This window comes from Catharus ustulatus, chromosome 1, assembly GCF_009819885.2.
Source record: "Catharus ustulatus isolate bCatUst1 chromosome 1, bCatUst1.pri.v2, whole genome shotgun sequence".
Lineage (NCBI taxonomy): Eukaryota > Metazoa > Chordata > Aves > Passeriformes > Turdidae > Catharus > Catharus ustulatus.
The window spans coordinates 43,231,613-43,336,186 of record NC_046221.1 but is presented as its reverse complement, the minus strand read 5'-3'; the positions used below and the strand labels follow the sequence as shown (position 1 = coordinate 43,336,186).

Genomic DNA, 104,574 nt, shown 5'->3' with positions numbered 1-104,574 from the left:
TTAACAGCACAAAATGAAGCTGATGAAAATGCACAAAAATACTTTAAGTTTAAACCAAATTTGTTCATTTTAGTGGCTTAGTACTCTCATTGTAAAGTTTAGATAAAAAACAAGGCTTCCTTTAATGTATCCTGTCATTGAGAATTTCATTTCTATCCCTTTTTGCCTGAAAGCTAAATTAGTTTGAAAAAAGTTACTGTTTCTTTTCATCAGTGCCTCTAATCCAGATAACAGAAGAGGTTTGGAGGAGCGTTAAAACAGGGAAAATCAAACCGTTTTGATTTACTTTCTTGTGAAATAACTTAGCGTTTTTTGCCCTTCCCCGTAGAGAAACTTTAAGGGAATAACATTTGAATTTGTTAGAACTGAAGTGGTACCTTTTTCCAAAAGTAAGAAATAAGCACAGCTTTGGAGATTCAGGGTGTGATTTGGAGAAGTCAACAGTTGTTTTGCTTTGTTTTGTTTTAGGTTTTTTTGTTCAGAGAGGATTGCAATAACTCTATCAGTGACGATTTTGTTTGTGTTTTTTATCTTCTGGCTTCCCCAAAGAGCTGGACTGAAGATTTTGGGAATATCTACTGTAGCTTTTAGGGTGAGTGGGGTGGGCCTGTAGCTCCCTGCTGCAGGATCTCTGACCACAGATCCAAGTGTAGAGTTACCAGTACCAGCAAAAGGCAAACTGCATCAAGGTGAAACTTTGCTGCTTTTTTTCCCCAGGGCAGTACCAAAGAATTCTGTGTAAAATTAATGTATATGATCCTTAAAAGCTTGGAGGCAGGGGGAAATCTGCCCTTTTGGGGATATAGAAAACAGGTGTTCTGAGAAAAGCAGAAACTTTTTGGGGGAGAACAGAGATCTCTTCAGCAAAATGTGACTTTGAGTCCCTGGAAGGATTTGGTTTTATTCTTTAACTTCTTGCATTTAGCTGTTCATGCAGATATGGTCTCTACAGACTTGTAGCTTCACCCTCTGGTGTTGGCAAACAAGAATTGTTTAAAGCAGGGAACAGAGGGCTCTTCTGGCTCTCTGCGATGGAAAAACTCACGTCAGTACCCTTGGGTTTGGAAATGCCGTTGGATTTACCTTACTGTTTGCAAGAGAAGATCTCTGAAATGTAAATGTGATCGTTGTCAAAAAGTCTGAAGAGCCTTAACCACCCTTCAAGGAAAGGGTTCATCTCTGCCAGCCACCATGCACAAAAGTGACCCGAGGTTGAAAGGCTCTCTACAAGTTTGTGAGAAATCACAAGGTGCACTTTCCTTCTTGCTGCTTTTCCCCTCCAAGGAGTGTTAACTTTCTGGGTTTTGTAGAAATACCAATGATGTGTGCAGAGAGAGCTGCCACTTTAGAGGAGGCTTAAACTAAAGGACCAGAAAGAGACAAGAAAGATTCATGAGATGGAAAAACTTCTTTCAAAAGAAGGGTGAGGAAACCACCTAAATTAAATGGGATAAAACAACTGTGCTGCCTTTCAGCCAAAGCCTCGAGGAAGCAAACTCTTCAAAGCAGTGTGTTTCAGTTAGGCTTAATCTTAGGATGGCATGGTTTAAAAACAGTCTTGAAAGGATAATCTTTTATACAGGTGTCTGTCATTAAATTTCTGTGGCCACACAAAACATGTATGAGAAAGAGCTAGTTTACCTTCAAGTTTTGAAAGTTCTGCCTGTATACACGCCTCCCTTCTTGGGGGTGGCCTACAGTTGTGACAGATGTCCATGGTAGTCTTGAATTATTCAGCCCAAGAATTATTTGCAGCTTGGGCTGTGAAAACTAATAGCCTGTAAGATCTAGATACCAAAGAATACTGGTTTTAAAAGCTTTAATGTTTAGTCTGCAGTGTCCTTGCATTTATCGTATCGTGTCTTAATGAAGATGCCAGGTCTCTAAATACTTTGACCAGAGTGGCTGACAGTGTTGAAGTGTCCTAGAAATGCTCTTGTGCTTAAATGCTTGTGGGGTTTGCCCTTCTCTGGGACTAGAAGGGAGTTGTTTTTCCAGGCATTAAAAAAAAAGAAAAAAAGTGTGCAGTCAGGATTGTACTGAACTGAAGGAACGTTTTACACCCCCCCAGCCTGCACTGGGTGGAAGGTGACAGACACTGAAGTTGCCCTTTGCTGTTTTGAATGGAGCCATTGCACAACCCCCCCACTCAGTCAGGAAGAGGAATGACTTAAACTCTTTGTAAGTTGCTGTCTGTTTAACTCAGTGGGATTTACTTGCAAACTGAACCTTGAGTGTTTGACCTCATGTGTTGAGGAGCTTTTTCGTTTTAAAAACACTACTATTTAGCTACCCAAAAGAATTTCTTATCTTCGTGATAGATAGTGCTAAGCACACTTGGTCTCATTGAAAAGTGATAGTGTAGCTTATAAAATGGAGTGTTTTATATGCAATGAAAAAAAGTAGTGCTAATATACAATGCCAACACTAGATGCCCCATAGAGGCTTATTGAAAAGTAATAAACGAGATTCAAACCTTGCTCTGCTTTTCCATGCATGTTCTCAGGTTAATGCCCCAGTATCTTAACATGCATGCATGCAGAGAGGAAAAGCAAAGCTTGGAAGCTGGATTGCAAACCAAACAAGCATTCAGAGCAACCTTCTTAACTAGGGGAAATGGCCTGAAGAAGGGTAAAGTGAGTGTGTGCCTCTTCGTTGGGGAACAGCAAATGTGGGGGACAGAGCTGTCTACTCGAACTCCCAAAGGATTTTCTCTATGCCAGGTTAAACCAGTGGCTCTCTGTAAACCTTTAGCTTGGCAAAATGTTATCAGCTATCAGTGTGGCTGGTTTGGGTGTTAAGCATATAAAGCAATCTTGTCCTTTCTCAGAATTATTTAAGCAGAAACTTAGTAGCAAACTGAAGCAGATTCAGTACTTGATAATGGAGGTCCTTCACATAACTCACTCCTTTTTATTTAGTACTTTTAAGTATAACTTATTTAAGGAAGCCCATAAACCTGGAACTTTTAAAGAAAGCGAGGAAAGGAAGATAACACCTGAAAACTAACCCATGTTAGGGTCAGACATAACCAACCTGTGTGAAACAACAAGTCACTTGGATGTGACATTCCCTTCGAATTGAAGGAAAGTGGGCCTGGTCTGTTATGTTACAGTTAAACCAAAACTGATTTCTGAAGAGAGCAAGTTTATAGACTCATCTTGCCATAACTTTGATCATAAGATTTCTTTGTTCAGTTCTAGTTTTAAAAAATACTGTGCCAAAGTTTTGTTTATTTTTTAAAGGAGTGTAAGCCAAATGGTGCCAAAAGGTAATAGGGTATTTAAAAGTAGAGATATTTAGACAAACAGTTTGGAACTGTATAAAAAAGGAACACTGGTACTTGCGTTAGACAAATATTGTACCTTTGGTCTTTGAGTCCTTGGGAGTCTGAAACCCAGTTTGCTGTGGTACAAAATGCACAACTAGAGATGCCACTATCTTTTGCTTGAAGTTCTACCTCACTTTGCAGAAGTAAATCATCTACCTCAATTTAGCATCAGACAGGTTTGGGAAATAGTTGAGAATCTGCCTGGGGGAAGGATTCATCCTGCCTGTTGGAAAAGCATTTTAATTGAAACAGAGATACTAAGTGTGTACTATATGGTGACTGCTTGCTTTTGTTTGCTTTTGTTTTTGCTGCCTGCCTATGGAGATATTAAGCTGCCCTTGCTAGAGAATCTGTAAATAAAACCAAATGTTCAGGCAAACTGGACTGAGACCTGAAACACTTTTGAGTTTGTTCTGGTTTCACTAGGAGGTATGGAAGTGTAAACTTTTGTTCAGTATTATGACACTACTGGCTGACGTGACATACTTCATGTTCATTTGCAGTGTTCTTATGTCCTTAAGACCTTTAGGTCTTCTCTCTACAAGAGAAAAACTTTTATGCATGCCTACCAATGTGTCCTGTTTGTGGGAGGACTGGTGTTATGATTGCTGTAAACACGATGTTATACCAAATGCTTGACGGGAATAAGGTCCTGGTTTTTTATTTTATTGACCTGGTGATTGTATTAGTAGCTTGCTTGACTCAATGGGATTTTTTCCACCATGACAAAGCAATCAAGTTCCTATTCCTGGAGGGCAGCTTAGGTTCAGACATACTCAGGAGAGGCAGTTTAAAACCAGTGTCTTGGGGTTTTAGGCAAGTTAAGTAGTGATATGCAAACATACCCCATTTTACCTGTGGAGTTGAGTTGCAGAAGCATATTTTCAGACTACTCTTTTGGAGGAAAAAAAAGTCCCTTTTCCTCCCCAGCTCATATTAAGGGGTGGCAGAAGTGGGTACGGGAGACCCCTAATAACAATAGACTGTGTTGGGTTTGGTAAATGTTATGGTGGGAAATGTACATTGATGTCTCTAAGTGATCTTACGGGTTAACAAGCCAGACTGGCATCTTTTTCCATCATTGTTCAACCAATAATGGTTCTAAAAATGCTTTGTGTACCTGCATGGTCTTAGACCTTCTATTAATGATTGTATCAACTTACAAACTCAGGTAGATAATTTTTTAAGCTCTTTCCTAGAGCCTTACTGACTGAATGTTAAGTGTCTGTGTACTGATGTAGTTAAGTAACTTCCTTTTGAACTACAAGACTAGTTAAAAAATAAAGTCCTTTTATAGGTTTGTAGAGTACTTTTCAGACAATTGGTAGTTTTTCTTCAGAGGGAGAGATGTCTGTTCTTGAGTTTTGTTTTTAGTTGGTTTTTTGGTTGGGTTTTTTTTTGTTTTGTTTTGTTTTTCTCTAAAATGACTAAGAGGTTTTTAACTAGTTTGTAAGGTTTGCTTAGTCACCTGACTTGGTGGGGGTTTCTTACGTCTGTGACTCTTGTTTGTACTGTGCATTGCCTGTCATGCCCTGCTCGCTTTATGCACAGGTCTTTGGAGGAGTTGAGGGTGTGGAACACATGCCTGCAATTTAACTCAAGGAAAAACTGCAAGCCTTGAACAAAATGAAGCTCAGCCCCATGAAACCAATGTCACACATGCTTTTTTTCCTCCTTCCCCTGTAGATGTATGATGTATGCCCCATCTTACAAAGTTTTCACTACTGATTTACAAGAAGCATTGTCTCACTGCAGGTTGGCATCAAGACCCAGGCTGGTCTTGTTACTCTTTGGATGTTGGGCATCTTGAGTTGATTTGTTTTCTTAGTTTCCTCTTCTGTTATTTGTTTTCTACTTCAGTAACTAGTCATGCTGCTCTCCTAATAATAATTAAATATCTCAGGAGGACAGACAGTGCTCATTTTTTAATGAGCTGCTCAGAGCTTTTGTATCTAATTGAAAATGAGTCAGGCTGTGACAAGAATTGCCATGGTCCAAAAAGAGGATCACATTTCTACTTGGACAAAAAGTGATACAATTTTTGCTTGTCAGATGTTGAGTACTGCAGAGAAGAAGGCATGACAGGTTATGTGCAAACTTCTATGTAGAATAAGTGAACAAAATGTTAGAACCCTTGTGTTAATGGAGGCTTCTGAATGTATCTTTGTGGTCCATAGGGAAGGCTGAAGGATGTAGCAAGGAGACGATGTATCAGCTACTGGCAGCCTTAAAACAAAGTCAGTGTCTCTCTGGACTTTAAAATGTTCCTATGCAGTTTATTTTATTTTTGTTTAATCAAATAAATGTGAGGTTTTTTTCACGGCAACTCTGTGTGTGTGTGTTTCTGTATTATCCAGTAAAAGCTTTGTTTTATCAGGATGCAAAAATGAAAAAGCCCCTCCTAGTTGTGTGTGCTGTTAGAAGTCCTCATTGTCATGGAAGAGGAAGAAAGAGTTGTGATATTGAACTCACTGCTTCAAACTCCATGCTTTTTCCCCCAACGCTTTGCCAGAAACTTGCTGTTTTAACTTTTTGAGGTTTCCTTCACCTTGGCCACTGAAAGAATGGTTCTTCTGCATGGCTATGTAAAGCAAAGCCACCAGAACATTTAATAAGTCTCTCTGGCATCTTACAGGGCAGACTGTCAACAAAAATTGAGTGAGTGGAAAGCTGCCCTTTTTCCTCATGACCTCTGAAAAAGTTTGAAAAGAAATGGTGAGCATAGGAAGAAGCTCTTCAAGTAAGGTTTGAGAATTAAAGCCTCTGACTGAATTCCCAGCATGGGTAGCAGTGGAGGTGGATTCCAGGCTTTGGAAGTGCTGGCTGCTTTAGCTTTTCAAAGCCAGGATGCCTTCTGGGCCTGTACAACTGTAGAGCTCTCTCAGCATGATGCTATGTTCTATTCATCAAAATCCTTGACCAGTGCATTGCTTTCTTCCTGCTGGAGCAGCTGCCAACATGTTGGGAATACAGAGATCACTTTAAGAGGGAGGGAGGGAGGGAGGGAGGGAGGGAGGGAGGGAGGGAGAGGCAGGGACAAAGGCTGCCCAGGTGAGTTTGTCCAGCTTCGGCTGTTAATCTCTATTCCCTTGGCTCTTGTGCCCTCTTCCTGAAGACAACCACTAGTAGCTGCCTCAGGGCACTGCTGAATGAGTCCTGTCCAGTCCTTTCACTGGGGTCATGGACAGAGCTAAAGGTTCTGAAGAGAGAAACAGCAGGGGTGCAGGAACAGTCCTGAGACAGTGACAAGGCTTGTGGTGTCTGGTGGGGCAAAAGGAAATGCACCCCCTTTCTCCTGCTGTGGGAATAGGAGCCAGTGTGTGGCTGCAGGGGAGGTCCTAGAGATAAGGGGAGAGTGAAGGGAGAGGGACAGACACACTTTCCTTCAGCAAGTAGCCCAAACTAAACTGCTAAGCATTATTATTGTGTTTACTTGGCCCCCTGCTGAGCCTGGGATGCTCATGCTCCCCATTTTTCTACCAAAGGACTGCTTTGCTGGACCTTCACTTCTTTCCTACTGGAGACTAAAAGCAACTGAGAGAAAAAGATTGAAGGGACAAGCCAAATTCTTGACTGCTGCCTCCCTTGATGTGTTTTAGTATTTATTTTTCCCTTTCTGTTAAGAGTAAACGATGAGAGCGGAAAGCCGTGGTCAGCGCTCATCCAACCATCCATCAATCCATCTGTCCGTCCCTCCATCTATTCCTGGGTTCGAGGCAGTGGCATGGGCAGCGGGACAGCTGCGGTGGGGCTGAGCCGCCTCGGGGCACAGGAGCAGGGGGAGCAAATGGGGCTTCGATAAGATGTGCCTTATCTGGGAAACAACTGCATCCTTCACCGAGCCCGGGCACGGCCGGAGCATCTTTTGCATGTGAATGCCCTGCATTCCTGGGGGGGGTGGGGAAGAATCTTCTCTATTCAGGGCCCGGGACCACACAGAGAGCATCTTGAACCTTTTTGTATTTAATCAGTCAATCTACTCTGACGTAAAGGATGTATCAGCTCCCTTTCTTCCTTCTTTCAGAAAGGTGATCACTACCTACTTTTTCCTGGCACTTTTTTTATTCCTGGTGTTTCTAAACTGCTTGCCCCTACCTGAGGGCAAGGGTGCATTGCAGTTACTGAAAAAGGCAGCTACTGGGTTTTATTCTGAAAGGATGGGAAAGCAGGGCAGGCAGTTATCTGACACTAAAACAAGTAGCAGGTCTCAAGCTTGCTGCTGTCGTGCTTCCTGCTGGAGACACATCTGTGCTCACTCCACAACTTGCACATCATTTAATACACTTGCTGTTCTGTTTCTGTCAGCTGGTTTCTTTAAGATGATGGATACAAACCCAGTGGTGTCCTGCTGCCTTCCTCTCCTGGACACATCTGCATTCCCTCACACTTAAAATCCAAGTTGCTGCTTGGAAAACTGACCTTGGTGCTGGCTGGAGGCAAAGTACAATGCCAGCAGCACAGGGAAATAAGGTGGTAGCTCAGCTCTACCCTGGAGATTATCAGGACAGCTGCAGTGGCACAAAACAGCCCTGGAGGGACTGGAGAGGAGTGCTGGGCTCCTTGCTGGGCTCCAAGCCTGCATTAGGTCTCAAGGCAGGATGGCTCCTCCCCTCCTTTGCTCACAGTAAGTAACCAGAGAGTCCTTGATTATGCTGCCATCTTTCTTTGAGCAAAAGGCAATTTTTTTTTTCACTGAAGAGGGGGTATTCCTCTATACTGAAAACTAGATTTAAAAAGTGCCAGAACCCCCCCAACAAACCCCAAACCCCCAACAAAACCACCCCCCAAACCCCCCCACCCCCAATCCTCTGCTCCCTCCCCAAAAAAAACAACCAAAAGATACCCTACAACAATCCACCTCAAACCCAACTTTTTTCTTATAGCCAGGCCCATGCTTCCTCTGTATCTGCACCATTGCACCCTTCTGTTGGGCAAAGGAAAACCAGGGAGAGGGAAAAAAAACCCCAACCAAAGATACACAAAAAAAAGCCAACAGAAACAGGCTCCCTCTTTTTTGAGGACAAACATGGCACATATGTGTCAAAACAGCAACCAACACAACAGCTCAACTGCTCTTTTAGCAGGACTTTAGTTCAGGTAAATGTTCTCTCTAATCACTGCTCTCCCCTCTATTCTCTTCGAAAGAGCTGAGTTACACACTTGGATAACCTTTTTTTTTTTTTTTTGTAAATAAAATGCCCCTCCCCTTCAAAGCAGGTACTAGCCTCCTATAATTCATGAAATAACCTTTACAAACAAGTCTTTCAGTTTACATCTTTTATTAAAAATTTACATAAACAAACACACTCCAGCAATTGGGGTATTCAGGTGTCCTAGGTTAAAAAAATATACAAAATCCCAAGCCCCCATGATCAGGGCAGCAGCAGGTTAAAGCCCAACCTCACTTCCTTTGAACAGTGGTGAAAGCTGGCATCTGAATGGGCTGGATTGAGTGGACTGGCTGGAAAACAGGCTTTTTCCTCATGTCAGAAAGTGTTTTCACAGAGGGGAGCAGCTGGTTCCTCTTGATGATCTGCAGTGCCAGCTGCGTGTTACCTACAAGACAAGTTTTCAATTAAAACACCCAAAACACCATTTTATGACATGAATTACTGTCCAGGGACAGAGATCATGAGCCAGCCCTGGGCTCAAGCCAGGTACACCAGCAGTCCTTCTTCCCCAGTGAAATGCACAGATAGGAAAAGCAGTAGACAACAGGAAATCTGAAAAAAATTAGTTTTGATTGAGTCCACCATTCTTAGCTGAAGATATCAAGCTTTTACCTCAGAGCTGGAAGATGCCAAAGCACCTTCTAATTTCCCAAAGGTCATCTCTTCCCTCTCCCAGGTGCACAGTAAGGTGCTAGATCTCACACAAAATGCCCTCACATAGTGATGTTGCAGACAGTAATGCAGAGGCCAAGGGGATAAAGCATGTTTTTAAAATAAGAAAATTTGATTTTCAACTTGAGGTATGTTCCATCAAATAACCACCAGTATACATGGAAAACTTACTCTTTGTTAAGAATTAAACTTGTAAAATCACAGGAGAAAAGACACTGAGTTCTGAGGAGAATATTTTTCCCTCATACTTTTCTTTCCCTAAAGTTTTAGTTTCAGAAGAGATGCACCATTGTGTTGTCAAGAACAAAAAATGTCTTTAGCCTCTTTTAGTTATATATGTAGAAGAGGGTGAGGGATGTAAATCTCACTTTCTACTCTCTTCTGCTCTGTACATATTTGTTGCAGAAATAAAGGTTTCCAAAACCCCAACTTAGGAACATCTTTGTACGAAAAGTTTTGCAGAATTCTCAATTCCAAATGCAAATGCTCCAATCCTCTGCCTGCCTGCAATGCAACATCACTGAAGGGGAAAAGGCATACACAACATTTCACAATGCTTGGGTATGAAGTGCCCCGCCAAGGGACACAGGTCTGCAACCCTGACAGCTTCAAGCAGCAGCTGCACCAGTCTGCTCACACTGCAGAATTCAAGTGCAAGTTTTTCAGTTTCCCATTATGTAGAGCTTTCCCCTGGTACAAACGAAGTGAACCTTCAAAAGAAAGCATTGTGGAAGAGAGAGTTATCAGTTTACAAGCTTTACTGCCATACTTGCTACATAGGCCTTGACACTTGGGTTGTGGTTGCCTTTTAATGGAGAAAGTTTTTCATATCCTCTTTATAATATAAACCTCATCAAGGGTTTTACTGATGCTATCCAAGGCTGCTGCCTTCTACACCAAGACAGAAAACTTCAGCACAGGAATTTAATGCAAAGGAGGTCTGGAGTGTGTAGGAACAACAGGATGGCAATAAACTGTGGAAGGGAAGGTGCACATACATGGATCCACAGCAGTGTAACATGGAGGCAGGGCCTAAAGGGTATTGTTCAAAACACTGGCATAGCTCTCTGTAGAGAGTACAAATGATGACTACTGCCCTCCTCCCTTTGTATCCCAAACTTAGGTTGACAGAACATTTCCCAACTTACCATTCTGCAATTCAAGATACACAGCCAGCAGGATGGCCTCTGGAGGGATCTCTTTGGGGTGGATCAGCGAAGCAGCCTTATTGAAAAAGAAGAGGGTGAAGAGAAAAAGTGCTTAAGAGAAAGATCCAACAGAAAGGAAGTGCCTCTTGACAAGACTGCTACCACCATCTTAGGTAACAAAACTAAATAACAATTCATCAACCAAGACCAGATTTTTTAAGATTCATACACTCTATCAGGTTTAAGCATGCAAGGAGACATTGCAAGATTATCTACATAGCAAGATTGTTTCACACTAATTAGCAAGACCATCTGCTGTGTGCTTATGTTCATATGGATCTGTATTTCTTGGGCCAGCCTAGCGTGGTTTCCTGGTGAGGTGACAGGTAAAGAAGGTTACATCCACTGCTCCAAAGTTCATAATACAAAGTTAACAAGGATTGTTCATTAGCTTTGCATACACAACCATTTTTCAGCTATTAAGTTGATTAATTTATTGTAGGTGCAGAGCCCCACTGTATTTCACATCCATGGGTAGCCTTGCACTCCTTTGGGCTTTACACAGGCGTTACAGAGCCCAAGCACAGACACCTGCCCCATCTTAAGAAGCCTCAGGAGGAAAAAGAGCAGACAACTGCCTTAAGCAGCTGAGTCTCATAGGATTTGAACCTGTTCACATACGCAACTACTCTGAAGTAATTTGGAAGCTGCTGTTTCAGTTTGTAGCTCAACAATGCATCCAAGGACAGACAGAAGTGGCTGCAAAAATGAGAAACATCATGACTGAAAGACAGGTCCCAGCCATGAGAAAGACCAAGAGATGTGACACAGGTTAAGTGGAGACAGTATTTCAAAAGCGGTACTTGAGACTTCTTGGAACAAGAGGCAGACAAGGAACATACCTCCAGCAGAATTGCAGTTTGTTCTCACAGCCGTAAAGATAATGGTGATTTTTGATGGTGAGTTATTAATCAACTAGGGAGAAAACCTTCCCTGAATTATAACAATTACTACTAGACCATTAAAAGGACCACAAAAAAATCCAAACAAATAAACTCAGAAAACAGGAAAAGGCTTCCCAGCCATCTTCCACTGTTCTGATATGACCTAAGGAAAATTAAATGCTGCCTATAGTAGTACTGAACTCTTTACACAAAGAAGGAATTTGGAATTAATTTTGTTTCTAATAGAGACTGGTTCACAAAGACAGAAGAAAGCCACCACCTCAGCAGGGTCTGCAAATCAGCCAGGGCTGTGAAATCACCAGTTCAGTTCCTGTGATCTGAATGGCACTTTGAAGGAAGTACATTTGTCCCTAAAGCTGCCTTGAGATTTGTTTTTCATACCTGATGAAGACATTTTCGAGCTTTGTCATATTCACTCCTCAAGCAGTAAGCACTTCCAAGGTTAAATAACATCATTGTTCGTGCAGACGTGACCGAACTGGGGTAACACTGTGGTGTCTGCTTGCCAGCTGCAATCGAAAAAAAAAAAAATTCTTGTTTTTCTTACACTTTTATTCCAACTGGCCAAGTAAGTTCTTGTACTCTGCTGAATACAGTGGCTGGTACTTACAAGATTCCATTGCCTCATTCTCTCCTTTGTCAGACCCTGCAGAGAAAAAAGAAACAAACACAAACCCATCATGCTCTGTGACCTTTTTAAAAGGTTATTACAAAAACAATACAAAGATACAAATTTTCTGCTTTCCTCACAGTCTGACAGTAAAGAGGGGAAAACAGATCAGTTTGCTCAAGAGTTTATGCAATTTAAGACTTCCTATCTTCATTGTTGCACTTTTAGATTTGCAGATGAGTACAGTGAAGTTTAAACAACCATGTCACTGGAATCAGAGCTGCTGTAGACTTCACTATACAGATGATTCTGAAGTACTTGTCTCTTACAGAATACACACTCCCAACAAGACTAAGATTCAGATTAACTAAGTTCTCCCCACTCCTATACCTCACTAAAGTAGACTCCAATGGTATGACAAAGCCTGATTTAAAGACCAAAAAGCTGGAAGAGAGGATATAAAACCCAAACTTAACCATACTAGCACATTTAACAAAAGCAGCTTTCAAAAGTTTCCTTTAAACAAGTCAAAATACTACAATATACTGTTGTATTAATGCTACAGAGATAACCACCTCATAGGAATGACAAACAAGGAAAAGAGACACCAAACACAAAGTAGGAACTGAAGCCAGGAAAACAAAAACACAACCACCAAAACACAAACAACACCCTCCCCCACCCCTGCAACAAACTACAGGTGTTAAAACAAAATGTCTTAATCATCATTATATTTTTGTCTACAAAGTTACAGCAGTTGAAAGCATAACCAGTTATAATGAAGTGTGGATGCATTAACCTTGATCCTGCTCATTTGAAGAGATCCCAAGGGAAACATCAGTGACATTCTCAGGGTTCAAGTGAGTGATGGCATCAGATATTCTGTCTAGAGAGATGAGAGCTTCTGCTGCATACAAATGCCCAAGAAACCTACAATACCAAAGGGTCAGGGTACAAATGTCAGCACAGAATCCCCACAGTTTGTTATGTGAGACAAACAATGCAGCTGTTAATGTGAGTACATGGGAACTTATTACTGGGAACTCTTGCAGGGAAATTAACTTGCTCATAAGGTATTGTCATAATACCCAGTTCCACATTTACTGCTTTTAGGCACCAAAGTTATGAAAAAAAAAATCAACACCTGAATCATGACAGTTCACCCATGCACAGGAGTTGCCATTTTACAGAGAAAGTACCTTGGTAGGGCTTTATTCAGAAAATTAAGAAAAGCCATCCTAGAATATGGATATATCTACAATTTAAAGTGCTACATTAATTTACATTCAATAAAAATAAAGCACCTCTTCTCCTGGGACCGAGAGACACACCTCTTTGTCTTTGCAAAAGATTATTATTTAGCATTTCCTTCATTACGTAACAGTAACACAAAATCATGTGTTACCTTGTAAATGACTGTGCAAGAGGATAAGCTCCTGCAGTAGTGTGAAGAACGGGAGTCAAAGAATTTAATTGGCATAGACCAGTTTAGAGCATGGTGCCAGCATATAAGCATGAGTTACCTTGCCTTTTACAAGTACATTACCACTTTTGAAAAACATTACCACTGTAAAAACTTCTGCTATAGTTTATCCTGTGCATTAAATGCACAGAGGGATAGGACTGAAGTTGCCTTTTTTGAATTTTTACAGCTGTATGAGAACTGGTGGGTAGAAAAAGAATGTGCTTTGAATTTCCTTCCAAAAAAATATAGTGCCAAATGAGAAGTGAAAAAGGGAAACCGAAGAATGGAACCTACATAAGCAGCAGTAGCAGGTGAAGTGACAGTCCTGCACACACAAGATCTATTACCCTGAGTGACTGAGCAAACCTTCCCCTCTGAGGCTGTAGTTTCTTAAGAAACCTTTCAGCTGTGTGGGTTTGGGCTAATGTTGTCTACCCACAGCTGCACATCCCTGCCCTTTGTGCCGTGCCAAGCATGTGCAAACCCACAGTGAATCATGACAGAGACCTGATGGTCCTGCTGCTGCATGGGACCCAGAGCTGGAAAAACAGCAACAAAAGCAGGAATTGAGTCCGAATTGTGTGGAAATTGTACACAAAGGAGGGAATTCATGTTCCTGTGTGTCAATGGACATATAGTCAGGGCTCCAACAAGAACAGGCCAAGCAATCCTTTGCATCAAACACAGATTTGGCAAGCAACTACAGACACTGGAAGCTTGAACTCAGAAACCTCCAGCAAAAAACAGGGCTGAGAAAGAAGAAATTATCCCATCAGACTTACTTAAGAGACCCTGAGAGCTTTGGTTGCTGCAGAAGTTTATCTGCATGATTCAATGCCATAAGGTTATCCCCCAAAGCCAGAGCCACGTAAGCACTACATGCAAGGATCGAGCACCTGGAAAGAAACAGACCAAAAAAAAAGGGGAGGGGGAGAGAGCCAATATGTTAAATGGAGAATTCTGTGATTCCAAATACACCTGTTAAATTTTCTTTCTTGTTTAGTGCTAAGAAATAAATCAAACTTTCAACAATGACTTCCCATCTAACTAGGAAGTAAAAAAGTTTTCATTATTTATGGGCTCAATTGAATGACCAATATAAACCAAGGATCACCATGGTGCACTCAGTAAGATTTTGCATCATAAATAAAAAAGATAGACTTCACCATGTGTCATTTTTCTCATGGACAGTTTCCCTTTGTCACACTCTTGTCTTATCGTGGACTCTCATTTGCACTCGTCTGCCCTCAACTTCTGTTGTAGAGAATAGTAGAGCAGATTTCTAGATTGCTGTAAGACACACAGTAGCTATCAATTAAGCTGTAACATTTCACTCTTCTACTGTACAATGTCTGCACACAGGGAGACAAACACTGGAGAATTTGGCATTTCCAGTTTTGTGTTCAATTGAGGGCTGTAACCCAGTGCCAAGACTCTGATTGATCCACAGCATTTTGTTGCCATCACAGATGTGCTTATCTTTCCAAAACCAGAAAATCTCTGGCAGTTCATTTAATGAAATCTGAACTATTCACATTTTCCATCTTCAAACAATAACCCCACATCAGGACGCCATCATTAGGCCAAGCTTCACACTTTGTAATAACCACCCCCCTTCTCCAAACACCGTTCTTGGGGATATTTTCCACTTGGTAAAACATCATTCAGTGCAGGCTGCCTTGTCCTCAGGGCACAAGCCTCTGCCTACGATGCCCTGCTGTGAGCAGGACTCTGTTCTTCTGCAGGGAGGACAAGTGGATGCTCTGAGTGGGGTCTCACGTTGGGAGCGACGGGAGGAGAGCGGTCGGCTCTCCCGCTGGTAGGCGGGCTATTATTGCGCCAACCTTCTGGCAACTGTCAAGCCTGCTTTTGGTCCAGCAGTAAGTCATGTAATTCATGGCAGGACCTGGGGTGCCTTTATTCCCCTTTCCCAGGAGGCATGCTCCTTAATTATGCACAAGCAGGATAAGAAACTTCTCCAGTGTTTCCCCCTACCCCCCACTTCCTCTCCACTGTGCCCAGATGTCACATCAAATCTGAACACATACAAAAGCTTGAGAGAAGGAGAGGAAAGCTTCCCCAGCTGAAGTCCCAAACCTAAAATATTTCTGAAAGGTTGTGACTGGGGAGGGGGATGGAATGGGGAAACAAAATCTCTGCAATAACAGCCTGCTTCTAACTAACGTCTTTTTGTCTCTGCCTTGAGGAAGTACAGCTTTTAAATCAGCAGAGATGCTGAGTGTCACCAGCAAAATACCCTTAGACACAAGCCAGGGCCTGCAGAGTTGGTTGTTACTGCCCTTCCCATCAATGTGTCTTACATTTCCCACAACTTTTTTAAAGCCTATTCTTATTTTTGCAAGTATAAATTCAAACACAACACATGCTCCAATCACACAACAGGATGAAACCTACTCCTCTGCTATATGCCCTAGTCATGGTTTGGGCCACGTAAGAGCTGGCAAAAGCCTTCAGCAACAGCAATCTAAGGAGAAAAATATTCAGGTTTCCTCCCTTGCAGTTATGCTCTTGCACTTGGATCCATTGTTGAGTTGGTTGAACAAAACACTCAGGAGAGCTGACAGCCAACCGGAGCAGAAGAATTGCACCACAAGGGAAAAGACAAACTAGTTTTTCACCCCGGTCAGGATTCTGACAAAACTCCACAGGTCGCCTTTGAGCACGGCAGACTTCCAGCATCACCGAGCCTCCACATGCCCTAAATAAAACTGCCTTTGCAGTAGGAAAAAGAAAAATGTTTTTTTAAACTGCCAGATTATGTCAAACAGCCTCTTGTGTAGGTCTAGGCAACAGGATTTGTCAGCCCACACATACTGTAAGTTTATGGAACCCAAACTCCACATTTGACTTGCCCTACTTCTCAGGGAAGTGGCAAGCCAGAGCAAATCCAATTCTTCAAAACTTAGTATGAAGTCACCAAAAAAGACACTTTTAAACCATTAAGAGAACATCAGTAGTCTGAAACAATTTCAAATAGCTAAGCCAAACAATGGGTATGAACTATCTACTGTTTATGTTTCAACACAGGCAAACAATACAAAATCTAAGAAATACAGAATGCAAACTGTGCTTACTCCAAGGGGGAAATCAGCACCAGCAAAGGGGAAATAGGGGAAGAACTACACAGTGGATAAGAGTGAGGAAGAAGAGAGTGAAACAGCTACGGGTGACAATCACTGTAAGCTTCTAGTATCGTGACAACGCCAAACACCACTCAATGTTTAACTGAATAACTGAGGCAAAACTGGGTAAGTGTGGAGAAAACAAATGATTAAATTATTCCTTTTTCTCTATCTGCTTTGAGGGGGAAAATCAACATTCTCACACAAAGATCTTCAATCTAGGGAGAAAGATGACAACAAGGTCTGTTGCTGTCCATCTCAATTTCTACAATAAAATCCACAAAATTTTCCTAATGTACCACTATGGTCTACCAGAACTTCTTTTCTCTTGATGTATCCAAACACTGTTAGGTGGTTGTGGTGTCTGGAACATACCACAGCCTGAGAGCAGAGAAGGGGAATTGGCTTGTCCAATGATGAGAAGAAGCGAGGAAAATTGTTGAGGAGAAATTCAGAAGAAAAATCTGGAGTTTCTACTTCCAATGCATAAATTCTTAGCAATGATTGGTATCCTCAGACTTCTGCTTGTTGCTTTTAAAACCTTGTGATTGAATTACTGCTTATTATGAGAATAATCCACTCAACCACTTCATGCAGAAGTATCATACAATATATAGGACACGTAAACCTTTTCTAGATGACATTTTTAGCTTTTAAAAACTGTTGGGGGCCAAAGGTAAGTCAGGCATTTTGAACTCTTACAAGGATGCACAACGGTATAAAATCATCCAAAAAAAGCAGTCACAGTCCCTTTTCAGTTCTAGAAGCAATATAAGTTTTTCAATTCAGTAACTTATCAGGAAAAAAAAAATTCCTTAGGATAATCCTTGACAACATCGAGGATTTTTTTCCTTAATTTTCTCCAACTCAACAAGAATTTCAATTTTCTCACTTGGCTCCTCAGTGAGCAAGGCTACAGAAATTTACTATTTACAATATAAATATACAAGACTACTATTTGAGTGTAACATACAGTAAATTCACGAATACAAGCCGCACTGACTATAAGCCGCATCTCTGGGTGTTGGCAAACATTTCGGTTTTTGTCCATAGATAAGCCGCACACGAATATAAGCCGCTTTGTCGTTCGCAGCGAGGACCCGCGTGCAATTAGAAACAGAACCGCGGGAGGGCGGGGTTTACTGGCTGAGCTAAGGCTGTGCAGGCTCGGCCCGCTAGGGGCCGCTGACGGGGCCAGGTGGCCCAGCCCGGTGCTGCCGCTTGGGGCCGGCCGCCGCTGCCACTGGGCTCGGTCACCCCGGGTCGGCGCTGCCCCGCGGTGGCAGGCAGGGACGGAGCTTCCCCTGCTCCTACGGCAGCGGCGGCGGGCGGGGACGGAGCTTTCCCGCGCCCGTGGCGCCGGCGGCGGGCAGGGACGGAGTTTCCCCGCTCCTGCCGCGGCGGCGGCGGGCGGGGACAAAGCACCCCGTCGGCTCCCCGAGCCGCGGCAATGGCGGCGCGCGCTTCCCCCCCCTCCCCGGGCCGCAGCAATGGCGGCGCGCGCTTCCCCCCCCCCTCCCCGAGCCGCAGCAATGGCGGCGCGGGCTTCCCCCCCCCTCCCCGGGCCGCGGTAGGGGCGGCCCGGGTCCCCCCTCTCCTCCCCGGGCCGCGGTAGGGGCGGCCCGGGTCCCCCCTCTCCTCCCCGGGCCCCGGTAGGGGCGGCCCGGGTCCCCCCTCTCCTCCCCGGGCCCCGGTAGGGGCGGCCCGGGTCCCCCCTCTCCTCCCCGGGCCCCGGTAGGGGCGGCCCGGGTCCCCCCTCTCCTCCCCGGGCCCCGGTAGGGGCGGCCCGGGTCCCCCCTCTCCTCCCCGGGCCCCGGTAGGGGCGGCCCGGGTCCCCCCTCTCCTCCCCGGGCCCCGGTAGGGGCGGCCCGGGTCCCCCCTCTCCTCCCCGGGCCCCGGTAGGGGCGGCCCGGGTCCCCCCTCTCCTCCCCGGGCCCCGGTAGGGGCGGCCCGGGTCCCCCCTCTCCTCCCCGGGCCCCGGTAGGGGCGGCCCGGGTCCCCCCTCTCCTCCCCGGGCCCCGGTAGGGGCGGCCCGGGTCCCCCCCCCCCCTCCCCGGGCCGCGGTAGGGGCGGCCCGGGTCCCCCCTCTCCTCCCCGGGCCGCAGCAATGGCGGCGCCGGGCCCCCCCCCCCCCGTCTCTCCCCTGGGCTGTGGCAGAGGAGGAAAGAGAGCTCTCCCGCCTCTCTCCCCGCCCCCCGTGCTGCCTACAGGGAGCCAGGCTCCACCCGCGGTGCAACAAAGTAGCGATTTGTAACAATCGCAAAATGCCGACTTTGCAGCTGCTCGGCTCAGCACTCTGGCAGGCACTTCTGAGGTTGTATTAGCCGCTCCTGATTATTAGCCGCATTTCCGGTTTAGGAGCAAAATCTTGGTCAAATTGGTGCGGCTTGTATTCGTGAAATTACTGTACTTTGCTAATCACATCTCCAGAAGCTTAGAAACAGTTTCAGCACAATCAGTGTCTAGGAATGTGTAGTCCTCTAGATTAAACCAAGGCAGGTAGCGAAAAAAAAAAATAAAATTAGTGCTTTTCCTTTCCTTATATGAAGTTCTTTACCAGAAGCAGCTCACTTCTTGCTGAACTGCTAAGTTTTTCTTGACATGTTGTCAGATTTCATCAGTAGATAACAACAGCTGATTGTGAAAGATAAGACTATGTATAAAAAAAAAAATCACAAAGTGACACCGTGTAATTTTGACATGTGGCAGCCACATTTTCGACAGTCAGGAGGAAAAAAACCCCACAAAACCCACAAGCAACCCATATCACTGTTTTTAATCCAGCACATTCTATTTTCAAGTAGCACACTCTTGTACCACTTCAGAATAAATAATCAAAGTTGCCTCACAGATTCCTCCTGAAGTGCTTTTAAATGACTACAAGAAGATTTCCTACATGTAGTGGAGCAAAGGAAAGGTTAAGCTGGTCATTATAAAACATAGGTTACCTGGGGTTAGGCTGAAACAGAATGTTTACCTAAGAATTCAAGTGGGAAATTACTGTATGCTTTGTCCATAATGCAAACTTAAAACAGATTTCTTTGTTCTAAACAGGTGCAAGCTTTATAGTAAGAGATTTTCAACAGGTTGGAAGTCACCTGAAATAATTATCATTGCCAGTAAATGGTAATCTTGTTGGGGAAAAATAAAGAGGCTCCAAATAACATGATATTTATTTACACACATGTGAGTTATTCTATCTGAGAACACTCAGACCCCTGAACATGCAGTTTAAGGATCTTTGAGAACAAGTAAGAAATCTACAGTGAAATTCTACTGTTTTTCCATTGTGAGAAAGCAAAATGCCTGGACAGAGGTATTTTTGCTTTCTATTTCATGCAAACTATGGATTTATTCCTGCTGAAAGGAACACCACTCTCATTCATACAAGCAGCTATGCTGATTTCCACTTTCATTTTTTCCCCATCCAACGAGCATATAATGTGGGGACTGAATTCCAAACTAGGCTTATTGTGGCTTTAAAGGGAAAAGGTACATACAGTAATTTCCATCCCCTTCCATCAATGTCAACAGCCATTAGAGTTGTCCTTATGGGACTTGATGTTTTCAGCTTTGCCCAATATATGACGCCAAACTTGCAATACCGGGATCAGACAGACTGATCTACTTAAGTTGAAATTCTGGAGGGTTTCTATTTATTCAGATTCAAAGTCCAGAAGAAAGGAAGCACACACATTTGAAAACAAAAGATTATCAGCTACAATTCAACATCACAGGTGTGTACAAAAAAACCCTAGGAGTCACAATTACGGAAGAGGCTTATTTAAGGGTGGCTACTTTGTATTATTTACTTGCCTTAAATTCTCCAATTCCTGTTTCTTCAAAGGCGAAGAAGGAGGAGCTGCAATGAATTTATCCCCTTCATGACTTTTATTGCTAGAATAAAAACAGTGTATTACTATAATAAATAATTTAAAAATTCTCAGTGTATTTATTCACTCCATTTAAAAGAACATAAATTCTGCAGCCTATAATAGAGGGAGTTTAAGTTATTCACAGATCGAGGCACATGCTCTTTTCCTAACCATTCTATTTGAGAAGGAAGAAGTGGGACACTTGCTGGAAAGGATTTGACTGACAGACCAAACAACCCACACCATTCTTCACAGCCTTGAGCTATTTTTGAAGTTCAGTGTAGGATAAGCATTTTTAACTGGAGGGGCACAGAATTTGCTGCATTAGTAGCTTCTCCTCTTTTAGCCTGTAAGAAAAGCAGTAAACTAGTTTTCTCACAAGACCTCTAAAAACTTGTTACATAAATATTCTAGAAAGATAACCCATAAAGTACTACAGTTTCCTGTAGACTTCTAGCTATCCTTTATTACAAAATGTCTCTTGGCAGAGAGATACACCAAGTTCTTTTAAATCTTTTTCTAGACAATCCAGAATTGAAACTGAAACTGTCAACTTAACAAGAACTTAATTTATGAGTTTCATGTCTATTACAAATAGGTAAGGTAACTCCAACATTCAAAACATACAGCAGAAAACTCCAAGAAAATCCATACTCAATACTGCTGCAGAGTATATACTTCATGCCTTTACCAAAAATTAGTTTAAAAAAATACCCTTAGCCACTAAAAGCATTCACTGTCTTCTTGTGAATAAGAGAAGAATCTGCCTTAAGAGTCAGCTTGCTCAATTAGTGGGATTTGCTTTAAAACCATCCTGTTCAATTAGTGTGATTTTCTTCAAATGCCTTGTATGTTTTACTGTTCTCGCACAGAGGTTCCCTTGTCAGAAGGAACAAATCCTCAGAGAACTTTTCAGAATGTGACACAGAAATTCAAGAACAGCCTCCTTTGTTGGGTATTTTGAAATTGGCAATGAATACTGGGAGATATGAGGGAGTCCTTTCTTTAGCTTTTTTTCAGCTGAAGAAGCATCTGATTTTGAAAGCAGAAGGTAGCAAAGGATCTTCCCATACAGGGCATGTTTTCCTTTCCTCACTCCTACAAAAATAAATGAAAACCACCCCAATAGAAAACAAAAGAAGATGTCTTGTCTGAGTAAGGGCCACCATTTTGTTTTCATCACTGCCCCTTAGTGAGCCCCAAAAGCATAAAATTGAAGTCCTATTTAAACCAGAGAAGCTTCATCTCAATAGGCTGCATATACACTTGCCAGAGAACCTCCAACCTTAGTAAAGAGAAAAAGATAGAAAACCCTATAACAAACAACCAAAAATAAAAACCTACGACCATCTCCTCCCCACTCCAACTTCTATAAATCATTTGGTCACTTGACAAGATAGATTGCAATTGAAAAACAGGATTACAAATATTCAAATATTGTTTTAAATATTGTTTTCAAATATTGTTTCAAATATTGTTTTCAAATATTGTTTTAACAGTAACAGCCACTGACCCCCAGCAACAGTCTATCTGGAGACAACCTCAGAATATATGAGGGTGCACCTTGTGCCTACACAACACAGTATGTGTGCAGCAAATCCTGCCCTGTGGCAAATGGATCTTCTTAACATTTATCTGTACTCAGGTCTGACAAAACCAGTGTGTTTTTTCACTCTCAAAGTAGTTCAAGTTCTACCACATACACTTTTTCCAAATGAGTTATTGTAACATTTTCCCTCAAAATGGTCTTTCATTAAGTGCAGACTATGAGTAAGAGTTACTCTTCTAAAGGAAGTTCAGAATGTATGAGGTGATGCAATAAATTAAATCACCTTCCTTTAACACAGTCTACAAATTACTTTTTCTGAAACTTGACAAAAATTATTTTTCTTAAGTTCTTTTCTGCAAAATATGATTTATTAAGTAATAGTTCCATGCTGTTTTCCTACCTACTTTCTAACTCCAGTTTCCCATTTTAATGCAAACACAGCAAAGCATACTAGGGCTGACGAATGTCAAATCTGATCATGGGGAAATGTTTACAACTGAGTTTCCAGACATTCATATATATATTGAATCAAGTACATGGCACACGTGCACACACCCACAAAATCACTGTAACATGTGAAACTTCACTTACAATTAGAGAAATACCAATATGCACAGCAGGAGGGTGTGGGAAAACATAACATTTGCAGCACAGAAAAAAAGATGGCCAAGGGGAAAAAATAATTTCACTGTCTAATTTAATAAAAGTTGTTAGGGACAGGAGGAATCAACTCAATATTTTATTCTTAAATTAAAACAACAAATAGCTGAACAATTTCCTTGAACAGGCCAGCACTGTTAAAGAGAATTTACAAATATGTTCTGGTTTTCTGCTGGCCAGACAAGGTAAGTAACAGACACAGACTGTCAACCCAGAGTTACTCTGGACAAAAAGAAAGGCTTATATTCAATTCTGTTTACCTGCATGCTTCACTGCTTTCAGTGTTTTCTGTATTTCCACCCAGCTGATTACTAGTTTTAGATCCATTTTCCTGCTTGGGCTCCTGTTGATCTTCTGGCAGTAACAGCAAGGCATTTCTTAGACAAATCGCTGCAAACTCCATACTGGCTACAGGTATTGCTGAGGACTGCCCATCACTTAAAGAGACAGAGAAGTTGACCAATAAGTAGCAATCCTACTAAATTAAAAATAAAATCAGAGCTCCAGAAATTCCTGAATGCAGAGAAAATTGCATCCTAAAAATGTTAAATAATGTTTTAATATACCAAATTTAATTCATGAGGACGTAGTATCTTGTTATTTTTACATACTGAAAATACATCATGATGCCCAAATAGACTCAACCATATAATCTCTTTATTTCACTTACTGCAGTTTTATGGCAGAGCAACTAGATTCTTCCTGCATTTTTCTAAAGTGGATTACTGAAAATACATATATATATTAAATGAGAAAAAGAGGACAGATTTAGCTATCTGAAAATAAAAATTCCAGAGGAATAGATTTTAAGATATAATGCTCGTCTCACTTACAATAAACACAGTTAAGCCCTCTGCTGGCTATCACAGAGGAGGCACAAAATTATTTCTAAGACTCATCAAGCATTTTAGTGTGCCTCTCTCTTTACTACATTAATAAACAGTTATTCCACAACAGTTTTTAAATCTCTGATAAACAGATATATATCCTTAACAAAGTTATAAAAAGCAAATAAATAACCCATGGAAAATATACTCACTTATAAACAACATTCTGTATGGACTGGGATGCTAGGACTATCTTACGGTGGTAGCCTTGACCTACTATTGATTGCACAATTCCCTTTTTACTGGGAAGACCTTTAGTCTCTTGTTCTGATGTCTAAAAGGAAAAAGGAAAAAAAAAAAGAGCTTAAATATCAAGGCTATTGAATGAGAGCTTGACAAAATAAGTGAAGGTTGAAAGAAGACCTTGAACCCTGCTAAAATATAAGAATAACGGATAAAGTTTTATATCTAAAGTACAATGAAGGATCAGGCACCTTCTATTGTCTTTGTGCTGCAGAGGGGTTTTACTGCACACAGTATAAGCACAGATTAGTTCTGACAGCCTGTCTGATAGCCTACTGACCTAGTTTCTCCTCTGTTTTGAAAGCAAAAGAACAATGAACCAAGTCACATTAAAAGAACTGACAGGGTATCTAAAAAGAAATAATTTGATCTGCCAAATAACATTCAGACTTGGCACTGTAATGCTTGCCATCTTCTCTCTCTGCTTGCACAGCACTCAAAACTCTTTGGAAAAGCTGCTCCAAAACTGTTCCATGGGGAGCACAAAGCTGAACAACAACATATGCAAAGGTACATTACATTAAATTGTTTAATGGATTGTTGAGTATGCAGACACAATCTGGGGGTCAAATGAACTTAAAGTACCCTAATTGTCAGTCCCAAGAATTATCTCTACACTGGTATTTATCTGTTTTACTTCATTGGTAAGTTTAGTGAGTGATGAAGAGTTGCAGTTTTGAGAAAAAACTTATTGTAAATATGGACTTTCAACAGTTTTCACTTTTCAAAAAAAATACTGTAAAAATCTTGACATTCTTGTAAGAATCTATCGTAAAAATATTGACATAGTAGCATTTACTGCCAAATAAAAAAAATGCATGAACTGAGTTTGGATATGAAGCACGTATTTCAAAAAAGGTGTTTGAAATGCAGGTGTTTAAAGGGGAATCTTCTTCCATATATATTTTATAAACTAAAATACTAAAGTGGGTGAAAATTAGCTTCAGTGAAATTGCCTTTCCGCATGGTGTTCAGAGCATAAATATGAATCCATGCTTAGATATAAAGGGATATTACTGCAAATTGAGTTACAAGGTCAAATTAAATATATTACTGACTTCAGGGCCTCACTTGTCATGTTGCAAATCTAACAATTTAAAGACACTTTCTCCTTGCCTTTAATATTAATAGCATCCAAAGTCAATTTTTTTTAAAGATTACAAATTTAGGGAATGACAAGTTGTTTTTTTGAGATGAATTCAAGCTCTCTGGTACACCACACATCATCATAACCGTACAGGAAAAAAAGCCTCAGGAACCTGACATAATCTACTACTTTGGCTAGTCTGCAGTAAATAGGGAAGTGCCCCCAGGGATCAGTATTTCCCTTTTCCAGACTGCTAAACACTGTCCTTGTAAATGGAATACCAGCTTTGGATTTTTGCCACAAGACCTAAGCCAATCCATTCTCACACTCAGCTTTTCACTAGAAATGATCAGATGTGTCTTCTTTATCTGTGTGACTTGTACCCAGTAAGACTGATATAGAAAGTTGCCAAATTAGTATGAAGAAAGCTGTTCTTCCTGCATTTGCTGTGCTTTATAAAACTCAGGCAATCTGACAACAAGTAGCACATACAGAATCAGTCAGTACAGTTTTGACCCAATACTCTTGAAACTTCAGTATAAATAAAATATAAATCAGTATACAAGCAAACCTCTGCTATAAAGATGTATCTTTCTTAAGTTCTCTGAAGTAGAAATACCAAAATATTGAGTACTATTCAAATTCCCAAGGGAAAAGTTATTAATTTTGTATCTGGATAGTGTGCAGCAAATAAATGCACAGATGCAGAAAAACTCTGAGAGTAAAAACAGAGTTCAGGGGTGCAGGGAAAATAAGAGTGAATATTGCTATTTGCTCAATTCATCCCACACATCCTGTGTAAGGACTGAAATGGTCACACTGTGAGAATAACTGTATAGGATCATGCACTTACAGATTAAATCATCACTCCCCCACACTTAAGGGGTGAATTAAAGTTTCACAGGGAATCAAGTACAGTGTATCTTAATTTCACAGACATACTATTTAGGTGCAGTTTTTTTCTTCTAAGAGCAAACGATACTGTCCTCAGCCCTCTGAATTTTATCATATGGGTTTATCCTAAACATACATGGATCAACAGGCTGAAGACAAGATGTCTCAGAGGATATGCAACACGCCTGCCATCAGCAGGTTTCCACCAACTTTTCCAGGAGAAAAAGGTGAAGACTTAGCAATCAGAGATTCAGTTTCCCAGCAGATGTGATCCCAACAGCTTCAGGATGAAGAAGGCTGACCTCTGCTTCCTCAGCTCTGTCACTTTCAGGCTACCCACACTACAAAGTCTCACCCTGCTTAATCTCTAGTGGACAAGAGTGACGAAACAATCAAACTCCAGATAAGCTTTAGTTGCATGAAGAGAAAAAGACCACATCCAAAGAGCTCCCTTCACCTGTTGCAGCTCCAGACTAAAAAGATAAAAATACATACACACAAGAAATAATTTATCTGGATTTACAGAGGTGTTACAACATCAGGCCTTCAAAATACACAGCTTAACTCTAGGTATTAGTTCTACCTTTTTGTAACCACGTGCCATTCTTTAGAAGAATTTTCCAAAGCTACTTACCCCTTTATTGGCAGCAATGCAGCACTCTGCTATTCTGAGCCACAGACGAGGGTTTGAGTGATAAACCTGGACTGCCTCAATCAGGCATTCAAAGGCAGCTAAGGGCCTCCCAATATGCAAGAGCTGAATTCCACAGTTATAGAGCAACTCATATCTTTTGTTAGTCAGTAGTGTACACATGGGTCTCCCTGAAAATTTTTTACCTGCAGAAAAGAATTACATCATATTGGATGTGCAGCTCAAGAAAGCACAAAACTCTAAGGGGAAGAGGGAAGCTGTGAGAAACACCCCAAAGCTACCAAAACCCCCTCTTCTCATTCTGAAATCCATTAGCCTCCCTCTGTAAATTTCTTTCATACCAAAACTGAATTCAAAGACAAATTAATTGCATTCTTAACAAAGATTAAAGTACATTAAATGCTAACCTCACATGTTCCTTATCACACAAGCTAAATGTTATGCGATAATACCGAATCCCAGATTTGTGAGAATACACATCTACACACAGTCCAGAGAAGACAGATTCCAAAAAAAACCACTTTGCTGTTAACAAGCATAAAACCCTTTCTGTTTTCACATTAATACCTAAGGCTGCACTTAGGTCCAGGGGAGAAATATGAAAAACAATAAAATGCCTCATAATATTTTAAAGAAAACAAGAAAGGAAAACAATTATAACTTCATCATGAAATGATGAAGACTGAGTGATGAGGTCCTCTATAGTCAGATAGTAGAGGTCTCACATTCACAAGCCCTGGTCCTGCTCTCTGGGACAACATAGAAGGGTATAAACAATCCAGGAGATTCCCAGAATGTGTTTATGATAACTTCCTTCTCCAAATGTTGAAGAAGCCAGTGAGGACAGGTCCTATACGGGACCTCGCTCTCACCAACAAGGAGGGGCTGGCTGGGACTATGAAATAGTGGAGTTAAAGATCCTTAGGACAGCAAGAAGTATGCACAGTAAGCTCACTGCACTGGACTTCATGCGAGTATACTTCAGGAGTCTGATCGGTACAGTATCATGGGATAAAGCCCTAAATGGAAGAGGAGCCCAAGAAAACTGATTAATATTTAAGGATCACCTCTCCCAAGCTCAGGAGTGATGCGTCCCAACAAAGAAGTCAGGCAAAAATGCCAGGAGGCCTCCTGAACAAACTCAAATACAAAAATAAAGCCAACAAAGGGTGGCAGCAAGCATCAGTAACCTGGGAGGAATACACAGAAACTGAGCAACCACAGATCAGGTTGGAAAGCTCAAGCCCTGACAGGATTAAATCTGACCAAGGACATTAAGGGCAACAACAAAATCTTCTACAGGTATGTTGGTGATAAAAGGAAGACTAGGCAAAGTGTGAGCCCCCTCCACAAGGAAACAGGAAACCTGGTTAGTCAGAATCTGGAGAAGGCATCCTTCATGCCCTATACATTGGCAGTAGGACTATAAATAACCTATGCACAATAGGTCACAAAATCTTTTTTTTTTCTCATACCTCCCTAACTGATGGACAAAGTCTATAAAAGAGAGAGACGTAATTGTCCCAGTATCATAGTACATCAAGAAAAACAAAAATATAAAGAACATATTTCATCATCATCATGTATTTCTGGCAACAGTAACTATATTCTTATATCAGCTTATCAACAAAATTCTCACCCCTCTTACCCTGACCTCCAGAAAGAGAGGGAAGAGGAATTTTGCTGATAATTACTCAAACCATCTGCTCTCTTCTTCCTAGATTTGCCAACCTCTCTTCCACCATCTTGCTTACCGGGATCCGAGCTGCCTGTTCCCAGCTGTGCACATGCATTATCATTTTCTTGCAAGGCTTTTTTAAAGTAAAAAATTCCTAAATTGTGCTTTCCCATTGCAAAGTGGATGCAGCCAAGATTGTTCCAGAACATACACCTTAAGCATTCACCTGACAGAACAACAAAAGATTATTTTCAGAAAGTGAAAGTTGTTGCTAAGCCCATGAAATGCTCCAACCACTTTCTCATGGGTCAGCATATCATGGCAGTCTATTAAACACGTTTTTCAGTAAGATGTTCATGGATGATGGTGTTATACCTAATATGGTGTACATATATATTTATGCCAACCTAAGCATACAAGAAGGAAATGCATTCTTCTTCCTAAATATATGTTCAGGTAACTCTGTGAGAGGTTATTTTTAAATAATAAAGGACAAAAAATTAAACTTTTCACTTATCTGTTGGTGACTAAAGTTTTGCAGGGTTAACACGGATAATAAAGACAAAAGAAAAGAAACCCACCCTGAAAATCCAAATAAGCACACCATTAGCAAATTAAACAGACATTATTTTAGTCATAGCCTAGGAATATTACTAAGTAAACATTATTCCATGCAAAAAAGCTAATGCAAAAAATTATGTGACGATAGAGTTTTTTAAAAAAATTAAATCTTAAAGAGAACTTTAAGCATAAAAGCTGTCAGAGGTGCCTCAATTCTAGATCTAGTAAGCTGCCTTTTGTTTCATTTAAGAGACTGAATTATGAGCCTTGCAAATATAACACAGCTTCATAAATCCATTTTCATGGACAATCACAGTCTTCTGTAGAAGAACATTCAATGAAAATCATCATGGTGTTATGTGAAAGTGTACAAGAAGATGAATCGCACCCAGCATATAAACCCATGACTTTCAGGGCTGACACTGTTAAGTAATCATTAATATCCTTAAAATTGATATCAACAAGTAGTCCTTTTATACTAGACATTGAAGTACCTGCAGGATGAAAGTCTTTTATTTTACCTGTTTTCATGAAGCCTGGATGTTCAGCAATGTTGGCGCTGTTTAAAAGTTTGACAGCTTTACGGTAATTGCCTCTCAAATACTCAAAATTGCTCTTAAGAAAGAGAGAAGGAGCTGACTGTGAAGGAGAAAACAAGTTATCTCTTGGTTGATGATTTCTACTACTAGTGTTACATCACTTCACAAACTTGCCTCTGCTGCCATTTAAAAATAAATGAGTTTAGGCCATAAATACTTTCAAGAACTCGGTCATGAACTTTTAGAGAACCCCATCATGGAAATGGCTAAGGGCAGAGGATCTCTAACCTGTCCTCTAATATCTTCCTCCCCACACTTCCCCTCCCTGCAGAGCTCCTTGTAGGCTGTAATCTTCCTGGTCTGCCAACAGAGACCTCATGATCCAGAAGGTTTTCTGTTAAACGCTTTCCAGCAAGACATAAGCCACCAAAAATATCAATATAAAGGAAAAAACCAAACAAAAAATGCCCACATATCCCAGAATTATTCTTTTTTGAACTGTTGCCTCTTACATCAAAGTTTGCAATATGCATAACATCTATATTAAACTAAAACTTATTTCATTTCAATTATAAAGAATGCTGAATCTGTTTATTATATAGTGTTTCCTTGTAATTTTGGCACCACAAAGCATATTTTTTAGCAACTGAAAACAGCACAACTAAGAAAATTCTACATTAATTACATATGCAAAGAGATGACAAACCCGACTACATAAAAATTACTTCAAACATCCACCCTCAATAAAATTTTTTCGTAAAGAACATTAACAAATTCAGTTTTAAGATAGAAAACACATCTAGATTTGAAAAACAACAGTATTAAGAATACTTACATTTCCAGCTGTGTTCATAACAGACTTGATCTCCCTTTTGCATGCTTTTAATGACTTCATCTGGATATAGGCCCTCACCTTATACTGTTAAAAATAATAATTGTTAAATAATATACAATAATTTCTGCAGATTTGCAAGACAAACTGTATCTACATATTTACTGCAAAATATTTTGTGCACATCTTTAAAATAGGTAGCAAAAAGTTATTCAAAAAGTCTTTACAAAAAATAAATTCTATTCAGACTTTAAACACCACATTTAGAGAGTTTGTATTTACAATAAGCAGATGAACATTTTGTTCAATGGCCAACAGTTGCTCTGTATTCAAACACAGATGTGAGCACTTAAAATGACAAACTAATTAAAATAATCTAACATATTAATCCCAGTCATTTACCTACTAATCTGAAAACACCAGTAAGTGATTGCTAATAGAGAAGCACTCTGATTCTTCACATATTTTATTTTGCAACAGAACAGCACAGTGAAATAAAACCTCCGCTGATTTAGACTGTTGGAGGTTAAACAGACAAATTCAATGCAGTAAACTGCCATTTAAAGAAATTATTATAACACACAGGGACTGAAATGGTGGTTGTGGGTTGGATGTTACGTCAGTTTCTCCTGTACATGTATCTTACAAAAAGGAAGACTTAGATAAATTCATTGTTTTGTTTTATAGTAAGGAGAGAGAAAGCATCATAATTTGGGTTTAACTAGTTTTGAAGGTGATGACACTCAGATTTAGAAAACCCTTGAAGTAAAGTTCTTGTACAAATAACATGCAGACCCTTACCTGATGTATCTTAGATTTAGCAACTTCTAATAAAGCTCCACTTTCAGCTTTTTGATTCGATGAATCTTTATTGGTATTATTACCTGACTGTCAAACAAAAAAGGAAGCAGTATTGTTAGTCTCCTTTTAAGTTCAGTTGACAGATTCAACTTACAGAAAGTATTTAATAGCAATAATAATACCATTTTGTGTATTTAATATCAAAATATACATATTCCACCAGAAACTAACTTGAGTTTAACAATCAAAATCCACAAACCACACCAGCCTATGAAGAGCTGAATTTTGTACTAACATTAGTGTTACACTATGTTGCCCTGTAGTTAAGATTAATTCTTTTACCTAGAAGGACTACATGCATATTCTAGAGTACCTCTTTAATACTTCCTTCAGTAGAGTTATATACTTAGAGAATATTTTATCTTAAGTGTGACATTCCATCAACAGAAAAACACTGAAATGCCCTCTCTTCACTTTCAAAAAACCACTGATTCTACTGATTTTTCAAAAAAAGCACATGAAAGATTTCATTTGAAAGTGTGCTTCATACTTTCAGCTACTATGTAAAAAAGATACTTAATTCCCCATCCTATGCTACTCAACTGCATTTCCTCTGACATTGATTTCCCTTTCAAACTTAGGGTCTCATATGGTCACAATCAGAGACAAACAATATTTGACCCTAGAGACAACTGTCTTCCCAATGCAAGTCTCTGACTGAAGAAAGACATCTTAGCTCCCTGGAGTAAGAGAAAAGAGTGAAAGAGAGGGAATAAACAGCTGCTGTACACAATTAACTCAGTACTAACATATTTAAGCTGCTGTCCAAAGTTACAGGTGATCTAACATAGTTATTATAATTCAAAAGTCTTATAAGATACTAATTTTGAATTGAGCTAAATTGAATTTTGAATTGAGCTAAAGCATACTTCTGATAAAGATTTAATGGCATTTGTATGATTTTAAGCTTACCTCATTTTTTCCATTCTTGCTATTATTGTTGCCTTGTGAAATCATTTTTTCCAGAACAGCAAGCAGATGCAAGGCTTTCTCAGCTTGGTAAGTTAACAGGTATAAGTCTACAAGCAAGAAGCACACAGCCTGGGCGAACTTCTCTTCTGTGAAAAGCAAAGAAGAAAAAAATTACATATCAATCCCTTGAAACATGGGTGGAAAAAAATATTATAAAGCACCATCTATGCAACATTTTGAGAAAAAAATCAGTATATTACATAAGAAAAAATAATGCGGTCATATCCAACCCACAGCTAAGCACATGCTTAAAAGAAAGCTTGTTCATTCAAAGGGCATCAGCATAAAGGTATAGACTAAAGACAGCTTAACATGTACTTTATGTTCACAGGTTCTGAGAACTGATCTAAGCAGATCAGCACCAAAGATGCAGCATCTAAACAGACAGAGCCATAGCAAGACGTAGAATCCCACAGAACTCAAAAAGATTCTGTACAAACACATCCCTGTTCAGCTGACTTCACGGACTAAGTCACAATTATGCATATCAAAAACTGGGAGGAATTGAAGCAGAAACACAGTAGTATTTACCTAATTTACTGAGACTCACACACATACATCCTTCAGCCTTCTCACTCCTAATATTTAACAAGGATTATGAAATTATTTCATGAAAGTATAGCAATTTCACTACGTAAGATATCACAGCTCATAAAAGTTGCAGACTTTTCAGACTTTTGTATTCAGATATAAGCACATACAATTATGTATTACCTAATGAAGGTATTTGAAAACTAGTGCCCTGAAAAACAGATACCCACCTGTGAAGCTGCATGATGACTCAAAATATTAGATTTAAAATAATTTCATTAGCTTGTACATATTATTTATATAGATACCTTCTCAAGTTGAAAAAAATCCATTTCAGCTTCATAGCACCTGTCTGCTAAAGCTCTCTGACGCACCTTCTCTCAAATTCATCTGCTGTCCTCGATGTAAGGAAAACATATTCTTCATTGCAAAACCCTACCTAATTTCTTAAAACTGTATTAAACAAATTACAAATCACTTGTCTGACAGTGAAAAAGAATTAATTGTCTTTCTGTAGTTCTTGAATGAACAAGATACTTCTTTCTGCCTACATACCAAAAGGCTCTATGAACTGGTACAGTTTCTCCCCAACAGATATAGCTTCAGTATACTGACGCAGATGGTACAGGATAACAGCTTGATTGTAGTACAGCATACTGTTCTCAACATCATCCAAGCCATCCATTTCTTCAACAACAGAGTGAACCTGAAAAAACCCCACTCATGTAATTAAATTTTCAGTACCTATGATTTTAAAGTACCAGGTATTTAAAAAGAAAAACCTCCAAAGCTACGAATTTCTCTTAAGGTAAATTATAACTTACTGTCCTAATAAACTTCACTGTTGTTGCACATTAACACAGCAAAAAAGGCCCATACAATCAAATAGAAAGTTGCCAATTAAGTAGTAAAGTAATATTTTCACTTTTCTATTATTGCACAAACTATTCCTTATTAAGGAACTTCCTATTGAAAGAATATAGCAGGTCCTCCTATTGTTATAATCTCAGACCAATTTCAACAATAGTTAAAAATACAACTAGAAAAACTGTCCTACAAGATTAAATTGACTCAGATGTTTAAAAGTAACAGTAATTTCTTATTTTATTAAATCTATGAGACAAGGGGCAGAAGTTTTACTTCCACTTCACTGAAAGATCCCACCACCATCAACAGTACTCAAAATCAGGTACCATTACCTGGTTTTTCAGCTGGTTAAGGGTTTGTCTCAAATTATCTGTGGTAGTCTGATTACTTTTACAGAACTCTGCAACAGCTGTATTCAAAGTTATTTTGTAGTCATCTTTGTTTATGTCTTGAAGGGTATTTAGGTGCTGTAAACAAGCATCATAGTTTCCAGCCTGTAAATTGCACACATACCAAAAGCACACATTAGAAGATACTGTCTTTCCTTTATCCATACAAGTGAACTAAATGTCTATACAGTTACTTTATTATTTGTGCAGATTAACATGGATGAGAAGCAAGTCTAAATGCTGAAGCCATATCCAAATTTCAAAAATAATTTGGTGGAGTAAGAACAAATTAAGTAGCTGGTTATTATTAACAGATGTTCCCATAAAAACGGTTATTCTCATTTCTCTTATATTAAGTTTCAAGATTTTGTTTCCTCAGTTTTCATAATCTTTCCCCATTTCATGAACACTGAGAAGCTACAGTTACTTACACGAGTTCCAGCCCAAAATTTTATGTTCAGTCTTCAGTTAATCTGAATATATAGTAATTTACAATTTGAACTACAGAAGTTAGCTCAAGAGAGACTGGAAGAAGAAAGTGTCACTTTCCCAGAATAGGTTTAAAAAACATTTTTACAAGCTTTAGCTGTTGGATGGAATATTCAATCACCTAGCTATGCCTAAACAAACTAGGAGCCAAGCATGATGCTCCACTGATGTGTGATTTAATGGAAAAATCCCTTTCTTTGACCACAGGAATAAACAAGATTCAGATTCATGCACCTCTGCCTGCTTTTAGTTTTGGTCTTTTCTGTGTTAGTACAGGAGGACTTCAGTGACATCAAGGAATGAAATAGAACGCCTCACTCTTTCAACTACATTAAGTCTAGATGATGCTTCACTTTCAACTGCTCAATTCCTACACAGGAACAATCACATTCACCTCTTCCATATCAGAGTTTCTTCCAATGTGGTCAGACAGATAAGCAGATGCATTTCCATCTCTGTCAACGGGTCACACCCAAAAGCTGAGCTCTTGAGTACCACCCTACACTTACTCCTCCTTTTCAGATGCTGCTCCACAGAGCTTCTCCTGGACTCCTGAGTAACTTCATATTAAGGGCACAATACAACCAAGAAGAGCTCTGGGGTCCTTCTGCTCTTCCCAGGAAAGTTGTCATTCTGCAGTTTCTTGCCATGAAACCATGCCAGTTCCTTCAGTCTCTCAGGCAGGCACAGTTATACAACGTAGAGATGTAGCAGGACATTGACACATTTTCACAACTACAAGCACCAACAGCATGGATTGCCTTGTGATCAAGTGCAGGAACACAGGAACTTGTAACTCAACTGGCATGCTCTTTATTTGAGACAGTCTTCCAGTGATTCTCTTCCTGTGCTCACACTTGGAGCTTCTCTTTAGTAGGAGCTTTCAGATCACAGCAACAAGGCCTTTAACTGTGGCTGGACTACAAACCTTGAACCTTCAAATGCTCAGCTTATTTTGTGATGTTTTTCATCATCTAACAGTCCTTTATGGCACTCTACTTGATAGGATCTAGAATGTAATACCCAATTTTATAGGAATTCTGTCAAGATTGAAACTGGACACGTAATATGATAAAGTAGCATGCGAAGCAGTTCACAATGCTATACGGAGCTAATCAATAGCAAGAAATTGGCAAACAAAGCATCAAATTCATTCTGCTCACATCTGTTGCCACCTTACTTCATGAATTCAGGGAATTCTTAAAGCTAGAAAAAACTGGATGAGACAAACCAGATTCGCTGGACCAGGATGAAAGTAAAGATGAAATCATTAGCAGATCAAAAGTATTTTAGGCATTTAGATGTGTGGGCAAGGTGGAAAATAAATGACTCTCATGTGTCTTTGGTTCTCAGGATCAAATGCCACTGATTAAAATGCTATTGAAAAAGAGTAATTGAGCTAGACAGCATTGAAGAAGACATCAGTGAACAACACAGTATTAAGAACCAGCTACATCGCTTTATGTAACAAAATGAGTGAAACATAGATGTACTGAGTGAAATATTGAAGCAAGAATCTCAAAATATGACAAATTCTTTCCTGACCTGTTTCACAAATTTAAAACTGAATTTAAAGTAAGGCATTTTGGAGACAGAGATACAATTGAAAGGAAAAGCAATTATACTTCCTGTCACATTACATAAAATTAGGAGACAATACAAAGAAAGAAATAAACTGAAAGACCTGGTACCTGAACTTTAACACAGAAGAAAAAATATCTTCCAAGAAACACAAAACAAGTAGTAGAGAGTAGGTGTTGTACATTCAGAAATATGCTTTAATGCAAAGTGACAGGGCATTATACAACACTTTTTGTGAAAGAATATAGCATGATGCTAAAACATGAAAGTGTTTGTTTCATTGCTGTTTTTTAAATATGAGGTTCCTTTAAACACTAACACACAATTTTTAGCTTGATGTGATTAATTATTTCAAGACATCATGCATTTCCAATGCTGTTGCAGAAGAGAAGTCTGCTTTTTCCAATTAACTGGTCATATAGCTTTTAAGGTTACTAAGTTTTGAGAATCAAGATATTAAAAGTGCTCTTGTTCAAGTCTTGTTCAGTCTTGTTACATCACAGCAGATAGAAAATGAAAATGCATGTGCTGTCTTTATAACACAACTAGCACTACTTTTGAACATCCTCTTAATGCATTTGCAACTGTCTTAAGAAACAGGAAAAACAATTACACATGCCCATTTAGCAGTAATGTGGTAACTTAGAAGTCTCAGAGTTTGATTCTGTCTTACCTGAAAAGCTTGTAATGCACTGCTTGACAATTCCTTTTCCTGATCAGTAATCCCAGAAGTACCTGCTCCTTCATGTTTTTCAGTACCTTGATCTGTAAAGTGGACAGAAGATTACAACAAAGTTTGCAAGTGTGATGACAGCCGTGCAGCTTAAAAACTTTGTTTCTTCTAGTTCTCACGGTCCTCCTGCCAATACAAGTAATTTTCCAGATAACTGTAGCAGCATCCCTACTACACTACCTATATCCCAAGTTACATCTCCTACCACAATATATCAAGTTATTATATACTCCTAGTGAATTCCTTTCCAGAAAATGTAAATTACAGTGCCCAATGAACAACCAAAGTCCTGCAAGCTAACAAGACAACCCATACATTTTAGATTTCTCTTTAAAGCTGCAACCATACACTTGGATTGTCTTATTTTGTTCAAAAGTCAGCAGTGAAGGCCACACATCGTGAAATATGTGCCACAATGAAAATCCACACAAAATCCTGTATAGTGCTTCCTAAACAACAAGCAAGGGATACTCTAGGGTACAACAAAAACCAGAGTAAACACTGGAACTTTCCCACAGCTCCCTATTTTGGAAGAATATCTCCCCAGATAAGAGGTGGAACTTGAACCATTGTTTTTAATAATCACTGACAGATCTAATATATTTTTTAGAAAACCTCTCTGTACTTTTGTATTCTTCAGCATACTCCATCAAATGCTGTCTGGTGATTATATTTCAAGGCACAGGCATATGCTGCCTGTTTACTTTTTCAGCCTCACAACAAATCTTACAGATCTTCCTTGGAATCACCTCTCTTCCAGTGAGCAGGAGCAGTTTATTCTCCATCTTCCTCACATGTTTTTCCCAGAATCTTCACCAGATTCTTCTCTTCTACTATACGCTTTCCCAGACTGAGACAAGAACAACATTCAGCAACTATGACGGTGGCCCCTTTTATATAGCAATGTAATAAGGCTTTAATTGCCTTCAATTTTTTTACATAGAATTCCTAATAATTTGTGTTTCAATCACCATTGAGCATATTTTTCAGAAAGACATCTACTAAATCCTTTTGTCATCATGTAATTAAGAATTCAGTGAAGTTGCATCATAAAGCACAGTACAGACATTCCAAGTTAAAGAAGCTGAAAAAAAACCACTAAGCCCTTCCTTGTGCTTGAGCACAAACTACTGAGAAAAAATAGGACAACCATACAACCACCACACTGGAGAGAGTATTTCTAGTAGCATTCATTAAAGTGCTAGAACATACAAAAATCACTTCAAGTTTTTGAAACAAAGACTTTATAAACCAGCAGTGGTTTCTGTTTCTGCAAAAAGTTTTCTTGAATTTCACAGTGGAAGATCTGCTCTAACACACATTTCAGATTATGTAAGCTTTTTAAACTCAACGTCCACTTTCTTCTTCCTATAATTCAGAGATATAATGTCAAGTCTGCTAATTTTGTTTTCACGTTGAACAAATGAAAACATTTAGCTGTGAGCTCCTCTGCAAAATCCATTCCCCATCAATATATCTGGATCTTTTACCACCGACAATGAAAATGTACAAATATAGGACAAACGACAATTGTAAGGAGCAGCTAAACCTCAGAAGATTCATCAAATAATATCCTCAGTAAGAACCAAACAGATTTAGTAATCTATTAAGTTTGTGCCTGTTGCTTGGATTTGAGCAAGAACTGTAAATATTTGGTTGGGACTTTCATCCTGCATTAAGATGTCAACAAAGCAGAGATATTAAAATCTCAACAAATCTTACACCATCAAGAGTAACCCACTGTCACTTCGACAAAATTCAAGGTTCAGCAATTTCAGTACTCTGGAGAAATGGATCCTCAAGGACCTACACCTGCTATGCATTGATTAACACCACTTGAACTGCCTTCTCCTTCAAAGGAAAGAAAAAAGAGACATTTAGACCACAACAAAGCTCAGAGCATTTCTGATGTGCCAAAAGCTTTCCACAGTGAAAGAGGAAAGGAACAGGAAGTACCTCTGCTTCAACCTAAATATAGCAGAGATCTGATTCCAGCTCTAAACCTTGTGATTATACAGATGAACTGAAAGCTCTCACCCTCTAAGGATCTCCAGAACAGCAGGAAATAACCAAATGCATCTTCCCTCAAACTTTCACACTAACAGTGGCATTATTTGCTTTACTTGCTCAGCATGCCTGTCAGATTGTCCTGGTATAGGTAACCATAGTGCACAGCCTTGAGACTCTAAAGCTTCTGAAGCTGGTAACAATCTGATCAGATTCCTCACATACAGTTTGCCTAGCAGAGAGCCATCAACTTCCCTGGGCATTACTGATTACTGCCTTTGTAAGCAGGTTTGTAAGACAAGCGTCCAAAGGAAATCTGAATTCTGAAGTAAAATGTCTTCAGTGAAGTGACAGATAAACCAAGAGACATTGGTCTAATGTCTGCAATAAAAATTACACTTACATAGCTTGGTTGATGTAATTACTAAGGAAAAACCAGAAAAGGTCTTCAAATTTCACTGTCTCTCTAAGCTTGTTGGTACATTAAAGAACGAAACACAAAACATGAAATCAAACTGGGAACTACTTTAAGCAAAACCAGAGCTGTCTCTGTAATCCAATCAACTGCACCTACTACCACTCAGTAAACAAAGCAGGTTTACAAAACCTGAACTGGAGTCTTATCAAGAAAAAACTAAAATCCAGCTGATGTAGTTCACAGCATAGCTCCTTCCTTTGAAAAAGCACAACAAACCACTTTGGCTACTCTCTACCCTTTTCGTCCAAGCACACCTGAAACTTGTTAAAGACGTAAAAGCCACTCCAGTCTAATGTGATACTGCCATTCTTGTTTAGACTGGGACCTACTGCTTCAGCTGATCTTTGCTATCAGAGATCCCTCCAAGAGGAGTCACCTGAGAGCTGGCTGGCACAAGACACTGAACAGAACCCACCAGTTCCACTGAAGTGGCAGGGGTAGTGGGAAGGGATTGCTCCTGTTCCCTTGGCTGCAAAGGGCTATCCCAGTGCTTGCAAATAAAATTGTTACCTGAAGCATTTGAGAGTGAAAAAGTTAGGAAATTTATTCCCTGGTAAAAGAAACAACATGCCTTGCTCACTTGGGCCCCTGTGACCTTTGGCATTCTTGCAGAAGCACGTGGTGTGGGTAACACACGGCACACCAGTCATCTCCAACATGTTCCCATTGGTACAGCAGCCACAATCATCAGCTAAAATATCCAGAGCAGTGCAGATTCTCTGCTTCACAAGTGAGAGAACTTGATGTATCTCTGTAATTTGTATTTAAATATGGACCTGTTTGTTTAACTTTTCATTTGTCCAATCTTCATGAGTACAGACCAACTCTAAAACTAAAACTTGTGTAAGGTCATGATGGGGGGCAAAAGGGGCAACCTGGAAAAAGATGTAAAAATGAACTGCTCAGATTTTGACCTGAAGGAAGCTGCTGCACTGAGTTCAAAGTTAAAGAATCAGGTCAGGGATTATCTTCCTAATATCGATCCTGGGGCTGAGCAGCAGCAACACTATGTCATGGAGGCTGGTTTGCTCTGTACAAGCAGGAAGCTGCTCCTGCTGGGGAAGGTACATCATGGGGGACAGCATAACTCCAGGAAAACTGGCTTTATGAGAGGAGAACAAGGAAAAGTATGAGACTGCCACCTGAAAAGGAAGATTGCTCTCCTCACAAGTTTGCTGCCAGAATGTCATAAAAGTAACAAGAAGTCACATCTCCCACATATACATACCTGAAGACACCTGAGAGTGACTGCAAAAATTATCCTTCTCATACCTGCTCTCTGTTTCTCCAAGGACTACTGCTCCTTAGCTCTCTTGTTCCTATTCCCAGCAAATTAACATCTGCATGAACTGTGCTGTTGAACACCAGAGCATCTCTGGAAATATTTTCAATTTCCAAATTCTACAGGTAGAGGGATAATCTCTCTTGAACAGGGAGGAATCTATCACACGACTCTTGCTCCAAAAGAATTTTGAAGGGTGTGAAGCCCAGCCAGTGTCCAGCCATTACAACATACCAGTTTGTGACCCCAAGATTCATGTTTTAACTTTTGTATGAAGCCCTTCACTACTAGTATAGGTATAATAGGTTTCTTTGGTGCTGTGCAAAAAAAGCAAACACTTCTCAGTGGAAAGCTACCTGTAGCTCGCTGCTATGAACAAGTGCAGTGTGCAGAACATCTTGCCATAACTCACATCTTTGATTCATTTGGCATATACTTTAAACAAAGTAAAACTGAAAAGTTCCTTCAACACTTCAAAGAACATCAACAAAAAAATATTACAAACTCGATGCCAATTTTTTTTCTTGTAGTTCAGCAGTCACAGTTCTTATAAATAAACATGACAGATTAGTAAACATCACTCAGTATACTTATTTTCCCTGTAATTTTTTTTTTCAAATAGAGGCATTTCATATTTGCTGTACAATGAAAAAAATGCTTAATTTTAAACAATGCTGCTCCCACATAAAAACAATGAGGAAAAAAGGTGACAGGTGACCAGAAACAAGACCTGAAAGAATGCCATGAAGCTGTGTCAGGGAGGTTTAGGCTGGATATTAGGAAAAGCTTCTTCATTCAGAGGGTGTTTGAGCACTAGAATGGGTTCCTCACTTGGCACCAGGCCTGACAGAGTTAAAGAAGTGTTTGGAAAACACAGGCACATGGTGTGATTCTTAGAGAAGTCCTGTGCAGGGCCAGGAACTAGAATTCATTAACTTTTATCGGTCCCTTCTAACACAGGATAACTTCCATTCCACACTTCCATTAAGCAGACTAACACAATTCTATAAGTAAGACTTTCCTCTATATTGCCCTCTTCTCCATCCTCCCACGAGCTGACATCTGACAGAATGGCCTTTCCTACAATGAAGACTTCTTGCATGATGGGGAATTGTACGGGAGATGGACGATCAGCAGTTTATCAGTGCTACACAGCAACTGCATTTGAGATTTACTCTGCCTGTTTAGCAGAACTTGGCTTATTTTTTAGTCTCGGTGATTTCTCTCTGCAGTGTCTTTTCAGGCCCGAGTTCAGTGAGGACACCCTCATGCCCTGAAACCAAAGCAGCACCCCTGAGGGAATCAGACTGAACTCCAGCGATTAAGCAGCACTACAAGAGTTACAACCTCCCTCGTACCTTCGGCATGCCCCAGTTTAACAAATTAACCCAGAAGCTCGACTTCTTTAGGGGTTATGAAGCTCTGGGAGGCACATACACATACACACACACACACAAAACCACCCCCACCACCACCGCCCGCAGTACGTCCATGGGGCCCTTCCCACCGAGCCCTTCTCGGCCAGGAGGGGGCAACAGCTCCGCGCCGCTTGCGGAGGGCACGGAGGGCCCCGTGCGCACACGGCCCCGCCGGTGACCCGCAGGTGTCACAGGGCCCCTCACGGCAGCAGGGCACTACCTCCTCGGCGGAAGGACACGGCACACAGCCGCACAGGCGGACGTTCCTCCCGCCGCCCACCGCCACCCGCGGGGGCGCGCGTCCCTCCGCGCCGGGCGGCGCAGGCCCGGGGCAGGCACGGCGGGGCCGCGGCCGCTCCCTCCGCACTCACCCGCAGCCTTGTCCGCCGCCATCTCCGCCTCGGCCGCAGCTCCGTGCGAGACCGCGCAGCCCAAGTGCGCCGGTAGTTGCCGAGAGTCCCCCGTGCGCTGCGCCACAAGCGCTGCCTGACCACCACCGCCACCAACCGGACGCTGCCCCCAGCACTACTTTGCCGCCGCCGCTGCCCTGCGCGCGCCGGGCCCGCCCCGCCGGTTGCACCGCCCGCCCCGATTCGCCCGCCGCTTCCGGGTTCCCGGCGCGCCCGCGACGTCCGGCCGTTGCCGGGGCACCGCGGATGTGACGCCAGGACGCGGCGGGGGGAGGGAGAGGGGAGCGAGGTGGGGCCGCCATGTTGGTGTGTGAGGGCCGGGGGTGCGGCAGCGCCCGGTCCTCCCGCGGCACGGAGCGCGCTGGCTGCTGCCGGCTTCTAGAACGGGTTTTGTCCTTTCTGCCCCGTCAGAGGTGGCGGCTCTTATCAAATGTATGTAAATATCTAAAGGTGTGGTGCTTAGAGGATGGAGTCAGGCTCTGCTTGGTCATGCCAGGCAATGGAACAAGAGGCAACGGGCAGAAACTCATCCATGGGAAATTTCTCCTGAACATGAAGATGAACTTCTTTATTGTGCAGGTGACTGAGCACTGGAACAGATTTTCCAGAGAGGTGGAGGATTCTCCAGCACCGGGGATATTCAAGAGCCCCTTGGATACAATCCTGTTCCAATCCTGGGAAGGCCTTGCTTGAGCAGGGAGGTTGGGCCAGCTGACCCACTGTGGTCCCCTCCAACCTGACCCATTCTGTGACCCCTCGGGAGCAATAGCAGTGACCTGGAGGCTTCCATTCAATATATTCTCTTGTCGATGTGGATTATCAGGCAGACTTTCTGAAGTGTTCTTAAGGTGCTTCTCCCCGTACTCATTGATAGCAATAAGTGCCCAGTGCAGGTTCGGTGCCTGCATCCGCATTCCTTCCTAAGTGGCTGTTTGGGCACTGGACACCCGAAGCCTGAGCAGGGGGAAAAAACCCTCATCACACTGAAGACCCCAACTAGCCTTTGTAATGGTCGTATTTCTCATTAAATGTATTTCTCATTAAAGTAACAGGCATGGGATAAATGGCCCTGGCACAGTCATGAATATTAAAAGATTCCTAAGTGTTTGTGTTCAGTTCCAGGCTGCTCCATTCCAGAAAGGCATAAAGGGGTGGAGTGGGTCCAGCAAAGGTCAGTGAAGATGATGAAGGGTCTAGAGGATAACACGAGCAGCCAAGGGAGCCAGGGTTGTTGGAGAAAAGGAGGCTCAGGAGTGAGCTTATTACTCTCTACAATTGCCTGAAAAGAGGGTGTAGTGAAGTGGAGATCAGACTCTTCTCCTTGGCAACTTGTGACAGGACTAGCCTGAAGCTGTCCCAGGGGAGGTTGGGCATCTGGAGGAATTTCTCCATGGAAAGAGCAATTAAACATTAGAATGGATTGCTCAGGGAGGTGATGGAGTTGTTGTCCCTGGAAGTGTTTAAGAAAAGACTGGACATGGCACTTAGTGCCATGGTCTGGTTCACATGGTGGTGTTCAGTCATAGGCTGGACTTCATGATCTCAGAGGGCTTTTCCAATCTAATGGATTCTGTGATTCTGTGATTACTTAGATCTGCTATACATAGTATTTAAGCATTCACCTTTGCTTCAATGCATCTTGGTAGGATCAGCAGCCACATGTTCTGACTCTTGGGCATGAACTCTGCAGATGAGTGCAGAAGAGTCAGGTAGGGGGTTCTCTTTTGAACCCTCACAGTTATATTTACAACAGGAAGTGGGATAAAGTTAGAAGGCACTCCAAAGGTGTCCCCTTCAAACACCAAAAGGCTCCTTGTGTCTCTGTTCCTCAGAGTCAATCTCCAGAGACACAGGGACAGTCACCCTTAGTGGCCGTTATCAACATGCACTGTGTGCTTCTTCTGTGTCTTCTATTATTTCTCCAGATGTGGTTTTCCAAGATTTCCCCCTTTCCCCAATCCCTCCTAATTTATTCCTGTTAAACATCACCTTGTTTTTCTACTTGTGACAGCAAGCGTAGATACACTCAGTTCTGATTAAGAGATTTTAGCTTGTACGGTTTTTGCCTCATTGCCAGCAGACTACACTTGTCAAGACAGCGCAGAGTGTCTCACACATAGGTCTGCATCTATGGTATGCCTCTTGCACCTTAGAGAAAGGTTTATGGAGGAAAGTTGTCCTTGGGGAAGTCAACAGCTACAGGGATTTAGTGGAAGCAGGATTTCTTTGCAGTCTTCTTCTTGCAATGGTCTCCAGTGACAGTGTTCTCTCTAACTGCTGTCAGGCCCCTCAGAGAGGTCATGTTTATAGGTAAGGAAAGATTTAACATAGGGATACAGTTGGCAAGAAACAGACTCTAACACACACCAGCTCTGAACACCTTTAAATCACACCTTTTAATGAGCCAGGCCCTGTAACATGAAGGATTCTGAAAAAGAACAGGATTATTTCAGGAATGTGAAGAGCAGGATGATTCTATTTTGTAATTTAAGTTCTGAATATTCCAAATTATGTCTAATAACTTACTGTTAATCACCACTTCTCCAGTTCATCTTCACTCAACTCTGATTTTCAGGCTTTCTTTTAGACATGTATATATGAGAGAATCACACAATCCTTATTCTTAAATATCTTATTCCAAGTCTCTGAATTTATCTTCTTTTGTAAGAAAGAGCTGTTGGACAAGACCTGTATGTATTTGCAAATATCTGCAAGTTAAGTTGCAATAGCAAGTTCTTCTAATGTGTATATATGTAACAGTGTAATTATTTATTTATTTATGTTGCCATTCTGTTTATTTATATGTACATATATATGTTAAAACCATACTGTTTTGGTAAGAAATAAAACCTATAAAGGGAAGAGCATTGTGTTACAAGTGTAACTGCATGTTCTTTCTGATTTTATCAAAATAAGGAAGTTGCCAAAAATCTATGTTGAGTGACCAAGCCAGAATGGCCAATGACTTTATGTGGATGTCAGTGTCCCTGTTTCCCAGGCTTGGTCCATGTTTATTGCCAGTGCCTGAGCAGGAGCCTGCTTGCTCTAGAGCATGTCACATCAGGATGGGCACCACGGTGAATTAGCCGTGCCCTACTGTAGCTTTTCTGTAGCAATCATGTCAAAACCTGTTTAGCTCCAAGTCTGGCATCCCTGGTATCCAGCTGCTCCTCTTCCACATCATGACATCTAGAGAACAGTAGTAAGAGTTTACTTTATCCATCATGCCGTGATTTTACCACAGGACTTGTTTACCTGAGGGGTACTTACAGCAAGCTTTGGTATAACTTCCATCATCATTTTGCCATGTCTGTGGCTTGTAGTTCCTTTTTCCATTTCTAGGGGACAGACAAAGCAATTTTTATCAGCTAGCCTTTTTTTCCAGTATGGATTATTTTAAAAAGGAATTTAACACAAATAAAATCTCTTCTTATTAATACTCAGTTGCTTATGTGTGTGGAGGTTACCGAAGGAAAGGAAGAGACCTGTCCTTTATTACAATTCAAACAATCAAAAGTGTTGACATTTTTCCTATAAAAATATCATGGTAGGATCACTACTTTCCTCTAAGGAAAGAGGAGCAGGTTTCTTGCATAATTGTTTCTTATATTGCGTAATTGTTTCCATATTATACAAGTTTCTTGTATCAATTGCATTTTGCTTGGGATCAATGGTCCCAGGGAGGCAGGCACGCCATCTGCTGTGGAAAATACAGAATAAAATCATTTGAGAGAATAAAAAAGTGGGAGGGAAGAAAAAAAAGAAACAACCCCCCCACACTCCTAAAATATTACCACTCCTGTAGTTTTGTTTTTTCAGGAAAGAAATTACCACAATTCAGGCTTTTAAAACAAATCTCATTCTGAAGAAAATAAACATGGTACAGAGGTGGGCAGTTTTGCTAGGTTTCTTTTGCCCATTTCTAAGCTAAATCATTAGAAGCACAAAGAAGCCAACTTTAATTTGTAATTTCAAGGAAAGTGGGGGAAGTTTCAGGAGGAATGAAACCTATCTGCTCTTGGACAGAGTAGTAGAGTAGTCTCAGCATCTCATTCCTGCCTTGCACACTACCTTCCTTTAGCAGACTACATTAAGTAGAAGTAGACCAGGGTTTTATCTCTGCTTTTGGCCTCAAAAAGCAAACTTTTCAAGGCTCTATTTCAAGTCCTTGGAGACACAAACACAGCAATACAGCCTTACAGCTGTAATGAGATGTAGATAAACTCTCCACTGATCATAGCAGCAAGACTAGCACAGGAGAAAATTGGGATTTGTGGCATCCCCAATGACTGCTATGCTATGGAAGAGAGAAAAGAGTATGGCCAACTCCAAAGGGACCTGTGAAAATTACAGTTCTTTTGCCAGATTCCACAGAATGAAATTCTCAGCAGCACTTTGTTTGCCTAATATATTCAAAAGAGAATTTAAAAGAGGAAATGCTTTCTATGTTACTAATAAAGCTCCCTCTCCTTTGCCACTCTAATTTAAAAGCCTTTACCCCCTAGGTGGCACTGTACAATAAAGCAAGGCATGTTTAAATATGTAATGATCATAAGAGTCATTTAGGTTGGAAAAGACCTCCAAGATCAACCTATGGCCAAACACCACTATGTAACTAAACTTAGTGCCACATCCAATCATTTCTTGAACACTTCCAGGAACACTCCAGCACCTGGAGCGACAGCTTGTTCCAATGCTTGACAACCCTTTTCGCTGAAAAAATTCTTTCTAATGTCCAATCTGAACCTCTCCTGGTACAGCTTGGGGCATTTTCTCTTGCCCTGTCACTGTCTGCCTGGGAGAAGAGGCTGACCTCCACCTGGCTAGAGCCTCCTTTCAGGCGGTTGCAGAGTGTAATAAGGTCCCCCCTGAGCCTCCTTTCCTCCAGGCTGAACAGCCCCAGCTTCTTCCTCTGCTGCTCATAGGACTTGTGCTTCAGACCCTTCATCAGCTTTGTTGCCTTTCTCTAGATACGCTGCAGCACCTCAATGTCTTTCTTCCAGTGAGGGGCCAAAGACTAAGACAGAACTTGAGGTGCCAAGTGCAGGGGGACAATCACTGCCTTGGTCCTGCTGGCCACTATTTCTTTTACAGGCCAGGATGCCATTAGCCTTCTTGGCCACCTGGGAACACTGTTGGCTCATGTTCAGCTGGCTGTCAACCAAGAGGCCCAAGTACTTTTCTGCTGGGCCTGTGGAAGTCTTGTTTACAACATAAACTATCATAAGTATGTTGAATGTAGCTATTACTCTCAGCTTGGTAATCCTCTTTCTCTGAGTCTGTCTTTCAAAGTCAATAAAACATGCTGCTGTGAATCTCATTTAAATACAGTGTTTTTACTTTCAGAGTGCTATGGAATATATTTTCCTGGAAAATTATTGTGCATCACATGTATTTGTTCTGACTGTGCTCAGTGAATAAACCAGCAGAGGCTGTGCTTCCTTTAGCAAGTCATTCAGAGCAGCAGGAGCAGATTGCCAGCTGTAAGCTGTAGGGGCTGAGGTTCCTCACAGCTCAATATATTCTCACACAGAAGTAATTTTGCATCTGGTGGGAATTGTCCCAGTACTGCACAACATCATCACCTATTTTGAAACTCCCTGAAAAAAAGCTCTCTCACAAAACTTCCTCGACCACGAAACCTCTAAGAAGCACCAAGTTCCCCTTTCATCTGTTGTACATAGATATGTTTCACACCAGTCTCCGCTATGTACATAAAAACTTCACAGGCAGAAGGAAGCCCTCTTTTCTCACTCCTCTAGTTTCTAAGTGACACTGTTTTACTTGTTTGATATCCTGCTCTTTACTCTGTTACTGGAACATGGATTGCTTGGTGGCGCAGGGGCGGAGGAATAGCCTTTGCCCTCCAGGCACTGTAACAGTGCCAGGAAAACACCTTGAGTACACCCTTCTTACCCCTTGTTTTCATAAACAAAGAAAAAGAGACAGGATATCTTCTTTCTGACAGTGTTCACCACTGTGACAGCTTTGTTAACAGTCAGAGATGCTGAGCCTAGGAGACAAGCTTAGACAGGATGTTGGGATGTGGAAAGAACAAGTGGGTGCAAAACTTCTGAGAGCAATGGGATACCACTGAGAAGCAAGGAAGTCTGGAGCATAAGGGATTTAGAGGAATGATGCCAAGATATCATCAATAAATTTCTGTAATTCCCTTTTGAGAAGAGGTGCTCTGGTTTTCTTCATATTACAGTACCTGGTAAATAACTCTGACATGTATCTCCTCTTGGCTCGTTCAAGATCTCTGATTTTCCTTGTATATAGTATTATGTGTTGTCCCTTCATTTGGCTCTCACAAGAGCATTATTATCTTTCTCTGGTAATGGGTTTAAGCCCAGAGATCATCCAAATTGTGCCATGTAAGGCTTTCCTAGGAGAAGAGACAAAATATGGTTTTGTATAATCTTCTTAATTTTTCTCTTATGGCGTCATCCAGAAGAAATCTGCCCACCCAATTACAATTACTCTGGCAATCAAAAAAGGTTGTGGGAGAAGAACTATTCACATATCACCATGCATTTTGGGTTGTTTACCTTCCTGTAAAGAAGGCCAGCACAAATCTTACAGAACTTTGGTCTCCATGTCAACTGTCAAATTGGCAGTAGTACCTTTATTTCAACAAAAGTATACTAAAACCCAATCCATAATTTGCACAGGGGTAAAATTTCCAGTGTTATCCAGTTAGGAGTAAGAAGTCTCTAAAACATTTTGTGATTACATCAGTGCCTTTTAGTGCAAGCAGGAATTGATTTATTCCTAACAGGAGGATGTCTGCATGACATACGTGTTTATGTCCAATGTGTTAAGCACTACTTTACGCCCTTCAACACTGCAGAGCTTTGACCCATTTAAGACACAGAACTAGAAAGCAAATGTACCTGTGTTGAATCAGAGACTTTGAGGAAACATTGGTTCTTTCAGTCCAGCCTTAAGAATTCTTCTTGTGCTGGCCCAAGCTGATATGCACGCTTAGTAAGAAAGTCTAATAATGGATGTCTTTGGTTTGCAACAGTTAGGAGGCTGAAGCTTATTAGGAAATTATGTTATGTCTCCAGGCACTGAAAAAGTAAATTCTTACTAATGACTTGTTTGTTGTTGTTATTATTCTCAGCATTTCTCCAGACATTCAGAAATAGATTATTTCTCTCTTGAGAAGTCTAAAGCAATTTTTTCACTAAAGAAATTAATTATTTAGCTGATAAAGCCTATATGAGATGTTGTGAAAACCAAAAAATGTGTTCAGTACAGTTTTTCTACCTTAAGAGTGTGCAGTAGAATTTTTATGTATGTTCTCATTGCTTTTCCTTATTTTTTTAAGCTCTTACAGGCATTTGAGTAAATATGAAGTATTTTTTTCCTCCAAAATGTTTAGGAACTTAAAAACATAAGACTTCCACACAATTTGTTGAAAGATGTTGTCTATAGTGATGGAGTTAGTTTTTTAAGAAATAGAAGGGGGTGTTATCTATTATTTGCCTGTTATCTGTGAAAAAGCCTAAATTGCATCTAAATGCCTTCATGCCGCACATCTACAGATCATACAGAAATATCCCTTTTTTGTTTGTTTGTTGTGAAAAGCAACAGGAAATACCCTGTTGGCAGCTACTGTTTTCTCTGTGAGTCTGTGAAGTTCTAACTCAGACAGTCTCCAGTTCAATTCAAAACCTCAGGTTTTAATGATACATTATTAAATACAAAGGGGGTTTTGTTGCTTTTTAAATTAATTTTTAACTTGCTGTGTTACATCCCAGGAACAAAATACTGCATGTGATCCTGGATGAATGCAGGACAAAAATCCTAACCCATATATTTTCTTTATTTATAAAGATTAATGTAAACTTTATTTTATTTCAATAGTTTATGTTGACCCTTGAAGTTCCAAATATATTTTACTGTGTAGTAATTTCTGAAAGCTATTTTAGCTTTTTTCTATCTGTCCTTCCTGCTTAATCTAAGTCAGTTGTAAATGCATGTGGCTTCAAAGGAAGGAGGAAAAAAGCATAATGAAAAGTCAATGTGCTCCAAAATGTTAAAAAGATGGAAAACTATTTAAAGAACAAAACATGTCTCAGGAGCTTGAGAATCACTGTGGACTGACATATGGTAATCGTATGTCAGCATATGCCTGTGCTGCTTCTGCAGCTTATCTCCATTTGCTAAATTCTATTTGTGTCCAAAGTTGTAGCAAGATCAAGTTTCAATGCAGTTAGAAAAAAGTACAAGTATGGTGACATGTTTAATTTTTAATTTTCTGTAGAAGCAATCCAGAATATTTTTATTCTTTCATTGCTCCTTTTTCTGATTTCAGAGACCATCTTGACACTTCAATTTACCCATCCCACCCCATGAGATATGATAGTAAATTCTCAGGATCAGTAAAATTGGGACCAACTCCAAGATTAACAAATTTTTTTTCAAGTTGCAGGAGGTGAAAGATTCAAAAGATGCAGTGCATAGAAACATGTAGAATTAGAAGACGGGAAACAGTTTCAGTTTCCTGCTCTAAATCTAGTAATTTAATAACCTAATCACTGAGTCATTGTGTGTATTTGTTTCTGGTTTCTAGAACCCAGAAATCTCATTCTAAACTAAAGAAATCTCCCTTTGGAAAATTTTGCTGAAGTTAATGTAATTTTAGTTTCAATTAAATAGAAATATTAGAAAAGTGCTGGGAAATTTCAGCTGCAAACTAGCTGTGAGTTATGAGCTAACTCCAATTCTCCTATTGTTTCCTAAGGAATATTCCTTCCTCCATCCCAAAGTTGAGAATATCTGTTTGTTTCTCTTTTCTAACCCATGTTAAAGCTGACAAAGCAGGCTATTAGGAGTTGCAAATAATGTTGACAATTAACAGTAAAAATACTGAGTATTGTATATGGGTCTAAGATTCTTTCCCTTACTGCAGTGTAAGTGGAAAGCATTTTACCTAAGGATACTGCATGACAGGGAAATAGGTTAAAGCAAGAAAAGATTCCAAGAGTAACAGTGTGTCGTTTGGGTTACACAGATAAAGAGAGCATGTATTTCCATTCTATCTGGAAACATGCAGTGAAGAATTTAAATTTCCAGTCAGACAGGCAGGGAGTGGTGTCTCCTCTCAAGATAAACCCAAAATAACTTTGCCAAAGTAATGTCTCTAGATTGATACTCCTGTACTCCAGATGAGAAATTCCCCCACATTTCTAGTCTCAAGCACGGATGAACACAGCAGACCAGTGAAGCAATCACTTAATAATTCAGTTTCATTAAATGGGACACAGGGTAGCTACATGTGTCAAGAGCTAGAAAAAGGAGAGCTACTTTAAACATGCACAGGCCTTGGGATTAGAAAACCACCACGATTTCTGCCTGAGGATTGTCACACTGAAATCTTTCGGAGGTTTCTATGATAACCCAATCCTGTGGTGGTGGCTGAGGAGAGGCTGTGCAATGGTAACTGCAGTTTCTGCATTGCTGCATTACCTCGTAATGACATTAGCACATATTTTACATTCTGTGAGGGGAATGCTTCCCTCCTCCTCCTCCTCCCTGCCGCTTACAAACAGTGAAGAGATGCGATCTGGCACTTGAAAATGCTATAGCGCTGTGACCTCGCCGGGGTATAAAATGGTCTTAGTGGAGGCAGAAAATTCAGCTGCCTGAAGTACTTTTGCTTCATCCAGCTAGTGTCCTACTGCCTGCAAAGCTGCTTCCAGACAGCAGTGCTTTGTTATTCACTCGACTTTACTAGCCCTTGTCAGAGTTAATTGGATTTGTGACATGGTCAGATGTTTATTTCTTGATTCTGTTGTGCCTTGCCTTACAGAACACATATGCCAGGGGAAACAACAATACATCTAGCAAATACTAAACTATGAAGAGATACACAGAAATGCTGTCCAACTTTTTAGGACATAAAATTTAAGGAAATATGTGCTTAAAATATTTTTTCTCTATAATTTATGACAATATTGCTCCTTAGCTCTGATTTATCACAATAATTAAAGCAGTTATAAAACCTTTTGTTTAAATATATCCACAGCTCTCTAGACAGTCAAATATCACATTCATTAATGTGGTCATGTATAAATGCCCAACTAAACCTTATTGTAGCTGAATGCTATTTTGGGGGAAGAATGCACATAAATCACATAAACACAAGGTTACACTTCTGGCAAAATCTCTTAGTTTATTAAGTATTTGAAAAACTTACACTCTTCATGAAAGCCACTGCCTACAGTCATAATTTTATTATACCTTCCTTTGTGTAGTAACTTTTGTTTTGTATGTGAGATTATATATAATAGTAGTTATACAACTTACTTTATAAATTTTTGCTACTATTACTGATGTAGTGTTTTTAAATACAATGAAAAAAATGTTTACAAAGTTATTACCTCTAAATAATTTAAATCAAAAACAAAAAAATAAGAGGACTTAATTTACAACTGCTACAAAAAGCACGAGTTTTGGCACAGAATCCCAGAGCATATTTTATTCTGAAATGCAGTCCCCTTCTTAGAGAAGTTTTGGTTGATGAGAGGCCCACCCATGGCCTTAGAGAACAGATAAAGACACAAACATATGCTCACACCACTCTGAAAGTCATAGTGGATCAGTCTGTTCCTCAGGCTTGAAACAAGAGTAAATCAATCATAGCTTTGTGTACAAAGGGTGTACAGAAATACCTGAACATTCATTCATATGTCAGCATGAGCTAAATCTCATAGATGTTATATGGTAGTAACAGCAGGAGGAGGCAGGGAGAGAGAAACAGATTGACAAAGCAGTTAAGCCTGGGCTTAACTTTAAGTTTGTATCCAAATCCTCATGAAGTCAGCAGCTATGCTGTTGGAGCTATGCCAGGATGTAGCTGAAGATGTGACTGACCATCATAGTCTACTTTATGTATGCATGTTGTTATTAAGTTTGTAAGCAGAAATGGAGTTAGGCAGTTATTGGTAACCTGTAAGTGTTGTGAAAAACATGTTGGAAAATTTTTTATATTGGCTAGTGCAAGAGAGTAATAAAACCAAAGAGAAACTACTTGTCATCATGTCAGCAATAAACAGTGTGTACGATTTTTTTCCTATTTCATTCTAATGTTATTATTAACAACCCCCAATGCTTTCAATACACATAAAGCTGCAGTAGCACAGGGGCAAATCAATTGAGCTTGGTTTCATTTTGGGCAGCTACTTGGAAGCATCTGCAAAACACACAAGGCTAACCTCCACTCCAACATACTGTACTAACCAAGAAACAGAAGAGGAATTTTTTTTTATTTTTACAGTGATTCCACCTTTTGTACCAATTTTGACAGCCCATTGGTTCCATAAATAAGGCAGCGTTTAGTCATTCACTTCTTGCACTGTGAGGCAACATTCTATAAGCCAAAATAATATCTACCTAGACTCTTAAACTGTTACTCTACCCCACTAGGAACTTCAAGAACTGACTTACTGCCTTCAGTGGTGCAAGGTTTGAAGTAAAACCACTAAGCAAATTTGCTGAAAAAATTACTAAGTTAGAGAAATCTTATCAAAATGTCATCTACCACTGTTTCTATTTGCCAAATTAATTACACGATTTTCTTATGCTTTACTGTATTAAGTTAATTAAAAATTCTTCATTACATTTTTTGAGGGCATACCTCATAAAAAAAGGTATAATCTCCAGACAACAGTCTATGAAATATCTGGTGTATCACAGTTCCTTCATTACATTCACATGTGTCTTTCAGTATCTTTGTTTAGCTTCAATAAAGTTGAAATTTATTTATTTATTTACATGGCATCTAGTAGCAATTTACAAGCAATAGCTGGAGCAGAGAAAATAATTCTTCTCCAACCCTGCCTATTATTGTGGAATTGATTTATTTTTGGAGTAGAGCTTCATTAGGAAAGACAAGTTTTCTAGAAAGCTATTAAAAATGTGGCAAAATATTAAAGAATAATCAGGAAAAGGAAGAAAATTGCTTTGTGCAGTTTTACTATTCATTAACCTGAGCTGGCACTTACTTTTATACAGAGTTACACACCCCAGAATGCTCCATGCTCTTAAATTGCACTTTTCTTAGCGCTAAAAAGATAGGATAAAAATACTAAGGTCAACAACCATGTACAGATCAACATAAAGCTTATCAGCTTCTATTTATTCTTACAGTTCTTTCACAATACATTATTAATACCAAGGTTGTATCAACTACCATGAATATTTAACTGATCAAAAAATTGCATGTTAGTCCACAGGATATTGCTGATGTCTGATTGAATCTCAAGTAAGAAAGAAAGCAGGGGAAATACAAGATTATTAAGATAAAAGGAAAGCAGAAAACCTCAACAAAACCTAATGCTAATGTCAGAAGGCAAATTCCAACTTAAAAAGCAACATTCCTCTACACATGCTGTTGCAGCTTGTGTCATTTCTTCATGAACCTTCTCCAGAAGCGGGACTGCTACAAAGTGAGGTGTTAAAGGCATCCATCCCTGTTTTCAGGTACAAATAGAGACAGAAATAGGATGTCCACTTATGAAACAATTTCTTAAAGAACTACTAAAAGCTGGCACAAGATAAAACATTTCCAAGTCTGGAAGTTCCTTAGCTTGTAGCCCTGCTGGAGGCAGTAGGCACAGCGCGTCACCTCAGGGTGACAGTGACCCTTTGGGAGGGAGTCCATCTGGACACCTGCTCAGGGACCTGCAGCCCTGCAGGTGCTGCCAGCCCTGACACAGAGGCAGCTACAGCTCTTGGAAGGCTGGGCCACCTGCCAAGCGCATGGGTAGAGAGCTGGCAGGCAGCCAGCAAGTTTCTGGCAAAAATTTGACAAGCTTGGGTTGCACAAGATTTCTCTTTTAAAACACAAGAATGCTACTTTCTCTTCACAAGAAAATACTAAATAGTTTATGTGAGGAACTGCATTTTGTACAAGTCCATTTTCTCCCTCCAAAAATACATACTGAGTAAAATTTAACTTGACAGTTTGTGCTGAAGTTCAGATAAAACCAAACATTAAGGAATATACGCCTAATTAGAAAAATTAGTATTGAAATAAATAGAACCATACGATCTACCTGGTATGTCTGTGTCATCTGTTGCTTGAGTAGTGCAATACAGGCCACTGTAGAAATTCTGCAATAACACTGAAGTACCACAAGTAACTTATCTGCTCACCCATGGCACTTCCTCGGGCACACACAGGCAGACATTGACTGGAACAAGGGGTTAACGTATAACTCTCCCAAGTTTTTGTTGACTTCCCTTAGCTAGAAATGGTAAAAGCATAATGTGATTTCCTGATATAGCTCAGTAAGGAGTTGTCTCATCACAATTTTTAACCCATATTTTAGACATAAATTAGCAGATAGTAATGTTAATGCAGTTATATTGCTTATTGTGTCTGAGCTAGAACCTTCAGCTTGGGTTGTGCTGTTTGCTTGTGTATTTAGAAGAACAGGAAAATCTATAGGCCTCCTATTGCCAAATAGCATAATAATTAAGTAATTAATCAGCAACTATTTAGCTGTTGAACTAGCTAAGTTAAAGAATTCTAGTACTTTACACTCAGATAGGGTAGCTGGCAAACCCCAAGTTCATATTTTTCAATATTCATATATTGTTTTACAGTCAGGAGCTCACTACAAGGGATGCTAACAGATTTGTCCCTTGTGAGTACCTGCATCTCACCGAAGCTGGTTTTTAGTATTCCCCCTTTAGCTTTAAACAAATGCAGGTTTCATGCACCCAGCTAAGTATTGGCCTGATACTTATCACTTGGGGGGGAAAATAACTTTATGCCATGTTACATTCCTTCTGCTCTTGTGTGAGAACCAGTTTCAGCTGTTATGTGCACTTGAACATCTGCTTTTTTTGGGCAGGAACCAAAACAATCTGTTAATGAAGGTAGGAATCACTGTAGCAGAGAATCAACGTCCTCTGACAGAAAGAAAACACCAGCAGTTATGGTATCTTTTTGAAGCCAGAAATTTCTGTTGTATCAGTACAAGACTTCCGAAAGAAAATATCTGGCAAAAGACAATGCAAAGTGCAAAATCTTGTCTCAAAGTTTCCATTTTATATACTGCACTATTTAAGTTTCCTTGATCAAGAAAGGTGGTGAAATTCAACTCTTCTTCTTTTACAGCCAGGAATAGAGGTAGTCAGTACACATTTTAATGTGCTGCTGTCTCATGCACTCTCTGGCCCATCGAGAGAAACTGTGCATTCCCTGTAAGGCTTCCACTGTGATGAATCCCCTATGTTTGGCTGCCTTCCTAACAATACCTAGCAGCATCCAGCATACATGCTTGTACTGTATTAGAATATTAAAATTTTGTAAATCTGGAAAAGAGACATTTTCTGAAGTCAGTGAGTACAGCTAGAAAAAAAAAATCAAACAAAAAGGACTGCACTGCAGACCACTTGCATAAATCAAAGCCTTTTCTTCAGAGGACACCTTTATTTAGTGAACTGATATTAAGCAGGATTTCTTTTTCCACCTTGTATGTTCTTGGTCATTAGCATTTTTCATGAGACAAAGCAAATGCTGATCCTCTGTGGGCTGTAAGGAAAAACAGCTGCTAGTCAGAACTGGGGTGTTGAGAGCTCTTGGTCAACCCAACTTCGTAGAGGTTTAAGTACCTCCAGACTGTACCACATCTGTCAAAGCAGCAGCAAATACAACATAAAATGTAGAGCAGGTCCAATTTTTAGTGTGTCAGTAGAATCAGCCTGCAGTTATTTTTAACTGCCTTGGACAGCTTAGCAGGCAGATACAGTTAATCCTTTAAAGGATTTGCAGGTATTCATAGCTTAATAAGTAAGTATAGTGGATTAAGCCAATAGGAGATTGTAGACAGTCAAAGACAATCTTTACATGCTAACATTAAAGAAACAAAAGGAACAGTTTCCTTTATGCAGTTCTTTCCTGACATTCACCCTCAATAGTCCGTATGTGCTAAAATCCCATACAGTGAAGTATGAAATAAAAATGTTAGTCATTAACGTCAACATGTGTGATATTTCAGTTATCAGAAAGCAGTGAATTTCTATTGTCTTCTACTTCCACTACCCTGTAAGTGCTTTGAAAAGCAGAACTGCCTTGTGAAAACAAATTAAAAATACATCTAATTATGTAATAAATAAATAATAAAACCAAAATGGCAAAATTCATTTTAGTAAGAAGTAAAAAGGTTGATTTATTTTTATAAGTTGAATTTTATATTGCTTGTATACTTTTTCAGGATTCACTGACCTAGGCTCAGCTGACAGATGTGGGCTTTCAATATATTCATAAACAATGTGAAAAGGAACACACATAGTAAAACAAAGGAAAAAATCAATGACACAAAACTATTAGGCTGAGGAAATCTAGGGCTGGCTATGAAGAGCTTTGGAGGTAGTTCAATACTGAATGGGTGATACAATGCCAGAGGCTATTCATTGTCATTAAATGCAATGCACATCAGGAAGGAAAGAGAAAATACACATATATGTATATATATGGGGTATTAGTATCATCAGGAAAGAAATCTGAAAACATCTGGTGCTTAGGAACAAACATACCTTGCTAAAGGAACAAACATATCTGGGTTTTATTGTAAAATTAACAGAGAAAATATGAAAAATCTGCCCTGTAAACACTCAGGCCACAAACACATTATAAATACTATTTGCAGCTTTAGTAATTCCATTATCAGAAAGGTTATCAAAAGGTACTAGAAAAATATCGAGAGAATATGAGAGTGATGTATCAAGTAATGAACTTTATTCAAAAGGTGACCTGGTAATAGTTACTCACTAGTTTTCACAATACAAATATTGGAAGACATGCTTTTCTTTTCGTAATAATAAACTAAACTTACTTTCATTGGATATTGTGAGGCACAAACTGTACATGGATCAGAAAAACCATGACTTCATTGATTCAGCAGTTCTATTCAGTAGGTCAGCAGTAACTGTTAAACAAAACAATTTCCTAGTCACTGAAGGCCTGAAGAGCATGATGGAAAAATCACTGTAAGCATGACTGCCTCCGGACATTTTTTTCATAAGTACAGTAATTTCACGAATACAAGCCGCACCAATTTGACCAAAAGTTTGGTGGAAACCCGGAAGTGCGGCTAATATTCGAGGGCGGCTAATACATGAACAATATTCTAAAAGCTGCCAACACGGAAGTGAGAGCCCGCGGCAGCCCCAAGCCAAGCTGGAGCCCGGCCGGCCCCGGCTGAGGTGGGAAAGCCTGGCAGAGGCAGGGCCAGCAGTGTGGGGGCGGGCGGCTGAGCCTGAGCCAGCAGGGTGGGGCAGGGGGGGCGGCAGAGCCCAGGTCAGCAGGGCGGGGGAACCCAGGAGAACTGGGGCTAGCAGTGCAGGGGAGCATGGCAGAAGCAGGAAGCCCGGCGGGTGGAGGTGCCTGGCAGCGGGGGAAGCCCAGCAGAATCGGGGCCAGCAGCGTGGGGGAGCCCGGCGGTGCGGGGGCCTGCAGTGCCGGCCAGGGCGAGCAAACGCGGTGGCGGTGCAGACGGGAGGGGGCGGCCGGCGAGCTTGGCGGCGGCCGCCCCGCCGGCAGAGCCTGGCAGCAGCGGCAGCCCTGCCGGCCGGGCGAGCTAACATGGCGTGGGGCGGCCGGCGTGCCTCGCAGTGGCGGCGGCGGCTGGCCCGCCGGCAGGACGAGCAAACGCGGCAGAGAGGCGGTGCTGACGGGAGAAGGGGGGCCAGTGAGCGCGGCCGCGGCTGCAGCACCACCCGGCCGGCCCCGTCGGCAACCATGAGCGGGCCGAGCCTTCCTGGCCCCGCCCCGAGCCAGTAAACCCCGCTATGCCACGATCCTGTTACTAATTGGCCAATTTGTGAAAGCTGCGCACGGATTCTCGCTACAAACGAAAGTGCGGCTAATATTCGGGGTGCGGCTTATCTATTGACAAAGACAGCAACATTGTCGAGGCACCGGAAGTGCGGCTTATACTCCGTGCGGCTTGTATTCGTGAAACTACTGTACCTGCTTACTAGGTTAGGTAGACTTTTCCTCTGGCTGAATTCAGTAGTTCTCAGGTCCTCATGACTAGAATTACTGAAACAATGATGTACATTGTTTGGCCTATTATTAGAAGAAATTTGGCCAAGAGCTCCCTGCTTCTATCACTGCTACTTAAAAAGAATCACAATAAAACAAAATTGCTTCATTAACTGTCCAACTGAAGCAGCCTAATTTCCTACACATTTTTAAGGTTATAAACTCTGGCTACCAGACAAACCACTTCTTTCACACCTCAGCTGTGTTAACTGAAATATAGTCAAAACATATGTAGATAAGAGACAGATGAAAGATAAGAACAGAATATTACTCCACAAGGTTATAATCAGAACCTGCTCTTCCCAGGTGATTCAATAGTGGGATCTATTGTTGACTCGGATGCTTTAACCGAATTGTGAGACATAGGAACAGAGGGGAACTCCTGAATCACTGCAAGTACTCAACTCTCACACTTGCAGTTGTATCACTTAATTTACTTCAGAAACAGACCAAAGTCCCTTTCCTAACTACTCTATCAGATGGCAGTCTCAAAGTGTCTCTCCCCAGACAGGAAATTCTGTTTGATTTTTAGAGTCAGTGTATTCCTAATCAGTTGATGACTTATGCTCTTCTACTAACACGGTTCCTTGGCTTAAAGAGAGTTCTGCCTCTGTGATGGTATGTTCCAAGAAGGAAATTATATCATCTGTTACTACTCGTTTAGCTTGGCTCACTGAGGCAAGCTCTTTCACAGCACATCTCTCCTATGGTGGTATGCAATGTGAAGAGGTCCCAGCTGGCTGTACACCAGGTCTGTCAGAGCAGACACTGCAGACATTCTACACCCGCATGCCCCTGGTTCCAAGAGCTGTGCAGATAGGTTAGCACATTCCTTTCAGGCCAATGTGCCCTGTCACTGAGACAGCCAGACTTCCTCAGCATGTATTCAGAGCCAAACTAATGTGGCTGCACCAATTCACTTCTGGAAATAGCTTAGTGGTGGTTAGATCAATTATTTATATACTACACTTTATTGTGTCGTGTAATTACACTCCTAGTTTCCCACTCTACACTTCCAATCCCATGGATTACCAAGCTTTTTCTCCTCACTGACTTTGCAGAATTTCCATGGAACAGACTCCAGTTTTTCCATACATCTCAAAGTCTATGATGATCATTGACACGCAAACTATAAAGATTTTCAGCATTTGCACTAAGGGCTTTGCTGGAATTCTGAGCCCTGTAAGTCACTACAATGACTCTGAAGCTTAGTGACAATTCTATTATGAGAATGACATCACTTCTTATCATTTTGGAAGAAACATCTTAATAGAGTAGTAGCAGATAACTGACATCACCATCACCAAGTTCCTAAGAGATGCCTGAGAAGGGAAGGAACGCAGTTAAAACAATAGGAAATCAGGACTGACAGAACACCTGACAATGGTCCTGCACTTTTTAAGAGCAGTCTATCTTAATTTCTCATACATTCCTATCTTTCCCCCCGTACAATCCAATCTGCTTAGGTAACCTGGACATCTTTCACTTCTCATGGTTTCTTTGGCTCTGTTCCACACTGCAGATTTGTTGCTGCAAGTCACTCCTACTCACAGACACTGCACACAGAACAGTTTCAGGAAGTCTACCACTTATCTCACTGAGTGCTTCACTGTCATATCAGCACTTTTTCTGAATTCAGGAAGGGCAGGGGTCTAGAAGTGGGAATGAGAGACACTGCTTAGGCAGTGGATTCTATCCTGACACAAGCATGAAGGAAAGACGAGCACAAAGATCAACAAAAACCTCAAAAAAAGGAGTACATTAAAGGGCTCCAAAACACGGGGATAACAGAAGTAGAGCTGCATCACAGAGCAAATGAAACAGTATCATGGAATCACTTGTGTGGGAAAAGATAATTGAGTCCAACCATTCACCTAACACTGAGGACACTAAATCATGACGACAGCAGAAGCTGTAGGACCTCAATGGTCCAGCATGACTTGGTAGGTGGAAGGACGAGCAGCATTCATGTTTTAGAGATGAGTAAGAAAGGGGCTGTGAAAGACAAAGTAGCTTAAGGGAAAGGACACACTGAAAATATTTGAAATGAAGACTTTGTAATTTTTTTTAATGCATGGCCTTCTGCAGAAATTTAGATTTAGTTATTGAATAGCACCACGTAATAGTTGTGTATGCACATTTATTGCTATGAAAGCAAGCAAAATACTACTGAAGTTCAATATATAGCATATATATATTCACCCCAAAATGAAACCATACAATGTTTACCTCACAGTAATTTAACCTCTATCATTTTTTTTTAAACCTGTAACATCTATCTCAAACCAGACTATTTAATTAGAGAGATCTGTGTTTGCTTAGCAGAGGAAGCAGGACAGTGATACTACCTCATTCCCTTTCTGCCATTCTAATTTCCTATTGTCACTGTACCTGGCTTCTGTGTTCCTCATACATTGAAGAAATGAATGAATATGAGGAAATAGCCTGCAGGAAACAGTCTGTGTTTACTATCCTTTCATGCCCATTTTGCTTTGTGGCAATACTTCTGGCTTAAGAGGGGCTTCACTTGATTTAGTTCAAGTCAAGGGAAGAATGGGCCCCACAATGTGTTCATACCTCTACCCAACATGGCCTTAACATCCCTCACTAACCTTCTGAACACCTGTCCAAAGGCAAAACAAAGCAACTGGAGATTTCAGATGCAATCTGAATGTAATGTGATGTGAGCCAGACAAATGCTTTAACTGATCTTGACCTCTTTCCAAAACACGGAACACTGCATCAAAAAATACCAGTACTCACTTCAAAACTCTCAGAATACTTAGCTAAAATACTTTCATTGTAATCATACAGTCAAGTGTTAGCAAATTTTTATCTTCAAGCTAGACGCAGCATTGTCAGATTGCAAAGAATATTGAGAAAAAAATTAAACCAAACACAGGAAGCCCCAATGACAAACAGAATGCTAGACAACTATCAAGGGGTTTTTTTTGGAGAAAAAAAGCCACCCTGATTTTCTTAGAAAAAAGGTAATGTTGAATAAATCAAGAATTTTTCTTCCCTTACTTTTCTCTGTTACTTTTACTCACTCAGGTATACTTGCTGTGAATCAGTTTCATAGAAGAGTACCCAAATTAAGATTTGACCCTCTTTTGTTATCCTGTCAAGATTCTTACCAAAGTAATAAGAAATTGGTTTTTTACGGTTCACGAGATGAAAGATGTATTTCTTTATTATGAGTAAATAATTTTTTTAAAAAATCAGGTAATCCTCAACTACATCCACAGAATGGCTCCCATCATAGAGGGATTAAGAATCAAACTGAGGCCTTTTCATCACTGGGATAAGAACCTGGGAGGGTGCCATGAACAGGACAAGAACAGAGCATCTGCTCCTGTGTGGATTTTTCTCTCCTCCCACACATTAAAGGGAGAGATGCATATGAAGCATGTACAGTGCTTATTTTTAACCAGTTAGGCAAAGGGCCATGATAGCTCTGTCCCATTGCTCTGTTTATCTCAAGGACAACTGCAAATGCCTGATCTGATGTTCTCACTTCATGCCACGGTATCCCCCTCCCTGTTCTTCAAATATTGTCTTATATGTTAAAAAAGAGTCTCAACAACACATATTCTTGGCACTCTGCAGGCAGTTTTGCTCGTTGTTTTTGTGGATCACATCTCTTATCACAACATAAACAATAAGGCCTCCTTCCATGCTAAAGAACTTTCATCATTTTGTTTACTGAATGTATTATTTCTTTTAGGTTTGCTTTTAAGCAAGAACTCTCAACTCTCATTGCCAGTATTTCTCCTCTTAGGATATTAATAACTTTTTTTTTTTTGCTTTCTGTTAGACATCCTAAGACATTTAAAGGGTGTTCTAAGGCAGTTCCTTATACAGGCAATTTTTGTTTATTTTCTGTGTGGGCTACATTTTTCTACCAATTCACAGAGAGTACAGTACAGGTTAGTCATACATTCATAACTTGATTATACTAACTAAAGTCATCCATTTATGCAGTTCTGAGGAGGAGGATGATTTTACCAGGCAATTTTATCGAAAAGGACATCATCCTCATCAAAGATATCATTCACAGCAAGAGCAATATGGAAAACAATGTCCTCCTCCAACACATGAAACAACACACCCCTTAGTAAAAATTGTGATTTCTAATCCAGTAGTTTAAGGAAGTATACATATATATCTTTGAACTCTGTAGGGCTTCAAAGACTAGACTGTGAAAGGGGAAAAATGAGGAAATCACATGTATCACTTATTTTGCAGTAAATGGAAGATATCTTATCTTTATTTCTACTGAAGACAGAGCAAACACAAAATTCTTCATGGATACCGTGAGACAACATGCATGAAGTAGCTGCCACATCACGAACATAGATCCTTCCTTGTTTCATGTTAGCCTATCCAAGTAGCCAAGCCATCTAGCGACCAAAAAGCCACTAGAAAGAAAACCAGCTACTTGAGAAACAGTCATTCAGCTCCCTGAGGTAAAGAACTACATGAAAAAGCAGAATTGTAAATAAAACACAAGGAAGTGCCTGCTGCTGACTGCCTCTACAGTAATCTGAAAATTTATTAATTCATACAATTTTTTTCTGAATAAACAGTATTGCATTAAAGAACCAAAACAAACCAAACCAAAGGAACCAAACAACCTGAGACATTCCTCTCTTGGAAGAAATTATCCTGCTCAAACCAGTAGAACAACCATACTTACACCACGTGGCCCTGAAAGAGCTGAGTGTGCCTTGAGAGGGAACATACCCAGTCTCCGGATGGAAAACAAGGATACTCAGATCTTGGCTGATCAGACGCTCCATAGTTATCTTCCATAAATGCATAGTAAGCACATACTTTTAATCATCAGTGAGACATGTAAAGCACATTTTAAATCCCACTGATTCCAAGTAAATTTAACGATGCACTTGAACATATGTTTAAGATGTTCTGGTTTTAGATTCAAGAAATCAAACATTGCCTATGTGAAATAAAACAGTTTTTGTCTCCCTTTGCAGCAGACCATAATATACTGCTTCACAGCAAACTAGATCTGACCATTCCTAAAAATTTACAGTGCTGTATGTAGAAAATAAATTTAGAAGTAAGTGGTATATAACTGCATGCTCTGCAGAGCTTATATTGCCAACCAGCACAAACCATAACTGGATGAATAACAAGATTTATACTTGGTCAAATGAAAAATAGAAATGTGATCACAAAACTGGTCAGAGTCTAGTATTTCTTAGGATTAATCCCAGTAAGGCTGCTGAGACATGTTTGTTAGTCTGTTATTATCTGTACAGTTTAAGTTAACAAATTTCAGCATACAGATTGATATATTAATTCTGTGCTGAAGTAATCCATTTGCAAATTGTGCTATTACAGCCGTTTGGATAAGTCATATAGTATTTTCCTTTTCATTTCTTGACAGAATAACTTGAATGTTGTAAACAAGATCAGTAATTCACTTTCAAGTTTCAGATGACTGCCTGTTAATACTACAAAAAAACCACTTTCAAAAATCATTATCAACTACATTAATGCTTTCTGAATATTAACTGCCCACAAATTCCAATCAACAAATAATGACAAATCACCCTGTCTTTCTCTTTCAAAGGGTTAGTTTTATACTCTTGAATACATTACAGCCAAAGGCAACAAAACATGTTTTTGGAAATTTTATGTATTCTGCTTCATCATTGCTGCCTTTCCAAAGGGAAGTTTTTTGCACAGCAAACTACAAGTATGTATTGAGCACAGTGACCTCTATAATTTTGATTTCAACAACAAGGTCAACACTGCTAAGAAGTTGGTTTTGCCTTAGAGGCAAAAGTCTTTCTAAGAACCCAAACTGGATCTTTTAAATGTAATTGAACTATAACAATTCATTTCCATAGGCTTATGAAAAAAATACCTTCTAAACTTGCAACCAATTTTACAGTATTTGGCCACTGGCAATAGACGTAGGCAGGGAAGCTGGACCATTACTTTTTGAATTTCATACACTGCTAACTCAGACAAAAGTTTTTATGTGAAGAGAGACAGGCAACAAAGAACCCCCTGTTAGAACAAACACGGCATAGTCAAAACACATCAGAAGGTAGAAAGGCACAGAATGTGAGAGAAACCAAGACTCCACTCCCAGGATCACCAGCCAGCTGTGCACAGGAGGTGTCTTTCCCTGTTGGTGCCTCCTCTGTCAGCAGGACAGAGCTGACTCCCTCCCAGGGTCTGCTCTTTGGCATCACCCTAGGGCAGCTCACAGAGGGATGGAGAGCTTGCCTGTATTAGGAAATGACATTATCTCACCAGTGAGATGCTGCTGCAGTTCACTCTTGTGCATGTGTGTAGTTAAGCTGTTTGGCAGAGCTGTTTCCAGTTAGAACAGTTGTAAGAATCATCAGCTGAAAAAAGGTTATTTCTTATCATAGTTGATGGACCTGTTTCATCATTACCTTTGTTTTGTGTAGTCATACCTACCTCTGCTAACGGCCACTGAGTATAATATAGTATAATAACAAAAACTTAACTTTAAAACTTACAATTTGATAGAAGGGAGGGCCTTATATTTAAGGTCCTTGGCTAAATACCTGCAGGTTGGGTGAGGTAGGCGAAAATGAGGCTTTAATGTTTGCTAGGCATCATTAACATCTGTTCCTGTTCACAGCTACATTTTGGAAAATGCTATGTGGAGTGATTTTTCCTATACATGCATTTTGCCAGATCATTTTGGTAGACAGAAACTTATCTCACAGGGTAGGGAAGGAAAGAAATGTATTACTGATTTCATCGCTGCTTTTCTACAGTTGCTTCATTATAGCTTTCCTAAATTTCCTCTTCCTATCATGCTGTACAGCTAACTCTACGAATAATTTAATTGGGATACTCTATCAGCGCACTGCAGTTGATGAAGGCTTGATTCTCTCAACCTTTTTGCTTCCATCCTGATTTTTTTGTAACCTAACCTGAGAGCATGATGACCAAGCATTTCCATTTTCACTTTCTCCTCTGCAGCTCCCGAGACAGAAATAAAAGGGAGAGGGGGCAGAATGGAGGGGGGGGAATGCCTTCTGCTAAAGATAGAAAACACATCACACAACCATCATCAAAACTTCATGTGTGACAATCTAGTAAGTGAATCCTCAGAGAATTACAACTATACACATTCCTTAACAGCAAAATCCTCCACGACAAGAGGATGAGGCAGTGAAAGCCACCTTAAAAATACTCCAGAATGAATGGATGTCAGGGGAAGGAGGAGGGGAGAAAAAAAAAGAGGTGGTCTCTCTCTCTCACTGTGAATAATCCTTGGTAGCTTTATAATTATCAGATTTCTTTTTCCACATAGCAATATTAGCCTCTGTAACAGTACAAAAACCAGGAAAATTACACAATCTTTTCTCAACATCAATATGTTCCTAACTCAGCACAAAGCTGCAAGCTTTTATTATCATTCTTCCTTGTAGCCTTTTATTTTCTGCTACTTTCACATATTTATATATTACTTCTATCATCTACATTCTAATTTCAAAAAAGTCCTAGGGTTATATTATTTACATATCTCAATTGAATATAGTTCACATATGAACAATATGACAAGGAACATAATTTAAAATAACAAGCAACATGAAGTAGTTTAAAACTCTGCTTACTTTCAGTGCCTCGAAAGGAGGTGTTTAAAGCTATTAAAAAATGTGTGTTAAAGCACATTTCAGTGATATTCTCCTTTTTAATAAAGTTTCACAAAAATCTAAAAGCCGCACACCAGGATAAATAACAATCCATTTCTCATATTATATTAAAAGTAACGTTATCCCTTTTGATTGAAGTAGATGGCTGAAGTTTGGACTCTTAGAAGTTGTTTCTGTTAGGAAATGTGTTTCAGAATCTATTGGGGTTCTTTACATATTTTTCCTTTTCTCTTAGAACATGAACTCTACCTGCAGCTGAGCTGATGTGTTTACTGTCACTGAAAAGGCATTCCCATCCCACTCTTTCCAAATTCAAACTTTACCCTTCTTCTCCCCTAACTCTATGGTCAATTCTGTTCCCCACCCTTTGTATTGGCTCTGCTGCTTGTCAAACAGTTGCCACAGGCTGATTCAGCTCATTGAATCGCCAGTGTTATTCAGCTATTTCAATAATTAATTTTTCTGTATTTTTGTGATTTAAGTCAGTTGACCCAACAGTGATGAAAACCAGAGATACCAGGTGAAGGCAGTTCGCAGCAGGCCATAAGGAGGCCTTGCAGGGTCATGCAGAAAAGGTTTTTTCTTGGCAGCTTTTCAGCAGCATTCCTCTATTCAGTGGAGCCTGTTTACCGGATAGTGTATCAACATCAAAACTTTGCCAGTCTTCTGCGCCTACAGTCTGTCCATGACAAAATACTTCTGATCAATAACTGTGTATTTATTGTAGCAGATACCTCCAACTCAGCATATGGCTACCATCATTTGACTGATTTTATACCTGAAGTACCTTAAAGAAATACACTTTCATGAATGGCGACCTACGCGTTACAACAGCTGATCCCTAAAACAACAAACACGCGAAAGAAACATCTGTATTTTGGGTTGCAAAGCAACAGAGAGCCATTGAGAGAAACACATGGTTATGACAAACAGATTTTTGTTTTTCCCTGTTCCAAAATACTACTTAAAATCAGTGTCTTCCAGAAAAAATAAAACCAACACAGTAGCAAGAAAAATAGAAGTACAGCTTGCTGGCACACCTAAGTCACTAATACAGCCAACACCTTTCCGTATACCCACTCTCTGGGAAGGTACATCCTTTGAAACAGAGGGGACACAAGGAAGCAATCTCCGCCTTCGGTTTTTCCTGAATTCCACTCAAGGGACAAAACTCACCCACTGAACTTTTACAGAATTTACCGCCATTCTTGTGTTAACCTAGGAAACATATAAAGAGAGCAGTGGCACGCTTGCTTGCTTCTTCTGGAATTTCTAGCCAAAGTCGAGCTGTTAAAATGATGCTGATGTGACCCATCTTCTCCGAAGTCTCAAGCGATACTCGTGAGAGAAGACCATGCAACAAGGCCTCTTGGAAAGGACGACCACCCTGTCCTCCCCAAAAATCACATCTTGCCCTTGAGCCGCACTTACTTCTCTTGGATGCGAGGTGCTTCCTGCAGGGCTGGGGCTGCCCGGGGAGCCAGCGGCACAACGCAGCCCCCTGCCCACGGCAACACCTCGCGCTGGGACCAGCGCTGAAGGCAGAGAGCCACTCGGTGCCGCGGCGGCGGCGGGAGGAGCGTGAGGGAGAGGCCGGAGCTCCGCTGCCGCTGTCCCCGCCCCGCCCCGCCCCCGCCCCCCGAACATCCGGGTCCCCGCCGGCACCGCGGCGCCGCCGCCCGCTCCGCGTCCCGGGGAGGCGGCGGGGCAGGGGAGGGAGGAGGAGGCAGCAGCGAAGATGGCGGCGGCGGTGGGGAGAGCTGGCTCCTTCGGCTCCTCTTCTTCCGGGCTCGGCTCGGCTGCCAGCTTTTCCTCTGCTTCCTCCGCTGCTTCTACGGCCACGGCCAACAACAACAACGCGGAGCTGCGGGCGGCCGGCGATGAGGACGATGGGCAGAACCTCTGGTGAGTGCCCGCCCCGCCCCGCGGACCCGGGCGCGCTGGCCGCCGCCCTCGGAGCGCCTCAGTGCCCTGCGGGGGGCGAGGGGAAGGGGGCTGGATAATCCCCCCACCCCCGCTTGGCGCTCGGTGCCTTTCCGTCACTGAGCTGGGGGGGCACCTCCCCTTGGCAGTGGCAGCTTCTGCCCTGCCCCCCGCCCCTCATGCCGTAGCCCCCCCATCCCCGGGAGATGGCGAGGGTGGGGACCAGGAGGGAGCGGGAGACCCTTCCTAAGCGCTGTCGTCTCTCCGCGCCAGGTCCTGCATCCTCAGCGAGGTGTCCACGCGCTCCCGCTCTAAGCTGCCTTCGGGGAAGAACGTCCTCCTGCTGGGTGAGGAAAGCATCCTGATCCCTCTGCCTTCCCCTCCGCACACTGACTGCGGAAGGCATCCCGATCCTTCTGCCATCCCCGCCGCACACAGGCTGGCTCCTGAGCCCTCTCTTGGGCGCCTGGAGCTTCCCTTGTTTAGCGCCCCAAGGAAAGGAGGGTGATGGGTGAAAAGGCGCTGTCTTAACCCTTCCTCTTCCTCCCTTGCGTGGCTTTGCTTCATTTTGGAGATTGTCCACAGATGCTTTAGATACGCCCCTCATCGTAGGTACCTCGCCATATCCCCTCACTGTCCTTCCTCCAGCCTGGCTCCCTAGGCGGGGATGGCTTGTATGGGGAGCTGTTATTGTCTCTCTCCCCCGTGAATCTTGGCTTCGGGGGCGTGCGGCTCCCGAGCCCTCCCTCGCCGCAGCCGGCGGTGCCGCTTGCCGGCGCTTTGCGGTGTGTCATGCGGACACAAAAACCGCTTCCGTGGCCCGAGCGGCATCAATGACGGTGCTGCCTGCGGGCCGGAGGGCGGGGAGGGCCGTGCGGGCTCTGCCCTGCCCACTCGCACCCAGCGTGGCGGCACCAGCGGCAGTGCTGCTGGCCCGGCATCTCCACCCAGGGCGTTAGTCCAGCCTGGCCCTCGGCAAGGTGAGAGGTGCGGAAGGGGACTTTGATAGGGCGGTAATGAGACACCCAGCTGCAATTCATGAAGGAAAATGATACGTCAAAATTAAAAGCTTAATGGAAGACAGAGAGAAATGGATGCTTTCAAGTGTATGTGTATGAATAATTGTTAGTAGTATTATTAATGTGGTGTGTTTTTTGTTATTTTTGTTTTCCTGAAAGACTATTAAATACTATTGCTAGTAGGCAACATAATGAGACCAGGTGTATGGTTTTCTAACTAGCTTCTTCTTCCACTCCTTTTGCCAACCTCCCTGTCACTGGAAAGAACCCTGTTGATATTAGGAAACAGGATTAAAACTCAGTAAAGATATTCTTGCAGACTCTGTGAACATTATGATTCTGCATAGTCTTGTGGCTTGTACTCTCTTGAGGTTTTTCGAGTTAGGCTTTTTTTTTCCCTCTGTAATCCTAAAGCAATCACTGTGATCCTTTCTTCCTGTTTTGATAAGCTGAGTGGTTACTTAAAACTGACTGAGAATGAGAAGACTGTGCAAGGATGATGGCATGGTTTTCTGAAGCTCTTACAAGACTTACTACCCTTTAATTTCTTGCTTTGTATGTTATGTAATTAAGTAGGATATTGAGATTGGAAGTTGCAGTGATATTAAACAAAGGAAATATTTCAAAACGATTGACTGCTTTTTATGAGACACTTTGAACCTAAATTGGATGATTGTCCTTACTGAAGTTGGAAGATTCTTCTTCAAGCTGTGAGCCTTGTCAAGAAGATTATACTGTTTCTTTTTCCTCTCTCTTCATAGTCAGGTAATCCTTACTACTCAGTAGCTGGAGACTGCTTCCTTCAGAGATAGAAAGGATATCATAGATTGTTTCCAAATGCTCATTTAGTTGGTGCTATGCAACCTGTTGTATATAAATTTTTACCATTTATATAGAGCTTATAGAATGACTTAATGTGATAGCTTTTTTCCTTTATTTGACTGATTCATTTTTTGAAAATATATGGGTTTATAGAAGAAATTTTAATTCTTGCTTAGAAATTTTGTTTTCTGGAAGGCCTTGATCCAGCAGGGGTAAAAACCCCTCAAATTTGGCATATATTTAGGAAAAAGAATATCAGATCTAAGAACTGGCCAGTGAGGACCATGGCCATGTTTTTCATGAGAATACCTAATCTTTGTTGTTCACTTGCAAGTCATGATGCTTGCACCTGAAGCACACTGGCACAGGCAAAGGAGAGGTCTTACATATTCTGTATTGGACAGATTCAGTATGTGAAGTTCTGTTTGTTTGGATTCTTGATCTGTGTTTACAGTTTCTCTGTTATCGAACATTTCCTCTATGTTTAAGATTTGTTCCTCTAAAGAGTTTTGTACTAACTTTTGCTACTAATACAGATGATTCTTTTCAGTTTCTTTATACTTTCAGTACTTTTAAGCAAAAGGTGTAAAGCTGACCAGTATCTTGATGGTTTTCAGTCAATTCGTGGCAGGTGAATACTGTATAAACAGTCATATTGGTCAAAACTTGCCAGATGAAATACAATTTATAATAACAAATGAGTGCTTATTTTCAGTACAAACTGCATTTTAAAAAATCCCTTAAACCTCCAACCTCTCATGGCCCCACCCTGAAAAACCAACTGGAAAAACCCACTATGTTCTTTTGTTTGCTAGGACAGGTTTTCTGATTTGCCTAAAGCTTTTTTATTTTTCGAGCAGTGTGTGTAGTTGTATGCCTAGTTGTTCTGGGAACCTGTCTGTGTCTGGCATGCTAATTCTGATATTTCAGTATTTATTTTTAGCTCTGTTAACATCTCATTTTTAAGAACCTGGAAAGCAGTTGGAGTTAACCAACTAAAGGAGACTGGAATGCCAAATGTTAATCTCTAGATATGGCACATAGTTTTGTGAAGTGAAGGTTAACAAATAATGTTGCTAATCATTTGCTCAAAATCAGCCCAAAATTAATTGATTTAAGTTGCTTCACTTGCTTCACTCTGACTAACACCACATGTGACATGAAAATTTCCCATCTTTCTGTTCTTGTATGAACAAATAATGGAAGTACAAGCTTTTCTAAACTTTACTGTAAGTCCCTCATGCTCTGATTCCTAGGTAGTTTTGTCATAGTGGCCACAGCTACCTTGTTTAGTGAACTGTACCAGCAGAAAATGCAAAATGTCCATGCTTTCTTAAGGAAGTTGAGTGCTGTCATTGACATTTGTAGCTACTTTTTGCAGATAGCAAAAGCAGTGTGTTTTTGTTGCTCTTGCTTAATTTTTTCTCTTTTTTCTACTTCTCAGGGACTGCCTTTTGCTCACTTGTGTAATAAAGGTTGTTTATCACAGGAGGTGGTTTTTGTGATGAGAAAACCGATACTTATAACTAGAGTAGAGGGGACAACTCACCATTACAGATTATGGATGGAATCCATAGTGCTGTAGAATGTGTGAAGGCTTGGATTCAGAGACCTGAACTAACAGTTTATCCAATAAACTGCTGTATGCATCCAAGCAGTAATGTTCAAAGTCATTCCAGGATGCACTAGAACACAGGCTTCCAGCTGGCAAGAGAATTGAATAGTTGTTTTCTATCTGGCTTTGTGTTTCATACATTCCTCTGTCTCTGGAGCACAGTATATTCTTTGCCTACAATTTTAATTATGTCAAATCATCCAGTGACACTCGTATGCCTGACTCTCTGTGTCTGTATTGCACAATTATGCTTCTACTGAATCACTAGTGGGCTTGGGTTTTTTATGTATTTTACTCGATGATAAAAGCATTGAGTTTACTGGGCAGTGAGAGTTCAGCTGCCTCATGTCCACATTTTGTCTTTACCCCAGACATCTCAATTACCAGGGCTAGGCCTGTTTGAATCTTGGAGCTCTGCTCTTGTCCAGTGGCTGTAAGGATGCTTGGAAAGAAGCACAATCCACAGCTAATTTACAGGTACATTTTTATGTGTGTACATGTACCATCTTCTGCAATTACAGCCATTTCCAGGATATCTTCAAGAGCAGGTTTAGCTTGCTGCTTTCTTCTAGTGGACCTGTGGAATATAAAGAACTTGAAAATTAAGTTTTGATACAACAAATTTTCGTGAGGGTATAAAACCTGCTTACTTAAATTTGTACTCAACACTACAAAAATTGGTTTTTCTTTTATTTTTTTCCTTTTCCAAAAGCTGACAGCTTCATTGTTATAATTTCATCAGTGAAACTGATAAAATATTGCTTGTTCATATAATGCATATTAATCTCAAATATTTTAAATTCTCTAGTACTGCAGAAGTTAACTCAGAGGGTTTCTTTTTGTCCTCTTCTTGCAACTAATTCACCTTCTGCCGGCAATTAAAGCCTTGCAAATGTAGTCAAATTGTGTTTAGGTCAGCAGAGCTATGCTTCTAAAGTGTAAATTGTTTTGATGGGGCATTGACCTAGATAAAATTCTAATTGCTTGTTTTGTAGCTACATTTTTTTAGAATTAAGTAGTACTTCTTTGTTGTGTCCTTCCTGCTATAATACCCTTCCAAAAATCCAGAATTACAAGGATGCTGTAGTAGAAGTCACTTAGAACAGCATGGAAAGTTCTGAAATTCTAGAATTGCATTTATTTTAGTTTGTCTCATCAGTGTCAGAGGTGCTGCTGGTTACTGGATCTATCTCCGAATTGTGGTTCTGTGTTCTCCAGGCAGGTTGGTGGCAAGAATACCAATAAAGGTGTCCTGTGGATAGTAACATGGGATTTTTCTATTTTGGTAGGGACTAGATAAAATACACTAGAGAACTTCCTGCTGTGTTAAAGAAGGACTGAGCTAGGAATGGATGCTGTTCATAGTCACTGTAGAATTCTCTGCAGTATTTCCCTTCTTTGACTGTGAGTCTGTCCAAGCACAGGTAACACTGTTACTTCTGTACCTGTTTCCACAGTCAGGCTGTGTATTCTTGTGGTGCAGGACATGCCAAAAGACTTGCTGGAAGAGTTGTCTGCAATTTGCTTTCTGTCATGTTGAAATTCTGAAGTATAATTAAGGTGCTTCTCAGAAAAGTTATTTAATTTTTCAGTGCCACAAATACACTGAGTGAATTGTTTGTGAGAGGAAAAACTTATCTGGCAGAGTAAAATAAACTTGGAGAAGGAGATGATTTTTATTCAATGAGCAAATGAAAATTTAGTGACAAGTTATTTGTAAACTTGTTATGACCTACTTATTGTGAACTTCCACGTTGGTTTGAGAGATTGTAGAGAAGGCTCTCATCAGCATAATGAATTTTGGTTTTTAATTCTCTGAAAGCAAACTAAATTTAGCTTACTCTGATTATTTTGGTCTTGTTCTGTAGAAGGCATTCTTCAATTAGTGTAGAACGTGTAAACAAGCCTCTTTCACTAATATGCAGCTGTAGAAAAGGCAGTTATTAGCTTGTGCAAGTATTTAATAGCTATAGTGCACATGTGCTTGGTTCTAGTAGGAAGATCATTATGTCTCTACACCACTGTGTCAGGATTCAGGCATTCCACGTGGTGTGGAATAGAGATTGCTCTGGCATTCTGGGAAGGCATCTTAGCCCCATTCGATAACTCAAGTTTCGACTTGATGGCTTTGTTCTATCATATTTAAGCAAGATAGAATTTTTTCTATTAATAAAAATATTCAATATTTTATGCTACAGATATTGGATGTTCTGTATTTTTCTACCCAGAAGCTGTCTTTTGCATTGTAAAAAGTGTAAAGCTGATTCACAAAAGTGTGCTTGGGGATGTGGGGTGTACAGAAGATGCTAATTGGGTCCATTGCTTCTAATTTTGTTTAGCTTTGTTTGAACATGTTTTTTAGCGATGAGTTGTAGAATTCCCCTATCAAGCTGAATTTTAATTGCTTTAAAATGCAAACAAAAAACTTCCTTCAAGGAACCACTAGGATTATAGACTACAAACAAGTAGGCATCCAGGATTTTTCAAAGAGCTGTTAAAAAAAATCACAGTCCTGGATTGAAGAGGGGCAGGCTACCAATAATGATGATACAAAAGAAATGTTCATTTCTTGCTTCTTTGCCTTGATGTATTTTAAACACACTGGACACTTTACAATGGAGAAACAATTTAAACAGACAGTCAAAGCTCATGTCTGTTCTGGAGATAACACATTGATTGTTCTTCCATGTACAGAAATGTCTGGTTATAGGACCAGACAAATTCTACTTCTGTTTTCATTTGCCAAACTGAAAGAAATGTGGAAGTAACATGAGCAGTAAATATTTTGAATTTGAAAATGTTAATTGAAAGTTTGAAGAAATTCTGTAATGGAGAGCCTAAGTCCTCTCAAATGTAATAGTTCATGGCTGAACAGTTGGTGTAGCAGGACATAGATAAGTGCCTGTTTGCCTGCACATACAGGAGATCCATTCACCTGATTGCTCACCCTTCCTGTCTTAGGGGGAATGTTCTGCTGAATTCTGTATTGTTGCAGAACATTTAGTGATACTTGATTTTCTGCTCAGTAAATGTGCTTTTTGCCTGGAGTAGTGAGAAAGGAGGAGGCTGGGGAGGGTTTCTGTTGTTATGGTTACCTGTATGTTTGGGGCAGCAGCAAGAAGGATGTTTTCAAAATCTTTTTTGTGAACAGAGTAGCACCTTGGACAGAGGAGCTTTCAGAACCCCTAACTGAAGTTCATCAGGGGAACGAAGTAGTAGCAGTGTTGGGATAAAAATGAAACAGTGTTTGGTTGAGTATGAGACTTTCCATTTTGTTAACAAGACAGTGAAATACTGTGTGTAAGCAGATTGGTTTGGCTTTGTTTCAACTGCTTCCTAGCCTGACTTCGGTGCAAAATTAAATCTGTTGTTTTTCTTTTACTTGTGTTCAGCTTTGGTGCATAGCACCGCTTCCTAGAAACATCACTTCTGTTTCCTCACTGTTGTATTAATGTGTGAATGCAATTTGGTATAATGGAGAATTTTTGTTCTTTTGTATTTACTCTGCAAAAGGAGGCCTTTTTATGTTATTTGCAAAAGGAAGATACAAAATCTACCTGATTTTTGTTCTACCTTGAAATGCTATATCAAAAATGCTATGTCAGAAATATTTTACTTTGTGAGCTTGTGTATGGAAGTCAGTTGTTAATTTAATTAATCCCACAGTTAAAAATAAAGAAGCTACAGGATTTTTCAAAATTTTGAAATTAAATGGAGGATGATGGTAATTATTCTTGAAGGTGCATAAGGCTCTGTTTTCTATTTTGCTTCAGTAGAACTTAAAAAAAAATCTGTTTCATAATATTAATACACAGTGATGTTTGAGCCCAGGGAATATGAAGTTTTCCCTTTTACCTGAAACTAAGCAGCATTACTTTTTCATATACTTTAGAGATATCCAGAAACAAACAAAAAAAAGGTAAATATCTTAAATGTTTTAAGCTTTGTAACTTGAAAAGCCATATATGAGTATACATGTATTGTGAGTGACATTTTTTCTAAACATATATACAGTAATTTCACGACCATAAGGCGCACTGGACTGTAAGGTGCACCCCCCGGTATAAGGCGTACCGGACTATAAGGTGCACCTTTTTTTTTGCTGTGAAGATCCCTGCGGCGTGCAACAAAGTAACGAATTAGTAACGGAAACCCTGTATCGTGGAGTTTACTGGCAGGGGCTCAATTTGGAAACATTTTTCACAGATCGTTGTAAGCTTTCAAAGGCAGCCCCAGGCACCCTCCCCGTGCAGTGGGCTCTGGCACTCCCGCCCGCCCCCGGTGCCGGCTGGCGTGGCTCGGCGCAGCCACGGGGCCGCCTCCCCCTTGCGGCTCCATGCTGCTGCGGTGCTGTTTCCCCTCACGGCTCTGCGGAGCCGCCGTTGCCGTTCCCTCGCTCGGCTCGGCGCCGCTGCCATGCCGTCCGTCCCTCGCTCGGCTCGGCGCTCCTGCCGTGCCGTCCGTCCCTCGCTCGGCTCGGCGCTCCTGCCGTGCCGTCCGTCCCTCGCTCGGCTCGGCGCTCCTGCCGTGCCGCCTGTCCCTCGCTCGGCTCGGCAGCACAGCCGCCCTGCCGCCTGTCCCTCGCTTGGCTCGGCGGCGCTGCTGCCATGCCACCCGTCCCTCGCTCGGATCGGCGCTCCTGCCGTGCCGTTCCGCCTCGTGGCTCTGTTGTGGCACCATGCTGTTCCCCCTCATTGCTCCGCGGAGCAGCCCTGCCGCCCACCCCTCGCTCGGCTCAGTGGCGCCACTGCCCTGCCTCCCGTCCCTCGCTTGGCTCGGCAGCCCAGCCGCCCTGCCTCCCGTCCCTCGCTCGGCTTGGCGCACCGCCTGCCCCTATCAGGTGTGGCCCCACTGCCCCCAGCACCGCAGCCCCGCTGGCCCGTGCTGGCCGTCGCCCCGCTGGCCGCGCCTGCCCCTATCAGCTGTGGCGCCGCTGCCCCCAGCACTGCGGCCCCGCCGGCCCCTATCGGGCTGTGGCCCTGCTGGCCACGGCACTGTGACCCTGCTGGCCCCTATTGGCTGCAGCCCTGCCAGCCCCTATTGGCTGTGACCCCGCTGGCCGCGGCCCCGCTGGCCTCTATTGGGCTGTGGCCCCGCTGCCCCCAGCACTGCGGCCCCGCCAGCTCCTTATGGCTGTGGCCCCGCTGGCCCGTGCTGGCCGCAGCCCCGCTGGCCCCTATCAGCTGTGGCCCCGCTGGCCCCAGCACTGCGGCCCCACCGGCCCCTATCAGCTGTGGCCCCTCGGCTCAGGCCGCCGCGCACAACAAAGTAACGAAGTAGTAATGCCTCCCTGCCCACGCTGCTCCCTGTGGCTGGGGCCGCCCCCTGCCTTCCTGCCTGCACTGCTCCCTGTGCCTGGGGCTGCCCGCGGCTGACCCCCCATCGCTACTCGGCGCTCCCACGGCACCACCCCCCCTTGCGGCTCTCACTTCCGGGGTGGCAAATGTCACAACTTTGTAGATCATATAAGGCGCACCAGACTATAAGGCGCACTTCCAGGTTTGGGGAAAAATTTTAGTCAAAAGGGTGCGCCTTATAGTTGTGAAATTACTGTACTTTTATATCTGTCCCAGGTAGCAATAAATGTTAATTACATTAATATGTTGTGCATTATCAATCAAACTTCTGTCAGCTAATGGACTTTAATTTCCTCATATATTTCTCTCTCCTCTGAGAGGGAGAGAAGATTCTGTACATAGAAAGGCATTACAATAAAATGTTTGAGTTGTAAGAAGTCTTAAAAATTAGCACTTAGAATTTATTTGATTACAAGATTGCTAAAAACTACCTAGGAGTTTTAGATAAACACTGGTTTGAGATTTTCTGTTTTGGTATTCTTGCTGAAGAATAGCTAAAGAGCAAAAATCTGCTGCTGGTCTTTCCTAGCATAACTCAGTATATTCAAAGTGTGTTGACTTTCCAAGTGTTTTTTAGTATAGGTTGGGGAAAAATACATATGCAGTTGTTATGATTTCAAAAGGTATATGCAACATAGAAAGTAGAAGAAGATGAAACCTCAAGTCTTAGTATGTTTGGTTTCACTAGTGTGGGCTTGGACTAGCTGACCTCAACCTAAACTATTCTGTTATGATTCTGTGTTCCCTTGGCCAAGACAGTTATCTTGTCCTCACTTTTATGATCAATTGTTTGGGTAAAAAGGTGAAAGTCCTTTTATCACAAATTATGGTCCTATTTTTACTTCCTCCCAACTTTTTAAATAATACTGACTAATTTGGCTTAACTATGTCAAGAACTCTGGATCTCCTATGGGGTAGGGCACATTTGGCTAGGCACCTATTTTGAATCTTTGCAAGTGGATCATCCTGTTTGTAAACTAGTTGGTTTATGTATTACTTACTTCAGACTTCACTGATGCATCATTCTGGCTTTCCCTTGTGAAAGATGAGTGCTGCTCTCTTCATGCAGTAACTTGTACAGCACTGTTATATGTGTCAGTGATCCGCCTGCCTGATCTTCATGTTTTGAAATGGTTGAATATTTGCTGAGGACAAGAGAATAGAGACAGACTTTCTCATGAAGCAGATTAAATTCAAATAGTTTTGTGATGGAAGGCTGAAATTACTGTTGTATGTTCATATGTGTCCAGAAATACTAAGTTTACATCAAATCAATTTGTCTTGTGCTGTACTGGTAAAATTTCTTTCAGTGTAGAGGGGAAAATAAAATTCCAGTTCTTACTTTGCCATAAGATATTAATTTAACAGTACTGAACTCCAGTTTATTTTAGGCATTTGGAAATACCAGGTTGAAGAGGAAATGATATAACACAGAGCCATGAGATGGGGCTTGTGGGAAGTAGATTTTAAGTTTACCTGTATTGCTTAGCATGAGCACTTTGTAACAGTAGTTGTCTAGATATTAGCATCTATATAAGTATGTTGTAGTTTAGACCGTTTAGGTGTATCTTTTATCAAGTACAGAACTTGTTACAACTGCAGGTGTTTTTTAGACTTGTTCCAGCTAACTTTTAGAGCTGGTAGCTACACACAGGAGACAGTAAAGTTTCCCAAATTCAAGCAAGTTGAAATCTTTATTGTCATCTGTGTGAATCAAACTGTAGTATGCAAAAGAACTTAGCTGAAAGTCAGCTGTTCTGAGAAACTCAGAAAGCTCTTAAGTGCAACCCCTTATAAAAAGGAATAACAAATTTTGATTTGTCTTGCCTCGAGCCTTCTGCTGGCATGCATTAATTGAAGGTGCCAATTCAGAAAGGTAAAATAGCACAATGAATCGTACAGACATTGTTGGCAAAAGTTAAAGCAGCTTCATAACATGTCAGAGCAGCAGCTAATAAAGTCTTCTCAGTTATTTGTAGATGACAATTTTAAGAAGTTTGGATAAGTACAGAGGTGAGGGCAGAGGACGAATTGTAATTCATCTAGGGTGATGAAGCTTGAACTCTTCACTTCTTCATCAGAATTATTTAAAAGATATTCTTACAAGAGGAAAAGCTTGATGTATGACTAGAAAATAGCACTGCTTTCCAATGGTTATCTAAAACTAGCTGTAATTGTTTGCTCAAGTACATCTTGATTTAATACAGGAGCTTACAAATGAGCCTTTAAATTGTGGAAAAGTTAAAGGGGTACAACTTAATTTTTCATTTAACTTGTCTATACTTAACTAGACTTCAAACTTCAGTTCTGGTCTTATTTCTTTGTTGAAATATATTTCATTTAAAATACATTCGTTCCATTGAGTAAAATCCCCACGGCACCTTAGAGTAAGCAGTCTTATGTTTTCCAGTGTTAGTAAAATACAAAAATAAAGCTATCCTCTAAATTGAAGACTTTGTGTGGCAATCCTGGGGATGATATGTTAAGCGAATTCAAAATCAGTCTATCAAAGTATGATATCTCTGTTCTTTACAGTGGTTATGGCTATAGTGTTTTTAATGTAGCTGTAGTGACATCTATAAGATCATGGTCAGTTGCCTTTAAAGGGAAAACATCATTATGTTTACCAGTGAAAATTACTGCCCTTGAGCTTGTGTCTTTGTTATGTGATTAAAAGCAAGTGTTTACTTACCCTCTATAGGAGAGACTTGGGGAAAAATGTTCTGTTTGACACAAAATTGATAAAGTGCTTCTTAGGGACCTGGGATTAACCTTAATTTTACAAGATGCGAGTGCATTTCAAGTATGTAAAAATGCCTGTTACATACTCATCATTCTGCAAATTAGAGAAAAAAGCAAACTGGCAACCTCCTGCTTTGTGTCCAAATTCAGCTTCATTACTCTTTTGAACTGGAAAAAATGCACGTGAAGTTTTCCAACACTGAGACCTATGACTAAAAAACGAAGTTTTTCAAGAAAAGTCTCTGGCTGTGGTTGAGGTGTTTACATGTGCATATGGTGTAAGGTTCAGTGGTTATCCAAGTTTCCTTTGGAGGGGAGAGAATAAGAGTGAATGGGTCTGGATTGCAGGCTTGTCTCTGTGCTATCCAAATACATACACATGTATTGTAAGGCAGTGGGCTTATTATTCGTCATTTCTTTTTAAGGTTTCTTGAGATCTCTAACAGAGAAAATATTCAAAGAAACTGATTCATAAAAGCTGAGGTAACATATTTGCCATCTTCAGTGTGCTTTTTGGAATGAGAGAGTTCTTGACTATAAAAGGAGCTTACTGTGAATTAAACTCTGTGTTAGAAAAACTTTGGTACTACTTTGGTTGTAGTTGAAAGACTGAAATTTTTTTAGGTGCTTAACTACTCCTTAGCATATCCTTTTAAAGATGAGTATAAGAGCCTATTTCAGGTAGCATAGTTGGTGGGATAATTGCATTTATCAATAAGTAGAAATAATATTTGAAACTGAAACATGCATTTAGAGCAGATGGATGATTTGGGCAAAACCTGCTGTATTTCAAAACTCCAGTGAGCTCAGTAATCCTGTTAGGATATGGTTTTCTTCTTGCCCCAGGTGGTTTTTAATATGTAACTGTGATTAAAGACTGAGTGGTATCTTACTTCTGTCTCTCCAGGTGAAGATGGAGCAGGTAAAACTAGCTTAATAGGAAAAATGCAAGGAATAGAGGAGTACAAAAAAGGAAGAGGAATGGAGTATTTGTATTTAAATGTGCATGATGAAGACCGAGATGGTGAGTCCGTATTTGTAACAATATCTTAAACTAATTTGAAAGCAATGGTTCAATAGTGTGATATTTTAAATGACTGTGGAATGTTTTTCTGTTTATAGTATGCAGGAATCCATCCAGCTTATTCCAGAACTGTTTTGTATCATAAGGAAGTTTGTGTAATTTCTTCTGTAGCTACCAGGAATGACCACTTAAGTGGTAGAGGAGGAGAGGAACCTGTCAAAAGAAAGAGCTAAAAAGAAAGGCCCAGGGATGCAGACTTAGCAGGAACATTCTGAATAGATGTGCGTTTCTCAGGCCTAGAGGAGAAGGTGTCCAGTCTTCTATCTTCCGTTTCAATTGCTGTGGCAAGTAGTTGTCCTGAACCTACAGAGAATCCTTTGTCTTGCTGGCACACAATCTGCAAGACTACTGTCATCGACAGGAAATTGTGCACAATGCTAAAGGAGATTTAAAAATAAACAAGAAAACCCACAAACTTGGGTGAAGGTATATCTAGAAAGGAAAAAGGATGTTTAAGATCCTGTTTAATATCCCAGTACCTGGAGTTATAGTATGTGAATAAGGATATACTGGAAGCTTTGGAGAAAAATGGAAACTCTTGTGTATACTGTAAAAAAAATCCCAAACATGTGAAGGAAAACTAGAAGAAGTTGGCCCTTTTTTTGTTTGGTTGGAGTTTTTTTTTGTTTGTTTTTCTGAAATTACCTGCTTTCCTGAAATTCATGTCTGGGCGTTGGTCTCAAAGATGGTTTGGAAGCAGATTTAAGAAGATTGGGAGTTTGCTTTAAATGTCTGCCTTGGAACTTCTGTAACAAGTAAAAACAAAGTTACATGAAAGGAAATGTAACTACATTAAGCCAACTAATTTTGAATCAGTATCTTTTCTTTTACTGCAAATGTTTGTGAATGTGTAGTATTGTGATATTTTGGGGGGGGAAAAACAGTGGGATGATCTATTTGTATGGTGATTGTCGTTTTGCAAATTGGAAGAGTAAACTGTCTGTTAATTCAAACTCAGTCATTAAAAACCTACAGTTCTTCAGATTTTTTGAGTGGCTGAGGTACAGTCTATATGCTAAGAGTTATCCAGGCATGTCAGATGGAGTTTTAAAGAGGAGATGGCAGTCCTTGAGAGCTGGGCAGGCCAACAGCTGCAAAAAGATAGGACTGAGTTCACCCAGTTTTTCTCATCTAAGTTGCATCTTTGAAGAAAATGTTTTCCTACTCAAAAATGGTGAACAACTATTTTGGAAATGTTGACTGCTTTCTCTGGATCCTCCCTTTCAGATAATGTATTTAAGATCTTCAGTTTTCAGCCATTAAATATCAGGGCTTGAAAGAGGAGGAACTTGTCTCCCTAATAGCTGCAGATTGCTGTGTCATTATGTGTGTTCAATGGACTGAGAAAGCATCATCTGCTTTCTTCCTTGTGTTTTACATGTCCAAAGAACATTCAATAGCCATTATATAGTGGTGTGTGTTTCAAGTAAATCTCATTAAATGCTTTTCCTTTTTTTTTTTTTTTTTTGTAGACCAAACAAGATGTAATGTATGGATTTTGGATGGTGACCTGTATCACAAAGGTCTTCTTAAATTTGCAATGGAGGCAAGCTCTCTAAAGGACACTCTAATTATGTTGGTAGTAGACATGTCTAGACCTTGGACTGCACTGGATTCTTTACAAAAATGGGCAAGTGTTGTAAGAGAACATATTGACAAGTTAAAAATTCCTCCTGAAGAAATGAAAGAAATGGAGCAAAAGTGTGAGTATTCTGCAAATACATGGGAATCCATTTAAATATGCCTAATGCTTTCTAATGCTTTCCATTTAATCTCTCCATTGCAGTCTTTTTCATTCTTTGGAAGTTTATTTAAAATTAGAACTTACCAAGCAAGTTTAGTTTCAGATAAGTCTCAAGCAGCTATGTGAACAATAGTAGTACTTCTTTCTAACAAAGTAACAATGGAGGGGGAAAAAACTTCCAGAATGAACACAGCTGAAATTACAGAAAAAAAAAAAAATCTAAGCATTCAATTTTTCATTTACTTGTTTAAAGGCAGATTATTACATCAGCTTCTGAACTGTTCCTGTAGTTAGCCAGTTAGAGAATCTGGGACCTATTCTGTGCCTACCAAAAGCATAAATTTTGAGAGAAGTCATGGCAGCATGGCCACGTCTGGCCTCTTTCCACTTGTAGAGCTTTATTGTAATTATTATTGATGTTAACAGAGCTAGGTATTTGTTACTCTGTCAGTGTCTTTCTCAAACTGGCTAGCTGAACTCACATTATAGCTCCATATTACAGTAATTTCTCGATTATAAGCCGCACTATTTTGACTAAAATTTTGCTCCCAACCCGCAAATACAGCTTACACTCAGGAGTGGCCAATATATGAAAAAAGTTCTGAAATTTCCAAACTCGGAAGTGCAAGCCAAGGTGCCGAGCCGAGCACCTACCAGTAAAACCCGGGATTGCGCGATTGTTACAAATTGGTTACTCTGTTGTGTGGCGGGTGGAGGTGGGGTCCGTGCTGGCAGCGCGGTGGCAGGGGAGGCAGGGGCTCCCTCCTGCCGGTCCCGCGGCCTTGGGGAGAGGCGGGGGCTCCATGTGTCCCACTGCCGCTGCCGCCATGGGTGCAAGCAGGCTCCATGCCTCCCTCCCGCTCCTGCTGTGGGTGCAAGCAGGCTCCGTGCCTCCCTCCCATCGGCATCACGAGGCAACGCCGGGCCAGGGCAAGCGATCCTGTGATTCCGTTACTAATTCATGATGTTGTTGCATGCAGGTGCTCCCTGCGAACGAAAATGCGGCTTATATTCCGGTGCGGCTTATACATGGACAAAGACCTAAACATTGCCGACACCCAGACATGCGGCCTATAATCAGTTGCGGCTTATAATCGTGAAATTTTGAGCAATCCTTTGCATTTCCCTTAGGGTAGTAGAATTTGAGTCTACAAGGAAGACATTTGAGAAAGCTGAGTGTTGAGATCAAATTGCATGATTAAACTTTCTTTTTAAGTCTGAAGTTGCACTCTAACTGGTACATTCTTAAGCAATGAGTGCTTATGCTAATTCAGAAGTGCAGGTTGTAGCTGTGCTGTGAAGTGGAATGTAAGGTGACAGTTGTAGATATTCTGGAATGAGGTATGGGGAATATTAGTTGCTGTGTTTGTCCCTTTAAGAGAGAAATTCTTCTAAGGGAATATACGATCCTTGAAAATCGTGTCTTCCACAAGAAGTTGTTTTAGCTAGGAGGAGCTGAGCTCTCTTGGATATGTTTTTTGGTTTGGTTTTGCATGTTAGTGCATGTGTATTAAACATCCTCTCAAACGCTTTCAGGATAGGATTTTGCTGGCTGAAACTATGAATACAGTATCTGTTATCAAAGGCGTATAGCTGATAGTTTTGGTTCTTTACAGACTGATTGAATAGGATAGAGAAACTCTACAAAATCCAGAAAATGTAAACAATGAAATGAGTCAAGAAAAGAATGCTACTCCAGTTAGTTTTGTCTGTTTTGGTTTTCTATTATCTGGTCTAATTCTTACAGATATAAGTTGTCTGAACAGAGGACCTGGACACAATCCAGATATGACTGGAAGCTGGATTTTGTTTTGATCCTGTTGTGAAGTGACTTCATGCATTGCTAGGCGGGCAGGAGCTCGACACTGCCAAAAAGTGGAGGTGACATTGCTTGCCTGACTTTTGGCTATGGGATCCCACTAGATTCTTGTGTCAGGCTCAGTGCTCCTGAGAGCTGATTTAACTTGCTACCGGGACTTAAATCTACTGAGGATTTGTATGTGTAGTTTTCTGGAGGCATGCTGCTGTGTTTGTCTTCAGTTCTAGTAGCTTAACTCCACTCGAAGATAGACCCTGGAGGACTAGAACTGGTACAGAAAGGCATTTGGGGATACATAGCAGCTGTGTGTGAAGAGTTGAAATAGCTCTTCCTCTTCACTGAATTAATCTGTGTTTAATGAAATTGTGTTTCTGACGAAGACAGACCTGAGATAGTATTCCACAGCTTTGGAGCTGTGATACACTAAATTAATCCTCTTTTTACTGCTCTCCCTACTTACATAAAGATTAGTATGTTATAATCACACATTGGGAATTTTAGGAATCCACTGGAGGATTTATGCAATTATCCCAGGACAGGATACTATACAGGAAAGACACTGTAAAATGACTGACATATTGTGGTGAGAACTCTGGGTTTCAGATATATTCAGTTAATCTCAGAAGCTCTTCGGACCAGACTTGAATTAGCAGCATTCACTGAATTAGAGCCTGGGTTGACTGCTTGAGATGATAACCTGTGCATTTGCTTTTTGTTATTGTGAACTCCAAGATCTGCTGAAAAATTGAATAATCTTGACCTGATATAATTTTTCCTCTAGGGTATTGAAATAAATCTTGCTTTGTTAATTGCACAGATGCTTTTCTATGAACTCAGAAGACTTCAGTCAGTTTAGTCAAGGTAGCAGTGGATTAATACAGAAGTGAGGGATGTTCTGGTGTAGTTCACTGTGCATGATGCAGCTGAGCTGCCTTGCTGCCTGACTTCTTATGCTGGCTGAATCAGGATGTGCTACTCATGGAATAGTAGGCAGTGGTTTAGTTTGGTTTGGCAGAGCCTTGTTTCTGCTGTGGGGAACAGGACATGTGATGTGAAAAATTACAGACATTTTGGGCCTCACATTGCATCCCTGACTGTAGGAATAGTAAGTGACTGTGTAATTAGAGCTTGGGCATGTGCAGCGGAACATAACAAGGAGTTGCACAAGAATTAGAAAAAATTAAAGTTAGAGTGTAACTTACCCTGCTTGCTACATTTTAAAGTAATATCTGATAATTTTAAAGCATACCAAAAGTTTAATATGCTATTAGCTAATTATAAAGCTAGTTTAAACTAGTGTTTATGTATTCTATTATTTTTTGTTTATACGACTGCTGAGTCACTGTACAGAGTGAAATATGGACAAAGAGTCTGTAGGTAAAACCTGGTATACAGTAGCAGCTAAGCAGTTTGTGTGAGGCTTAATTCTGTTTATTCTGACAAACTGTTCCATTTACTTTGCCAAGAAAAGTGGAAGGAAACACATATCCTTTAGGAAGCAGATCAAATAGTAATCCTTAGTAGCAACTGCCTAGTGGTTTCACAATGATTTAAAAAAAAAAAATCTTGTTGTCCTTATGGGCAATTTTATCTGATCATGTTCTTTTGGCTGCTGATCCAGCAGATCTCAGACTTGCTAGCTCTCCCTTGTGCTGCACAGAGCCAACAGCTAGCCAGGACTAGGTGCATGCTCTGTTTTTTCAACACCAAGATGCAGAAGTACTATACAATCAACAGTGCTAGAGATCAATGGCAGTGGAAATCATTGTTGAAATAATAAAGCAGCTGATGTTTTAATGTAACTTTTTTTGCTTTCAGTGGTAAGAGACTTCCAGGAGTATATAGAACCAGGCGAGGATTTTCCAGCTTCTCCACAGAGAAGAAATACTTCATTACAGGAAGACAAAGATGACAGTGTGATTTTACCCCTGGGTGCAGATACACTAACATGTAACTTAGGCATTCCAGTAGTAGTAGTTTGTACAAAGGTTTGTTTCACATTTCAGGTTTTTTTGCATATTTTATTGAAATAACTCTGTCACTTATGGATTGGGGTGGGAAGCACATTGTTATTAAGTTATTCTGAATACTTTACTTAAGAAATCTTTAAAAGTGTTTCATATTGAAGGTTGGTTAACTTCTAGAACCCATTATTTAATGTTATTTTGGAATTGGCTTTCCCTTTAGTTTTTCCAGTTTTCAAGGAATTGAGAAATATCTTAGACCTGGTTTTGCTCACAGAAATGAGCTAGACAATAAGCAATTAGAATTCCCCTTGATTTCCACAGTTCTCCATATTCTGAAAATTGTGGGTTTTTTTAAATATTTCTGGTATTTTTCTGAAGATGAACTTCTTTAAGAATTGTAGTTAGTGGAGTGCTGCACTTCCAACTTTTCTTGGTTCTTAGGGTGTTTATAAGATCTGTTTTGGTTTCTATTAGATACATAACCGTATTAAAGAAAACAATGGTGTGGTTCTCATGTGACTATTTTTTATCTTGTTTTGTTGTTTTTTTCCCCCATCTCCTCAGTTCTCATTGGCATTAAGCATACTGCATCTGCAGCCTCTACTGGTCCCCAGGGAAGGCATAAACCTTTTGATGCATATGCTGTTCCTTCTCTGGAAGGCTAACCCTCTCATTTGAACAGCTTTTTTTTCTCCACCTGCTAGTTTCCTTCTATTCTTTTCTCCACCCCCACACCTTTTTTCTTTTTCTGCTTCCATATTCATTGCTTTTGCCTCCCTTTGCTAGTTAGTAACTGGATTAAAAACACTGTATTTTAATGCCACAGTGTGTAAAAAAGCATTGGGTAAAAAATGACGATATTTAGTGGTAAGTTTTCAACAGAGATTTTGAGTGAGGAGTGCACTGGAGTGGGGAGGGAGAGTGAATGAAAAGTTCCAGTCACTTGAACTCCCAAGTTATGCTGACTCCAGTACATGTACATCCAGTTATATACTGTTGAAACCAAAAAGGTTCAGTCATGCTTCTAAACTATCTTAGCAGGTTTTTGTTTTCCTCTTCACTAGCCCACCCCACTCCATCTCCCTTTCCCCTTGTGAACTGGATGTGTAGCTGCACTGCTATTTTTGCAGATGACTGAAAGCAGCATATTAATTTTGTGTTTATTTTGACAGTGTGATGCCATCAGTGTTCTGGAAAAAGAGCATGACTACAGAGATGAACACTTTGACTTCATTCAGTCACATATCAGACGGTTTTGCTTACAATGTATCCTTTAAAACACCATAAAGATAATATAATTGCTCAATTCAATGTGTATATTAATTATGACAAGCTTAAAAGAGTATTTGTGTCTGTACCAAAGAAGGATGCCACTCTTTTACTGTAGCTTGCAATCTGCTTCAGCTACACCAATGGGCAACATTTAATGAAATGTTTCTGTTTTCTTGTATCTTTTCTTTACAAAGCTGCAAGATTTACTAGTGTGTACCCTTACCATGAATTTCCTTAGTGCCTCCATTTCCGTATTTAGGAAATCAGTTCTCAGAACACCATATCTTAGCTGACAAGCTCCCTGAAAAGCAACAAGATAATTAATTTAAATATGGTCTTGCTCCAGATGCACATAGGGCGTATTATTAATTTTGTCCCAAATATGTAATCTCCTCCGTGTTCAGTAATTCCACAGGATGAGCTTAGGAGGGAAGGAAAGAAGTGTGAATTGCTGTAGGCAAGGTCCACTGACTTCTCTTGTATTGGTACAGAGAGAATGCACAGAAGCTGTTACTGTTCTATTATTCTTTTTAAACTTAATTTTTTGAGAAGTGTATAAAATACTGTCCGGTGTTGTTTAGTCAGACATGAGATCTAGATTTTAGATGGCAGTAACATGCCTATATTGTGGCGTCATTTGTGCTGTGGTAAAGGGAAGTTTAAATGCTATTGGAGGGACAGTAGGTGACAGAGGGAAGAATTAGTTTAAGAGCCAGAGAGCTCTGTTGAAATGGCACTTCCTTCAAAGGGCTTCCAAGACCTAATTTTTCAGAATGGAATTATGTAGTAACTCTTGTTGTTGTAGCCTCCATGATTGCATATGTCATGTACAACTTGAAATTCCATTCTGAATTCCACAGAATAGGAATCAGACCCTGTTATATAACTTTCTTCTAGGATTTGAATTGCAGGCGTGTAGAAATAAATTAGGGAATTTGGTATTTTTATAATCCCAAAGTAAAAATTGCAGTAATTTCACAACTATAAGGTGCACCCTTTTGACTAAAATTTTGGTCCAAACCTGGAAGTGCGCCTTATAGTCTGGTGTGCCTTATATATGGACAAAGTTCGGAAATTTGCCAACCTGGAAGTGTGAGCTGCGAGCTGAACCACGCGGGGCTGCGGGGCTCAGTGGGGCTTGGCACATGTCCTGGTTTGGAGGACAGGTGTCTGCTAAGAAAGGCAGAAGCCTCTCTTTGAAATGGAGAATGTAAACCCCCTCCCTCCAAATTATTATAATTTTGAAATTAAGCAGCTCTCAGGCAAAGATATGGGAATTAGGAATAACATTTCTTTACTAGGAAAATTAAGATAGAAATACAGTACTACAAAGAAACAAACCCCGAACAGTGACAAAGTATCTTGGGTTACAATACAGGATGTGATCAAAGTATCTATTCTGTCACTGTCTGTTGTTACCAGATGGGGCAGTGATCTTTATCTCTGTGGGAGATACTCTGCTAATGGGCCATCCACTGAAACCAGTAGGGCATTGTTCTTTATCTTTGCACCCCCCATCTTTCCTCCATGGAGTTCTCTTCTGCTAATGGCCTATTGAGTCTCACAGTGTGGCTGATAAAATTACTTTATCCCATTGAGAGTTGCTCCAGCCAGTGGGGAGAGCCCAGCCTTTCCTACCTAGATAAAAACTGAAATTCTAGGACACCCAGTAGCCCTTTCTCTACTGGACTCTAGAAATAACCAAGATTTCTCCACATCTCTGCTAGGCCTCTGGAAGGAAACTGCACCCTTCTACAAGACCGCTGCTTCAACTAAACCACATCTGTCACTGCAAGAAGACTGCAGCCACTATTTAATCAAACTGCTACCAACACCATGCCTGACAGGGTGTCAGGTTGTGCTCTGATTTTGTCAGGGTTTGGAGTTTGTTTCTTTGTAGTACTGCATTTCTGTTTTAATTTCCCTAGTAAAGAACTGTTATTCCTAATTCCGATATCGTTACCTGAGAGCCCCTTGATTTCAAAATTATAATAATTTGGAGGGAGGGGGTTTACATTCTCCATTTCAAAGAGAGGCTTCTGCCTTTCCTAGCAGACACCTGTCCTCAAAACTAAGACACAGAGTACAACCTGACGCCCTGTCAGGGTGAGACCTGTCAGTCAGGGTGTTGGTAGCAGTCCTATTAAATGGTGGCTACAGTCCTCCTGCAGTGACAGATGTGGTTCAGTTGAAGCAGTGGTCTTGTAGAAGGGTGCAGCCTCCCTCCGAAGGTCCAGCGATGATATGGAAAAAAAGTCCAGTTTTCCTCTGGAGTCCAGGAAAAGAGGTGACTTGGTGTCCCAGAATTTCAGTTTTTATCTAGGTAGGAAATGCTGGGCTCTCCCCACTGGCTGGAGCAACTCCCAGTGGGATAAAGTAGTTTTATCAGTCACACAGTGGGACTCAATGGGCCATTAGCAGAAGAGAACTCCATGGAGGAAAGATGGGGGGTGCAAAGATAAAGAACAATGCCCTACTGGTTTCAGTGGAGGCCCATTAGCAGAGTATCTCCCACAGAGATAAAGATCACTGCCCCACCTGGTCACAACAGATGGTGATAGAATAGATACTTTGATCACATCCTGTATTGTAACCCAAGACAGCACTGCTGGTGTGATTGTTACTAATTGGTTACTTTGTTGCACATGGATCCTCACTGAAAAAAAAAGTGCGCCTTATAGTCCGGTGCGCCTTATACATGGACAAAGTTCGGAAATTGCCAACACCCAGAGGTACGCCTTATACTCGTGAAATTACTGTACTTTTTTTATTAATCCTGTGCATAAAATGTGTTAATTTGATACTGAACCATGCTAGAATACTAAGCACTCTCTTGGTGTTTTAGTAACTGATACATAGTAAACTCTATTTGCCTTCATTTCCTTTAAAAGCAGATCACTGTATAATGTAAGAGTTTATTCCCCTAATTAAAAAAACCCAGATGGGAAAGTGGAAGATCTTTGGCGTTTTTGAAGCTGCTAGTGTTAGTGCTGCAGTGATTGCAGGGTGGAATATTGAGAAGATAAAAGGATATGGCATAAAAATTTTTGCTCACTAAAAGCAGTAGACTGTTTTAAAGGCATTGTAGTAAAACCATTGGTACTGGGGGGCTTTGAAAGTGAGAAGAGCCTTTACTTTACTTGAGAATCAACAGCTGAGATGGCCTAAAACAAATGCAGGAAAAAAGAAAGATTGATTTAAGTTACTTAATAGCTTATTCCAGAATGAAGTTTTGGAAGTTATTTGACCTGTTTTGCTTTGGGTTTGTATTCCCTTTCAAAATTCTAAAAGTTGACCCTTTTTTGATAGTTTAAAGGTTATTTTAGTTTCTCTTGCTAGCCACTAAACTAAGTTTTCTTTAACATTTTTATTCAGATGGGGCAGCACTTATTTACACTTCAGTAAAAGAAAACAAAAACATTGATTTAGTATATAAATATATAGTCCAGAAGTTGTACGGATTTCCTTTCAATGTTCCAGCTGTTGTTGTGGAAAAAGATGCAGTATTTATGTAAGTTATCTGCACTATTATGTGTGTGTGACTACAAAATGAATCTGTGCATTACTGTAAAGCAGCATTTAGATCCTTTTTTTAGTTTATGCTTTTTAAAGTTCCATGTAACATCCCCATGAGCTGGAATTTGGTGAGTGCTGGTGGATGATGATTACAAACACACACTGCTCCAAAGGGAAATAGTCAGCCTGAGATACTCCTCTTTTCAGTCATGATGAACTAGTCTCTAGTACTTGTACTGATAAATACAGTAATTTCACGAATACAAGCCGCAACAATTTGACTAAGATTTTGCTCCTAAACCGGAAATGCGGCTAATAAACAGGAGCGGCTAATATGTGAATAATTTTCTGACATTTACAACCTCAGAAGTGCCTGCCAGAGTGCCGAGCCGAGCTGCTGCAAAGTCGGCATTTTGTGATTGTTACAAATCGCTACTCTGTTGCACCGCCAGTGGAGCCTGGCTGCCTGCAGGCAGCACGGGGGGCGGGGAGAGAGGAGGGAGAGGTCTTTCCTTCCCTCCTCCGCCACAGCCCAGGGAAGAGACGGGGGGGGCCCCGCACCGCCCCTACTGCGGCTTGGGAAGGCGGCGGGGGACCCGGGCCGCCATTGCCACGGCCCGGGGAGGAGGGGAGGGACCCGCACCGCCACTGCCGTGGCTCTGGGAGGCAGCGGGGGACCCGGGCCGCCACTGCTGCGGCTCGGGGAGGCGGTGGGGGGCTCCGTCCCCACCCGCCGCCGCGGGAGTGGGGGGGGCTGCGTCCCTGCCTGCCACCACAGGGCAGCGCCGGGCCGTGGTGACCGAGCCCAGTGGCAGCGGTGGCTGACCCCCAGTGGTCCCGCTGAGCGGCAGCGCCGGGCTGGGCTACCTGACCCCGTCAGCAGCCCCTAGTGGGCTGAGCCTGCACAGCCCGAGCCAAGCTAGTAAACCCTGCCCTGCCGCGATTCTGTTACTATTTGGCAACTTTGTTGCACGCGGGTCCTCGCTGCGAACGACAGAGCGGCTTATACTCGGGTGCGGCTTATTTATGGACAAAAACCGAAATATTTGCCAACACCCAGAGATGTGGCTTATACTCAGTGCAGCTTGTATTCGTGAATTTACTGTAACCAGCTTGCATAGGAGAATGGGCACTGTGACAGCTTTCCTGGCTCTCATTTGTGTGCAGTTCAGGAGTGTGTGCAAGAATAGCCTGAAATAGCAACAGAATTTTAAGCCAAATAATCCTTTCTCTAGTCCTGCAGGTTGGGATAATGACAAGAAGATAGGGATATTGCATGAGAACTTCCAGACACTAAAAGCAGATGACAATTTTGAAGATATCATAACAAAACCACCAGTCAGAAAGGTACACTGAGATGTCTTCATATTTAACTGCTTTGCTATTTATTTGCCTGTCAATTTTTCTCTTTAATTGAGGCTATGCTTCCATCTTACCAAAAGTGTGATGTACCATGGGGCAGGAGGGGGTGTTCTTATTTTGTTCTTCAAGTTGCTCTTTGATTAAATAAAAGATCACTATGTGTTTTTGTTCTGTAGCTGCTCTTCAGCTTACACCTTTTTTTCTGCTATTGTTACATTGTTCAAGACTGCAAATACACTTGTTTTACTTTAAAGGCTTATTTCGTATTGAAAAAATGCGAAAATACTAAATATGATTTGCCTGTTTCTCAGGTTGAGTTGTTTTTTTTTTAAAAGACCATTTCATTTTGCTTGGAATTGATTATAACTTCATAATGCTTTCTTTTGGAGTATTTAAAATAAGAAAGTTTGAGACAGTGTAAAATCAAAAATAGACATGTGCAAACAACTTCTATATATGTTCAGTGTATTTTCATATTTTCATTTTGCTATCTAACAAAAGGCCTTGACAGAATGACATGTAAACATATGTGAGAAAAGCTTGCAGCAGTGGACTCCCATGCACTCAGAGGCTATTGAAGGCAGATATTTCTATGTTTTTTTCCTAACAAAGATACCATTTTGTGACTGATCTTATTTTCAATTGTGAATTATTTTAGTGGGGAAAACTAATACTATGTCCTTTCTGAAATCTTTAGGGAAAATATCAAGACATGTTAAATAGGTATACAAGGAAAATATAACTTGACAATATTTCCTTTTGCACACTTATAAACTTCAGGCCTGGATTATAAACTTTGATTCTGATATTTGCCATGCTTGCTTGGGCAAAATTTTTGATGAGCTTATTTGGAAAGAGAGTGCTTGTGATTTGATGCATAGAACTGGGATCTGAGAGGTCTGTGTCCAGTTCCTACACCAGTGTGATGCAACATAGGTGAAGAGTTATGTGTGACATAGTTACCTATAAAGTACTACTGAGGTGAGACTTCAAAAAATTAGCAGAGACATGGGCATGATACAGAGTGTGTGCTCCATGTTTCTTACATGTCCCTGAATGTGCCTCGTAGCCATTTACTTAATTCCTTTTTACTGAACAATTAAATGAACTTTTTAGTGGTTCTTTCTACAAATGTATCTACAGCTTTATGCTGACAGGTCAAAGGAGTTAATGATAATTCTATTTCACTTCTAATTAACTTGGCCTAAATGGAATTATGAGGCAGCAGTCTTAAATATGAAAAATGTGATATGCAGCACTCATAGTATTTTATACAGGTACTTCATTATTGAATGTTTTATTCATATTCACCATCAGATAAAAAAGAAAATACCTTTTTTATTTCTTTCTTTTAATCAAATTTATGCTCATGTTTTTCTACTGCAGTTTGTTCATGAAAAAGAAATTGTAGCAGAGGATGACCAAGTGTTTCTCATGAAGCAGCAGGTAATTTTCAGACTATAAAATAAGAACGAGAGTTTCATTTAACAACATTCCAAATACAAATTTGGGGTTGTATTCTTAGTCACTGTAACATCTAACACTTCATGTGTATGTTTGGTTTTTTGCAGTCACAGTTGGCGAAACAACCACCTACTGCTGCAGGAAGGCCAGTGGTTAGTAACAACAATTTTAAATATCATCACATGAAAATCATTAACTTTTATATATTTAGAGGGTTGCTTTTATCTGCACTGTCAAATATTGTTGGATCTAACTGTTTTAAACTACATAGCATTTAAAGACTCATAGTGCTCTAAAATTGACACTCCACAGTGAGCCATGACAACTTGTATTGACAGCAAGGGTTAAAGGTCCTGGCTTTCCTTTTCGTATGTTAGAATGTATTTATGGTCAGAGGCACTATTGAGTAACAGATGGATTTTCAGGTTTCTTATGGGGATGAAATTAAAAGCTTCTCTTGTGCTTTAGTTACACTAAAGTTAATAGTTTTAACAATGTTTTATGAGCCTGAAAAAACTTGTACACGATCAGCTAAATCCTAATCCCATGTCATTTCAGTTGCATGGGATATTGCATTTAAAATACAAAAGCTTAGGAGCAGTGAGAAATAACAATGCTTCATTTAATATATTCTTACACTTTGGGTTTGTTGGCTTGTTTTTTGTTGTTTTTTTAAAATAGGATGCCTCACCAAGAGTTCCTGGGGGATCTCCTAGGACACCAAATAGATCTGTAACATCAAATGTTGCCAGTGTTACACCTATCCCCACTGGGTCAAAGAAGATTGATCCCAATATGAAAGGTACGTTTTCTTATGAGGGCACAAATGCAGCTGGAGAAGTAAAATAGTTCCTTTGCCTGCTTGCTTTAATGTGCTTATTTAGATTTATTAACACACTAAATCAGTGTTTACTTAGAAAATCTGTGTTGGTTTTGTGTTGTGGTTTTTCTTTCCTTTTTCCTCTTGTAGCTGGAGCTACATCTGAAGGAGTCCTGGCTAACTTCTTCAATAGTCTCCTGAGCAAGAAAACTGGTTCTCCTGGTGGCCCTGGTGGTGTTGGTGGCAGTCCAGGGGGAAGTGGCTCTGGAGGTGCTGGCAGCAGCTTACCACCATCAGCAAAAAAGTCAGGTATGATTAATGGCAAAAGATTGACTCAATCTAAATAGAGTGATGGATTGGTTCTGTTAGTATAGTTTATCAGAAGTATAAACACTACTATATTTAATTGAGTGTTGTATATATATATATATGTTTTTACATTCTATATGGATTTTTTATTTTGTTTCCACAGCACTTTGGTATTGCCTTTTTGTGGCTTTCAGAGGAGCAAAGCAAAAATCTTCATGTAGTTGTTTAAGCGTGAATCTTGTCTACATGAGTTCCTTGTTTCTTCCCTTTGTTTCCATCATCTCAATGAAATGGTTTATGCCATAAGCCTCTTCTAGTCTTATTTAAATAGTTTAGGACTGTATTTCAAGTTGATTCTTTTAGACAATACTGTCAGTATTAAAATAGCTTTAAATTTTCTTTCACTAGTGTTCTAGCTCTGATGTGATGAGCACTTTGAGTTTGGTGACAGCCTGTAAAAATACTTAAATGCTTTCTTTTGACAGCTGCTTATATATGAGGTGATTAATAATTATTGTTAATCTAGAAATGTTTAATAGTGACTGTGCTAAAGCTAGATGCAGGACTATACTGGCATTCCATACTATTCTAATTTAAAATGTTTCTGTATTACTTACGAGATGTGTGCACAGACACCTTCCCTCCCTGCTTCCCCAGAGGTTAATAATGCTGCGCTTGGGCAAGAATGCTGGTGTTTCATCAGTACTTCACAATTCCCACTAACATTTTGTGTAGATGAACCCTGATATTCTTTTCACCTGTGCGCATTTCCCTTTTCTAAGTGCAAAACTGAGTTGTCTAAGCAAAGTTTGACTGCTTCCTAATGTGCTGTAGGCAAAGTCAACATATGGAGATTGTTCAAACAAATGCAGCTGATGCAATATGAGGCACAGAGAGCACCCACTGAAAAATCCTGTGGGGTGTGGCTGGCAGCAGGTTTGGATGATGCCAAGCAGAGGCAGCACTCCAGAAAAGTGTTCTGTCTGGGGCTGTGGTAGAAACTTCAAGGACAGAACTTAATTAAGGAGCAAAATGGTTCTCGGAAATTTCCTACTATGCAACAAATGAAGTGTAGGGTTATAGCCAGTTTAACATCAGAAAGGATTATGTTTTCAAGGAATTACATAAATACTAATAAATTTGGCTTAGATGTGGCCTCTTCACCTTCCTCAGAGTTTGGTGTCTTGTATTTAGTCATATCTGTGGCACTCACTTTTCAAATCTGTAAACTCTCTGTTAAGACAGTAGTTTGGGATTTGAGAATTACTTTTTCCTCAGCAGCTTTGGGAAATTCCTCTGCTTATTAGTTGGAACATTAGCTGCTTTGATTCTAATACAGTATTATGTTTTGTTAAATGATTTGAAGAGCAGCAAATCCATCTGCCCAAAATTACCTCTATGGATAGTTTCTGTTAATTTGCATCTTCAGAAAGGATGCTGGGACACTGCTGCAACTGCATGTGTGTCAGAACATTCTTTCACAGATGCTGTGCACACTTGTCATAGCATTGGAGTCCTAATACTGCACTGCCTTTTCCCACATTGTCTCCTCCATTCTTGCTATAGAACACAGTGGGATAGAAACCCACTGAGGAGTCTGAGGAGTAGGAGTTAAAAGGGTGGGAGGAAAGGGTGTGTTTTGAGCTTGAATTAGGTTAGAGTGTGGCTGCACAAATGTTTGCACTATTCCAAGTTAGGAAGGAGATAAGTGGGTGAGGAATGGGATTTGCCATCTGCAGGTCTGTGTGCACCCATGAGCAATGGTGTCAGGTTTGTGCTGACCAAGTACACAAAACTGACTTTGCTGGGCTTGGTGAAACCCCCAACTTTTACATTCAGCACTTTTTCAAATACAAATTATAGAGAAAATTGTATAGAAGTAGTCATAACTGCTAGTCTTAATAATCTGTGTTTTATACTTTAACTATCTGGGAATATGCAAGGGTATGACTTTCTACTGTTTCCTTTCAGTTTCTTTTGGGTTTTGGCCTTATGCCTTAATTTTGCACCCAATGCATGCAGTAACAATTACTAGGATTTGTCTGATTTAAGAATTTAAGATACTATAGGCTTTTCTTAAACATGATATGCATTTATTTTGTAGGTCAGAAGCCAGTTTTAACAGATGTTCAGGCAGAATTGGACAGAATTTCACGAAAACCTGATATGGTCTCTCCTACATCATCTACATCTCCCACAGAAGGTGAAGCATCTTGAAGACACCAAATAAAACCAATTGTTCAGTTTTCTGGGATAATTCAAACTTGCCTCTGCCTCTTCCTTCAGTGACTGGAACTAAAGAACTGAAATACCTTTCAGAACACAAACCATTGATGTCTGTCTTTCTTTTATATGTGTTGCCCAACTTTACAAAAGGGAGCTGTACAGATGGAAAATGGTTATCACATTGTGTAGGAACACTGCTCACAGTGCAGAAACAGTAAATTAATTTTTTTTCCTGGGTTTTGTTGAAAAGTCAGTGTAATTCTGTAAATTTCAAGTATGTCCACTTAAGTGATAGGGGTTGCTTAGAGCAGGAAAACTGATACACACCACAGGCACTTAATTTATATTGATTTCCAATCTGCTAGGTAAGTTTAATACTATCTTAAATAGATTAACCTCTATATGAGGGAACTACTGCTAGTTTTTTAAAAACAAAAATAATTGCACAAATCTATAATAGCAGCAAACTCCAGATACACTTAAACACTTCATTGGGAATATGGTTAAAAAATCTGTTTCATCTCGACTCAAATTTACACTGCATTCAAAAACCCATGCAAAAATTCATTCCAGGTATAAGACTAAATAGTGGCCAGGTTTGTTTTTTTTTTCCCTCTGATCAAATGCAGACAATATGTATAAAGAAAAAAGCAGAGGTTAAATGTACAGAATATCAGTATCCAGATTTGTCTATATATATGGCTCAGCCTTAATGTTCCCCACTGTTTCCCACACTACTTATGGTTTAAAATTGGTCATCAAAACTGTAATCAGTTAATAAAGTATTCTCTGCATTCAAATTTAAATAACTTTCATTGAAACCATGGTGTTCTTGTTCATTTACAGTTACATCTAAGGATGTGGTGTAAAATGTCCTGGAATATGCTTTTGTATTTTTACCTCTTGGTGAATAGCATCACTGGCAGATATTTAGACTTCTTTAAACATTGTTTCTGCAAGGAAGGGGATAGGTCTGCAGTGTTTATTCCTAGGAGTGAAACTAGCTTATCTGACTTGGGTGGTTTGTGCTGCAATGTTTAAAGCACACTCGTTAGACTAACGATCCTACTGGTGGCTGCAGTGTGTTGTCTAAGTAGTGGTTGACCAAGGTTAGGACTTAAGCTTTCAGTACACAAATGTTGAACACTTCCTTTTCCTCTGTGAAATTTGTGGCTACTTTCTACTTACAGCCTCAGACTAGAAAATGTAAAAGGTATATCCTGATCAAATTATTGCCAGGATACTTTAATGATTTCAGATTTTTAGGTTTTTTTTGTTGTTTTTTTTTAAATCCATCTTATATTAATATCGCTGATTTGTTAGAAATCTATTTTGAATATGGTGGTACTCTTCTTCCACAGTTCCTGCATTCTATAGTGGTTCTAGCAAATTCACAGAGTGGATCAGGTTTGAGGGGACCGTAGTGGGGTTACCTGGTCCAACCTCCCTGCTCAAGCAGGGCCATTCCTTCTTGAGCAGAAACACACATGGCACAGGATTGTGTCCAGACAGTTCTTGAATATTTCAAGTGAGGGAGACTCCACAGTCTCAAAGGGCCATCTGTTCCAGTGTGCAGTCACCTGCACTGTAAAGTTCTTCCTCACATTCCAGGGGAGCTTCCTGTGCATCAGTTTCTGGCTGTTGCCTCTTGCTGTATTGCTGGGCACTACCAAGAAGAGCCTGACTCCGCTGGCACCTCCCCTTTAGATACTGGCAGACATTGATGAGGTCCCTTCTCAGTCATCTCTCTGGAGCCTGAACAGGCCCAGCTCCTTCAGCCATTCCTTGTGAGAGATTCTCCCATCCCTTAATGATCTTTGTTCCCCACAGGACCTGATCCAGGAGTTACATGTCTCTCTTGTCCTGAGGAGCCCAAAACTGGACACAGCACTCCAGGTGTGGCTGAGTAGAGGGGCAGGATCACGTCCCTTGGCCTCAGTTACCTCCATATTTTCAAAACACCTAAATTTATTTAAAAACAACATATATTTTGTTGTGCATTTGACTCCCTCTAGTTAAGCACACTTGTTAAAATAGAAGATTGAATTATGGACTGAGAAGTTTCAGTGGATATTCTTAACTATGTCTTTAACTGCAGTTCTTAAAATTTTCCTTATGTCAGCAATTCAGTAAAGGTGACACATGGGGAAATGCATGACCTGCTCATGAACATTTCTACAGAATAAATTGTCTGGAAGAAAAAAAAAAATAGGCTCCTAATTAGGGATGCATGGCATGCATCAGTATCAGAACAGTTGTCTAGATTCTGTATGTAAACTTGAAACTGAATTTGGAACGTGCTTGAGAGAAAGGATCTTCTGATGATGAAAGCAGGACCCATTCTCACACAACTGCAGTAGTATGTGTCATTAGGGTGAAACTGGATTTTAGGGCAACATTTTAAACTAGTAGATACTGTCCATATTTTTAAAAGACAACTGTAGTTTCTAAGTTAGTTCATTTGAGCATCTGTCAAAGCACAAAACCCTTTGTGAAGCTGGAAAATCGGCACATAATGCATTAATAGCTATTACACCAGGTACCCTTATTTGGGGAGGCTGGGACAGGGGAAGACCTTACAAATGACTCATTATAATTTCACTTCTTAAAACAGACGTCACTTCTCTATATTTGAACCTTCTCAATGTGTTTTTCCCTAAGTCCCCATAGCTTTGGAGGGTTTTTTTGTTGTTTTGATTTTTAAATTATTATTTACAAATGCTTATTTACACAAAGACTGTCCCCTACCATGCCTTTTCATTCTAAAAGACTGAAGTAGCCTGCTTTCCTCCTTCAAATTGTCTTAATACTGCTGTCACTTCCTATCTGCAGCCTGCTCATGCTGTTTTGGGGGGAACATTTACCACAAAGGAAAATATCTGAGAATATTTCTGTGTAACCTGATGTCTTTGGCTTCTTGTTTCCCTCTGATGAGACCAAGGTTCCTGGACTGGTTGCTTTGTCCTCTTGAGCTGCAGTTCCCCAACTACTGTTTTGGTGACAGTAGACAATTAAGATGGTATTTACCACAACTATCATGCAAAGCTAGCCTCTGTGACAGATGGCCCTTTCCACAAAAGGTAGTGCCAGTAAACCCTGCTCCTGTTCTCCTTTCACCATCAAGTCAAGCACCAAGCTAAATAAATTGAGTAAGACACTGGAGCTAATTTGGCAAGAATACTTCCGTGCTCTAGGCTGGGGATGGGTTAGGTTTGGGATTACCCCAATTTTTAAAAGAGTAACAACAGGAATTACATTACTTTTGCTCTCAATCACTTCCGTGCCTTTAGTGCTGTGGGGTACAAATTTCAGATATAAGACGCAGAAAGCAAAAAGGTAATACAAGAACTACAGGGTACAATTTTAATACCAATACTTTTAAATTTTTTTTCAGTATGAACACTGGCAAAAAGCTACAATATAAATCAACTAAATTCCTTTAGACTTTCAGGGCTAGTTCAGTGTAGACAAGTCGCTGGATAGACTGAAACGAAACTGTTTCAGGGCAATTTTGTAAATCTTCTCTTCCTCCTTCTCTACCCTGTTCCCACATCAGTTCTTTTGAATATACAGGTTCTAATAAAGCTGCTCTGCAAATTTTAAGCTTGGAATTTTTGAGTAAATATCCACTTTATTTCCAGGCAGGTCATATTTTTCAGCTGAAAATTACAATCTCTGAAATGTGCACATGTCTTTTAGGTTTTATGGACTAGCTACTATATAAACCTTAAATTTCCAGTGATACTTCCAAAATGCAAGAATTGCTGTCTGTTGGGCAGCAGTCTTTTCTTGGGGAGCAAAAAGTTTTTACAGTGGGACACCTGCAGCAGCAGATCTGTTGCCTATCAAATACCTCATGGCTTAATGCTTCTCTGTGCCATGCAGATGCATGCAAAAATCCACTGAGAAGACTTGGCCTGAGCTTGCATTTGGGCATTTCATCTCTAATGCCACAAGGGATGCTTAGTAATAGCTGTTAAAAATGCTAATTCTTCATCTTCAGCTGTTTAACACATTCGAGCCTGTTTAGTGTGGTGTCACAGTTTGTGAAGTTCAGTTGCAATACTGAGTAAAAAATAGAGTCTCAAGAGCTAAAGAAAATTTAGCAGATACAACACATTCAAGTCTTTTCTGAGCTCATTGTTGCAGTACTTGGAATATTCCATTTGCTAGCTAATCATCCCATATTCATTTCATGTTACACATGGTGATAGTCTTGAACAGAAGATGTTGAGATGCCTATGTGAGAACAAAAAAATGAAGGAGGGAGATGTGCCTCAGACAGGCTGTCTTCAGTGGAGCTCCCTGAATTGTGCAGTAACACACACTTCTTCCTCATTACTCTTCCACTGAAACTAAGTCTGTCTCCTTCAGTGGCTTGGGCTTCCAAGCTGCTTTCCCATTCTTCTACTTCCTTCTCCCTTATCTTCTGGCAAGAAAAGCAAAAAACCCCATAACTGCATTTATGAAAGTGGGGAAAGGAGAACATGAATTCGTGAGGCAAGTGCTGTCAGTGCTGAATGTGATGGACTCAGGCTTTAGTGTGGCATCGTAACACAGCACACAGAGAGTGCCAAAGAGCCACTGGGGCTCACTTAATGAAAACAATGGTGCAGCTGTGGCCTGAAGCCCCATTATTGCAGTAGCTGGCATTTACTCAACTGCTTCAAGGAACTCCAGTTCAGTTTTTGAAATTACAGTAAATTCACGAATACAAGCCGCACTGAGTATAAGCCGCATCTCTGGGTGTTGGCAAATATTTCGGTTTTTGTCCATAGATAAGCCGCACACGAATATAAGCCGCTCTGTCGTTCGCAGCGAGGACCCGCGTGCAATTAGTAACAGAACCGCGGGAGGGCGGGGTTTACTGGCTGAGCTAAGGCTGTGCAGGCTCGGCCCGCTAGGGGCCGCTGACGGGGCCAGGTGGCCCAGCCCGGTGCTGCCGCTCGGGGCCGGCCGCCGCTGCCCCTGGGCTCGGTCACCCCGGGTCGGCGCTACCCCGCGGTGGCAGGCAGGGACGGAGCTTCCCCCGCTCCTACGGCGGCGGCGGGCGCGGACAAAGCACCCCGCCTCCTCCCCGAGCCGCGGCAATGGCGGTGCGCACTTCCCGCCCCCCCCCGGGCTGCGGCAATGGCGGCGCGGGGCTCCCGCCGGCTCCCCGAGACGCAGCAATGGCGACGCGCACTTCCCCCCCCCCCTCCCCGGGCCGCGGCAATGGCTGCGCAGGGCTCCCGTCGGCTCCCGGAGCCGCGGCAATGGCGGCGCCCCCCCCCCCCCGTCGGCTCCCCGGGCCGCGGCAACGGCGGCGCCCCCCCACCTCCTCCCCTGGGCTGCAGCAGAGGAGGGAAGAAGAGAGCTCTCCCGCCTCTCTCCCCGCCCCCCGTGCTGCCTGCAGGGAGCCAGGGCAACACGGTAACACTGTAACAATTGCGAAATGCCGGCTTTTACTGGCCGGTGCTTGGCTCGGCACTCTGGCTGGCACGTCTGGGGTTGTAAATGTCAGAAAATTATTAATGTATTAGCCGCACCCGACTATTAGCCGCACTTCCGGGTTTCCACCAAAATTTTTGTCAAATTGCTGCGGCTTGTATTCGTGAAATTACTGTATTTCAACAAGGGGGCAAGAAGTGGACACTATCATACAGCTATACTGTGTACACGGCAGTCTCCTCTAGTGGGGGGGCTTTCTCCATTGGTATTGCTTTTTGGTCACTATGGAAGGTGTCTTGGAGATGTAATGAGGGAGAAAACTAGGTCACTCATCACTAATCTGCTTCCACTGATGTCCCTCTTTGTGCCTGGCTGACTGGAGATGTTACCATAGCTCAGCATCTAACTGTGGGGTTGCTTCTCTGCCGTCATGTCCTGCCTTTAGTTCTCTTCTTGCCATTCCAGCAAAGGCTGTGGTAGGGTAAAAAAGACTTCTTTTTCTGGAAAACTGTCAGATGTAGCACATAACCAAAAGGAAATTAATAGCTGTATGCCTGGAATGGGACTTCCAACACATTACAGTCAGCCAATTACAGTAATTTCACGACTATAAGATGCACCCTTTGGACTAAAATTTTCCCTCGAATCCGGAAGTGCGCCTTATAGTCTGGTGCGCCTTATATTATCTACAAAGTTGCAAAATTTGCCAAACTGGAAGTGTGAGCTGTGAGCCGTGGGGAGAGCCAGCAGTGCCACGGCAACCGGCTGGAGGTGGGCCTGGGGGCCCGCGGCACCGCCCCTCCTGGGTCCAGATGGTCCCGGGGGCCCATGGCTTTTGGGTGAAGGCGGGCCAGGAGGCCCGCGGCACGGCCCCTCCCGGGTTCAGGCAGTCCCGGGGGCCAATGGCTGCCAGGTTGAGGCGGGGCCTCGGCCAGCAACCACACGGGGGGAGCTGGGGGCGGAGCCTCGCTGCAAAAATAGTGCACTTTATAGTCCGGTGCACCTTATATGATCTACAAAGTTGCGAATTTTGCCAACTCCCGGGGGGTGCGCCTTATAGTCCGGTGCGCCTTATGGTCGTGAAATTACTGTACTGTTATTTGCATTAAACCCTATTGTTTCTTACAGTAATTGTTGTTTTAATTCCCTCTTTAAAGGAAAAATATTGTATTAGAAAGTTAGTGGGATAAAAAGGGTGAAGAACACCTGTTGTACCTCTGTGAAGAGCAGCATAATGTAATGCTTTAAGTATTTTCAAGATATCAACTGTTACACTGTTGTCCAGTTTTCATTCCTTCTCTGTCACATGACCTTACAGGTCCCTAGCTTTGCTGTCATTTCACTTTTCCTGAGCCTCTT

General features: G+C 40.9%; 2 protein-coding genes and 2 long non-coding RNA genes across 4 annotated transcripts; 1 reads left to right on the top strand and 3 right to left on the bottom strand.

Moving 5' to 3' along the window:
* Positions 1–8,593: 8,593 nt before the first annotated feature.
* Positions 8,594–42,141, bottom strand: CNOT10 (CCR4-NOT transcription complex subunit 10). The gene is made up of 19 exons (XM_033065718.2): positions 41,942–42,141; positions 36,326–36,417; positions 33,526–33,687; positions 32,882–33,032; positions 31,736–31,881; positions 30,764–30,850; positions 29,966–30,049; positions 29,113–29,230; positions 28,107–28,256; positions 26,335–26,537; positions 23,629–23,750; positions 22,850–23,026; positions 20,322–20,402; positions 14,145–14,258; positions 12,697–12,827; positions 11,898–11,933; positions 11,669–11,796; positions 10,323–10,398; positions 8,594–8,887 (listed from the first exon to the last, which is right to left on the bottom strand). The coding sequence occupies exons 1-19, from the start codon at positions 41,961–41,963 to the stop codon at positions 8,733–8,735; spliced, it is 2,235 nt and encodes a 744-aa protein (XP_032921609.1). The 5' UTR covers positions 41,964–42,141; the 3' UTR covers positions 8,594–8,732.
* A 136-nt stretch (positions 42,142–42,277) lies between these two features.
* On the bottom strand, positions 42,278–68,328 carry LOC117003123. Its single transcript, XR_004419462.1, has 4 exons — positions 68,156–68,328; positions 48,195–48,368; positions 45,251–45,318; positions 42,278–45,169 (listed from the first exon to the last, which is right to left on the bottom strand). It is a non-coding gene; the product is annotated as an uncharacterized LOC117003123 (long non-coding RNA).
* An 83-nt stretch (positions 68,329–68,411) lies between these two features.
* On the top strand, positions 68,412–98,600 carry DYNC1LI1 (dynein cytoplasmic 1 light intermediate chain 1). The gene is made up of 13 exons (XM_033057372.2): positions 68,412–68,629; positions 68,921–68,994; positions 81,110–81,226; positions 82,759–82,989; positions 86,668–86,837; positions 87,989–88,082; positions 91,464–91,599; positions 92,840–92,951; positions 94,353–94,412; positions 94,538–94,582; positions 95,112–95,232; positions 95,401–95,559; positions 97,664–98,600. Exons 1-13 carry the CDS (start codon positions 68,463–68,465, stop codon positions 97,774–97,776), a joined length of 1,599 nt encoding a protein of 532 aa, XP_032913263.1. The 5' UTR covers positions 68,412–68,462; the 3' UTR covers positions 97,777–98,600.
* Positions 78,475–83,599, bottom strand: LOC116995062. The gene is made up of 3 exons (XR_004417649.1): positions 83,115–83,599; positions 81,932–82,032; positions 78,475–78,605 (listed from the first exon to the last, which is right to left on the bottom strand). It is a non-coding gene; the product is annotated as an uncharacterized LOC116995062 (long non-coding RNA).
* Positions 98,601–104,574: the final 5,974 nt, after the last annotated feature.

Bases quoted from the DNA above. Each gene is read 5' to 3' on its own strand.
- CNOT10 (XM_033065718.2), bottom strand. From the start codon at position 41,963: ATGGCGGCGGACAAGGCTGCGG. The intron at 23,751-26,334 runs GTAAGTAGCTTT...TTTTCCTTTTAG, and splicing joins GCATTGCTGCCAATAAAGGG to ACATCAGAACAAGAGACTAA. The intron at 23,027-23,628 runs GTGAGTATATTT...TGTCTCTTTAAG, and splicing joins ATACAGAATGTTGTTTATAA to TGATGGGCAGTCCTCAGCAA.
- DYNC1LI1 (XM_033057372.2), top strand. From the start codon at position 68,463: ATGGCGGCGGCGGTGGGGAGAGCTGGCTCCTTCGGCTCCTCTTCTTCC. The intron at 82,990-86,667 runs GTGAGTATTCTG...TTTTGCTTTCAG, and splicing joins GAAAGAAATGGAGCAAAAGT to TGGTAAGAGACTTCCAGGAG. The intron at 94,583-95,111 runs GTTAGTAACAAC...TTTTTAAAATAG, and splicing joins CTGCTGCAGGAAGGCCAGTG to GATGCCTCACCAAGAGTTCC.